Raw genomic sequence first — 142,474 nt, forward strand, 5'->3', positions numbered from 1 at the left:
TCCCGGTAACTTTGCCATTTTATCTCGGTAATTCTACCACAGTCGATAAAAAATATTGGCGTTTTTACCGGGGTCCAGTAAAATTACCGAGAAAGTCAATAATTTTAATTTTTACCGAGGTTTCTTGGTAAAATTACCAATCCCATAAATGGTAATTTTACCAAGAAAAAACCGGGATCAAATAGAACCCTGAATTCTTGGTAATTTTACCCTTTTCTCAGTAAATACACCGAGATTTTTTTTTCAGTGTTAGTTTTTTCTCAAATATGGATGTATGTGATTATGACACGGGGTCTGATAATTATTCATGATCGGCAACATGGGAAGATGAATTTATTTTGCTACCGGCTCCACCTCCTCCTCATCCAATCGGTCACTGTCTCTGGAGTTTCTCTTTCTTTTCCAATCAATCTTTCGCCTGCACAAAATCGCTGCGGGACCGGCTCCGGTGCAAAATCATTTTCTTAGATTTTCCTTCCTCTCACTCCGATCATCCAGGCAACGCTGCCTAGTCATCGAGTGAAATTACACGACTTTATCGGAGTTGATTATTCATCTAGCCTAATCTTGCTAAAGAATAAACAAGTGGGAAAGTTCTAATACTGTCGTATTAGAAAAGCGCTCAGGTGTTAGTCAATGTATTTAGTGAAGAAAGGAAGTATAAACTCCGTCGACTTGGCTGGGTAATGGAAATAAAACATCAGCTGATAGCAAACAAAGGTTACCAAGGAAACCGTAGACGCGTATTTTTGTTTCCCGAAAATGAGCTCACCGTTGAGCTCATCAGGCGCGTTTTTGTTAGGCTTCATTTGAGTTCAACGATCAATTTCGATAAGAATTACTCTACTAGGAAATTTTCTTATAGACAAACGATCGAAACTACCTGCGCATTACGTTAAAAGCATAAAATACAGTTTTCACAGCTTTATTTATTTTAAAAATGGACCCCCCCAAAAAGCCTACACATCGATGAGCTGGTGCGCCATTTAAACGCATTAGCACTAGTATACTAGTATTCAGAGGCGAGTCGCAATCAAAAAGCGCTGCCTATCGGCTGAGCGCTTAACAAGTTGGAAAGGACTAATCTTGAATGTCTGTAATACTGGAAGGAATCGAACGAGCGATTGAATCACAAATCCATCGCACACTCGCTTAGGAATTGAAGTTTTTCTGGGGGAACGAGAGAGGCTAGAGTAGACTAAGGACATGTCAAAATATGGAACTGGTAGGGCCCGAAATGGCAGCCAACCTTCTGACACGAAAAATGTTGCTGTCAATCTTCTGATTCCATTATCAAACCAAGATGGCCAAGAATGCGTTCATACATGAGCGTTCTCTAGCAAAAATGAGTCAATTTAAGCGAAAACTAAGTCAAAGACTTGCTTTACAAACGACGAGTCGTAACAACTGTAATGATCAATAATTCTGGATAGTTCGATTTCACAGGTTGGCTGACCTATTGGGCTTTAAAAGCTCCATGACTTAACCTAAAATTTTTTGACATGTCCGTACTCTCCTACAATACTCTAAGGGATGCGTGGAAGGTGATCATCTCCTCTCTCCTCGGGCCCGCCCCACAGTGGATGGATGCAATATGAGAGGTCGGATAAAATTTTTAAACTTTAAACGCTTTTAACTCCGTTTATTATCGCTAATTGCCTGCGACATATATATGTCGCAGGCAATTAGCAATCGCCGGCAATTTGCAAGCGGTTCACGCGTTATTTCAATAAATCGCAGTAATGCGCATCGGCATAATACAATTTTTAAGGTTATGGTCTCCAAAAATATGAGCTCGGCTTGAAACGCCTTCATTTTTTGTGATACTCTACGCTTTGTCACTGTGTTAGTTTAGTTGCCTGTCCGATCTCAACCCAACTAATGTCACGGAGTTTACTGCACTCTCTTCTGAATGTGCATAATTCTGCCATGTTTTAAGGGTGGAAAAGTGCCTATTCACATAATAGGCAACATAATCAGCACTGTAATCTGGTTTTTTAATTTCAGAATTTTATAATTTTCTATATTTATTCACCACTGGCTTGTAAATTGCCGGCAATAGCTAATTGCCTGCGACATACATAACTTTGAGGTTCCGAAAGTGGTTCCATTGGTTTTTCCGTGAAATTTTCCTCTGAAATCAACCCTTGAATTTTATAATGTGACGCAATAAACATTAATTTTGCAGTTTTATTCGAAAATTTCATGCCCGACCTCTTCCATTGGCTCGATCCACTGTATGCCCAGAGACTAAGCATAATTTCGGCCCGTACACCAACACTGGGAAAAAAACGAATTGGATCTAGAGTCCAGACTCTTGAAAACATTGACAAGAAAAAGGACTCTTGATTCAATCAGATTTAAGCTTAAATCAAAAGGAAATCCGCTCAAATTAAGAGGCTTGGTTCTTGATTTAAGCTTAAATCTGATTGAATCAAGAATATTTTTTCTTGTCAATGTTTTCGAGAGTCTGGACTCTAGATCCAATGTGTTTTTTTTCCCCAGTGTTATCAATGTTTTTAAGAGTCTGGACTCTAGATCAAAGCGACTTTTTTCCCAGTGATACGGCACTTCATTTAGGGGCCGAAAAATCGTGCATGTTTTTTGCTATCCTTTCGTTAAAGTCTCTCGGGTGAAATTATTGATTTTCGTTAAGCAACTGATTAAAACTGCTTAAAACTTGATTTCAGTTTTCTCGATGAGCTCAAACCTGATGCAAAAACGTGCGAGCCCCCTTCGAATCCGACTAAATCCGGCAAGGACAAGGCTCAGGCGCGTCGTCGAGGCTCGCGTTCGATCAAGATTCGATATATTTTCAGAAGCCTCGGTTCGGCTGCGATTCGTATCGCATCGCCCGGGCCGCCGCCGCGATGCGACGAGTGAGCGAATCCTAATGAGTTGCCAAAAATATCAGGCGCGGGTCATTGACCTCGGGTCAGGTGTGCACTCTTGGTGCGCCGCGACGCGCCGTGCCCTCCGCAGCGCCGCGACGCTGCCCCGCGAACACACTGTGGAACGCCGCAAGGTACACGCCGATCAACCAAGGTGCTGTAATGAACATCACTGGGAGTTTTCGGATAGGTCTATGAGCCGCATCCATCTTTGATGAGCTAATAACCGGTAGCCGGCACTGGCAAAAAATTGCTCGGTCTAATCTTTGTTTCTAAGGCGTTAGAACGTACACTGGGAAAAAAACACATTGTATCTAGAGTCCAGACTCCTAAAAACATCGACAAGAAAAAATACTCTTGATTCAATCAGATTTAAGCTTAAATCAAGCGGTCAACAGTCAGCGGTCTTTACGAAAACTTCAGTTAGTAATCGAGAGACTTAAACGCCCTGGTAAAAAAAAGAGCGGCCCGGATAAATGTTATTTGCGGGGATCAAACCTTCAAAAAATATCCTAAAATGCACTCATATTGATGAAAACTGTCATTTTTACCAAAGGACATGGTAGTACCATCTTACCCCTCCTGCTTCGATAACTCACTGCAAAAAAAAACACATTGGATCTAGAATCCAGACTCTTGAAAACATCGACAAGAAAATGAACTCTTGATTCAATCAGATTTAAGCTTAAATCAAGAACTAAGCCTCTTAATTTGAGCGGATTTCCTTTTGATTTAAGCTTAAATCTGATTGAATCAAGAGTCCTTGTTCTTGTCAATGTATTCAAGATTCAGGATTCTAGATCCAATGTGTGTTTTTTTTTTTTTTTTTTTTTTTTTCCAGTGTAACTCAATTCGAAGGTAGCAAAATTGACTCAAACGATAGACCACTGAGCTGTGAAGAAATTGAACGATACAGAACATTTTCTTTCATCATAATTTCACGCAAAAAATTTGAAAGTGTGAAAAACTTTTGAAAGTAATTCTTAAGTCTGGAATAAACCTATGCATCTTAAATATTAGATTAAAATTTCCCACTCATGAGAAAATCATGGTCAGCGCAAACCAAATTAGGCATTGAAATCAGTCTATAGGTCAAAAACATGATTAGAACTTAGTTTCACGTATATTTCTTTCATCCTCTGATGCAAGGCATCTTTAATTAGGTCCAAAAAAAGTTGGTGCGCAAGGAAATCCCTCCATCATAAGATATGTCTTTTGCTCGATTTGACTCGAGTGGAGTCCTGTTTTTCTGCAGGTGGAAAGTATGAAGTGACATAGACAAACATCGTTGTTTTCTAACTATGCATTAAAATTGGATTCTTGGTTAAAATGTGAACCCCGAGATCATGTGGAAGTCCCATTCTTTGCTCATTGGCTGGGAGGCAAGCAAGAAGACCTCAAGCGGTGGAGTGTGGGACTCGTTATGTCGTTCTAGAGAAAAACGCCAATAGAGCATTTAAAATTTGCCATTAGTTCTACTCAAAAATATTTACTTCTTAGGTAAGTCATATATATTTTATCTTGAAATTTTCTGATTCCGTTTATACATACAACTGCAAATAAAATTCTCTGAAAAATTGGAAGACAAATCTGCACCGGTCGTCCGGAACATTCGTATTTTATCAAAGGAAATCCGGCAAGGTCTGAAGGCTCTTACGGCGTTCTTCCATAAGACGACAGCGTTGGAATTGGTACTTTGAGAGGAGTGCTTAAGACTCCCGGTGCTCGTCCGAAAGTTCAAGAACCTTTTTTGACCGTCCGATGGTGAATATTTTAGCGAGCGAAGGATCATCTTGGGCGTGCTTCTCCAACCACACAATACACTCCCGAGCTGCCATTGTCGTAAAATTCACCTTTGTTCGAATGTATGTCACACTTCGGGCGGCCAAATTTTGGCCTCAAGCAAATGGTTCGAGATTTTGCATAGATCCAATCAAAAGAAGATTTGAGTAATGAAAACTTACCAGTCTCGAACAATATTAGCGTTCTAAAGTCAACGTATCATTTTGGAAGCTCAATTGGAACAGGCAGCTACACAAAATGACCCTTTTTTTGAAAACATGAGTCACAATAATTTTGAATTAAACTAATGTCGCAAAATTTCCTCTGTCAAAAAGTCCAAGCCGAAAAAAGTATTTCGATCATGAAAATAGCGTTAAGCTTTATCCTTAAAATTGAATCTTATGCAGGAACATAAGTCCAAACCTCTTTTTCTGGTTTGAAACTTGGTTTTTTATTTTATTTATTTATCTATTTATTTATTTATTTTTTGACGTTTCTGTTAAACTTCATTTGGTTCAGATGCATTGTCCGTCTGCAGAAACGGAAAACCCAATCCAAATCACGGATTTTCAGTGATTATTTAATCCGCTTTTTTCACATTTTATTCACGGATAGCGAAGAATGTTAGAGGCCACTAGATTCCTGATCATATGTACTCCCCTGGGAATCCAGCGAGTACAATATTTCTGTCAGTGTTAATTACGCATCTTGTTACGTTTGTCGTTCCCATGATATGCACTCACTGTTAGAAATATACTACCAGATCATAACTTTCCTGGGGATTTCAATGATTAGGAAATCTACATTTTCCCCCATTTTCTGAAGCCAATTTTTATTGTTTCTCGTATCAGATTCCAAAATAAAGTTATTGCACATGTGGAAATTTAGGCCGTTACAAACCATTTTAGACCAGCATGTATCGTTTTTTCTACAGTCATAATGACCCTGACATGACGGGAATAAAAAAACATATGAAGTAAAGCACCGATTACTCCAGCTCGGATTATAACACGAATAATGTGGGGGGAAATATGGTGTGTTTGCACTTGCAGACAAGGTACGAAGCCAAGCATTCTGAATAACCTAACATGCAAAATTATCGTTGTAGCTAATCCATCAAAACTGTTTTCCAATGATCTACGAACATCTTTCTGTTGGGTTTGTCTAATCACTGAGTCCGCGCGAGTTAATCTTTGAGTTAAAAAATTGTGTAGTTTTTCTAATCCCGCGTTAAAGTCTCCTTGTTATAGCGCACAGTTTTTATAGATCCGTGGACGAGGTACAAAATAACCCTTCTGATACATGATCCCCGACCAAAATTTCACGCAAAACACGATTCGTGCAACGAAAATTACTAAAACCAACTACTTACTAACCTTTTCAATGTTTCTTAACGCGTGCATTTCAACCCCCCGTTCATGACAAAACAAAGGTCTACGTGAGTCAAATCGTACACTAGACGTTATCATAACAGTCTCTAATGAAAAGGTATGAAGAGACGGCGACCTCGATATCGGTGCTCTGGTTCAGCTGTTGCACGTTATTAACACTGTGAACATCCCAAGGCGGGTAGGAATACCGATCGATTAACACGCCTACCAAAACCGTTTCAGTGCGAGATTTGATTCAGATACACTATTGTTTTTCTTGTGAGCGGATAGTTCAAAATTCCTTTGAACAATGTGAAATAACAACGTTAATATCTTAGTTAGGAATTGATTTCAGTAGATTTCGTCCCATGAATTATGTTTAGCGTGAAATTTTGGTTAAGTAAGTGTACCAGAATGCTTCAATTCGTAAAGTGCATGAGTGACACTAACGTGTCAATGAGCATCTCTGTTATTATCAGTCTCAGAAAGCATTTATTGGACGTATTTTATTATTTTTAACAAGACACACAATCTAACCATAATTGCATATTTTTAAAAATATCTCATCTGTCCACAAAAATTTTTTTGGCCTTCAGACCCTTAGGTTGTCCTAAAGATGTATCCACTTGTGAGACAATTTAATGATGGACATCCCGCGTTTCGCCTCCTATAGATTTCCTTCATTTAAGAAATCGGCTTTGATTTCGCACCCCTAGAGTCATCGAGCGTTAGATTTAACATTCATGCGGATTCGGGAGGTGTTTCGAGATCTTCCCGTCGCAAATTCCCGCGCGATTTAATACCACGGACAAAATCCCGCACGTCAAAATTCCCCTATGTGACGTGCCGAAATCCTGGATGTCGAAAATCCCGTCTCTTCTGAATCTGAATCCCGCGAAGTGCAAATTTTGCGAGCCGTAACAACGGCACGGGAAGCCGAGTACTGATGAAACATGGAAACTCATGATCAGTAATATAAGGTCAAGGGCTGTCCATGAATGACATCAAGCTTCTTTCGATATTTTTAACTCCCTTCTCCTTTCACCCATGCCAAAAAATTTCAGGTCTATTAACCCTGTCCCCTCATTCTTTTAAAAATACCGTGAGGTTTAATAGACTCCTCCACTCTTATTCTTGAAAAATGTCCGTTTTATCAGCGTTTTGGCCTGTATGTCTCATGGGGTTGTAAAAACTTACAAATAACTCAAATGCAAAATTTTGCTGGTCTCTCACCAGACCAGGACCACTGTTTCCTTTGAGATTTTAAGATGCCTGCTGGCGAATACACGGTGATCCAGGGTAAAAGGGCCAGACTGCAGGAGCCGAAACATTCTCAAACCCCCTCTTTAAATTTCGGTTCCAATTTTGTTTAGATCATTTATGAATTCAGGGCATAAAAGTACAGGAAAGTTCTTTCATGAGATTTGGCTCCCAACCGTTGCCCAAATTCAGGAAAAACTATTTCCTCTCCGAATTCTTTTTTTTTTTTTTGGGGGGGGGGGGGCGTACACGGAGAAAAAAACCTCGTGCGTGGGACCCGAAGTTTAGGTCATATGGATCTCCGAAGTTTTCAGATTGAGCATCTGAACACTTTAGGTCTAGCTGTCGAGGTTCGGATCACACATCTGAAACTTCAGTTCTTACTTCTGAAGTACTTCAGATGTAAGAACCGAAGTTTTTCGGATGTGAGAACCGAAGTTTTTCGGATGTGAAAACCGAAGTACTTCAGGTGTAAGAACTGAAGTTTCAGATGTATGATCCAAACCTCAGCAGCTGGACCTTAAGTGTTCAGATGCTCAATCTGAAAACTTCAGAGATCCATATGACCCAAACTTCGGGTCCCACGCACGAAGTTTTTTTCTCCGTGTATACCTCCGACTGGGGGCATTTTGGAAAAAAAACTTCATACAACAAAAAATTCTTATTTTGACCCAAAGAACACGCTCCTGCAGTCTGGCCGTTCAACAATGGATCACCCTCATAGAGTACATAGAGTCGTAATGTAAGTGGGAGAGCTGGCGCCACTTTTAAGCATTTTCCAAGTCCCGAATCTCCTGTGTGACGCCGGGTCACTTTTTCGATACATAATCGATTGTTTGCGATACACGGGTACCCGGCCATCCGATGACAACAACAACAACATCAAAGGAGATAGGAATTACCACGTATTCCACACCGCCATTTTGGATCTAAAATGTATCGAAAAAGCGACCCGAACTCGGCGCACACCGGGCTCGGAATTCGTCGAGCAGAACATGGCGCCAGCTCTCCCATTTACATTACGACTCTATGTACTCTATGATCACCCTGCACTCTAAGCATTTCCGACGGAAAACCCTGGCTTTTCCGGGTAATGGAATTAAAGGCACCAAAGTGGCATCGCAGGGATGGGCACGTAAGTAGGTCAAGCCAGGGTAATGACTGATGCGCTCCATTAGGCACGGCTGACACCGGGTCCGGGCCTGAGCTTGGGGCTTCGGCCGCGGTGCCAAATCACCGAGAGTCCACCTTCCAACGTCCACCGGCCACCCGCGGGTCGAGCTGGCAGGTGGGCGCCAGCCCCGGCCACGAACGCCACCATCCTCCGACCGCCGCACAGTGGATCGAGTCAGTAGGAGAAGTCGGACAAAATTCAGAAACTTTAAACGCTTATAACTCCGTTTATTCAAGACTTTGAGGTTCTAAAAGTAGTTCCATTGGTTTCCTCGTAAAATTTTCTTCTTAAATCACCCCTTAAAATTTAAAATGTGACAAAATAAACATCATAATTTGCAGTTTTAGTGAAAAATTCGATGTCCGATCTCTTTGATTGACTCGATCCACTGTGCGCCGCTGTCCGTCCGGCCCGGCACCGGCTCAAAGTTCGGAGTCCTTCCGTTGGTTGGTGGGTCCTCTCGGGGCAGCGAGTCGCTCAAGTCGAGCTCCGTGATTGATGTTCCTGTCTTTGCCCAAGACCTACACTCTTTGGCACATAAGTAACCTTCATTCTCGAATATTCGATAATATCAATATGCACGCAGGGAGATTTCTGGTGAAGCGTAGAAACAGTGTATGCTTAGGTTGATCCAAGTGTCCCGCACAACCTCTGGTGACCCTTCCGCTGCGTGCTACGGAAGAACGCCGTGTGAGCCTCCAGACGTTGCAAAAATTCCTTTGATAAATCACGAATTTTCGGAAAAATTTGCGAATATTTGTCTTCCGATTTGTCAGAAAATTTTGTCCATAATTTAATCTGAAATTTTTGAAAATTTCAAGGAGAAATATTCACAACTCTCCTCAAAAATAGATATTTTCTGAGAGTAAATTTGGCAACGCCTGAGGGGTCATACGGCGTTCATCTTTAGCACAGCAGTACAATTCTCACTTCTTTTCAGGGTGGTCCCTTTAAAATTTAGGGACTTTCAAAAGTCGTTCTCTTTGACCTAAGAGTACTCACAAAATTTCAAGTCTCCATCTCAATTTGTTCAGAAGTTACAGGGGTCCTCCCCTTTGATGCTGATACTTGATCTTTGATGCTGGTGGTGCGAGACTTTTGGATCACCCTGTAGATATTACAGGGAGTGAAGAAGAACCAAACCGTAATTTTTGATGCCGAATCCCTACTTGAATGACTGTTCCAGGATTAAGACTGATTTAAAAGTCGTTTGAACTTTTATAAAAACTTGTTTTCTGAACTAGACTTAACTCGGTTAAAACTAGTTCGATGATTAGGCGAAGTTTGAGCAACTGCAACGAAAATTTCAATCGTTTAGACTGGACCTAAGCTGAACATTTCTCAACAGACTCCTCAAATCGACATGTGTACCGGGTTGTACCTCCCAAACATGTATTTCCTAACCAGATTACATTTATATTTCTTAAAACATCATCACTGCGTTTTTCTTTGGTTCGTTTAATCAACGATATCTGAGGGACCGTGTTGACATTCCTAAGGTTTAGTATACCATTTGCGCGAAGAAAAACTAAAAAACACCTCTCGTCAGATTTTACCTATTTTTTCTCATTGGTTGAACGTAGTGCGAGTATGTGCTCCTCCGGAAACGGAAAACATAGTCATTTATTTGAATACAACGATTACTCATGATATTGCTTATAACACTTAATCTCTCGCTCCAATGTTTATTTTTAGATGATTGCATGCCTAATGATCCATGTGACATTTGGAGCAGAGAACACAAAAATGGTTGTTTGGAACACAAACATGAAATTATTAGGTATCTGCTAAAAGAAGAAAGAAAAAAATTATAATTACAAAACCAAAGCAAAGTATTTTAAGTAACATGCCATCTATTCTGACTGAAGAATTCATTGAAACTACGATGTTGAGAAATTTACGCAAAGCAAAAAAAGCTTCTTTTTTCAAATAGCTACGAAGAAAGGTATGTATTTTGATTGCACAATGAACAGGCAGGAGCTATAGAGAAAATTGGCACCTATGATGTTTGCCCATTTACAGTGGTACTTTCTTGGACATTAATGCAGAGAGAAGGGGTTGATGAGATTACTTGGAAATATCCCAGGAATGTGGGCGGTATTTTTGCATTTTACAAGGGAAAATTGCAGGGTTAGGTCAGAATGCAGGTGAGCAGCAGCGTCTTGATTCCAAGAACCTGCGCAAGAATTCAATCGAGCATCCTAAGATGTCGGAAGGTCCTTGAAGCGACAGGTATTTCCTGTACCATGAAGTGAAGTTTTGGGCGTATCCACGTAGGAACGGACATACACATGCTTATGAAGAATGATTAATAACTCTGATTTTTCAATATTTTTCTTTGAGATTTTAGCCTTGGTGTCCGTTCTCCTTTTCCCGCTGGCCTTTGCGTAAAAAGGAATTTTCCAAAAAAGGTTTCCGAGACCAAAGCCTTCATTACAGGGAATCTAAAGTTACAAATCCTTGTAACGGTCCGTTTAATATTTAACACTGATTCGATCTGATTGGACCTATCTTTGGGGACCAATCAGGTAGTAAAGATAGTCCAAGACTTTCAACTCACGGAATCATCTATTATGTTCGGTATGTAAGGAGGTCCAAAGAAGCTGATACAGCGAATTTCTTTCCTAACGAATGCCATCGCCCCTTCCTCGGTACAATTAGGCATTGTCTCTTTATACAGGGTGATCTAAGAGTCCCGCACCATCCTTATAACCCCCTAGGGTTCTTGTCGCTCTTCAGGTTTCTCCCCTCAGAATTTTGGGGAGTGCCAAAAATCGTCTCTTTTGATCAAGGAGTTCTCACAAAATTTCAAGTCTCAATCTTAATTTGATAAAAAATTAAAGGATTGATGCCTGGGACTGGTGGCGCGGGACTTGGGACTTTTAGAACACCCTGTATAAATCGACCAAAAGTCTAAAAATTGATGAAGCCTCGGAGACTCGTGAAGTTTGAAGAAGTTATGGATCGAGAATTGTTACATTTCAGCAGGATATAGAGATGCATACGAGTAGATAGTGCATCAAGAAAAAAAAACATGTATGTGCATGCAATTTTTCGGGATAGATTTACTTCTAAATTATTTAAATTCCTCGTTTTTCTTTGTTTCAATTTGTACTTCAGTGAATCTTTCTTTTTTTTTCCTTTTTCTGTGGTCAAAATATGGACTGACTAACGAAGAGTCCACCTGCTAGTATTTCCTCAGAATTAGTTCTTGAGTACACACACCTTATGAATTTACTGTACCATGTTGAGTTGATTGGGTATGAAAGAGGATCGATAATGAAACTCCTATCCCACGTATCTCAGTTTGAGACTTAGCAGACTTCTTGCTACACTTTTTTTTAAAAAAATAAACGTCTCCTCAACGTCAATTCTTAAAAAACTTCCGTGATTTTTCTTATCTTTGCGAAGCAAATTCTGAGAAGACTCCTAGGAATTAATTAATTTGTTCTCCTCTAAGGAGAATCAAACGGGAGCGGATATTTTTTAACACCGCACGTGAGATACGTGGATTGGGAGTTTCATCGTTGATATTCTGCACTGGAAAAAAAAAAAAACACATTGGATCTAGAGTCCAGACTCTTAAAAACATCGACAAGAAAAAGTACTCTTGATTCAATGAGAATCCAGCTTAAATCAAGAACCAAACCTCATAATTTAAGCGGATTCCGTTTTGATTCAAGCAAAAATCCGATCGAATCAAGAGTATTTTTTCTTGTCAATGTTTTCAAGAGTCTGGACTCTAGATCCAGTGTGTTTTTTTTTTCCAGTGAGTTATCGAAGCAGGAGGGGTAAGATGACACTACCATGTCACTTGGTAAAAATGACAGTTTTCATCAATATGAGTGCATTTTAGGATATTTTTTGAAGGTTTGATCCCCGCAAATAACATCTATCCGGGCCGCTCTTTTTTTTACCTGGGCGTTTAAGTCTCTCGATCACTAACTGAAGTTTTCGTAAAGACCGCTGACTTTTTCAGTGTGTGTGATATTCATTTTACAATATTCTTTTGAATGAGTTGGTTTCGAATTTCAGATGACATAAACAAAACGGGAAAAGACGAATAAATGTGACCTATCGACTGAGCAATAAAAACACCTTGATGTAGGTTTAATTTGAGTGGCGTGAGGTAGTCACTCTTAGTTTCAAGGGCTCAAGGACAGATTTGATTCGGGACGGACGGACGGATCACTTTTCGTGGTCGTCGGCTCAAGCATCATAGGCCAGCCAGCAGAGGCAGCATCAGCATCCTCAGGTTCCTAGAGACGCGCACAGGTCTAAGAGTCACGCCAGGGCAGCCACAATTCCTCGATGCTGTCGGATCTCGTAAGATTTTTTTTGACCAGATCCCGTAAAACCTCATTGCTCCTTTTCAGCATAAGCCCAACGAAAGTTGTCAGCTGGGTAAACTTTCATAGATGCACTGGAAAAAAACCACATTGGATCTAGAGTCCAGACTCATGAAACTTCTCTGTTCCTAGATTAACTTCTCTTTATATGGCTGGAAGTAACAGAATGATGTAACAGTGCTAAGGTTATCCTTTTCTGAGGTCTTCCGAGTTTTAGAATAATTAGTGGTATCAGAGAATAGATATGTATGTCCAGTTGTAAATTTTGGTATTTATAGCTTTGATATCCCCTCAGAATAAGGTGATCCAAGCGTCACTCTATTTTCTTCTACTATCTTATTACTTACAGTATTCATGCCACATTTTCAGTAGTTCCTCCTCTGTGGCTACAACTCTACCTCATTCTGGACAAGGTGTACTTTAGGGAGAAGGCAACTGGAATCCTAGTAACATCCAACATAGTTTCGTAGGTATGATGCAAGAGGAAGGAGATTACCAGGACTAACAGGGCTTTTATCACTAAACCAAAGCCTACCTCGGTACATTTAGCATACTTTTTTTGTTTTGAGTGCTCATATTTGAGATAAAATTTTTATGTGAATCCGGCATCACTGTATTCCGTGGGTAGGCGCGAGCACCGCCCAAATTTGAGCTTGAGGTGGGGGGCAGGGAGCAGGGGTCCGGGGGGCGTGGGGGCCCGAAATAAGTTCGGCGGACCCGGGGCAGGACCAGTGGACCACAACATGCATGCGTATGGTCAGCAGTGGCTCTGGTCTCAAACCGAACTCGAGTGGGGTCCAAACCTGAGGTCAGCGACCCTGCTCGTGGCAGATCTCACGATAAAACCCGCATTTTCCCATAGGCGCTTCCCGGCGTTCTCTGGAGACGAGGCAACCTCGGACCAGTTGCCAGTAACATACTGGACGTCAGATCGAGTTATATAATGATACCGGCTGAGAGTTGCTCTCGAAAAGTATATTCGTATGATGTATACAGCAGGCTGCTGCCAGCATCGCCTCCGATCTCCGATTCCTCATCTTTTTCGATCAAGTTTACATTCCGCCCACCTCTTGGGAGCGTCTCCTCGATTTTCATCGTACCCTGCGCTGCCAACAAAGTTGAAGTTTACAATCACGCGTAGCCCGCCCAACACGGAAATATTTTAAAAATATTGCTGAAATATTGTCAAAAACATTTTAACAATATTTTAACAATATCGAAATAATATTGCTGCAATAGTTTTTTGTCCGCCCCCCTGACAATATTGCAGCAATATTGTCAAGGTAATATTGATAATATATTTTAAAAATATTTACTTGCGATGAGGTTATCATATTCCATGTCCATGTTCGCGCACTCTAGGAGACGTCTTTGGTACTAATTTTCTCTCTAATGTACACATGCGTCCAGGTTGTGGATCGTAGAGTTGTTACTGACCTTAAAATCCGCGCCGTCCTAGTCGGGATTAGAACCCACGCCTCGAGGTGGAGTTGATATCCGAAGTCCAGTACTTTACCACCAGACCAGCCAGGCTTGATGTAGATGGGCCCGTAAATTCAATCTCTTAACTATCGCAGGCCTCTGAGTCCGTAATATGTTTGTTTATTGACGGATTCTTATAATATTTTACCAGAATTTATTATTTATTTATTATTTTTTTATTTCATCCTGTAATTTGTGTTTCAAATTCTTTATTAATTGTACTCAACATATTCCTATTCATGTATTACAAATTTTCGTTTTTTTTAACTCTCATTTTTTTCTTTACCGAATTACTGTTTTTTATAATTGCGTCTTTTTCCAGTTTTAATTATTTGAGCTTTTTCCTAGTTTGAATTTATGTCGATGTATTTATGTTATGTTATTTATTTTTTTCCCTTCTTTTTGTCTTTTCTTCCCCCCCCCCCCTTTCTTTTTTCTAGCGATTGATTTTAGTAAGTTCCGCAAAATAATTGGTAAACAGAGCAAAACCATACGCTAATTTGGCAAACATTTTGAAAATCTAGCAAAAATTTTAGCCATAATAGCATAAACTAGTAATGTTAATTTCGCAAAAGTATAGTTTGCCATTTTCGCACAATAAAATTACCACTTTTGCGAATTGTTTTGTCGTTCTCGCCACGAGGGTGGGCATTTTAGCAAAAAAAGTAAATTGCAGAAATCGCAAACCATTTTTTGCCATTTTAGCAATTAATTTTTAAATATTACAAAAATATTTATAAAATATTTTACAAACTGTTTTAAAAGTAATTACATAAATATATTTTGTAAATATATTTAAAACATTTTTATAAATATATTGTTACAATATTGTCATGAAATATTTTAGCAATATTGTCAACATATTTCTGCAGTGTATTTAAGGAAATATTTACATGACAATATTGTTTCAATATTGACAATATTGCTGCAATATTGCTGCAATATTTCGTGTTGGGCGGGGGAGTCCCCTTATACTGAGAGTCAAGACAACACCCCCTCATGGAGTCACAAACGGGAATAAAGATTACACAAATTGAACGTTTTTCGTAATCTTTGATCGGCCCATCCTCAAATTCCTTTCTCCGTTTCTTCTCTCATTCCGTTTGTTCCTTGCCGAACCCGTAATTCCCTGGTCCATTCCAGATTATAATCTTTGCAATCGGTGAAAATGTAATCTTTATTCCCGACACTGTGAAGGCCTAAAATACGGGAACCAATCAGATATGGATTCACATTGTCTTGACTCTCAGTATCACGGGACTCTAATCACGCGTAACCTCTGATATTCGATGATATCTCCCAACTATGAACGCAAGATCATTGCCTTCGTCAAGGACTCACTAAAATCAGTTATCAAAGATTCACATTGATTATCGTGAAAGATCAACGGATATCCTACTTTTATACGATACATTTCTTTTCATGTGAGAATGAATTAGGCAGAAATCATATTTAAACGGCCTTTACAATAATCAGAAGCCCCACGACGCGACAGCTCTTTAAGGTACCCCATACAGTTTACATTGTGGAGTAAACGTAAAAGGGGTTTACGGTGTGCAGAGGCTTCAAGGAGGCTTCTATAATGGAAACAGAGAGAGAGCAAATTTCAGACTCCTGGGGTCAAATTCACATTACTAAATGATCCCAATAGAGGGTCAACACGATTTATTACAGAAATTATTGGGATAACGCTAAAGCTGTTCCGGATCTGGAAAATTTCAAAATAGAATCCTAGGCACACACATTTTTTCACAATTTTTTTCTTAAGAGCTATGAAGGAGAACATTATAGTCTAATCTCTTTTACAAAATTATTTCAAAAGATAATTACTTCAAGCTCCTAAAAGATGTCTTCTCTCTATCACTATGTAGTAGGCTCCTTCAGCTTTTCTAAGTAATTATGTAAACCGTATGGGATTTCCTAAGAATAAATACGACCCTTGATTTGATTAAAATCTACGACCGTATAGGTCTAACTATTGGACATGGCCTTATTCTACATAAAGCAATGCGTTTCAAAACATTATCGATTGAAATAGGAAAATTGGACTAAATTTTGCAATAATTAAATGCTATTTCTGATTCATTTCAGGAACAACTTATGTGTCATTAGTTTCCCTGCGCAGGTATGTGATTTTATAATTGGGCCAGATACAGTAATTCCTAATTGAAAAATGCTGATCAATTGGTCTGAGGTCCCGAACCTCTCCTCATGCGGAGACTTTAACACCCGGTAAGAAAAGTAAGCTCTCCGCATTTTTTTTTTTTTAAATACTTGCTCAAAAGTCAATGAAAAAGAGTGGAGTACACGGTCACATAATAAAAACACACATCTGGAAACCAAAAGAAAAAAGACTAGGGGTGGGCCCCTTGGCTGCTTTGCGGCCCAACCGCTCTAGTCGCTTCGCGCCTCTGATACATAAGAAGAATCAATTTATGAGTATAAATAATGTCTGGTCACAGTTCATAATGGATCATATCATCCGAATCATTTCATTTTTTTTTTTTTTTTTTTTTTTTTTTTTTTTTTTTTATGTTTTGTTCCACATCTTAAAATGTAAGGGAAAGTTGGTCGTGGCCGGAAAAGGGTTGATGTATATAAAAGGCGATTTGATCAAAATTTTGACCCTGCTGGGATAAATTAATCGTCATTGTAATAATCGTCGTGGCAAAAGGAAGTGGAAACTTTTGCCCGGAGTTTCATAAAATTCTAGTTTTGTAAACTTTGGTGAAATTTTGGGCAGTATTTTGACTACGGAATCTTTGTACACGGTCTTTAAACTATACGATAATTATTTGAGACTTCGTTTCGATCGCTGTCACCTGCACCATCGGGTTTGCAGTTTGCACCGGCGCGGCGGGAAGAATAATAGATCACCCATCCGCGGGTTTTTCCCTTGCGAAATACCCATGTGCACACTTTCACTATATTCCCGGAAGAAGGACAGATCGAATTCCACCATCAGAGACGGTTTTGCGATAGTCGTCCACAATTAAACATGGTTTTTACCTTTTTCGGGAAGCCATGAAATAATAAATTACGGTGAATCTTTAAATGCCTCTACCTCCGATTCACCAATTTCGGGCGGTTTTCACTAGAAAAAAGACGGTGACCCGCTATCCTCATTTAAAACGGGATTTTTGCAGTCTTTTTTCCGCTATTATACTCTGCGGTGGTGTTTGTTTTGCACCCCTTTGTTTCTAGCACTTTCTACTGTCGCATGCATTGTGTGTTTTTTACCTTTGCGACTTCCTCATTTTTTACTTTTTTCCGTTTCCTGCTTTTGTTTCTCGAAACGTCCTTTAGTTTCTTAGAAGCATCGAGAGAAACCTGCAACATGGCGAGGAGAGGCGGAAAGGAGGAGAGAGTATAGGGCTTTTTGACGGTTAAAGAACGGAGCGATCTTCCTGGGAGGTGTTTTATAGGTGGGAACTTGATCGAATGAAAACAGCGCATCTCTTTTGCCACCTTGTGAAAACCTTGCAGGAGAAATGCTGGTAACGGTATAAAAAATGCAGACAAACCTATAAATTAATTCATTTCTTTTTTATTTATCTACTCAGCTACCGCATTTAAAATCTTAAAGCTATAAGTTTAGTAATCTCCACAACTCTTCAAAAATATAATTTTCTAAAATCGTAATGATCAATAAAAACTTAAAAATCTAAAGAGTTAAAAAAAATGAAAAGCTAATGAAAGAGGAACAAAGTTTAATGCTTCCGTTTGTCTTTTTAAATATATAAAATATAATAAGTTAAGAGATAATTGTATTTATAATCAACGGACGTGAAATCTCGGGACGATTCTACATATTAATTTCATAATTTTGAAACTTCCTCATGGAAATGTTAGTAAGAGGTTCTGTTAGATTCCTAATCGTTTCTTCTTTTTTATTTTCTCTCTTTTTTATTACCTTACAACATGTCTGCTATTTCCAAACGATTTGACGGTTCGATTGTTACTTGGTTGAAAAAAAAAGAAGAAAAAAAATCATAGTAGGATCAACAAAAATATAAGCAATTAAAAGCACTAACTAAGTAAACGGCGTGCCTTTCCATCTTTTATTTTCCTCTATTTACTCATCCTTCTTTTTCTCGGTCCCTCTTGCCAAAATGGAACTCGTTAAACAGAAAGGAACCAAGCCACGTCAGCTATTGCCAAATTAACTTGTGCAATTCAATTGTATACATGAAAACAGTTGTGCGAATTTTGTGCAAATTTCCGTGAATTTTCTCCATTATACGAAGCACATTCCTTAAAATTTTCAAAGGTTTCCGCACAAACGTTCTCACGTAAAAAATTAAATTGCCCAGTTAAATTTGGCAACAGCTGATGTGGCTTGGTTCCTTTCTTTGAGCGCGGTCCAAATATCAATCTAGCTAAGTTTCCTTCCATCGTGTTTCTCTCCCAAGCTCATTCAAGATTTTAATATTTTCAATTTTACGAGGGTTAAAAACGGGAGCATGATGAAAGGGAGCTAACAATAATACTCCTCTCCCTCCCGTCGCGCGAGAGGGACGAAATTGAAGTTAAACGAGTAATATTTTTATCAGTGGCGAGGCGTGAATGATCGACCATCGATATTTCCCCATTTGAAGCTATGGTAAAGAATCGATTATTGAGGTGTTGGCTGCGAACACCCTCTTTACCGATCTTTTTCCATAGGTTTAAATGGCAGACAAATCGATGTATCGCAAAGCACGCCACGCCACTGATTTTTATGAAGCTCCGCGATAGGAGCACGATTACGAACTAATTGTACTTTTTATACGTAACAACCTTGACATAGAACTCTCAGTGTTGTGGTCCCCCTCCCTGCCCCCCTGCACCGGAGGCCCGTGACCCCCTCCTGCCCTGACCCCCGCGCGGCCGGGAAGCAGCCGCGGTCAGTCACCTTTCGACCAGCATTATAGCAGCTCGAATTATGTATTTGATCCTGAGTATTCGTTCTCTTGTAAACTACATTTTATGCTCGCGGCGCGCTCGGCTTTTTCTATTTTTATTTCCATTTCGTTTTTCAATCTGCTTCGCTTTTCCGCGCCGGGGCCCAGACGAGTTTGACATTCGCAGGGTTTCATCGATCTAGCACCGCCATGTTGCCACTTCCTGACAGGTGAAACTTCGCAGTGAGAACGGCGTGCGTGCAATGTGTTTTTGATAAAACGTCCTTCATTTTTATACAATGATGGCTTCTTCAAGTCACGAGGTTGGAACACTAACCGACCTTTTTTCTTAATCAGTCGGATTTTAAATCATCGATTGGAGGGAACAGAGTGGAACTTCTAAGGAACATAGAAATCTATCTTTTACCAAAAAAGAAAGATAAAAAATATTGAAAAACTTGAAGTAAAATGTGAATGAAAATAGAGAAGAAAAGGTAGCAGCTTAAAAACTCCTTCAGTTTTAAATATAAGGTTTAACTCACGACTGAAGGGTACAGTGTATGAACGTGCTCTGTTCAAAGATATGTGTATGATATTGATTGACAAAAACAGGTTGAACAAGGGTGGGCTGGCATATTAGACAACGTATGTGATATCAGTTACCCTATGCAGATACGTGCCTCAGAATCAATGAGCCAGCAAGGGTAGTTTTCAATGGGTCAGTTGCGCTGGTCACAGAATCGTGGTTTGATGCTCAATTCTCTAATTATCTAAAAATAATAAGATATGTCCAAACCGTAACTTTCTTATTACGTAACTTCTATCAACCGTGATATCGCCCTTTGAAAAGTCGCGGTTTTGACGTCATCCACCGCGGCAATGACACCCTTGATTTTTTCCACCTTGCTTTCATTCTAGTTTCACGTTATTTATTTATTTCATATTCTGAAAGTAGACTAGGTGAGTAGATAATATGGTGATTTTTTTGCATTTATATGGAGCAAGAATCGCGAAGAAAACCGCTTTGGAAAAATCTAAAAACCGCAAGACATTTCAAACGCACCCGAATGGCGGGAAACTATCGGTGGTGATATACTGCCTCAATCAGACTTTTGTTTTTTCATGAGCGAAAAGTTTGAGTTTTACGCATCGAAACGTTAAATAGCTTAGTTAGGAGTTAGTTTCAGTAATCCTCGTTACGCAAGTATTGTTTTGCGTGAAATTTTGATCAGAAAACATGTATCAAAATGTTTAAATTCGTACCTTTTCCACAGGTCCGGTCTGAGAACTGTGCGCTATAACAAGGAGACTTTAACGCAGGAGTAGAAAAGTTACACAATTTTTAACTTAAATCGTCTCGTGCGCATTTACGCATTAGGATGTTTGATTCTTGTAGATCAGCTAAAAATAATAAGATCCGTCCAAACTGCAACTATATACGTTCAATATTAACCGTGATATCGCCCTTTGAAAAGTCCAGTTTTTGACCTCATCCACGACGGTAGTGACACCCTCGGTTACTTCCACCTTGCTTTCAACCAAGTTTCACGGTGAGTGACCTAAGCAAACGTGTCTTTCCCTGACTGAATAAAGCAAGGTGGAAGTAACCAAGGGTGTCACCACCGCGGTGGATGACGTCAAAAACCCGACTTTTCAAAGGGCTATATCTCGGTTAATATTGAATGAAGAAAGTTGCGGTTTGGACATATCTTATTATTTTTAGATAATCTACGAGAATTGAGCATCAAACCACGATTTTGTGACCAACGCAACTGACCCATTGAAAACTACCCTTTCGAGGTCATTGATAGAGGCACGTATCTGCATACGGTAACTGATATCACATACGTTGTCTAATATGCCGGCCCACCCCTGTTCAACCTGTTTTTGTCAATATCACACAAATATCTTGCAGTTAGTATAGGTATGTCTGCAGATAGTTGCAGTTTGGACAGATCTTAGTTATTTTTAGCTAATCCACAATAATCAAGCACGAAAAGACGATTCTTTGACTAGCATAACTGACCCATTGCAAAATTTGTGCAGATTTCCTGTTACTAAAATTGGATAAATTTAAACTTTTGAGGTGCGTTAGGCCTCTAATACGCGAAGGGCCCCGGAAAGTGTCGTGGAAGAGCCGGTGGGAAGAATCGAAAGCTCCTGGAGGGAGTCGGAGGAGGTGATGGTCAGGGTCCGGGATGTGACCGCGGCGAAGTACGCTGCCGCTGCCGTGCGGTGCCCGGAGGTAATTGTATTATGCATTCACTATTGAGTAACGAGATGATGTTTGCGCCGCCACACCGCCACACCGGCACACCGCCGCAGCCCAGGATGTAATACTCTGACCTGATTCTGGGGAGTCGCTGCCCCTCAGCCTCTGTTGCCGCGTCGCCGTTGCGCGCTCCAACACGGATCTAAGGTATATACTGCATGCCGTACCAAGGAAGAACGCCGTATGCTGCCGCACTAAGGAAGAACGCCCTATGAACATTCGGAGTTGCCGAATTTCCCTTAATAAAACATGTTTTTTGACAATATTCATGTATATTTTTCCTTGAAATTTTCAGACAATACAGCCTCCGTTGCATACAAAATTGTCTGAAACTTTCGGAAAATAATATTCGCAATTTTCCCAGTAAATGAGGGTTTTACCGGAGGAAACTTGGCAACGTCTGGGGGCTCATTCGGCGTTCTTCCTTAAAGATGGGCCTGAGGACGTTCCCAAATTTCTCCTGACAAACAGCGAATTTTCGGGAAATTTTTAAATATTCCTTTTTTCTCTTTCGTTTTTCAGATGGTTTGTCCGAAATTTGATTTATGGCGTCTGAAAATTTCAAGAAAAAAATATTTCCCAATTTCCTCAAAATTACTAATTGGTTGGAGGAGATTTGGTAACATGTGAATGTTCATACTACGCTTTTCTTCAGCACGGCAGTATATGGTGACTTTGGAGGGAAAAATCAATTTTTGAGAACAGGTTCAATTTTGACCAAAAAGTATGTATGATTTCAAAATCGACGGCAAAAAATCGGTTTTCCTGTAAATTAGTTGCTTCTGTTGAGGGAAGCGAAATGACAAAATATCGCAACCAATACCCTTCATAATCGTAAATAAGATACAAAATACTCAGTCGTTTGTGACCAGTCTTTATTTTAACTTTTATGTACAAAGTGTATATTTCTTATGTTGAAAAAGCTCACAGTAGGGCAATACAAGAAAACAAGAAATAAATAATCATTACCAAAATCTCTTTCAAAGTTTGGAAGGGCTCAGAATTATAGAATTAAAATAAAATTTTAGGCTTTGTATTGATGAAAAAATGAGACAATATTTTGCTTTAAAAACTGGCATTGATGGTTCAATGTTGCTCGAAAAAACTAATAGAAAAAAATTCCCTGATTGGCAGACTTGAGAGTGCATTGTAGAAAAAATCCAAATGAGGCTGGAAAATATTTTAAATTGTTAGAGATAATTGCACCTATTTGGTATCAACTGTAAGGTGGCCAAGGGGTAGATAAAGGAATACGTAGACTTTTAAAACAACAACGATGCACGTCGGTGTATATTGTTTGAAAGTCATTAAACACGGAAAAAAAAATCTCGGTGTATTTATCTCGGTGAAGAAAAGGGTAACATTACCAAGAATTTAGAATTCTATTTGATCCCAGTTTTTTTTGGTAAAATTATCATTTATGGAATTGGTAATTTTACCGAGAAATCTCGGTAAAATTATTGACTTTCTCGGTAATTTTACTGCACCCGGTAAAAACACCAATATTTTTTATCGACTGTGGTAGAATTACTAAGATAAAATGGCAAAGTTACAGGGAATTGATTACCAATAAAAGTGGTATTCATACCTGAGAAAAACAGTAAAGATACCGGTTTTTAGGTAAGCTTACCAGTTTGTCTTGGTAAAATTACCAATAATTGGTAAAAAAAAGTGAAATGGTAAAGGTACCAACGGACCTTGGTAAAAACGCCGAGAATTTTTTTTAGTGAAGTGCAATCTGGAAACGTGCTATTAATGGTGAAGGAAAATCCCAACTTGACACAAATCGCCCACCTGGAAAACTTGCAAGGTCCATTTTCCCATGTATGATCCCACACAGTGCACCTATTTTCGAAACATGGCCCAGGTATTTTGTCCCCGCGCAGTGGTCATTTCAGGGGATCTGGGACATGAAAAAATCCCTCAGGGGTTGAGTCATTCAGCGCAGCGCCCGGGAGACGATCCCAAATCCCCCCAGTTACTTCAAACCGTCAGAATGAAACAGTGCCTCAATTAAAATCTTCGCGGATTAGAAAAAAAAAAAAAATTATCTGGCCATGACCGCACTGAAAAAAAAATTCTCGGCGTTTTTACCAAGGTCCGTTGGTACCTTTACCATCTCACTTTTTTACCAATTATTGGTAATTTTACCAAGACAGACTGGTAAGCTTACCTAAAAACCGGTATTTTTACTGTTTTTTTTCAGGTAAGAATACCACTTTTATTGGTAATCAATTCCCGGTAACTTTGCCATTTTATCTCGGCAATTCTACCACAGTCGATAAAAAGTATTGGCGTTTTTACCAAGGTCCAGTAAAATTACCGAGAAAGTTCAATAATTTTACCGAGATTTCTCGGTAAAATTACCAATTCCATAAATGGTAATTTTACCAAGAAAAAACTGGGATCAAATGGAACCCTGAATTCTTGGTAATTTTACCCTTTTCTTAGTAAAAACACCGAGATTTTTTTTTCAGTGCGTTTGCCCGAAAAACAGGAGGAAGAAAAAGGGAAGGAAGGAACGAAGGAAAGAAGAAAGGAATACATTTGGTAATTATTCATGACGATAAGTACTCATACGATAAGTACTCAATTATTCATGACGATAAGTAGGTAAGTGACGATGTACTCAAACTGCATATTATGATGCTTCAAAAATCCAATAATTTTCTGAGGGAGGCCCCCGGATCCCCCTTGCGCTCTTCCTCCCCTCTTTGAGTCTTCTGGATCCGCCTAGGACTCCACTCCAGATTACATTTCAAGCTTTATAACAATGCTTGGCCGAATATCCTATCATCATCCGCAAAAATCTAGCGCCGCACAGTTTAACGAGTTTTCGGAGAGGTCGGACATGAAATGTTTCACAAAAGTTGTAAAATATTACATTTATTTCGTCACAATTTTAATTTTAAGAGGTGATTTTTGTAGAATATTTTTCGAGAAAGCCGATGAAACTTTTAAAGCGTCAACATTTTATATTCATGAGGATGTACGCTTTGGAAGTTTTTGAATCATGTCCGACCTCTCCCATTGACTCGATCCACACGGAGAAAAAAACCTCGTGCGTGGGACCCGAAATTTAGGTCATATGGATCTCTGAAGTTTTCAGATTGAGCATCTGAACACTTTCGGTCTAGCCGTTGAAGTTCGGATCACACATCTGAAACTTCAGTTCATACATCTGAAGTACTACAGATGTGAGAACAAAAGTTTTTCAGATGTAAGAACCGAAGTTTTTCGGATGTGAAAACCGAAGTACTTCAGGTGTAAGAACTGAAGTTTCAGATGTGTGATCCAAACCTCAGCAGCTGGGCCTTAAGTGTTCGGATGCTCAATCCGAAAACTTCAGAAATCTATATGACCTAAACTTCGGGTCCCACGCACGAAGTTTTTTTCTCCGTGTGCCGGTTATAAGATCTCTTGGAGATCATGCATAATTAACGTACGAAGTGAAGGTCTAGAGAAAATATTATGCAAAGGAAGGTCGCAAATCTGGAGGGAAAGAAGAGCGACAACACAGGATGATTTGGCCGGGTATCGCGAGGTGTATGAACTCGAGTGTTGAACACGCATCGGCGTTATATCGAACATCCGACGTCCGCCGTCCGACGTCCAACGTCCAACGTCCGACGAGGCCAATCGACTTTCTGCGGCTAAGAAAAGCGACTGTGAACATTCCCATTACCCGTCGGCGTCGGTAACGCAGTAACGCGGCTCGCCGGGCCGGGCGTTATCATCACGCAACGCGAACGCAAACGTGTGAACCGATCCTGGAGACCGGCGACTCATGCGCGCTGCTACCGCGAAAATAGCGTAGACCGAAACTGACCCGTGAATTGGATGCTCGCAGAAACACAATTATTAGAACTGAACACTCATAGATAAAAGTATGGTAACGTCTAATATAAGTCTACTTGTTGTTTTACGAAGTGATAGTGTTTAGTGAAAATAACCAGAAATATAGTAGCATTTACTCTCACCATAAAATGGTAAATGCTACCACATAGTCTGTTTTTCATTGACTTACTGGGATTACTGTGCCGAGTATGGTAAAATTTACCATACCTCTTTTCAGTGATAGAACTCTTTAGAGTGGCAGTTAATTTTGGATACCAAGCTCGAATCACCCGTTCATCACTGATCAGCGGGTGTGTTAAGGTGCATCCATAGTAAAAGTAAAAAAACATCAAAACGTCGATCAAATTTTTTTCTTAAACACTGATTTTACAGTTAATACTATCTGCTAAACATGGATCTGTCGGGCCGAGAGACACATTTTAGTTGTTTATTTCCCAAACTTTTCTTTCATGAAAGTTGAAAGCTAAGAGTATTCCAACGCGGAAACAAATCTTTCGATTTCACTAATCGGACGCTATACTTTGCGTGCGGATCTTTTTAACTTTATTATAGGGTTCAGATCAGAACATAGATCCCCCCCTTTTTTAAGATTCAGCTGAATAGTGCCTCTAAGGTTCATGGGCCCATTTTTGATCAAGAATTCAAGGTGAAATCGGTAATTCAGCGATATTCCTTAAATCGATATTTTGATGTTTGTTTCTTTCAATGTAGATTTACCTTCAGTAAGTGCGCATTTAACAAAAATGGATGAGGAACTTTACAGAAAAGTGCTGAATCCGACTATATCGTTCGATGGAGCTGAGCCTCCTGACCATCGGAAAATTTTGCATTCCTAAAAAACAATTTTTTCGCAACATACCTTGTATTTTTTTTGGCCGACCAGGTCACCATCTGCTGACTGATTGGCTGGTGTGGGAGTATGAATTTTGTTCGTTTCGCAGTGTTTTTGACAGTATTTACATTCTGTATCATAACTGATGTATTAATATATGATCAGATTTTTTACTCAATGATTTCATCTTGCGGATTGCAATCACAACGGATGCATTCATTGCTAGACGGAATCAATGCTCTTTGCATTTGGTTCGGCAAATCTAGCCTTAACTATTCTGCCGTGCTGAGGGAAAACGCCGTATGAGCCTTTAGGCGTTGCCACATCTCCCTCAATAAAAACCGAATTAACTCGGAGAATTATGAATACTTTTCTTCAAATCCTTTAAACAATTCTGATCGCAATTTAATTTGAAATGTCTGAAAATTTGAAGGGGAAATAAACGAAACTCTCTTCAAAATGCTGGTCTTACACGGTGAAATTTGGCAACTTTCGAACGTTCATACGGCGTTCTTCCTTAGCACGGCAGCATTGAGCCAAGATGTCGTTACTGGCCGATGAAAGCGCATGGGACGGTCTTAAGTGGAATCGTGACCATTATAAGTAGATCCGTATTCCCCGACAAAAATCGGGCCATGCACTTTGTGGGGTTTGGAATTTCAACGCAGAACCCAAAAACAGTCATGCAGCAAGCCCACCACCCACCCTCAACCTATACTAACATCGAGCGCTGACAATGAATTGACTTACATTCACAACATCAACCCACAGGCACTTGACCTAAGAATCCGGACGGCATGAACGAAGATACTCATGTAAGCATGAATGGAGATACTCATGTAACACTACTACTAACAATGGACTCACAACTTCTCAACCTTCTTCTCTTCTGACTATTGAGGAAGCAGGCCAAAGCGATTCCCTGGGAATCGCGTCGATTTTAGATGAGCCATGAATGCCTCAACGAGATTTCCCAAATCCCTAAATTTCCCTATTTGGCTGCAAATTGCCCAGATATATTAAATTATAAAGCGATGGACACTCAACTATGATTTTTTCGTTTGTATCCATTTGGTAAGGACCAAGAGTATCTGCGAAGACGCATAAATCTTCCATTTCACCACCTAGCCATACGTTTACGCTTCTTTAATCGCAAAGTCCCAAGGAGTCCACGCTAAATAAGTTCACACACTTTTAGACTGCAACAGAACATCCATCATCTTGCTTCTTGCCTATACTTCGCATGTAAAAGTGACATCAGAGGATCTTCTGTCGCAGTCTAAAAGTGCGTATACTTATTTAGAGGTCTCTTACACATGCCATTTTTTTTTCTTTTACGTGTGTGTGAGACTAATTGCTAAGTTCAAAAAAGTGGATGCATCGATTTGTCGGGGTATTGAATTAGATATAATTTCTCTTATAAGTGTACATCGATAGGTAACGATTGGATCGATACCTACCTGTGACATGGATCCGAAACAATAATCCAACCCGTGTTTTCCAGATGACGATCGCGCGGAATTTGCGGGGAATTAGGCGACAGATTTCTCCGAAATACCTGGAAGATGGCGCGCTGCCGACTCAGAGAATCCAGCACTCTGCAACATATCTGAATGGGCTGACGTTAACCCTTTTCTCACTAAATGCATTATGGGAAATTTTAATGATGGAACAAATTACTGTCTAACCTGAAATATTTAGCAAACATGTTCAAATCTGTTTCGTCCGCGACTGGCTCGTTAAGCGCTGGAGTGGAAATCACCGCTCTGATTTTTGTTAATCTATGGTTTTCTTTTCAACATCTCCTCTTTGTGAAGATGGACAGAAGTATGGTTCAGCTCTATCAAAATTGAAATTCTCAGTTTGGAGCAATTTCAACCGGAATTCATTCCAGTGTTTCGTGCATACAGTGGAATATTTTTAGTAAAAACCCTATGAGGGGCTTGGAGGACAAGGCGCATAAGTGCTGTTTTTCTACTTCGAGAAATACGTGTTTGAAGTTTCGAAATAACATGGATCCTTATGGCGGAAAGAAATTTCAAACTGACTTTTTGATGCTTAAAAATTGGAATTTGGGAACAATATTTTCCCGGAATATGCATTAAAACTAGTTCTACTTAAAACCATTAATGTCTTTTTTTAAAAAAAAAAACTGCATTTATGCGCCATGTCCTCCAAGCCCCTCATATAACGTTTAAGTTTCAAATGGAACCAGAGTCATTCACAAGAATAGGTCTGGATGTGGCACGACAAAAATTTTAGCCCAAGGGACAAATTTGCCTATTGAAAATGCAGCTCTCAATCATGGGGCAACTTTTGTTCTCAGTGAAATATTTCAAAGCGACATTTCTTTGCAGGCACCTGCTCTCTGAACGGCATTTCAAATGAAATTCCGCAATTTTGTGTGCATTTCGACTCACATTCCAAGAGCGCATAAGCACCGAGTATTTTTAATTTGAAGTATTTTAATTTTTCAAGACTCCTACATAAAATGAAACTTTCGAAGGAGTGATCAAAAAGAGAAAACCAAACAACTGCGTGAGACAAAATCGAGGATAAAGGAAGGACGAGGGATCATATTATTATAATAATTGTCAGTTTCTCCACCTCTACGCGACTCCTTGGGACAGGAGAAAGTTTTGCGATTGGTTACGTTTGATCTCAGCGGACGCGAGCGCCTGATTTTCGAGCGCTGACTCACTCCAACTGAACTAGACATTGCACCATGTGATGCAATTTATTGCTGAGCTTAAAGTTAAAAGCTGTTGCCTGGCTACGGCAAAGAATATTTTAAACGGCAGCATTGACCAAGACAGCGGGGAATCCAGAAAAATTAGTAAAACCACGCTCAAACCAATCGCAGCAGCAGATCTATTACTTGTTTATCGAAGGTTGAAAATAAAAAATAAAAATAAAAACAAATTTAATTTTTTTATAAAATGATAACAACGATGGATAATGTCCTAATAATTTATTTATTTTTGACTCCAACTTAATATTCCAATGCAAACTGCCTGAGCTGAACACTCTCCCCCCTCAGGTTCGTACTGGGTGCGCATTAGAGTTCAAAAAATATAATTTTTGGAATTTCTTGGCTTTGTTTCCCCGCGAAATGGTGTGGACCCAGCAACATTTCTCCACCTTGTTACGTACAGTTCGGGCCACTTCTTAGTGTTCTTTTATTGTTTTTTTTTTCATTTATTTATTTTGTTATTGTTAGTTTTGTTACTCTCTCGTATCTTCTGCGTGGTCGGGATTCGGTATCGGAAGAGATACAGCATTAGCGGGCTTATTTAGATACCACTCGTGTGGGGTAGACGACCCCCCCCCCCCCCCAAAAAAAAAGGACAAAAAGAAAAAAAAGTGCTGAATACGTCAGTGCTACTATGTCAAAGAAAACTACTCTTGGGACCCCACCCCACTCCCATTCTAAGGAGATTATTCGGAAAAGGGGAAATAAGCTTAGGAGTTACACACTCAAAAAAGGTATGACTCTGAGACCCATAAAAAATGGCTCGGAGATCCATAATTTCTAACCAAAGTGACTTACCGTCTACAGTATGGCTCTCTGAGCCATACCTTATTGGTCGTGAACCTATAAGGTGTGGCTCCACGAACTATATTTTATGGCTCCATGATCCATAACTCGGCCGGTAAGTCACTCTTCCCATACTTGTTTTTTGAGTACAGGGGTGGTACGGGACTTTTGGATCACCCTGTTCGGTCTTCAAATCGTTGGCCTGGATGGCTTTAAACTGGGCAATCGCCTTTCCAGGAGCGATTCGAAAACAAGTGGACCTGACATTTTACACTTCATCTTAGCGAAGAAGTGCGTGGATCCTACAAAACTAATAGCGCCGAATCCCTTGAGCCCTTGTCCGGGCTCGTTCTGATTAGGGCTCATTCATCCCCAGCGGATGACGCGCTCCGCGGCCGCAGCAAAGGGACCGCAAATAGACTAAATAGAGACGTGTCGAGATGGCGGGCCCCTCGCCTCTGATCTTCCGGAGAGGGCTCGATGATGTGCAAACTGCAAGGTGTTTTGATATGGAACGCCGTTTGTACGAAAACCTATTTTCAGGGGGGAGAAGTGATTTCTCTTGGGGAGGAGCAATTTTCGTCGGGAGAGAAACACTATTTCAGGGGTGGAGAAACTTTTTTTGGCGTGGAGAAACTTTTTTAGGGGTGGAGACACTTTTTCTAAGAGTGGAGAAGGAATTTCAGCGAAGCGTGGAAATTCTGTGCTCCACTCTCCCGATAAAAGTCTTTCCGTCCCTGATCGTGAATATATCGAATATCTGGAGGAGAAGTGAAAAAAATAAAAAATCCTTCCCTCCGCCGTGCGTTCGATATCGCGACTGCTCGGTGCGGAGAAGGATCTTGCTGCGCCGCAACTGCTTTCGATATATCGATTGAGCGCGGTGGAGAAACACTTCTACGCGTCGATCCACTTTTTTCGCGTCGATCCACTTTTTCGCGGCGAGGAGCCGACCGCGACTGCTCGGCGCACTATGGTCCACAGACTGGATTTAACGGAACTTAATTCGAAGATGCAATGCACCGTTTTAAAAGTTGATGGAACTAATCATTTTTGGGTCGCGGATTTCATTGTACATCTTAGTTTAACAAAATATTAACACCCTGACCGAGAAACTTGACTTTAAATGTGATTTCTGACCCTTTTAAGAGTAAAGGTCTAAGAATAGCGAGGCTTTGTCAGAGACAAGTAGAGGTCAAACTCGGGTTCGATGGCTCTAAAGACATCAGAGCAGACCTAAAGAGGATCTCGGAAAATGTCTAATACTCCCCAGAACAGGAAAATCGTCGCAACAGTACTGAAAAAGCTGGTTCCCCGAGGAAAATCGACTTTGCCGGGAATAAGGTGTGATAATGAAAATCAAAGGTCAGCAAGTCAAAATACATAAGAATCGATGTATCACACATCGAAAACATTTTTACAATATATTTAAACAGACTTTGGGTTCGGAAAAGGTTTTACACAAAAGGCTTGGAAAAATTAGCATTATTGGAGTACTGGAGAGTGTTAAAAAACCGAGGTCATATTCGGATTTAGCAGCTTAAAATACATAAGAACAACTCTACCGTGGGTCCAGGAAAATGTACCAAAATGAATTGAATGCATCACAAAAAGGCGTCAAATTTGCTCATTTTCCCGGGAAAAAGTCGCTTTTTCGGAAAAGTGAAAGATGAAAGGAAAGAACGAAGGTCATTTTTGTACTCAGCGGCTCAAAACACATCAGAATAGTATAATTTCGTACTTACATGAGAAAAATTCTACCTACATGCTGGGGGGGTCAACAGTCGCAAAAACGCCAAAAATGCCCATTTTCTGGAAAATTGAAGGGCGATGCACAAAAACGGAGGTCATATTCGAATTCAGCGCCTAAAAATACATTCAAATCAAGTGATCACGACCGGGAGACTTTTTTTTTAAAAAAAATTGTCTATACATGTTCTTTATTGTCGGGATAGGAGAAAAAAACTTGAGTCTTAAAAGCGTCAGAAATCACATTTAAAGTCAAGTTTCTCGGTCAGGGTGTTAATATTTTGTTAAACTAAGATGTACAATGAAATCCGCGACCCAAAAATGATTAGTTCCATCAACTTTTAAAACGGTGCATTGCATCTTCGAATTAAGTTCCGTTAAATCCAGTCTGTGGACCATAGTGCGCCGAGCAGTCGCGGTCGGCTCCTCGCCGCGAAAAAGTGGATCGACGCGAAAAAAGTGGATCGACGCGTAGAAGTGTTTCTCCACCGCGCTCAATCGATATATCGAAAGCAGTTGCGGCGCAGCAAGATCCTTCTCCGCACCGAGCAGTCGCGATATCGAACGCACGGCGGAGGGAAGGATTTTTTATTTTTTTCACTTCTCCTCCAGATATTCGATATATTCACGATCAGGGACGGAAAGACTTTTATCGGGAGAGTGGAGCACAGAATTTCCACGCTTCGCTGAAATTCCTTCTCCACTCTTAGAAAAAGTGTCTCCACCCCTAAAAAAGTTTCTCCACGCCAAAAAAAGTTTCTCCACCCCTGAAATAGTGTTTCTCTCCCGACGAAAATTGCTCCTCCCCAAGAGAAATCACTTCTCCCCCCTGAAAATAGGTTTTCGTACAAACGGCGTTCCATAGTTTGAATCGCCAAAAAAGATTACCGTTTTAGGTGAAAGGGATGCGCCGCGCGCGTGACACGGGCACGCGGGAGGGATGGGGATGGGGCGGAGAGCCCAGGTACGAGAAAAGGGTCAAATCGCCTCGCACCTTCCTCTCACGTGTCGAGCTAATATTGAGACCTAAAAAACAGCCTGCTCAAAAAGTTCCACCCGGCTGCTTCCGTATCTTGGTCCGGCGAGGGGAGGAATAAATATCAGGCTGTGCTTAATCAATTCGATTTTCCTGGGACTTCAAGTGCCGAGAACGGGATGGGAAAGTTCTCGGGAATCGTTCAGAAAGTTCCGGGAGATATATCCCAAAATGTTCCCGGTTGCTAGAAAGTGTCCACCCCTTAAAAACTGGGACCTTCAAACTGGCGCTAATACTTTAATTTCTCAACCATTTCTGCGTGAAATTCATTGACAATTTCAAAATCTGATCTTTGATATTTTTCGAACGCATCGGCATCCTCCAAAAATCTTCGGGCTGACGATCTTTGAAAGGCACCAGTAAAAGATTCCATCGATGAGCCTCTTTGAAGCCCCTAGTTTGTAGGTGGGCAGGACGCTTTAGGTGTGTGAATTTTTATCTTGTGTGAGTTCATGTGTGTGTGTTTTTTGACAAAGTATTCGCGAAAATTAGACTCCAGCCAGAACTTCTCGGGAATTTTCCCTGGGAAAAGTCTGCGAAATAAAAGATATCTTTCTGAGCGTAAAAATGTGCGTCTTGCTGGTATTGTGCACCAACAAAATTGATGTTTTACACCCGTTATAGTTGGTGTTACCACCAAACTAAACGACCGTTGAAATGTTGAACTAGTTGAGTTGGTGTTGAGCACCGTCTTGGTTGAGTGTGTCAAAATCAGCCATACCACTAGTTCACGACACCAATTTACTTTTCGGTGCGTTCCTTTCTTTACGAACCGCTTTGAGTTTTCGAATACAAAGCTGGGAGCAGCACGCAGCACGTGCAATGCACTACTCCTTGAGAGACCTGCGGATTCATGAATGAACTGTATAGTTGCGTCCATGCCAAACATTTTGATTCTTTGATGTTTCTTTTGGTGTATTTTTCCTACCTCGAGCAGGTTTGTGCAAGGAGAGATATCTTGCTAGATTAGAGGATGAGGCTGCCTGGCTGCGGGCTTGCGGGGCAGGGTGTTGAGATGAAGGGGAGGGGGAGGGCGGAGTGAAAAGAGAGGGTTGGAGAGTGGGACTAATCCGAAATGACGGGTCATAAAATGGACTCTTGATGGGCGACGCGCGGACAATCAACGGTAGCCCGTGACTGTCATCTCCAGCCCGGAGTCCCGTCCACCTGAGATTCCTCCCTTTTTTCGAGTGACCAGTTCAACGATGAATGGCTTTTGTTCGGCCAAAGTTTCCGGAAAACGCCGCCACCCTTTGACCACCCACGCGCCCGCCTTTTCTCGACCCCTTCCCTCTTTCGCGCTCCGACTACCTGTTCCAGTGTTTTTTACGTGACCCGCTTACGTAGAAAACCTCCGTTGCCAAATTGGGGAATTAGGTCACTGGGTCACCAGGTAACCCTCCGTGCACGGGAAAAAAATTTCAGGAGTTATCAGAGACAAGAGACCCTCCACTATGGTGGAAGCTTTTACTTTCGGGACTTCAGCATCCTACTGTTGACTTACCTACATGGTTGATGTTCAACAACGTGCTGGCAGTTTCGTTTTGCAAGCAAGCCGAAAATGGCCGACGTTTGGGAAAGTTGTTTGGCTCATGACGTCATCCGAAGCTCATCATCGACCATGTAGGTAAGACAACAGCCGAAACTAGGGTGATGACTGTTGCTCCCTAATAATTGTCCATAAGGAATTGTTGAAACCCCGAGAGTAAAAGCTTCCACCTGTCGCTAGGAGGCCAGTGGAGGGTCTCTTGTCTCTGGGAGTTATGCCCTAAAATGATGGTGCTACCCCAATTGGTTGTATGATATGGGTACCGAGACAAGAGACCCTTCACTGGTATCTTGGCAATGTTGGAAGCTTTTACTTTTGGGACTTTAGCATTCTACTGTTGACTTACCTACATGCTTGACGTTTAACAACGTGTTGGCAGTTTCGTTTTGCAAACAAGCCGAAAATGGCCGAAGTTTGGGAAACTTGTTTGGCTCGTGACGTCACCCGAAGCTCATCATCCACCATGTAGGTAGGCCAACAGCCAAAATAAGAGTGATAATTGTTGCTTCCTTATACTTGTCCATGTGGAATTGTTGAATCCCCGAGAGTGAAAGCATCTACCAGTCGCCAAGAGGCCAGTGGAGGGTTTCTTGTCTCTGTATGGGTATTTCCAATTAATTTTGGTAGTACCGCAACTTCAGTTGAAGTAGTGCCGTAACATTTGAGTTAGTAACCTAATATACACTGGAAACAAATTTTCTTGAGATATTATTTTGAGTTAAAGCGTCGTTTTTTGTCGACAGAATTTTTTTTTGTTTTTGTTTTGTTTTTTTTTTTTTTTTTGTTAAATCCGTGCGGCTTTACGTAAAGTCAGAGTTATTGAGTTAAAGAAGGGTCGTTTTGTTATACGTAAGTTTAAGTTTAAAAAATGCCAACAATACAACTTTTCTTTAACTGAAAGAAACTAACTTTAAGTTAAATCTGCATGGACTCAACTCAAAAAACCAAATTTTGTCAACAGGGAACGACGCTTTAAGTCAGACTGTAATATCTCAAGAAAATATTTTTTCTGTGCATTCGGGTCCTACCACAATTAATTGAAGTACAATCACAATGAATCTGCAATGTGGGGTCATCGATGACCGTATTTGCAGCTCCAATTTCAAGCGTATGAACCCAACATGAAAGTTTTAATTTAAGCAACAACTTAAAATTGTTATTGCGTTGAGCAGCTTGCGTTTGTAGATACGCTTACTTTTCTGCACGTGCGTTAAAGTCTCTGAAATAATTCCTGCATTTTGCCGCCTTGACGATCTTTCGTGTGGTTCAGCATGAGCAAACTTTACAATTGGTCTAAACTCAAGATGTTTTATCGCTAAAGCTGTAAACTTTGAGTAAATCATTATTTTGCTCACCAAGAAAGGACCGACGTTATTGCAAATGCACCAAGGCGTATTCGAGAGAAATTGAATTGAGGGTAGTTTTGAACTAGGCGTCATTTCCTCCAGTCAAAAACACTACGTTGAGAAAAAATATTATGAAGATGAAGAAAGCATTATTTTATAAGGTAAAAAAGTATAGCATTTTGGTAGTAACGCTTTTTAAATTTGAGGTTTGGAGGTAGCCAGTTCAATGAAAGTAATTAAGTCGAAACTAACGTGGATACTGGTTTAATGGTTTAATAAGTCGAGGTATTCCGGCTACCGCTCTTATCAGGACTTTTGCAAGAAAACTAATACATAATTAACATTTTGTATAGGAAGTTCAGAGGTAACAGTTACGGTGATCTCTTCTCTCAAAGATTTATGATAAAATATCACCACAACTAAAACTTGATACGTTCCTGTTGAACTTGGGCCAAATCGTCGCCTACCTTAGGGCGTAACTACAATCTGCAATGAGCCCTGTAGTCCATATAATTCAATCCTTTTCCGGGCTCATCTCAATTTGGAGTTACGTCCTTTTGTTAGCCAAGCGAAGAAATAACCAATACTCCGATTTCTACTTGAAAAATGTATTTTATTGTTAATATTTATTCACCTGTTGATAGTATAAGATTCCGGGTATCAGGTTCCTAGAGACCGTTTCCTGTTTGACCGGAAATGCGTTTAGCTTCTCGCCGCTGTTCGGAGGGCTTCGAGACGGTTCCACGATGGAATGGCGCCTAGCCGGGAAGAAATGGAGGCGCCCGGGGAAAGAAATTGCGGCGGACATGGAACAAGCGCGAATACGAGGCGTTAAACAAGCGAAAGTGCGGCGCGACGCTCGGACTCGGCGGCCGGAAGTGCAGACACAACACGGAAATACGTGCAGCGGCGGGTAAATTATGTGGACTTGCGCCGCGCGCCGGATCAAAATTGTGCAGGCGGGCATCGCGAGCGGGCGCGCGCGCGCGCGGTGAATGGAAGCGCTCGAAAGCAGGCGATCGCGTTGGCTCGCGGGCGCGGATGCCATGTCCGATTCGTTCGCTTGAAAATTCGTCCATCCGCAGGCTCCCGGGTCCATGACTCACTGCATCTTCACGCACTGAAAGAAAAATCTCTGTGTAGGTATTTACTAAGAAAAGGGTAAAATTACCAAGAATTCAGGGTTCTATTTGATCCCAGTTTTTCCTTAATAAAATTACCATTTATGGAAATCGCGGTAAAATTAGTGAACTTTCTCGGTAATTTTACTGGACCTTGGTATAAACGCCAATATTTTTTATCGACTGTGGTAGAATTACCGAGATAAAATGGCAAAGTTACCGAGAATTGATTACCAATAGAAGTGGTATTCTTACCTGAAAAAAACAGTAAAAATACCGGTTTTTAGGTAAATTTAGTAGTCAGTCTTGGTAAAATTACCAATAATTGGTAAAAAAGTGAGATGGTAAAGGTACCAACGGACCTTGTAAAAACGCCGAGAATTTATTTTCAGTGCGCAGGCTCCCGGGTCCATGACTCACTGCATCTTCACGGAGAAGACTCTATTCGTTGTGGAGAACTTGCACGAAAAAATGTCGTTGCTTCATCTCTGTGTGCTTAAGGTAATTCGATGGACGCCATATTTTGTGTCAGAACGGCATGTGATACATCGCATCAATTGGTTCCATTTTTTCAGCTACTCGTCATTTTTCTCCAAATTTGCGATCGCAATTCTGTTGTCAAGAGACTACAGCACTCACTCATCAATTTTAACAAAGAAATTCAACGTAATAAAGCCATGGTTTTTTTAGAGAGAAAATATCACATTCGAGTGTAGTTTCGATATCAGTATCGAATGCGATGTTTTCACTCAAAAACAGCCACGCCTTCATTACGTTGAATTTCTTTGTTAAAATTGGTAAGTGAGTGCTTTAGTCTCCTGACAACAAAATTGCGATCTCAAAATTGGAGCAAAATGACGAGTAGCTGAAAAAAGGAACCAATTGATGCGATTTATCGCGTGCCGTTTTGACACAAAGTATGGCGTCCATCGAATCACCTTAATAGATTGTATTCGATACGTCAAACGCATGAGATTGTATCGATATCGATTGGTTCAACATGTAAACATACCCTCAAAAGTCAATTGATTAATCTGAGGGAACGCGATTCTTGTGATGGATTTTTGATTCTTATGGGGATAGAATGTCGATGAAAAATGAAATTGTCAGGAGTTTTCTCAATTTGAATTTTTCCTATTTAAATACTAAAATTTTCGTTTGAGGTTATGTTCTATTGTTTCAAACCAAACGATACATCGAACCATCGTGGAATACGATCTATTGTTTGGAATTTGCCCACAATAATGTCATTGCTTCATCTGCGTGTTCTTAATGCGCTTAGTTTACTAAATTTTAGAACACTGTTAACAATATTGGATTGTAATTCGGTGCTGGAGTTTATTAAGTGCCCAAAAACCCCGAGTGATATGAATGCGAAAGGAAAATAGCACCATGAGAGCGTGTGTAATTCTGCAAAAAGAGTAGATCATACTCCGAAATATGGTGTAAGTTATTCTGCAAGGAGGAGAGAGAGATTCCGTTCCGTATTCATACGTATCACTCGGGCCCTATATGCTCCAGCACAACATTCCACTCCAAAAATTTTAACAGGGTAGTTTAAAAGTGAGAAAATATACCGCCTTGTGGCCTCATCAGGCGGGATTTCCCATTTTAAATCATGTATGCCAGTGTCGATTGGTCAAATCATCTACGATAGTGCAATTTAAGAACCAAGGGTATTCTCGTACCCAGACCACGCAATGGTTACCATTTAAACATGAGATTCGTCGAAATTCAGAACTTGCAAATTTTCTGATGGGTTCATGAAAATCTGGTTCACGGGGGACCTTATAATCGACTACACAGAAAGTAAAAGAAGTTTGAGCTAGCAGACAAATGTTGTTGTAAACCTGCTTTTACCAAAAAAAAATTCAGGCAAAAAATGGATGGTTAGATGGTCATATTCCTAGGCCTAGAGGCCCATTTCAGCTGTTCACTCTCCAGAAAAATGTTTCTTTCGCCCTAAAGTAACGCTAAGGCAATCGGAACTCAAAAAATTGCATTCGATTAATTAAATTTAACTGATAATTTTCTCGTTCAGGATCTTTTAGCTCTCATGTGGGGTTATGAAAGATATATTTTAAGAATTAAAAGCTGGATTATTCTTTTCAATGGTATGATGGATCCGTTTTTTGAAAATAAATTGAAGTTACACCGGTATATCAGGAAGATATGCTCGATATCTCGATGTTTGCTTGCTGTCGCTGTAGATTCACTTAAATTGACGAAGGATCAATTTTGAAGGCGGCGATCTTCACCGAGTTGGGTCAAAAAATCCACTTTGAACCAAATTGATGTAATCGATCTGATTTCAGCGCGATCTGAAGCAGTCTAAAAAGTTAGACATCTACCAATCGAAAGTTATTGAATTAAACCTAGCATTAAAAACCTGGCGAGGGTATCGCATACTTTGGAGGTCACCACCACTCTTACTTGTCGGTAATTTTGAAGAAGAGTACACCTTGCAAGAAGAAACTTTTCAAGTGTGGTTTTCAATTTGACAAGCTTAAAATTCAGTTCCCATAATCGGATCAAAATTCCGGTAATTTAACCAAGAATTCAGAATACAAACTAAACATTTCTCTCTACAGCTAAGAATCATGACTGTTAAACTCACACTAGAAACCACCTCAAATGGCAATCATCAGCCACCGTTTGACAATAGTGTATGCAACTGCCCTAAAAAATTTGTATTGTTGGGGTCACTTTTGCCATGCCCTGCTTTGGCTTCTTTAAATGACAATCACAGTCCCTTGAGTATTAAGTATCTTTCTGGATCATTACGTTATGATAGTTAGAATATTATTGGTGCAGACTTCGTATTTACCAATAATTCTCTCTGTAAACACGGAATTTACTATTTGATTCGGCTTATCACTCTTAGAATAGATTATGTAGGAACGGCTGTATACCGATCTATGAGATTTGCGTTCAGCAAATATTTTTATTGCAGTTTTCGAAATCTCTCGAGCAAACTTTAATTTTCTCGTTTGTTTTGGGAAAAAATTCAAAAGAATGTAAGTACCACACCTTCAATCATTTTAATGACCCGCAGAGTATTTTTCACCTATAATGAATATGCAAATTAGCAGGACTTAGAGGGAAAATAATCGAAAAGTTTACAATTCCTGAGCCCTCTGCCGCCTAAATTATCATAATTTTAGAGGCCGCGCCTCAAGTTCAACCTTCTTCATCTTCCTCAAATTTTAAAGTCAAACTGAGAACCAACAGTAATTCATACCCTTAGGTCTGAAACCACTCATATAAATATTTTTAACATCAAATATGAGCAAAGGATCATCATATCGACGGTAAGACTGCAGAGGTACGTATCCGGTTGCGATGTTTCGAAATCTCCGCTACTTTTCTACTTCCTAAAAGGAGACCGCCCAACGTCATTACTTGAAGTTTTCACAGAAAGTTCTTTATAAAGAGAAAAAAAATCACTGGAATTTTCCAAAAATGGTGTTCAGTAGTTTTCCACGTAGAAAATAAAGTATGATAGGAGGTCACCAACGCCGCAAATCGAGATAGGTACACATTCCTGCAGTTTCATCATCGAGATGAATAATATGATATTATGTATTGTTGTCGAGAGTCTGTGGTTTTGAAGAATTACTGTGTCTCTGTCTTAAATCTCTTAAACATTAACCTGGTGAGATAAAAAATGGTGAACTTATTTCTGTTTCACTTGATTTTGGCATTCAATAGAATTTCTAACGCCCATATAGGTATGCACATATACCTATATAATACTTGGAGAAATATGTTGATTATGAATTTGATTGAAAGCCTCAAATGTTAGAATAGAATAGAAATCACTTTATTCGTTAAAAATGCGCAAAAAGGCAAACAAACGGGTCAACGTAGATTAAACTTAATACTAACATTCAAAATTAGAAAAATGCATAATAGTTAAATTAGACAATTCTTCAAGTGAATTAGATTGAACAAACGTCTACACCAGTTCTCTAACTGTGTAGAATTCTTTCTCCACTAGGAATTCAGTGATACATTTTGAGAATTTTTGCAATTCTGTGTTATCATCAATTTTTAAATCCTTTAAAGGAAGTGCATTGTAACACAGTAAACATTGCTTTACATACTCGTTTTCTCTTGGTGTTATGAACTTATTTTTATTTCTTGTGTTAAAATTGTGCTGATCTGATAATTTTGTAACTTGTTTGGAGTTTTTACGAAAGCTACAGTGCAGATTGGCGTCCCTCAGAGTCCAAAATCCAAAATCCAAAATTAATTAACGCCATAAGGGGTTAAATCCACGAATTGTTTCGACGATTTTCCAACCTCCTTGTTAGTGCGGGATTGGATTCGTCCCAAAGCACTCGGCTGGTACCCGCGGCCCACACCTTTGCAAGCTCCCGTCAAGATGATTGGTGAGTTTCGGGTGCGGTCTGGCTACCCCGATGGGTCCTGCATCCGGCTTGCAAGCGCGACCGGTCCCCGATCCCCGGTCCCCCGCCCCCCCCCCCCGCCCCCCTAGCGGTCCCCCGGGTCCCCTCATGACTGCGAGCGCGCCGTGGTCCTCAGTGAAAGTGGTCATTCATTCCCGTTCTCATGTCTCATCTCTCCCGTTTTCTCTGAGATTTTGCGCAGTTGTTTAGAGCCCCCCGCCCCCCGTACATTCCCAAGGAGGAGCGAACATTTTATGCACTGCCGTATTATCACTCGGATCCGCCACGCCACGGAGGCGCCACTGTCGCGGCATATCCGGAAGCTGTGGAGGATACTATGGTGAACTCTGTTACACTGTTGCCAAATCGTCACCTTCCAGGCAAAGTATCACAAGCGCCATGCGACGTTTAAAAATTTCCGCCGCCATTTTATTTCTTTACTGAGAAATTGTTGGTTGAATCTGTTTGGAAATTTCACTAAATTTTATCGGCAGCACAAAGAAAATTCAGTGAAATTTTCGGACAGCTTCGTTGAACAATTTCTCTGTAAAAAAATAAAATGGCGGCGGAAATTTTTAAACGTCGCATGGCGCTTGTGATACTTTGCCTGGATGGTGACGAAATATTGCTGAACGAGATTTTATAAATAGATAGACAAAATAACCAGGTTGAACTAAATTTTTTAGTTACAGCCGCAAGAAACATAGTCAAAGCAACAAATCTTTTCAATCGAGGGAACAAAATGGCACTGAAGCCCTATGATGTTAAGATGATCACAGCGGAATTTCTAGTTGCTGTGGCAAGAAAACGTCACGGGTGTAGCTGAGCAACACGCATTTCTTTTCAAAGATATTTTTTCATTAATCCCACGTGTTTCATCTTGAAAGAAATTCATGGAGAATCAAACTATGACAAATCATACTCCAGTCATTCAACTGGTGATTTCTTTTTGTTTTCTTCTTGATATAGAGATGTAAACGTGCTCCTATCAAAATCAAATCATCATGTATTAATGTAATTCAACTTCATGAAACCATTATTTATCATGTTAAGAGGAGCATTGCACAGGTGATTAATGTCATTGCATTTTAGCCACCAGTTTCTTATCAGTTTTGAAAAAGAATATTTCATTTCCAAAATAGGATTATCGAACAGCATCATTTTCAAATGAATTTGATTTTTTGTCTTCAGTTTAGGAAATAAATAAAAAAAATTACATCCCCGAGAGGCGTCCATCAGACTCTCAGACTTATTCTCTGGAATTTCGAACCAGCTTCTCGAACACACAAGTGCAAAAAAAAAGGAATGTCTGACTGGATGCTGACCGAGGAGGTAAAAATTTATACTAAGCTGGATTAGTAGACATTGCTCACAAAAAATCTGTGGAAAAACAACAAACGGAACCTGATTCTCGAAAGGCGAATAAAAAATGGAGATGGAGACCGATATTCGTGAATTTTTGTTTTGCAAGCATACGTTGATATTAGTATAGAAAAGTTTAGTTTACTTGGTAAAGACAGGAAGCCCAAACACGTATACGGAAGAAACGCCTTCAAATAGGACGGGTAGGCCACAAAACACAGTCGTGCACGAATAGTTGTATGATGTCTTGGATTTGTATTTCTATGATTTATTTTTATGGATTTCCCTTGCGCTGCGTTGAACTCTCTAAAGTGATTATTGCCTTCTGCCGTCTTCGCGATCTCTCGTGTGGTTCAGTATGAGTAAATTTTCAACTTATTATCATTGAGTCAAGCCACCCGCGTTTGTCGGTACGCCTACTTTTCTGCACGTGCGTTAAAGTCTCTGAAGTGATTCCTGCATTTTACCACCTTGGTGATCTCTCGAGGGGTTCAACATGAGCAATTTTTTTTTTGGTCTAATTTTCTCAAGATTTTTCATTGGGGAGGCCATAAAAATTTGAGTTTAACAGTATTGTTTACTTGCTCGGAATTGGACCGACGTTTACGGAAAGGCGCATTTGGAAAAAAATGGTTTAGAGTAGTTCTGAATTCATTTAGGGCGAGTAAAAAATTGAGCTCAAGACAAGCAATCATGATTTTTTTTTTGCAATCATGCGTTGGGACCGGTAGAATTTAATATTGAAGCGACAGGAAGCGCAAGCGCACATGCGGAAGAAACGCCTTCAAATATGACAAGTAGGCCAAAAAGTACAGCCATGCACGAATAGTTGTATGTCTTGGATTTGTAATAGCATGAGTTATTTTGATAGATTTCCGCGTTTCAGACAGGGCAATGCAATAAGAAGATCCAACAAGATTTCTACAAGCGCGTGTCCGAAGAATTTTATCTTTTACCAAAGCAGAATAACTTTTGCACGTTTTACATGACGTAAAAATGGAATTTTTTTTTTCATACGGAGAATTATTTAACTGCACGTGCTAAGTAGAAATACTCGAATAGTTGGACATGTAATACTTGCAGCCCTTAACGGCGTTTAAAATGAAGTGTCGAGTAAACCAGATACCCAATTTCGCGCATGTGCCACAAAAAATTGAGAATTTAGCATGTGGACTCTCTTCTGTTTTGATAAGTTTAAATAACTAAAAAGGTAAACTAGTATTGTCACGTCTGCTAATTAACTGACATCCATAAAACTCAATACTATTGGGCACTATAAAAAGTGTAGCTAACCACGAAATTTAAAATACATTATAAGATATTCTCATGCCAAACTGCATTATTTTCTCACAAGACCTACAAGGATCAAACTCCAAGCTTGCTTGCAAATAAGAGTGCATGTTTGTTTTTCTGCGGTCAAAATTTTCATGCAATTTTAAAGATTGCTTTCATTCAGACAGAAATTCTCCGAAATGGTGGACGTTTTCATCTCATCCTCTTCTATAATTTTACAAAATATTGATCCGTGAAAGTTGAAATTTAAGAATCTGCGCAATTTTTCAACTTTCCTCACACTGGAAAAAAACACATTTGATCTAGAGTCCGGACTCTTAGAAACATCGACAAGAAAAATACTCTCGATTCAATCGGATTATAGCTTAAATCAAGAACCAAGCCTCCTAATTTGAGCGGATTTCCTTATGATTTAAGCAAAAATCTGCAATTACAAATACTGCAAAATACAGCAATTGCGCAAAATAAGTGTAACAGGTCTTTACGAAAACTCCAGTTAGTAATCGAGAGACTTAAACGCCCTGGTAAAAAAAAGAGCGGCCCAGATAGAAGTTATTTGCGGGGATCAAACGTCCAAAAAATATCCTAAAATGCACTCATATTGATGAAAACTGTCATTTTCACCAAAAACATACACTGGAAAAAAAACACATTGGATCTAGAGCAGACTCTTAAAAACACCGACAAGAAAAATTACTCTTGATTCAATCATTAGCTTAAATCAAGAACCAAGCCTCCTAATTTGAGCCGATTTCCTTGAATGGATTCCTTGAATTTTCTGGATGATTTAAGCAAAAATCTGATTGAATCAAGAGTATTTTTTCTTGACAATGTTTTCAAGAGTCTGGACTCTAGATCCAATGTATTTTTTTTTTTTTTTTTTGTTGTTGTTGTTGTTTTCCAGTGCACTGGAAAAAATAGAATCTTAAATTTGCCGCCAAGAAGTATTTCTTCTTAAATCAAGAATTTTTCTGCTTCATATAAGCTACTTTTTTGCTTAACCCAAGCCTTATTTGTCTTGTATCAAGAAAAAGTCAGCTTAAAGCAAGATAAACAAAATTCTTGGCGGCAAATTCAAGAATCATCATGCTTGATCCAAGCTACTTATTTTTCCAGTGTGCAGTTTTTCAGATTTGACCAGGTCAATTTAGCCGGGAAGCCCTGGACGTGGGAAAGACGTTGCGACGCTTGAGCTGGGAGGGTTGACGGAAGTAGCCGAAGTAGGAAAAGCCCCGGAGCCTGGGACGGGGGTGGGTGTAGGCCCTGCCCCTGCGGAGTGGTAGTGGGGGGTGGTCGCGGTCCCCAGTGGGGCGTAGCGCGTAGGTCGGGGAAATGAATGGTGAATGGCGCGCGTGGACGTCGCCGCGGCCGAGGCCCGAACTACGATGCATCCACCACCACGACGACACGGGCGACCGGTGTGTGAGTGAGCTTGGTATCTCGGACTCAGCTGTTCGGCGATCAGTCGCTAGTCGCTCTTACTCCGCTTCCCGCGCACGTCTTATGTCCCGTGCTTTACTGACCTGGCTCACGCTGTCCATCCCCCACCACGCCTCCCCGAAAATCCGCTTTGTTCCATATTTTCAAAATTCAAAGGAGAGGTCCCACCAGTGACTCAGTGACGCGGCACCGTTAAATGTCTATATAAGCGCTCCAGACTTTGGGCACCGTTGTTAATCCCGTGTCGTCCTTTCGCTTGTCAACATCACGTGGTGCGAACCCGGCTTTCGGCTTTTGACCGCTCGTCGCGAATCCGTTTGTTTACTTGCGTTCGCGAGGCTTCGGCTTGCACTTGCCAACGCCATGGCTTTTTGTTACATCCTCGACCCGACTGGGTTATACTGACCGCTCCGCCGACTACCATCCCAGATGGCTTTTGCCGAGAATTTGCTTGAGATATATCCGGAAACTGCCTCAGCTCCAGTGCTCACTGCCTCCACCTCACAGGTAATTAAATCACACGTTCTCTCTTATCGGTTAATCGCTTCCCATAAATTTTAATGCTTCCTCAGGCTCGCGCTTTTTTCTCGTCAACACACTTTTTTTTTCTCGTCGTGCCTTCCTGCCTCCGGATTGTCGCATCGCGTCCGTGCGCCCCCGGCGACTCTTGCGACAATTGAAAGTTCGCGTTTTGAAATTTCGCACGACGTCCCCTTCGATTCCAAACGAAAATGCCCTGTTTTGCAAACAGCGTCGAACTGCATTCCCGAAAATTTCTGAATTTTTTTCTCAATACGGTAATCTCATCCAACGCGCATCTAAATAGGCAGTCCAACTCTGAGCTATGAGATTTATTTCGGTTTCAACTTCGCGATCTCAGTTAGAAATTTCTGACTCTTTTCACTCCTGAAAATCAGAACTGCACTGATTGTGAGTGTAATTCTGAATCTGCTGTAAATGAAGCAAGGTGTATAAAAACCGCGACTTTTCGAAAGCCCTTCTATGAATGGGCATTGACATTTTGCATCATGCAAAAGACAACTCAAAAGTTACAATTTCTGCCATTCGTATATGTTCACAATTTTCGCGAATATATAAATATTTGAAGTATAGGTAACATTTAGTAATATTTAACGTACTTAAGTGCAGGAATCCCCTACTAAAGTGACATTTTGAACAAAATGCGGCTCTCAGACAGATTTCTTCCAAAATTGTTCCACGCTTAAATTTACAGATTTTATTCGCTGTAAAATATTACTAGCATGAAAATAGAATCTTCAAGCGTTGCAGGAACAGTTATACACAGTAATGTTATGTCCTTGTATTAAGTATAGCTCACAGAGATTTCCTACCCCTGGCACCCATCCGGTTTTACATTCAAAATGCCACTATACTCTTAAAAAACGTCGCTTGATGTTTCTCAAATTTTAATGAACCATAACTTCATGTAAAATAGATTTTTTTTGTAGTTTTTTTCCCACATACCGACTAATTTTCTACAGAAATCTCTATAACATGTGCACTCTCATTGTAGATACGTATTAAATCCAAAGGGGGAGGGAAGAACCAAAAGTATGTCTCCTTTTAAGAGCTGTGGTATTCTTTCAATATGAACGTTGTTCCCATCTGTTCGTGACGGGAAATTGGTTTTAAATGACGTCACATTTTACACTAATGCACATTCACATTTCTGTCATACGTCGTTTCCTTCCCCGTTCAACTACAAGTATTTTTTCCTCTTTTGTCTGCAACGCCTAAGAAAAAAATGAGGAACTGTTTCGGTTAGGAAGTGTCCGCAAGTGCCGGCTTCGACTCGGTAGAGAAATCGCGACGCGACATTTGATCCGTGCAAAAACATAAATTTAAGCAAAGGATCGGGCTTTGCAAAAAGAAGAAAAACTCGCCACAACGAAAGATGATTGAAGTAAAGGGGTGTCTTCCTTTGTATGTTGCGATGATTCTGTTTTTTGTCCTGTACGTTGTCAAGAAATTTTGCGGAACTAAGTGCTCAGGTTCCGGGAAGTTTTGGTTAATGTAATTTAAATTTTACTGTAGTATCATTGTGCATTTCATCCGAAATGAAAGGATATGTCTCTCCCATACTCGATAAATGTACATTTTTTGAGGGTCTTCCAATTCCTCGAACCCATGCTACGCGGAAAGGCGAAATTTGAAGGATTAAATCTATCAAATCTGAAAACCTCCCTCGTTTTACTCTATTTGTAGGTCAAACGTATCGTCAAAATAATATTACCTGCAAAGAGCCTGTAAAGGGCCTTTTGAGTCCCTTGTTTGGGGGACTGAGTGATTTTGTTCAAATGTAACCTGAATGAATTTTTGTGATAGAGGCAATCCTCCAGTAGAAATTTTAGTTTGAAATGAGAGCTCGTTTCGGCAATATGGCGTTGCAAAGATTGCTTTGAAAATGCTAATATTTTGAAGTTAGTCGGTTGAAAAATAACCCTAAGTTAATCTCATTTAGTCAATCGCTTTTTAATTTCTGAGGCACAGAAACATCAACTGATAAAGCTAAGACTCAGAAAAAATCAAAATTACCCAAACTTGTTTTTTCCAACTGTAAAAATGTAAAATTTGCAACGCTTTATTGCCCAAACAAAAGCTTTGAACTTAGATTACCTTGACAAGAAGTTTCGTTTAGGCCACATTAAAGCGAAATCCCTGAGTTTCCTCCCAAAGGAGATACATTTTTGACAGGCCCTTCAGAGGTCAGCTAAATTTGTACAGTTAGTTTTTAACAATTTTAAACACTTATGTGGTGCATGGGTCAAATTTTTCGTCACGGACCATTTGCGGATCTGGGCGAGACATTCACACAAAGCCTGAAAAAATGGTGATAATATTCAAATGAGCTGTTACCGGGAGAAAGTTGTTGCACGGAATACTATCTGGTTTTTTGCGTATACAAAATGTATGAGTTCTCGGAAATTCATGGTGAACAGGGACGGACTGGCCGGGGTGGCGATGGGGCGATCGCCCCACTTTCATCGGCCAAAAGGGGCCCCTCCGGGGCCCCTTTTGGCCGATTTGAAGGGCCGTATTTCGCCGTTTCGAAGAAGCGCCCGAGGGCTTTTTCGGTTCGTCCTCGAGAAAGGGCCCCGAGACTCCTGAGAGGACAGGACACTTTATTGCCGATTCGGAGAGCGCCCTGAAGGAGCTTTTTTATGCCGTATCTAAGGGCGTTGCATTTTGAGAGCCCTTTTTTCTGATTCGAATAAGTCCAAAGGGGTCCTTTTTTGTCATTTCGGAAGAGCCCTGAAGGACTCATTTATTGCCGATTCGAAGAAGACTCGATGGAGCCTTTTTTTGCCGCTTCTAAGGACCTTAAAAGAGCCCCTTTATCTGATTCGAAGGAGTCCTTTTTTGCCGTTTCCAAGGGACCATTTATTGCCGATTTGAAGAGGCCTTGATGCGGTTTTATACCGCCTCTAAGGACCTTCAAGGCACCGGGCTCTTTATCGCCGATTCGACAAAAGGGTCCTTTTTGCCGGGGGCCCTTTGGTACTGATTCAGAGAGGCCTCGAGGGCGCATTTCTATGCAATTTTGAACTTTGGAGGCCCCTAGTAGGGATTTTTGTCAATTTTTTGTTTGTATTTTTATTTTCATTTTTATTTTTATTTCGATGGCTAAATTCTGAAAACACGTATCTCGGAATCCGCATCATTAACTCATGAACCCTGAGACTCATAAGGATACACGCAAAACATGAGCATCCTTACGAGTCTCAGGGTTCATGATGCGGATTCCGAGTTACGTGTTTTCAGAATTTAACCATCGATTTATTCATTCATTACGCGTCATTTAACTAGTAAACGGCACTGATTTTTCTATGAGCAGAGCGAAGAAAGGATCCAATAAAACGTTCAAAAAAAATTAAGACAGTTGTCAATTTTGGCGGCTAAAAAGTACATTTAAAAAAAACAAACGAACAAAAAAATCCGAACTGTGTTTTTCAGAATGTGTTCTTTTTAGACTGTCACTATTACTATTCTACTTGATTCTATGTATCTTCTGTATACTAATTTAGCTTTGGCACAATTTTTCGTTGGAAGAGGAAAATAAAAGTTGAATTCCAAGTATACAACGGATTCTCATTTTTTCATCCAGTTTAAGAAAATATACTAAGTTTTGCATTTCTGGTCTCTTTTTGGATAATGTTTCAAAAATAATATTAAAGAATAGGGTCTAAAATAGCGTAAAATTCATTCTAAAAGGGCCTAATTTTCAAAATTTTCCGGGGGAGGGCCCCCGGACCCCCCTTCTACTGGGGGGCCCCCCAGACCCCCCTAGGGGCCCGCCCCATACTTAATTTAGGGCCAGTCCGCCCCTGATGGTGAAAGCACTAACTTCGCCTGTATTTGGTGCACCACATATTATCAGTGGGAATTAGAGTCGTAAGATTGTCTCGCGTGACAGAAGAAATCTCGTACTTTAATTTCATCCAACTCGTTGTTTGCAGTAATACACAAAAAAAGGAACTTTGGGTAACTTTGATTTGAATTCTAACTTGTTTCAATCAACGGCGAGGTGCGAATAATCGATAATTAATATTTCCTCATTGTTAAAAAATCGATTATGAACCTTGTTTATCGATCATTTTCCAAATGTTTAAACGGCAGATCAATCACTGACTTCAATGAGCGTTGGAAGAAAGGTAGATTTTAGTTCGGGGCAATTAGAAATGAAAATTTGAAAAAATTATCATAGGCTTTATCACACAAACTTCTTTAAATTTTGGGTCTAAAAGGTTTGTCTTCCCTCTCGAACAATGTTTTGATCAACCAAGAACTATTTACTTCCATGATCATATACAATTGAAGACTCTCACAATTTGAAATAACGCCTGATATGACTTACAGCCCTCTCACGGCTCTCACCCTAATGCACCTCAAATACCTAGTCAAAACTGCTGCTAGGCAACTATTCGCGCTCTCCGGTCGTATTTTGCCTACCCCGCCTTTTTCAGGCGCGTTATCCCCGTTTTTCGCTGACTGCCTCTTGTGCATTTCGGCAAAACAATACTGCGTCGACTAGGATGTTTTCATTTCTTATAAGACCTTCATTGTATTACACACTTGTTATTTCGTTAGGATTCTTCCCCGATCGCTTCAGTTGAATGTATTTTCTTAATTCGAAATAATATTTGTCTATTGTTTCTCCGTGATTATCTTTTGAAGAACCATAAGTAAGGCTCTCTGAGACAAATTTTGGGGGAAAGGAGTATGATTGCCCACGCACTACATCTTCCCATGGGATTTTGATTTCGCACAATTGTTCGAATTATTAAATTCCGAGGGCTCTTGGACAATTCCCTAGAACAAGAACACATTTTAGCCCCCTTTCAAGATTTAGATGGAATGATACCTTCGCAAATCCTCGCAAATCACCTATACTTAAGTTCAGTGCACAAAAACCTGAACCTATTTTAGGCATTCGTTAACTGCAGAGACAATCATACTTAGTTGACAATATTTTTTTCTTTTGGAAGGGAAAAGAAATCGAGTCATTACCTCACTCTCCCCATCTCCCTGAATCGATGCTTAACAGCCTTAGCATTTTCGCGCCGCAAAAGTTCCCTTTTCTCACAAATTTCTTCAATTTCCAAAATTTGGGGAATTTATACACTACTTTAAAACTGAAATATTCCGTCGGAACGATACTCGCTCCAGATGTGCCACGCTTGCCGCGACAGCGGTAGATTCACGATGTTTGTCGAGGTTTTAATCAGATTGGCGCCTCTTGTCATCGTCACCTGCAAATGGGTTTGAGAGTTTGTGCAGTGTGCTGGCTCTCTGTTTATGGCGGTTTATCGCGGGTGATGAGAAGGAGACGGAAGATGCGGTGGGATGCGTGCGAGCAGTGGCGTGGCGTGAATTGCGATATATCGATTGATACGCCACTCAAACCTATGAAAACAGATCGATTATCTGGGTGTTCGCAGCGAACACCTTAGTAATCGATTCTTTACCATAGGTTCAAATGGCGTAACAATCGATACATCGCAAAGCACGCCTCGCTACTGCGTGCGAGTAAATAGGAGCGTGTATGAATATTGGAAGTTTTCGACATTCCCCGAGGAAAAGTCATCGACCGGCCTCAAGCTTCGCGGTTCCCGCGTCGCCGCCAGTGGGACAGCATCGCTTCGCGCTTGGATAACGTTCGCCCAGTTGCCATGTTTTTATAATCAGTTCTCTGATAGGACAGGAAAAATATGGATTGCATTTTGCAAAAAGGAACCACTAGCATTGCAATGGTACTAAGATTGTGCAACTTCATCTTTCGCAACAAAATTGCGGAAATCGTGAAAAACTATGAAATTTAGATAGTAATTTTTGTCTTACATTTACAGTTTTTAGCGAGTAAAATAGAAACTATGAATGGATAATCGGGTTTTTCCTCCAGACAAAAGAAGTTGCACAATCTTAGCAACATGCAATGATAGTGGTTCCTTTTTGCAAAATGTAATCCATATGTATCTTGATTTTCCACCCCGAAGACCCCTTTCACTAAACCCCCTATGGCATGAATTAATGTCAAGTCTCGGATTCTGGGGGAGGGGACACAAAATTCTGTAACTTTCGTAAAAATACGTATAGTCGCAAATCGTTCCCTTTAAATTTCAACATTTTCAGCATAATTTTTTTCAGAACAGATAGAATTGATAAAAATCTGCAACAGCATGCCTCAGAAAAGTAGCTCGATTAAAAGATAAAATAAAAATAAAAAATAAATGAAAAATGAGTTGTTATGAATAAGTAACGCCAACCATAGGGGGCTACAGTGGCTCTTCAGCTTTTTGGAGGACGATTCGATGGTCGACCGGTCAGTAGATAATTTTTGGACTTCAGGGCTTTTTCTTAAAAATCTTCGAACGTATCGTCACGACGTAGTACCTCATGTATCATGCACAAAGTTTGAGTGAGAAGAAGTATCAAATTAATTTTAAAGTATTCCCTAAGGGAATATAGCAAATCGGAAGCAAAATTATTTGCGATTTTTACTCGAACGTACTTCTGGAGTTATTTCCTAATAGACCAGCTTTCAAAGACAATGTATTTGTCATAAACTGCAATGTATATCCTTCTTTTGCGAGTGAAAATCGCTATTATGTCATTATGTTTGATGTCCTGCTTAAAACATCGTTTCTTTTTGCACTCAGCAGAAAACCTATATCAAAGGAAATCCCTGGAAAGAATCTATTTAGTATCAAATTACTCGGTTCATTTCACAATGACTTGAAAAGAGTCCACAGAACAAATGCTCAATTCCAATCGACCTTAGGAAAGCAAGAGTTACTTGACGAGGGCGAAAGTTCCCCTGGTGGGAGGTTAAAAATCATCAAAAATATTCTAAAATTTCAAAATATACTAAAATTATTCAACATTTTGTGAAGAAAACGTCTAATTCAGAGCAGGGCAAAATCCTCTACATTAATGGTGCTCCTGCTTAATGATTCAATCTCCCATCATGAGTCTTTTCTTTCTGCCTGTAGGTTTAGTTTTCTCTTGATGCAGTCCAAATGAACTGCAGGACAGATTGCGTATTTTAGCTGGCTGCACAGCGTATCAAAGCGGTGCCCACTGTGCGGTTTCATCCGGCCGACGGACGTTAACGTTGAGTACACAGTCATGCATTCACAGATGTACTCGTCAAATAAACCCGGCAGTAGCGAGTAGCGTCGACTCTCTCGCATCGAGAGCTCTAGACGTCAAGAGATTACACTGAGCCGATCCGAGCCTTGCGCTTTCCTCGCGTTTATCTCCATTCATTTCCATTTTCTAATGTAAGCTTAGAAATTAGGCATTCCTGCAGGAAGCATATGTGTCGGGAACTTCTTAGATTTTGTAGGTACAGCTACCAGCAGTCCGCCTCTCATCACAAACAGATCATAAAAGGACACGAATTGAACGTACATATATTTAGTGCAATTTAGGTGATGATGAAACAAAAATATGTGACACACGTCCAAATTAAACATTTTTAATGTGAAGGTGGGTGATAAGGGGCTTTGCAGCGTCATCGTACACATTAGAGAACTACGCAGAAGTGCGTTTTTTCCGGGAGAAAAAGCATGTTTTTGTAGTAAGTGAACAATCCATAAACGAAGCTATCACCCTCTAAGAGACACGTTGACCGATGTCTGTCAAATCATACAATTCTATCGATCAATGATAATCGTACTACCTCCCGCGCATAACCGCTAACAGTGAATGGCATCAGTCGAATTTCAACGGAAATGTGCACATTGTATACGTTTATTTTACAAAACACCAATTCCACTCAATTCAGGATTTCATTTTATAGTATGCCGAAGGCATAATCCCCGGGTTATTTACATTGAAAAAAATCAGAATGAAGCTACACCTCGTGGAATAAATGTAACATTTTCAATCGCAAAACGAAAAAAATATAAATTTGATACCTCATTTACGGCTGAGGAAAAATCATGCTCGACTTAAAATGCCTGCAGTATTTTGAATTATTTCGGAAAAATCATCTGTGCACAAAGTTTCTTTATGCATTCACTCACCGAAATGGAAGGAAAAATCCACAAAATCGAAATTCATTCGACTTTCATTGAAAATTGGTGAATTTTCTCGACCTTCGGTTTGTTTATCTTGTGTCGCACGGCTCCATGGATGTTGCGCTGTAGAGGGCAGAGGGCTACCTTGGAAAAAGCGCCTATAGGAGGTCCACGCCCATAATAAATTATACGAACACAAGTGCTTCTCAAGTAGCGCATCCAAAAATAATTCAATTTGCTCTGTATTCATCCTATCTTGGGCTAACAATTCCACTTGACCACACAAGTTGCTTCATGTCATTTTCTTGGATGGCCAATCTGTTAAGTGGACTCTTATCATTTGAATATTATATGCACTAAAGCTAAAATTTTCTATTGCAAGTTTTCAGTTTTCCCAACGCTCTTTCTGAAATTAATGAAAACCTTACCAAAATTTTTTTTCTTCCTTTTTTTTAAAATTGAGAACATTTTGTAACTTTTAGTTTCATGTACGTTCTATTCTTGCTTAATCTCTACAGTGACTGAGCCATGGTTTAGCTCATATTTCGTGGGAATACTTAATTTGTTTAGTTTATAAATTTATAGAATTAAAATACCATCGCAATAAATTACAAATTCATGTTGAACTACTTAAATCCTCTCATCTTCTGATGTTTAATCCGTAAACTTACCCGATCAAGTAAACCAACAAAACTTCCTTGAAAAGGAGCCTTCTAATATACAAGTTCTGGATCTTAGATTATATAGTTTGTGACTTCCAAATGTGTACACTCTTAACATAAAAAATGATCATTTTCATTTTCAACAAAAGAAAAAAACACAGTATTAATCAGTCGCAGTTCTGCGTTCTTTTAGAAAATTCCAGCGTGAAACCAGGAACGCCCTCTTAATAGGCATGAAAGATCGCTTGACCTTAAGAATAATAATTTGATTCCCTAACTTTTTACACATGCGAATGACCGGGTACTGGTCAAGGTGTGATCCAAATAGAAGAAACGATTGGACTTCGCAGGCCAATTATTGTTGTTCTCAATAATTTTGTTAAGTCGTTGCATTTAAACCTTCCATTCGTTTGTAGTAAAATTCATAAATTGACCTCAATATTTACAAATGGTAACACATTTTGCGTAGAAACAAGTCTTAAGTTTTGAAACATTCCATTCGTCCATTTTCATACCAAAAGATAAACATATTGAATATTTGCACTTTAAAAACTATCTTTACCAAAACATAGCTTATTTTGAAAAAGTTATTATTGTGAACTGAATTATGGTCTCATAAAGTTTTCATGAAACCAAAAATCAATGCAGATTTTCCTCCTTTTCAAAATGAGCCATTTCCTTTAATCAATAAAAACCATTCGTGAGAATCATGGCTTGCGGTCAAAATTGGCATAAACAAACGTATTCTGTGTATGCACAAAATGGTATACTGTGAAGTGTACGAGGTAGAAAAATTTAATTTAAAAAATAAGAGTGAAATTGTCATTTTTCAGACTAAAGAGCGAAATGAAAAATTAACATTCATGCGTTAAAGAAAATAGCCCAAGATTAACATAAAAATCAAGTTTGTTAGATAGTGAGCCTCACATACATTTTCTCAAATTGCATCTCATTCTCCAATTCCAGGTTAGCAAAATTGACGCAAGTAATTGCATTTTTCAGAATGACCGTGCAATTTCATCCCAAAATCATGCTGATTTTTTGCATGTAATCATAAGAATATTCACTTAAATTCGCAGTTAGAACCGCCCAACAGTTGCCTAGTAAAATGAAAATTATTTGAGTAGAAATTTCGCCAAGTCGAAACTTACCAATGTTCTGCATCTGGAAAACGTTGTATGCCCCTGTGGTACTTTCAATACTTTAGTATTTTTACTCAGTACTTAGTACTTTATATTGCGGGTGTTGTGTTGATACACAATTTATCTCTGTAATCGCTAGAGATCATACCTCGAGAAACCGCACAATGTCTGGCGATCGGGAGTTCTGGTAACGGCGCACGGTGGATCGAGTCAATTGGAGAGGTCGGATACGAAATTTTTTACTAAAACTGCAAATTTTCATGTACATTTCGTCATATTTTAAAATTTAAAGGGGTGCTCTGAAAGGCAAATTTTACGAGGAAACCAATGGAACCACTTCTAGAGCCTCAAAATTTTGTATAAACGGAGTTATGAGCGTTTAAAGTTTCCAAATTTGGTCTGAGCTCTCCTATTGGCTGGATCCATTGTGCGGCGGTTTCGGGACGGGGACGCGGGTCCGTGCCGTGAGATGCAAACTCGGGTTACTTCCTGGTTCCCAGGTGACACGGCAGGTCCAGCATCCGGATCCGACGGCTCTCCCCTTCCGATCGTTATCCTCTCGACGCTTTGCGTAATACACTTTCACGCGGCCATTCATTCTTCGCGCTCATTCATAAGCTCCCGATACTCATTCATAAGTTCCGATACCCATTCAATCCACCTTGCATTCATTGATTCGGATTTCGGGACCGCTTTGGAGTAAGCCGCTTGCATTTCAAGAGGCACACTCGTATCATGATACCGGCTCGTATATGCATGCGTCCATGTCGTCCGTTGTCTGCTTTACGATCAAATCGTCGTTGTCCTCACGAAAGAGCGTATGTGCATTTCAATGTTGTCGAATTTCCTCTCGTAAATCGCATTTTTCCCAAGGAGAAACTTGGGCTTTTCAGCTGAATATTTCACTGAGTTTTCTTCTGACCTCGCGCTAAAATCAGAAAAATGTTCAATGAGAAAAGCACAGGTGAATTTTTGTAAGACATTATACTGCTCGAGTCAATTTTGCAACCTTGGAATGAAGTTATGTTCCTTTGTTCGGATAACAACGTAATGTGCAACGGGACGCAATGTTTATAATTTACAATTCATGCTAGAATGCGTTTAATTAGTCGGTGGGACATTTGAGTACTTTTTTCTTTTTTTTCGGGGGGGGGGGGGGGGGGTCATCAAATTTTATAAAGCTCTGTTTTTCATAATGAGGTGACGCCTCACGTCAAATCTGCACCTGGAACTCCAAAATTGACCTTGCACACCAAGTTTGTTTGACGTTCGTGTTGACCGCAGTATATAGTCTCGTTGCATTCGTCCACCATCATGCTTAATTTTAGTAATAAAATGATACACGAAGCTGCAAATAAACGTTAAATTTTCAAGATAATGTCACTAAAAATCTAGTCACCATTCAAGACGATTGTATTTAGTCAGTGAGTGGCTAGACATGACAATACACAGTCATCAACGAACAGCTTCAAATGAAATACTTCAATACGAATCTGAAATTTCTTAATTCGAGCATATCGAGGTAGCCAGAAAGTATGAATCTCCCATGACTATAAAATTTACCCGAACGAGCGTCTTTTTTGTATGAGTTTTTTTTACATTCAAACTCCCTCCTTCCACGATAAATTGTTAACCGTAGACCCCTCCCCCATCTCTGTGATCAATTTCTGGCTGTGTCACTGTTCCAGTACTGTACTGAAACAGCCTGCTCGAATCATTGATAACTCCCTTCTTTCAATTTTGTATTTATTGACCTTCGAGCACATGAAATTGCAATTAATAACTCTATACGTGGCGTGTGAAAATTGCATCTGTGCTATTTTATGCTGGGCGAAGCAATCGCATTTCCAGGTGAACTAAATATGAGAATGAAATGTACATCGTTCGAAGTAGAAATTGCTGAGCATAGGAGGAATGTTTCCTGTCTGACTCTATTTTTAAATTGCTCACTTTCTTCGTGTAGATGTACGTGTTAGTTCGTTGCTCATGTGACGAAAGTAATGTGAGCTTGTTTTCTCGAATGTCTGCATTGAAGGGGAAATTTGAGGACTAACATTTTTGAAATTTAATTCCTTGAGAATTGTCTCTTGTAATCCGTGTAATTGTATATGACCTTGGACTAAAGTTCTCGTGTTGTGTTTTTGTTGCAGAAATGTTCCTTCCGGACGCAATAGTTGCCCAAGGCCAAGCGGGCCCAGCCCTTCGGCTGTTTGGAGAGCATGGAAGAAAAAATAGTGGGACGATCTCCCGAATCACACAAAGACTTAATAGAATTTTGCTTTTAAGGAATCCCAGTTTGTACATTAATCAGATTATAATTGTAAAATAATTTATTGTATTATAATTAATTTTAATGCCAAAGAAACTTGTTTGTCTTGTCATTTATTGTTTTATCTTTAATTCTCTCCCTATATCAAACCGCAAGTTTTCCTTTTACTGGTTGTCTCTTAAAAAGTCTCTGTTTCTTTCAATAATTGTTGAGAAATCACGAATGCAACAAAAGTATTAATTATCTTGCAGATCCTTCACGTGCTGATTTACTAATAATTCCCAGGTTTGCTCAGTTTTTTCCTCATTTTTAAAATTTTTTGCAGAGTGCAACTTTTTCAGTTACTCAACTCGCTCTCTAGACATTCATTATTCGTAGCTTTTTAACATATAATTATTGAAAACTTTACCAAGCTTTGTTATATAATTATGAAAATAGTATTCAGAAACATTTCTATAAAAATAACATTGCTAAATTGTTTTATCTTCGTCCGAATGTTTATCAAATTTTGATAAAAAAAAAATAATTTAAAATTACTAAGAAATATTTCCGAAACGTACACGTTCAAATTTCCAAAAAACAAGAAATACTCCTGCACTTTTTTTGGGCATGGGTCGTAAATGTTTTATATTTCACTGCACAATACATATTGAACGATTACGTCGCACAGTGGTTCGAGTCAATTAGAGAGGTCGGCAATGATTTTTTTTTACTAAAACTGCAAATTTCGATGTTTATTTCGTCACATTTTAAATTTTAAGGGCTGCTTTCGGCTGAAAATTTTACGAGAAAACCAATAAAACCAATTTTGAAACCCTACGTTTTGTATAAACGGAGTTGTACATTTTTAAAGGTTCCAAATTTTGTCCGCCCTCTCCTATCGACTCGAACCAGTGTGCGTCGCATTGGGACCAGTGGCGTGGTGTACTTCGCGATATCTCGATTGATCTACCGTTTAATCCTATGGAAAAGGATCGATCAACAGGACACCTTAATAATCGATTCTTTACTACGCAGCTTCAAATGGGGAAATATCGATAATCGATTATTCACGCTTCGCCTTTGTCGAGACGTCTTGATAGAACTTTGGAATTTCAATGGACCACTAGACAAGGTACGAGTTAAAGGATTCTGATACATGTTTCTTGACCAGAATTTCACGTAGAACACGATTCGCGCAACTAAAATTACTGAAACCAACTCCTAACGAAAATATTAACGTTCTTATTTCACATTGGTTACGAGGAATTCTGAACTGCCCGCTCACAAGAAACTCAAAGCTCTACGTGGGTCAAATCGCGCACTACAACGATTTCAGCAAGATTCTCAATCGAGCAATGTTCATTTCCCACCATGTGTTGTTCAAACAATTAGCAATTTGCTATAGCTGAGCCAAAGCGTCAAGATTGAGGTTGCCAGATTTTTATATCGCAGAGAGTGTCATGATAACGTTTAGCGCGCGATGTGAATCACGTAGAGCATTGAGTTTTCACGAGCGGGTGGTTTGAATTCACGCATCAAGAATCATTAAATAGCTTCGTAAGGAGTTAATTTTTGTAATTTTCGTTGTGCGCACCGTGTTCTACGTGAAATTTTCGTTGAGAAACATGTATCAGAATGCTGGAATTCGTACCTTGTCCAGTGGTCCATTAGGAAATTCTTTGAATAACATATTTCCAAGTTTTCCGAATGGAATAAAATTGAGGGTCCAGATAAAGTTGCAAGTAGCCGCAGCTATAAACTTTTCGGTTCGGATAATCAATTTTCAAAATGTCAATGATGCAGTTCCAAAGATGAAAGAGCATTGGCGATTATTTAGAAATCCATGAAAATGTTTACATTCATACCACATCTCGTGAGGCATAAGACAACAAACCACGGACATTGCAAGCGCATAAATACAAACAAGAACAGGAAATGAGAATTGAAAGGCGAGTTATCCGAAAACCGTGAATTTAAATCCTTGAAAATTGCATATCCAACCATGGAGACTATCTTTTTAAATTATTTTCAAAACCCTGAATGGAGGCAGAGTTCCTTATAACTCCAAGACGACCAAATGAAGTGTATTTTTCTTGCAGTTTAAAAATTTGCATCCGAATTTGAATTCAAAGTCAACAGCAAAAGAATCTTATACAGATGATTGTCCGATTGTGAGTTCGCAATTTTTTCATAACACACAAAAGCCGCTGGGCTGCCACACTCATGCTAAGAAAGGACGCCATGTGAGTCTTCAGGAGTTGCCACATTTCTCCAAATAAAACTTTACTTTTTGAGCAAGGCTATGGATATTTTTCCTTAAAATACGCACATACTTTAGATCAAATTACAAATGAAGTTCTTCGAAAATTGGGAAAATAATATCCAAAAGTTACCGTGACAATTCTGTTTTTATTGAAGGAAACTTGGCAATGCCTGAAGGTTCATACGGCGTTCTTCCTCATCACGGCAGCATGCTAAGGAAGAACGCCGTTCGAACAATTGCATACTGCTGAATTTCCCGCGATAACGCGATTGATATTTGAGGAAAGTTATCACCAGAGTGGCATGAAACGTAAGGAAGAAAAGAAAGATTAGAAATGTCAGTGAAATACTTCTTGAAATACCACGAGGCTGTTAAATATTTCATATTTTTCAGGGGCTAGAGTATGCAAGGCGCACTCGAACACACAAAAATAGAAAAAAATCACAATTTTTACATCTCGCAAAACATGAAAAGAAACTGGCATTTTCCAATAGCTTTCATAAATTTCTGAAATTTCATGAAATATATCACGTTAAATTTCAAGATTTTATTTTTCATGAAATTTTGCCACCCTGGTCATCACTTAAGATTCCTTAAAATTGTCTGATTCCGATCAAACTGCAAATTAAATTTTCCGGAAAATGGGAGGGAAACTATTCTGAACTTCACCTGTAAATTTGAATTTTTTTAATTGTTTGACAACATCTGGAGGCTCATACGGTATTCTTCCTTCCATGCGACGACGTATTTTTCATGAAATTTTGCAACCCTGGTTATCACTTAAGTTTCCTTAAAATTTACCGATTCCGATCAAACTAGGAATTGAATTTTCCGGAAAATGGAAGGAAAACTATTCTGATCTTCACCTGTAAATTTGAATTTTTTCAATTGTTTGACAACATCTGAAGGCTCATACGGTATTCTTCCTTCCATGTGACGACGTATTTTTCATGAAATTTTGCAACCCTGGTTATCACTTAAGTCTCCTTAAAATTTTCCGATTCCGATCAAACTGGGAATTGAATTTTCCGGAAAATGGGAGGCAAACTATTTTGCACTTCACCTGTAAATTTGAATTTTTTCAATTGTTTGACAACATCTGAAGGCTCATACGGTGTTCTTCTTTCCGTCGGCATCGCGGTTATCGACTCGCGGTCTACCAGGAACGCGAAACGCGGGACCCAATATTCACGGATCGAAATCTGCATCGGTTGTGCTTGGCGTGCAAAATTGTTTCGCAGAATCCGCTGCGAGGCACTCCATTGTGCGCGGTTCCATCATGGAGCGAGCAAGGAGCGAAACTGGTGCTAATTGCAATCAAATTAATTCCAACTTGTTTTTGAATCTAAAATTCAGCCAGAAAAATTGCAAGCAGACTCAAGCTGGGAAGAAAAAGAGAGTATGAAGGTCTCAGTGGTTTGAGCTGCCTGTATTGCCGCAATCTAATCGCGCAGTATCAAAAAACAGTCATGAATACGATGCAAAATTTTCTTTACGTATTAATGCCTTCATCTTTTTATTTATAAGAAAGGAAGGATAATAATTCGTCATTTGTTTAAACATTCTGGTCCCAAATGTATATGAAAAATAGACCTCAGTAATTTCGTTGAGAGACTCGCGGTACTATATGCGCAGAGAAAAAAAAAACAACGACTAATTATAATACTCGAATTTCATTAACGAAGAAAGCGTAATATTTTATCCATCCCCCTCAAAACATTGAATGAAGTACTTTAATAACGACTGGCTTCACAGTAAGTCGTAAGTCAATAGGAAGAAAAAACCATCGGATTTTTCTTGGGATGAATAATTTGATGGGCCTGGAAGCTCCGAGGTCATAAAAAGCGACAAAAAAAAAACAAAAAAAAAAACAAAAAAAAACAAAAAACAAAGAATAGAAAACCTTAGAAAACGCTTGTTCCGTCGCTAATTTTTGGCTCTATTATAACACCCACGCAATTATAGATTCTTTTAGATCAAAAACCGAAGCCATTTCAAGGTTACGTCGTACGTGTAAAAGCATTTCTTCTTTTTTTCTAAACCTTGCTCCTCAATCCCTATCATGTTTTTTTTTTTTTTTTTTTTGAAGAGTTTTACGCAATAGTAGAAAAATAGGCAATACCCCGTTGAGCGTTTGGCAAAGTGCTGATTACCTCATTTAACATACTAAAACTTTAATAAGCAAACTTCACAACTCGAAGAAAACCGGGCTTATTAATCGTTGCATAATGTCTAAAGGACGAGTGCAGAAAGAACCATCAACAAAAGTTGCTTCTTTCCCAGCAAATCTGGAGATTTGACTGACATTTGATTAAAATTGGAGTTAACAAGATGAGCCTCTATCATTATTTGTATCGCTCAAAGCTAAGAAGCAAAGTGACACTGCAAAAAAGTATATATTTTTAGCACAGAAGAAGATATTTTTTGATCCTGAGTAATGCAAACTGGATCATTCTGCACTTAGGACCAAAAACAACTTTGAACCTAGGCAAAAACTTCAGTCAGAGGCGAGTCTGATCATTAAATTTCAAATTCCCTGGTTCCCAAAGAGGGGTAAAAAAGGTAATTTTTGGACGATTCGTTTTCCAAAGGGGTACCAAACACAAAGCATCTTTCTAGGTGCTCTGAAGAAAAAAAAAACTTGCTGAAACCCATGAAAAAATGCGTACTTGCTAAGAAATAATGTTTAGGCCTTGGCTCTTTGGCCTAAACCTCTTTTACACTCTGTGCGCTCGTCTTAAACGTCATACCGTCAAACGGGGCTACTTGGGACTACAGGCTAACATGGGACACTCGAGGGAATTTTCGCGTTGTTGTGTGTGGTAGCACTGTAATGTTTATTTTTGTTCTTCTGATGCCATAACCTCATTCTACATTACTCCGGCATGGCTGTTCATGACCAAGAAGAATTTTGAAACCCAAATAAGTATTTAAAAAAAAATATTTGTCTCTTTAATATTTTTTCGTCATATTTGAACACCGTTATACTTTCCTGGGGATCTCAGTACCTTTCCACCACATGCAAACTTCTTATATGTGAGTAAGTCACAAATGTGCCTCTGTTGATGGGGTCTGCTTCAGTTTTACAAAAATTTTCGTTTTCATCCCCAAAATTTCCAAAAAACCAAAAAACTAGGAATCGCTGGGTAACATGGGACACCCTATTTTCTCCTTTTTAGTGATATCGTTTCCATGTTTTCCAATTCTACCTTGCATTACAGACTAAGAGGGAGGACCTATTGGCAGTGCTTTTGAGATAAGAGATTTCCTGGGTTATATTCAGGTTTTTATCAGTTAAGTAGGTACTGATCTGTTTATGACAGGTATTTCGTAATTTTACAAGAAACATGGTCCGGACGTACAAAAGAAAACCAGGCTCTCGGGCATACAGAGACTTCTCACAGAACTCATTGAAGAAAGCTGTCAAAGCAATTCGAAAGGGTGCTTCTCTGCGTAAGAGGGTAAGACGTCAACAAAATTTGGAATTCCGAAATCAACCCTTAACAGACATGTTCGCAATTTTTTGAAAGAATACTTTTCTTAATGCATACCTTTACTTACCTACTAAAGGTTGGTACCTACCTACTCAAACTGCCATAGGTGCCTCTTAGTTGATAACTTTGAAACGTTTTGACCTCAATATTAGCTTTAAGTTCCTCAAGGCTGTCATGCCATTTTTGTTTCCTACTTAATTCTTTAAAAGACTTGTTCAAATTTACCAAAATTGTATTATTTTATAGATAAATGTTCAATTTACTTTTTTAAAAATTCAGTTTACTGTCCCATGTTGCCCTGAAAGAGCCTAACATGGGCCAAACACTTGATTTTCATTCGTGTCCCAAGTTACCCCGAGTATCGGGGTAACTTGGGACAGTCGAAAATCGAAAAAAAAAAATATAAGGGGGGGGGCATAAATTTTTTTTTCCTTTAAAATTCGATATGCGTACCAACGAACTACCTTTAGCACAAAAAAGTTTGGCAAAATAATGTATGGTTCGTTTTGGAGAAGCTTTTTTGTGCTAAAATCGTCCCAAGTAGCCCCGTTTGACGGTACTCCTAACTCGCCAATAATTGATTTAGTGAGGACGAAAACACACCAACTCGACAAAATGAGAATAATGAAGACACCCACTAAATTGCACAGGAGGTGAAGAATTCAGTCCAAGGAAAAGATTTTTGGTGCCGAAAGACAAGTACTGAAGGACCTTTCAATAGTCCAAGTTGGAACAGATGCGCTAACTTCAATGACCTGCGGGAAAATTGACTGTCTTTGATGAGAATTGTTTTCGAGTTACCGAGTTGATGTGTTTCCGTTCTCACTGATTCAATGGAGATGTTGCATTCGTGAGGAATTTGAGATTTGACTGTTGATTTCAATGTAAAAGTTCGCGAGAAACACGATGGTGCCACTGGTTTTCCCTGAAATCAACTCCCAAGCTCAAAAAAAGCTCTCAAGTTGAGGCCGAAATGGAGGGAAAATCCCACCCTAGCCTGAGAGTCCACCTTTACATCAAGACAAACTCTCCATGCAAAGATAGGGAGCAAATACATTGACAGGGTTGCCACTTTATTTGGGGACTCCAAAACTGAAAACACGGCAGCCCTGTCAATGTATTTGCTCCCTATCTTTGCGTGGAGAGTTTGTCTTGATGTAAAGGTGGACTCTCAGGCTAGGGTGGGATAACCCCTCCATTTTGGCCTCAACTTGAGAGCTTTTTCTGAGCTTGGAAGTTGACTTCAGAGAAAACCAGTGGCACCATCGTGTTTCTCGCGAACTTTTACATAGAGATCAACAGTCAAATCGCAAATTTCTCACACATGCAACACCTTCATTATTGCAGGGACTTCTGCCTACAGGGCGGACGATTTTGACGTTTTCTGACGTCTCGGCGGCGTGCCAGCTTCCGCGTGCAGTTGAAGAAGGAAAACTCGCGAACAGGAGTCCCGCGCTAAAGCGACGCGCGCGCCGCGACGCCGGGAACTGGGCATGGGTGAAGACGGCAAAAGCGCATGCGCTGAGCCGCCTTCCGCCCCCCCCCCCCCCCCCCCCCCCGCCCACGGGTCCACCGCGGCGAAGTGGCATTTGCCATTTGCCGCAAGAATTTTCGGATGCACTTATTCAGCATGGAAGGATCCATCTACCACCGCTAGCTAGAGTAACTCCGTACTGCAGTGGTGAATGGTGATTCCTAAAAGTTGGCAGTACCACTACTGCTTTACCTCTATTTGAATGGAGATGTTGCATGTGTGAGGAAATTGCGATTTGACTATTGATTCTTATGTAAAAGTTCGCGAGAAACACGATGGTGACACTGGTTTTCTCTGAAATCAACTCCCAAGCTCAAAAAAAGCTCTCAAGTTGAGGCCAAAATGGAGGGGATATCCCACGCTATCCTGAGAGTCCACCTCTGCATCAAGACAAACTCTCCATGCAAAGAGAGGGAGCAAATATATTGACAGGGCTGCCACTTCATTTGGGGACTCCAAAACTGAAAACACGGCAACCCTGCTAATGTATTTGCTCCCTATCTTTGCATGGAGAGTTTGTCTTGGTGTAGACGTGGACTCTCAGGGTAGGGTGGGATATCCCCTCCATTTTGGCCTCAACTTGAGAGCTTTTTTTGAGCTTGAGAGTCGATTTCAGAGAAATCCAGTGGCACCATCGTGGTTCTCGCAAACTTTTACATAAGAATCAACAGTCAAATCGCAAATTCCTCACACATGCAACATCTCCATTCATGAAAAAGAATCGATTATTGGTAAGGCAAATGGTTTCACCTAAAATCGAGATTTTTTAATAGAATTAAATGGAGGTAAAACAGTGTTGCCTACTTTCAAGCATTGACAGAGTATGGTCTGGAGGATCCACATCTGATCCGGCACCTTCAATCCATGCAATACGCCTTAAATCGAAGAGGATACCCTACAATATCACAAAGTCGAAATAATTGCCTGTCGCAATCTTTACTTATCGTCATGGCACGGAGTGACGTGACGCGACGCGGTACAACTTAGCAACGAATGACCACTGAGAGATCTTGCAAAGCGCCTTCAATTAGCTAGGATACCCTGCAATACCACAAAGACGGAATAGTTGCCTATTCGCAGCCTTAACCTATTGGCACGTTGACAGAATTCAGCGCGATCCAGCGACAAATAATTGTTGAGAGCTCATGCGATGCGCTTTTAGATTTCGAGGATACCCCGCAACACCAAAAAGTCCACCCAGTAAGTAGCTGCTGATTTGCAATCTGATCAAATCGGCACGATGCGTAATGCGAGTAGTGGTGAAAGTGTGTAACACGACCCAGAATGGAATTCGTATCGCATTCTCAGTCGCTTCTTAGGTAGCTATTTTCCCAAGGAGGGCTTTTTATGTTTTCCTCGTGAGGAGTCCTTTCAAATGGTTTCACTTTAAAGACAATTTTAGTCGAGCTTGAAGCGCAATTCAACGGATTAACTTGTGAAATTAATCCTTACGAGTGATTACAATGATTCGCCACTACGTGTAACATAAAACAGAAAAAATGTTGCGAATTAGAAGCATTTTAACGTGTAGGTCCGTGCCTACCTTTAAATTTTTCAACATCTTAGAATTTTTTATTAAATGGTTTGAATTTTTTAGTGTCGAATCATTGCAATATTTTGTAAACATCTATTCTCGAAGTCAATTTGTTGAATCATCCTCGAGTCTCGAAAAAACTATCCTCTCCATGATGTCACATTTAGGGGCTCCTAAATTACAATGTCAACCATTTAGTGACTCCTCAAGGAAATGAACTAAAGATTTAGGGACGATTAAGTACACGTCCCTCAGTTTCCCATACCTCTAAGATGATGCATGCAATTGAGATAATCATAACGCAATGCGACCCAGCTATTCAATCGAGTCTGCGAAGGCTTGCAATGCGCCTTCAATTTGCGTGGATACACCGCAATACCGCAGAGTTAAAATAGTTGCCAGTCTGAAAACTTAACTTGTCGGCACGATGACGTAACAACGCGACAACGCCACCTACCAATTCTTCTTTTCTTCAGAAAAGCTTCCTTCAATACCCATCTATGCGAGACCCCTGTTCGAAAGTTAAACCCAATAGTGGCAACTGCTCATCCCTTTCTTGCCGGACAGTCTTAGATGCATGCAATACAATGCACCTTCCTATTGGATAGATACTCTACTATATCACAACGAAAAAATAGTTACTTATTTGCAGTCCGAACAGCAGACAAGGTTCGAAGCCCTTTTTTTCATTCATGGGAAGATTTTGAATTAAGGCGGTAGCCGTCTTAAAGTTTAAAGGACACTTCACAATACCGCAATGTCAGGAATATTTGCTCACGAGTCATTTTATAGATTTACTGTTCATCACTTAGGTTTCACTGAAAAAAAAATCTCGGTGTATTTACTAAGAAAAGGGTAAAATTACCAAGAATTCAGGGTTCTATTTGACCCCAGTTTTTTCTTCGTAAAATTGCCATTTATGGAACTGGTAATTTTACTGAGAAATCTCGGTAAAATTATTAAACTTGCTCGGTAATTTTACTGGACCTTGGTAAAAACGCCAGTATTTTTTATCGACTGTGGTAGAATTACCGAGATAAAATGGCAAAGTTACCGGGCATTGATTACCAATAAAAGTGGTATTCTTACCTGAAAAAAACAGTAAAAATACCGGTTTTTAGGTAAGCTTAACAGTCTGTCTTGGTAAAATTACCAATAATTGGTAAAAAAAGTGAGATGGTAAAGGTACCAACGGACCTTGGTAAAAACGCCGAGAAATTTTTTTCAGTGTACCAAAACCGAGCCTTTCCGTCGATTTTGAAGAGGAGCTCTGTCCCCATCTTTAGGAGTCACTGTTTTTGACACGGATGGGCGGGATGGGCCGATGTTGAATTTTTGGTGTCAATTTCGGTTAGAACTTTATGGATTATTCAGTTCCTACGGAATGAGTTCTACCTTACGAACGTAGTAGAACTTTCCCGCTTGTTATTGGCGCGTATACGTAGTATACCGCCTTTGCGATCGTTTCGAACCCTGCTCGATACAATAACCGAGTCCCTTAGTTCCTTACCGAAAAGTGACTACCGCGAACTTCTGAGATTTTCCAAAGCGTGTAAAAAGTTTATTTATCCATCAATAATTATGATTTAAAGTTGTTTCTCATTCTGGGGCTCATTAGTTTATGTGCAGTGAATACCAAGAGTCTACGTTACTTGGTTTTTTCAAAAAAAGCCTAAGAATGCGACGCGCTGATTTAAAATATGCATATATAAGCAGAATCAAGCGAATTGATTCGAGGATGGCTGAGCAGGTCGGCACTCTCGAAATGAGAATTTAACTCCTCCGTTTTGTTCAAAACGTTGCTTTGACAGATCTGTAACCTCGGTTATACTTTCCAAAAGTTGGTACCCGTGCTCTGATAGTGCAATCTGTGTAAGTGCAATCTGTGATGAGCCTCGAGACTCATTAGACCATTAGCTAAACGTGGCTCATACAGGAATCCACTTACCCCTCTCTTTCCCACGCTCCTGCTCACTGCGTCGGCGTCTCGACGAACAATAGCTAATGACGGTTGCCAAGCGATGCCGGGATCCTCAGCCCCTCGCCCAATTACTTACGCTTCATTAACCATTTCACCGTCACGCTAGGATTCGTCCAATTTTCAAAAAAAATTGTTTCGCGAGTTTTTAGCAATTTTTTCCTTACTCTCCGTTAAAACACGAATTAAAAGAGGTCTCATTCATAAAAATCGGCCAAATAGAAGAGAAGTTACAGTATTCGAAATCCGAAGAAATCAACAAAACTTCTCCAAACAAAAAATAAAATGAAGGGGGGGGGGGAAATGTATAAATTACAATTTAATATGATTGACCTCAGAATGTGACAAGCAATTCAATTATAAAAAGGAGAAAAAATTGAGTGAAATTACAAAAAATTAGCCTCTTGCAAGGGGCTTCCTTGTATGAGTTTTGACCTGAAGACAAGTAAATCCCGTTATATTATTAAAACGAAATTGACTCCATAGTTTAATGCCTTAGTTTCTTGAATACGATTATTTTAAGCACTCGATTTATATCAGCAATTTTACCCATGAGGTGATTTCCTGAGAGCTGATAATATCACGAATTTCTCATAGAGCCCTTCAAAAATGGCTTGCTTTTTGGGCAGCCGATTCGGCCATCAAACCGGGGTTTAAATGGAAGCTGATAATAACACAAAGCTCTGAGAACAATTTTAAGATGAGTATAGGAACGGTTTGTACATTACGAGGAGAGGCGGGCATTCTGTTCAGCATATCGATACATAAGTATTTTCACACGTAGAATTCAATTTTCACGTCAGGGAGTCGACATATTTTGATTTTTTCGATTTTATACGGGAAATTTATGGTTTTTCGGGATTGAAATTACTTACAATTGTTTCATGAAAAATGAATGCACCCAAAATGACTATAGCATTTTGACTTTCACATACCTACGTGCACTCACTAAATTGATTGGTAAATTCAAAGAGTGGGTACATCGACCTGGTATATCAAGTTTCTGCGATTTTTTACGGCAAATCGGTAGATTTTCGGGATGTGGATTGCTTACTTTCAATTCATGAATGAATAAAGCATGGACATGGTTGAGCTTCTTTGCATGAAAAGACGTTTAAAATAACAAAATCAAGACATATTTAATACAATTGCATTTATATCGAGTCAATTTCTTTTCAATAATATAACGGGATTTATAATACCGGTGATTTGGGTATTTTAGCCCCAAAATACCTTTAAATCGACTTTATCTTCTAGGAATTCGACAGAATTTTTCCTTTCTTCGCTTAAATTTTTCCGTAGCACTTTTCTTCAAGAATCTGATAAGATTTTGCTTGAGGCGGATCAAAAAACTTAAATTTGTTCGAATAGCTTTCTAGATTCACAATACACGGTCTCGTCAAGGTGCGTCGTTGACCTTGCAGTGTTGGATCGTGAATTCTCTTGTTGTGCTGCTTGCCTTTTTTGAAATCTCTGTAAATGAAAACTAAAGGGGTTGATATGTGCGAGTTAATGACGCGCCTTATCAACACGTTGTGTTGGAGTTCACTGCTTGTTTTTTTTTTATTTTTTTTTTTTGCAACAGAGATAATTTTCTTGGCTTATCACCGTGTTCAATAATGGAGCCGGCGGGTGCCACTGTGCGGGCGGGTGGGTCGGACCGCGGGACTCGGCTCAGCTGTTGCGGCGTTCGGCCGAGCCCGGCAGTCGCTCGCTTGTCTCTCACTCGGCACCGCGCGTCACTCATCCTCACTCTTCCTCACTGACCCGACTCACGAGTCCTTTCGTCGTCCCCCGCATCCGTCTTCCGCCCTTCTTCCCCCTGCTCAAAAATCCGATCCAATTTTCAAAAAATCCCCAAATCTCAGCCGGAACTAGCTAGCCTTATCGCCTAGGAGCACCGCTGAAAAACGCGTAAACGTAATTCGAGCACATTTCCGTAATTAAGTACGCCAAAGGCCCTAAAAGTCACTTCTAACGAGTTCGAATCGCGCAAGTGAGCTTTCGGCATCTTCCTCGTTCGTAAATTGGTTTTCCGGATTTTTCTAGCATCAACGATGGCCATCCTTACTCTCGACCCGACTGGATTATACTGATATTTGTGCTTATCTACACTCTCGCCGAGTGTTGACCGCAACACAGAACAACACGACAGACATGGCAGTCCTCCGGATTTCCTCATCCGCCCAACAAAACACAAAGGTGTGTATAATTTTTACCTTTTTTTAACAACTGCAGTGCTAATGCAGTGCAGTGCTATGGGAATTGACTTGAAAATTTTAGGAATTGGGTACAACTTTTTTACTGATTGCAACACACATTTTAGTGTATATTTTACCCCTGTAAAGCCAAGCATTCAGGCAAGTGGTAATGTCATCCAGGAATGGAACATCAAACGTTTTTCTAGAAATTTTGGTTAATTTTAAAGGGTGTTGCAAGCATCCTCTTTAGTTTACGCCTCCCCTTCTTTACGGTCCGTTTTGTACCCTTCCTATGGATATTGCCTTTTAAAAGTTCAACTGGAACGGTCCTTCCGTGTAATTTCATCTGTAAACTTATCATCAGAAAAAATCTGTCAGTAATGCGTTAAAGAATGGTGATGAGGGGAGGTGTAGAGGGTCACTTCCTCATCACGCATATGACTCTCATGCCACGTTTATACTTACTTTTTGTCTAAACTTGTCCGATTCCTAAGATTTTCATTTCAGAAAAAATGTTTTATGATCTCTGATCACTAGATACCTACACATTGTCTGCATTTTGTCTGTTTTTTTACGTTCAAAGGTTAAAAACCAATTTAAGACCGCATTTTATTGTTGTAAAAAAATACGAGCTACGACAAACGCTAAAAGAAGGCAAACTAATGTAGAATTTTGTTCACATCATGAGGAAAACTATTTTGGTGGTTTACGAGGAACTGCACATGTATTATCATTGTGTGTACTGCTCGAAAATACTCTAAAAATTGAAGGAAAAAAAAACTATGAAATTAAATGCATACTTCAAAAACAGCTACCGTTCATTTTGAAGTATTCGAATTTAAGGATTGCCTTGATTAAAATTATATGCACAACTGCTACGAAAGATCGATTGAAATGTGTTGCTTGGTTGGCAACAAATTCTTGTGGCTTCAATGCAGTTGAATTGATTTGATTTCACGAAAAGTTAAGAGGAAAGTAGGTTTTAAGCGCACTAACATTTGAAGTGTTTATATGAATGCATTTTTGCGGTTTCAACAAGAAGAGTTCAAGTTTAAAGGCTGCTTAAAGGCTCACGGCCCACAATAAAAAACCGAAGCTGCGGGAATTAAGTTTTGAGGTCAATACATTTTTTCGCAAATTCACCTTGAATCAACTTTGCCAATATTCTTTTAAATCATCAATATATTTCATTTTTTTCCGAGAAGCTTTCATCAACCAAATGTTTAGTCATTCTGCTTTGCGTTGTTTTTGAAACGCACGAGCAGACCTAACTAGTCGAAAATGTATTTTGACTGAAGGCTACTACTATTCCCGGGCTTAACGGAAGAGGAAAAAAACAGTGAGGAGATTTATAATATTCAATTTTCACGTGATCAAGTCCAAGACAAAAGTAGTGCCAAAACGTTAAATTTTCCAGGAATAAACGTTTGCAGTTTCATAGCTGCTTCCTTCTGATAAATATGTTTGCATAGGATTCAGATGTGTTTAAACGGTGTCAGGCTCTAGAATGGAAAGAATGGCCAAATAACGCCGAGAGTTAAGGTTATAGTTGACCAGGTAAATAAAAGATGGACCAGCAAAAAGCCCCTGCCAGGAGTTACGGGTTTAAATGCTCTGGCAAAAATGATTTAACAATTGCTCACTTCACAAAGAGAAAACTCAACACGAAAGTTCGGCTAATACGGGATGTTAAACACAAAATAACCCAAGCCTTTGGGTGACACTGGGATTTCCCAGTCTCTTCGATGTATTCTGCGCTAAATCCACTGCAAAGTGTACCAAAATTAAAAAATACAAAATAAAAAATTGGGTACAAATTTTTAATACAAAATTTGGGTTGGTTTGTGTTTTACCTTCAATATCAACCAAAAGTAACACAAGAACACAAATATGTTTGTCGGTGTTTATCTGTATTCTTCCTCTTATGTTATCGTGTCCATAACGAATTGGCCGACACAAACCGACCGACTGATACACGAAGAATGATACCACTATTCGACCACGTGGGAGCTCGGGTTGCCTACTCTAGAAATTGAAGTCAAACTGACATGATGTTAAATTGGCCTCTTACCGTTAGGTAGAAAAATCTTATTAGGTAATGTGATTCTCGAGTGGGTGTGTCATTTCACGACGATACCACTATTTGACGACAGAGACACTCGTGTTGCCTACGCTAAAATTGAAGGCGAAGTTACATACGCTCTTTATGTCATAGTATCCCGTGCGGTAAAAATCTATTTTATTAATGCGTGCTTCGCGTCTCTCTTCAAATTCTTCTTTTCCCTCCTCGTTTCTCCTAATTATTCCTTTTTTCTCTTCTCTTCTTCTTCCTTTACCTTTATTTTATCTCCTTCTTCACCTTTAGAAGAAAAATAGTTCTGCGGAAAACACCGTAAGAGCACCGCTTAGGTTATTGGCCGTGTAAGGGTAAACGGTAAATGTGCCAGAACTAAAATTCGAACTCAACCTTCATACAACGTAATGAAGACATATCATTATAAAATTTGAGTAAGTTGACGCATTTTTGACAAAAGTTATTGTGCTCACCACAAAATCGCCGACAGAGGCCAACTGGCTATTATATGGGGGATTTATTGGAAAATAGATAGTGAATAGGGCTGCTAGTTTTCTTGCACGTGATGAATAATCACGTAGAATATTTGGGGCCGATTTAATATCAACATTTTCAAATGGAAATATCCATTTTAAAATAACTAAAACAAATCATTGGAGATGACATGTTCCTACTGCTTAGCAAAGAGTTGTTAAAATGTGTGTCAAATCTTTTTCAACGAAATGCATCATGGACAAACGATCGGAGGGAAGCAAAGACAGATGAATTGAAGGAATATTTTTCGCCAAAGGCTGCAATTTGTCTGTGTGCCAAACCGCCCGCCTGACCAGCACGAGGTTATGCAACCTCGCAAACACTGTTGCCAGAATCGCCCAAATTTTCTCAAAAATATCAGATAACACCAAAGCTATTCTCCACTGAACTGGCAACAGTGCTCGCAACGGCGATGCACTTGTAATACCCACGCGGGTTGCACAATCCGATCCCAAGTTTTTAGGTTATGTTCAACCGGTCGAACCAGCTGTTGGTTGCAAAATACCGATAGAGTTTTTGTTTCAATACTGACGTCACATGATAGACGCATCACAATGATGACTCTCAAATTAATATATTCATCAATTGATTTTCATTAAGATTCTTTGAAAAATAATTTGTTGGGAAAGAGGGCAAAATGGAAAAAATTCTATATGAGCCTTTGACCGCTTTGCCCCATGTATAGCTCATTTAAACTCGAAGGGCAGAACACCTGAAACTGCATCTCAATTCTCTCTATTTAGGTGATCTAATTTACCTTCCCGCCTCCCCTAAACCCTGTCAAAACAGATTAGACCCCCCTCCCCCACCTCTCATCCGCGGGGTTTTGTAAGGGCGCTCTTGTCAATGCGTTTATAGGATCGTTCGTGTGAGCACCCTCAAAGGCCGTCCTTTATTGTGTCAAAATTCAGGACGAACAGAGGGGAGGGGGACGTGTTTAAACAGAGAGGATCGCGGTGATTCTTGTGCACTTGTTCCCTTGATACGGGCCACTCGGTGTCTGAGAATCAGTGCATCGAATTTTCCGTGTTCGAGCTAGGGTCGTATTCATAGTCCTTCTGTGAATAGTTCCTTTCCCTATGGCACTGTAAATGGTTCAAAATTATGATCAAGTAAAGTCTAAGAATATCCTTAACATATCATCATAAAAAGAATGAAATATTGAGTAGAATCCAGCAATATAACTACGGGAATGGGTCCTTGAGAGGGTTTACGATGATTGGTCACGACAAAATAAAAAACAGGGAAGAAAATGTATTGCAAGTTTCGTAAATTGTAAGGAAGGTTCGCACTTATCTTAAAGTTTGTTCGAAGCAAAGAATTTTTTCTTCCGATTTTGTGCTATTTGCAGCGGGAAATTGTTTTAATCCCTCGCAAGAATCTATTTCAAAAGTTAAACTGCCGAATTTTACCGGAGGTTGGCAAAAATTGCGCTTTTTATGGTGGTATTTTGGGGACTTCCTGAAAATTCCCTTAAACACAATGTAAACTAAATGGGGATTCCTTAAGAAAGGAGCTGTTTAAGGGACCGTTATGAACAACACCCCGAAGGAATCTCTCGTAACCAAAAATCTTAACTTTTGGAAATTTTCCCGAATATAACTCACAGCAACGATAAAAAGAGATACACTACCTCCACTGTAAGGTTTCACTCTCTTAGCCCTCACTCCGCTTCTCAAAAGCAAACCAAAAATGTATTTGCATGAAAGTTTTAGAGGATGTCTTTATAAAACCATGAAAGAAACCATGCAGGGCATCACTGATTAAAACAGCCGTTTTCACGTGGGGACTTTGCAACGTTTCAAACTTGACACAATAGTATAGCATAATTGGCATGTATTAAGTTAAACGAAGCTTTTTTTCGATGGAATATACGTGTGATAAAACTGATGGTACCTCCTTCACCCGTGTATATGCACGAAGGAGCTCTCGAACCTTTAGCCTTGAGCCTCTCCCAGCTCCTTGTTTTCCTTCTCGATTGAGTGTTAACTGATTCACTGTCCATCTAGATTATATTCTGTGAGGAATTGATAGGATATCTGTGCTTTGTGCTTGATAAAGTTAGTTACGAGGCGTGAACGATCGATTATCGATATTTCCCCGTTTGGATCTACGGCAAAGAATCGAGTGTTAAGGTGTTCGTCGCGAAAACCCTGTTCATCGATCCTTTTCCATAGATTCAAACGGCAGATTAATCGGAAGATGTGGGTGAAGAGGAGCGTGAGCCATAAGCACGGCAACGCCTGTCCGCCTCGGGTCATCGTAACACAGTGCCACCACCTCCGCCTCACTCCAACTTCCCTCGTCGTCGCACAGTGGGACTTGCCGATCCATAGGATGGCCAAAGTGTGAAACCACGTATCTCAATTTTAAAATCTCTGCTCCTGCTTTCGATTTTCGAGGAGAAACAAGCTGACTTTGTACACTGGAAAAAAAAAACACATTGGATTTTGAGTCCAGACTCTTGAAAACATTGACAAGAAAAAATACTCTTGATTCAATCAGATATAAGCTTAAATCAAAAGGAAATCCGCTCAAATGAAGAGGCTTGGTTCTTGATTTAAGCAAAAATCCGATTGAATCAAGAGCATTTTTTCTTGTCGATGTTTTCACGTGTCTGGACTTTAGATCCAATGTGTTTTTTTCCAGTGTAGCTTGAAATTTACACAGAATATTCTGTTGACAGAGAAGATGAATCAAGGAAGTTTCAATCAGTGGCGAGGCGTGAATGAACGATTTTCGATATTTCATCATTTGAAGCTATGGTAATGAATCGATTATTAAGGTGTTCGTTGCGAACACCCTGTATATCGATTTTTCCTATAGGTTTAAATGACAGATCAATGGATATATCGCGAAGCACGCCACGCCACCGGTTTTAACGGAACAACGTTGACTGGTTCTCCGAAAAATCCTATAATAACCTATGGCAGGAAGCCTACAACGTCGCAAACAGAGATGATACGAGGGATTTCCACTTCGACCATGAATATCCCAGAGACAATGTTGGAACTTTAATGACTGCTTCCATTCACGTGAAAGTTAGTTGTAGGAATCAACACTCAGGGAATCTACCGTCTGTAAAAACCGGCAAATATTACGAAATTCGATTAAAAATATTGGGAAAATCGGTCAAGGAGCAGCAAATTTCGAGTGCGTTAAGCATTTTGCAACCGCATTCAGTTCAACACGTGCACAGGTAAAACATTCGATTTATTGCGTCAAATACATTGTTATTAAATTAATGTCACTTTATCCGTGCAAAAAACCGGGGAATTTCATTGAAAATGTCGGGAAACTCTAAAATGAAATCAGGCATCCTGAGCATCTTCCTTGTGATTAGTATTTTGTACACAATTGACGGATCAGCACCAATCAAGTTAACAAGTCATCATGACAAATTGGGAATCTCAGATCAAGTTGCAAACAGCACCGATAAGCTCCACTTGTACCTTAATAATTAAAGGTCAAATCCAAACATAGGTATCTATTTTTAAATCCGGAACGCCTTCATTTTTTCCTATATGCAACACGGCTAGCTTTTAAGTGGGACTATTTGCATCCTCACAAGCTACGCTCGAGATTAGCTTGTGTCGTATCAGGAGACTGAGAAATATGATATCGTTCAAACTACGGTTGGTAGATGTGTCGTTGGTAAGCTTCAAGTTTCATAGGTTTCTAAAATACACAACATGTTACTTTAGTATTAGAACCAACACTCGGACGTTTCTTGAGTTTAATTTTGTTTACATCATCCGCTGACGATGTACTAGATAACACGGTCACCGTCAACTAGCGCCAGTTGCAGTGGCGTGGCGTAGTCCATTGATTGATCCGTCATTCGAACCTATGGAAAAAAAATAGATAGAGAGGGTTTTGCCACAAACACCCTATAAATCGATTCTTTCCCAAATGAATTGAATTTTGCAAAAAGGAACCACTAGCATTGCAATGTTGCTAAGATTGTGCAACTTCTTTTGTCTTGGAGGAAAAACCTGATTATCCATCAATAGTTTTTATTTTACTCGCTAAAAACTGTAAATTTAAGACAAAAATTACCATCTAAATTTCATAGTTTTTCACGATTTCCGCAATTTTATTGTGCATTTTTTATGTGCATATTTTATGAAGTTGCACAATCTTAGCATCATTGAATTGCCCCATCCATAGCATCATCCATGCCTTGCCAGTGGTCAGCTGATTTGAACTTGGTGCCAGTGTGCGTCGCCTCGAACTTTTGAGAAGACTCGGTCGAATCCGAGGGAAAAGGCGAGTGTTTGAAAAATATCGCGGACCAGTCGCGGCCCCCACAACGATTTTTGGTCGTTCATAAAAAAGAGGCCGCTGATCACCATAACGATCTGCACGCTTGCCGGACGGAGACCGAAATTATGCAGCCAAGCTACCGAGTCACTGTATTCTTTAGGGTTCATTCTGATGGTCAAAAAGTTCAGGGAGCTGCAGTGCATTATTTAGGGGAAAATGTTTTACATCGAACCTCATTTTTGCTTCAGTTTCGCATCACTTTTGCGCTGGACAAACGACGTTGGATATGTGAACAGGACACTCTTAATCATAAACTGCACTAGCATTATCTCAAACAAAAATCAATGAGCCTCAAATTAAGAAAAAAGCTTGACATACGATCAACAGGCATGTGTATGCTTGTGGACAAGCATGGTTGGGAAAAAAAATTGCAATGCACGTGCTCTAGTTTACAATTATTTTTCACTTTCCATTTCATATCCCTTTGATTTTGTCGTGTTTCTTATACCAAGAGAGGAAATCCATAAAATAACTAAGGACATTTGTAAGGTCTTTACCACATGGCACATAATTATATACCGTGTCAGTACGATCAGTTTTTTTTTTCAACTACAGATTTTCTCCGAAAAATCGAATTTTTTTCATTTTTCTAGTTTCAGATAACTTTACCTTCCTCGTAATCTCTTCGCACGCTCTTCTCTTTGCGCGCATTGCAGTTTTAGTAAATGCGTAAGCCTATGAAAATGCGGTAAACTCCTCTGAGATAGGGTCAATCAAATTTTGATTTCTGAGGTCGTTTCTCTCTAAATCCTCCCAGAAAAAAGAGACAGAAAAAGTGAAGCCTATGAAATGCTGAGATATTTTCCTCGGCGTCAATGATTTGGACATCCGAGACGTCTGAACGATTCGGCAGCCTTGTGCTCGACGGCCAAAATTTATTTCCGCCCGCCCCGGCCATGGCCCCGGCCCCGGCCGAGTTCGCGGCATTGTTGCCAGTTCCGACGATAAATTACCGATTTTCTCGTTATGAGTCAATTGAAAGAGATGGTTTTACACAGTCTGGCAAATCCTCATTCATGTAGGACTTCTCATTTTCCGCGGCCCCCTACCATTTCCCCGGCGGCTTGCGATGGTGGCATTGCTGCCAGCGCAGCGCCGCCTCAGTGAACAAAACCGCATCCATTTAACCGAAAATGCAGCGGGAGAAAAACAGCCAAATCTTGGTGAAAACTGTGTTAATTTTTTTCAAGAAATTTAGTCACCAGCACCAGATATATCTCGGTTATCATCATGTGCCTGGTAGACATGATCGTTCATGCAGGCATAATTGTCAAATAGTTGTTACCGGCTCTACTAGATTTCCTTGAGAACAAAACGCAAAACCAGGATTCCAGTGACCTTTGCGATTTTTTTTCGTCTCCTCGCCTTCTAAGGAGCCCGTCAAAACCGTAGTAGTGCGCGATTTGACTCAAGTAGTGTATTGGACGAATAGGGAGACTACACGTTATAAAATGGTTTGCTTTTCTACCCTGCGTAAGTCTCCGAGATATCCTGTGCGTTAGTTTTTAACCATGGCTATCATGGCCAACTGAACTGGGCGAATAGGAGTTTGTCACGTCGTGAAATGGTTTACTTATCTACACAGCGTTTAAGTCTCCCAGCTTTACCGTGCGTTTCCAGACTCAGGAAGGCGTTAGAAAAGAAAATGGTTTTTCACCAATTTTCCCCCTTTCTAATTCCTCCTTTTCTTCTTTTTTCATCCCTCGTCTTTTCAGTCTGAGAGGGGGCATACTTGACCCCCTTCCCCCCCCCCCCGGTCCACCACTGCTGTCGATTCATAATAAAATGTTTGTAGCCCAATGGCAACACGGATCTTGATTTCCACTCATTTGTCAATGATTAAAAGAGTAGGTTGAAGCTACGGCGAGGACGAAGGTGTAACAGAGACAACCATCGACTCAGCACGTCACATGGGTGAACAAGGAAACGGGGGAAAGGGGGCGGTAGGATGGCGGAAGGGCAAGAGACGGGGGCGGCAAAGGAAGAAAAGGAAGAAGAGATAGTAGTGGAATCATATGTCATTATGCACCACTTATTTACTGTAGGAAATCTGTCTCTTTCTCGGGTGGCGGTCGCAGTTGTCAGTTGGGGGCGGAAATGTGCCCCGAGGGGATGCGAAGAGGTAATTTACTACCGGAACTTGGCAACTGGACCGACCAGGTTGTCATTTTCCGAAATAATTGACCGAACAGTACGTTGATAAATGCGGAAGTCTCGGGAAACCTGGCAAGGAGGCCGGTCTTACGTGATTGCCTATTTGTACCGAAATATAAGCCCGCTCCGGTGGGGAAAATGGCGGTTTTCCACCAACATCTGGTGACCCTGCCGGTAATAATCATCATCTTGCATCTCCTTTTAACGTTTTCGAGGTGTGTGGACTTGGAGTTGGCCCATCCGTCCGACGAGCGTTGACCCACGCTGTGGGCTCCCATGCAATGAAGCCGATTTTCACTTACATTTCCGGATTTCCCGGCCAAGGAGAGCCTAAAGCGGGGGGAAATTTACATATTACATGACACCATTGCTCCGGGTTGATACTCGGGTGCTCTGTTCCTATTCCAAATCTTCGTGCGTTGCGTTTTACTTTCGTTTTCGAGTGGCTTTTCCATCGGCTTTCTTCCCTCCCCCTCCCCACGCCCTCCGGAGTTTTAAGGCCCCAACGAATTCTTCTACCGCATAGTCGTAAAACTGATCTAGCCTTATTGTCAGTAGAAAATTGATAGTGAATCTTACGCTCACAAACCTGCGTAGGGAAGATAAAGTATGCTTTACTTCGTGTTTGCTTGCGGAGAGCTTATAAATGATTGTCTGTTTACGTCCTCAGTGGCATGATTAAAATGAACTTCTGACGATCTGTAATGATTCTTTCATACTAAACAGGGTAGAAATGTTGAACATTTTTCAAAACAACTCGTAAGTGAAAACTCATCGTTTTCAGATACCCTTAAAGTTAGTGAAAACAGACTTTTTCCTTGCAAAAGGACCAAATTCAAAGTGAGTCAAACTGAGAATCGGAAATGAGCAAATTCACTGAAGCTTTTTATCAAACTTTCGTGTACGTATAAAATAGTTCAATCATAAAGTAAACCGACTGCAATTTTTTAGCGAAAAATTTGCGATTATCAACGGACCTTTGGTTGCAGTAACACAGCAGCCTCGAGGGGCGGTCTAGGAGTTAGGAATGTCGGGGATGCTTATCACACCGTTTTGAGCTGATTTTTTCTTTCTTTTCTTTCTCTTTTTTTTTTGTCTTCTAGGGGGCCGTGGGGCCGTCCTTAAATTACGTAACGGTGTAGGGGGAGGGGGATCAAGGAGAGCGCGTTACGCCATTTTGTTTTCACGTATTAAAGGATAAGGACCTACGTCTCAAAAGCGTCACAAGGGAGGGAGGGGATCGAACATGCCGGAAAAGTGCGTTCTGTAATTTAGGGACGACCCCTAGTGAAACAGATTGCATGTCGATTGTCCACTGATCATATTCGTCAAAAATGTGGCTGCAGGAGATTCTCACGCACTAAGGGAACACGCTGTATGAGCCTTCAGACATTATACGATTTCCTTTGATATGAAACGATTTTCCAGAAAATTTTTGCACATTTGTGCTCCATTTTTTTCGGAGAATTTTGTTCGTAATTTATTCTAAAGTATCCGAAAATTTCCACCTATTATTTTATCGGTGGTAAATTTGGCAAAGCTCGAATTTGCATACGGCGTTCTCCATATCACAGTATCATTAGTCTTTGAGCACGGGATAAAAAAAGCCTGTGGATGAAGGGGGAAAAATTGCGAGGGGGAAAAAAAAGACAAAACAGAGAAGAACTTGGGCACGTGACTCGACGAAATATTTTCGGAACATAAAAGACACAAGACGCGTCGCCGGAACGGAGGAGGGGAAATTTTGTTTCTTTTTTTCCCACCCAAGGCGTGGTCTTGGTCACACGACCTCGGTCAAAGAAAATTAACTTAAAGTAAACAAACGAAATGGATCTCAAGGCTGACGCTCGGGATGAGCAAAATGCAGCTTGCTTGAGGAGCCGAATGGAGCGATGCTCCTCTTTTATTCACAGAATAAAATGTTAGGAGCAGGCAAGTAGATTAATTGACATATTTTGCTGAAAAATTGCCTTAATTCAACAAGGATAGGCAAAAAACCTAGTCAGAAGTGATAATAGTTATCTACCTATGAGCTTCGCGCTAAAGCGCTCATTACCAATGGAGGGAAAATGTTTGACCGCAGATCCTTTTCCGTGGATAGTCTTGTCTCATCTGTCCTCCGTTGTTGAAGCCATCTTATCTAATTGTGAATTACTCTCGGACAAATGTATCAATTTCTCCTTATACACTGCCACATTTTGAACGCTTGAATTGTTAAAAGACCAATGCCCTCATTTAATTTGTTTTAATCCCAATCTGTTTTGAAGTTCCCAATTTGCCTGATGTTGCGTTCAAGTCACAAAAGACATGGAAGGAGTGTGTCCTGATACAATCAAAGCAAGATTTTTGGTTTGAGCGTTTCCCTTAGAAGTGAGGCACTTAGAATTCTGTACAAAGGCGTCGGAAGTAAAATAAGGGCAGGAGGCAATAAAGAAACAACCTTTTTGATACTTGTTAAGATAGTTGTCAACGTCCACAAAGTAATTAAGCCAGTTTGTACCCGTCCCGCGCTTTGTGCCCCCACCTCTTGTACAAAGATTTTTGGTGGAAGGCTCTCACACCCTCTCCCCCACCCACCAGTATACGTTAAGTGAGTTGAAGTTAATCTCACCGCCCGTGTGGATCATGAGATGTATATCAAAGATCCCTCGTATCTTTATCGAAAAGAAATATATGTTTGGTCTCGATGCCAGGTGTCAGAAGTCCCATTAGAAATGCGATCTCAGCTGAATGGATGGGCGAAAAAAGGGGGTAGATATTATTTTAATGGGGTGAGCTTGGGGGGACGCAAAAATTTCAAAAAATCTCCAAAATTGCAATAACAATAATTGGAAATACTTTCAAAAAGTGATAATTTTCATCGCAGAAAAATGTGAACGCGCCTATTTTAAAAACTTTTGAAACATCCCGAGCGTTAACATATTTTCATCTTCCTATCTCATCGTGGGTAATCTATATAAGACAGAAATGGGCCCTCAGAAATTTAGTACCTGCTGTTTCCCGCAGCACAGCCCTGATCTTTTATCATTCTAACATTGTTTCTTTACTTAGATACGACCTACCGCTTTGGGGGAAATGTTCCAGAGCTGATTCTGTATTTATAGAGCAAAAAAAATTATTAGAATCTTATTTAATAAGCCAATCAATTACCATTGTAGAGATCTGTTTATTAGCAACAACCTATTTACACTCCCTTCACTATACATTTTTGAATGTTTAAAGTATGCTGTCAATAATGGGATCTTATCACCTACCAATCTTGCCCCAGGTCATAGATATAATACTCGCCATCATTCAATCTGCAACATTCCTACTTCCCTTGTCTCGACCGAGGCCAATATAACGTACTCATCTATCCAACTTTTCAATGCTCTCCCTTTAGACATTAAGAACTCCCTCCGATCCCATGACGTTCACTCTTTTCTAAGGCAAATAAAAAGGCTAATGTTGCAGAAAGCCTATTATGACATTAGTGAATTTCTTAGTACCTAGACATTTGATAAAGTAATGTGAATATACATTGTTTATAAGTTTGTTATACTGTGTAATTGACCTGTACAATAGCTCTACCAGGAGCTTACATTTCTGTACCAAAGATCAAATAAAATAAAAAAAAAATATCGGACACAAATACTGCTGCGATGATTTCGAGTTGATCCAGTCTTGTCGATATCTCGACTTGTAGTCGATCGCACAGAGGCCGAGACAATGGCACCGGAGGAAAAATTTTCCTGAGAGCGGTCTCGCGGGCTGCAGGCTCGACACCCAATCTTGCGTTTGGTGCGCCTGGGAAACATAATTCCAAAGATAAATATACTAATTAACACTTAATTTCCTCGTTTCTTCTTGTCGTCGACCTCTCCGAGTTCACTCTGACGCGTGCTTGCCGGATCTTGGCCGAGGAAGGACGAGCGTGCGTCTCCAAGATGAACTCTTTGTTTATTTGTTGGCACCATCTGACGCACATGCTCGTTCATTGGCCCGTGGACATATGCATCTGCTCTCTCTTGTGTACTTTCGGCGGTGAGGATTCGTCACGTTCAATGGGAAAAGAGTGACGTATAAAAAATGTCCTTCCTCTTTACATGTAAAAGCTCCGTTTTGCAACCATGAGACTTCAAGATAATAAAAACACTGTATGATTTTGTTTATCTGTATGGTGATGAGTGTGATCTACGGCCACCCATAGTTGTTTAATTGAGAGAGAGGTCACTGCAAATTCATGCTAAAGGGTTTGAATTTTCAGAGAAGGAGGGCCGAATTGTAAATGTTTCAGGCACCCGTTACTTGCATGAAAATTTGTTTTTATCACTGGGACTCGAACCTGGGATCTATCGGCGCATGCAATAATTTAAAAGTGAGCCACATCAAAATCTGGTTGGCTAAAGTAGAATTCCGTTCTTCTAGTTGATGATATGTGAATACACTAGGTTTTTATTTGTCAACTGATGACACCGATAACTCATACTAAATTTCAACTCGACAACATTTTTCCATGTTGTTAATCAATTAAGAGTAGTTATTTCACTTTCATTTTATTCGTTATTAGTTTCCAAATCCACGGTATTTCTGCCTCTAAAGTTATTTAACCGGTTATCATTGGATGATGAATAGTACTTGTTCATTAAACGGATTGATTTTTTTCTCTTTTTTCGTGTGATAACGTTCTAATGGCTCTACGAGTTTCCTGTTTTCGAACCCTCTGAGCTCTGAGCTTTTTATCGAGACTCAAAGTCTGCTTTCACTCGAGCTCAAAGTTGCAATAAACGCGACTCATTGTCAGGTCGAAAGTCGCTCCCTCTCCACATCATTGAGTTTTTCTGTCACAGCGACTCGGATTTAATGTACGCTCCTTCACTTTTTCGGAATCTATGAGGTGGTGTACCCATGGCTCAAACAATAACCCAAAGATTTTTAGAGCACCGCGGTTGATTCACAGTGGTTGTGAACCTTTGACGGCCAACGGGCTGATTGTTGAAATTGATAGACAAAGCTATAGACAAAGAAGAAAAAAAGCATATGAAGGGATCCTATTGGTGGAAACGGGAGGTTGCAATAGACAAGGGATTTAGGTGTGAGACTAACTAACAGCAACCTACGAGAGATCCTCTATCCAGTCCATCATTTTCTCCCTTAGTCTACAAGAACCACCCATTTCAACCAATAGGATCGCTCCATACTCGACCTTATGCCTTCTTTGTCTATCGCTTTGTCTATCGATTTCAAAAATCAGCCGGCAGAGTTCGTAGGTCCTACCGACACTATAATCAACACTTCGCGCATTCCTCTCTTAGCTCCAAATTTCCTATCAAAAAGCTGCTGAAGCCCTCGTACATTCAACTATGGGTCAAACTACAAAATTCGAGTTAAAACCACACATCTGACAGCGTCTTCGTGCCCTTGATTGCACTGCTCGACGAATGGTCAGTTTTTGTGTATATTTGGTTTTTTTGCAATCTTCTTCCCCATTTACATCACGTTTCACGCACGCCTTGAAGCTATTCTAAGTTACATAACTCCACCACACGCGATCAAAATGCTGAAACGCGGACTCGTTGGGGGCGGAGGGGGGAGGCTCGTGACCGCGTAGTTACTCGTCTCACAAAAAGCATGCAAAACTTGTTATACTCAACCAGATAGAAACCGTGGAAGCAGAGGGGTGGTTCGACCATGATTAGCTGATTTTTTCAACATAAAACTTCAGGAACTCAATGCTAAATTATTCAACAAATTCGTGGGTTTATGGCTCTTATTACACAGTAATTAAACACGAATGCAATTCCAGCAACGTGAGGTGATCATGTAATAGTCATTTTGCACGGCAAGACGTTACCTTCCAACCACCCCTTACGCTGAATCGAAAGTTTTCCTGGTGATGTCAAATATTGATTGATTTCATTTAGGATCTCGCCGCGTACCGTGAGACATCTTTGCGCTACCAATATATTGACAATGACCACAGTGCGAAATCACATATCTCCGTTTACAACGTTGCAGACCTCTTGTCATTTTTTATTATTTCATTGAAAAACTAGTGAACTTAGTGTCTCGAAAACTTCCTTGATGTTTTCTCCGTATTAGCAGAATATTCCTTAGAAATTTCAAGCAGCTGTATAGTTGACTCGTTTCTTTTTAAAACATTAAAATGAAAGCAGAGATTTTGAAACACACCAATCAACGATGTTACGTGGTATCATACATTGGCCATCCATATGAGGAACATCAGTCTCCAAAGCTTCAATTTAAGGAGGTCTAACTAGGTGCATTTTACTGAACTTCAGACTTAAATTTTTTTAACGACCTAGTTTTTAATTGCTGCATTATTATGATCCCCCTAGGTCAGGTCTGAACGTATCAACCATGATACAACAACATGCACCTATTGCATGTATTGCATGTGTTGTTAGGCACCAGGGGCGGACTAGCCATGGGGGCGGGGAGGCGATCGCCTCCTAACAATTTGCCGCGGAGGTCCTGAAGAGGCCCCGCGGCGATTTTTTTCGAGTCATCGTTTTTTCCCCGTAAAGTTGTACTTTTCCAATATTTTTCAGTCACTACAAGGCCCCAAAATCCTTGAAAATTTGTCTCTAAGAGACATAAAAGGCCGCCTAAAGCTTATAATACAGAATTTACGCGGAAATCTAGTGGGTTCCTGGGGCCCCGGAAGTGATGAAGGGGCCCCCGAAGAATCCTGAGAATAGATAATTTTGAAGTCCAAATACTCTTGAATTTGACTCCAAAAATGCCTCAAATTGCGTTATAAAGAGTGAAATTTTCAAATTGTTCCGGGGGAAGCACTCCAAATCCTCCAGAGAGGGGCCCCCGAACAACAGAAGGGACCCCCAAATCCAGGCCGCCTCCTAAATTTTCGATTGCCAGTCTGCCCCTGCATCCATCGTCGGTTTTGTTTTTAATTTCTTGTGTGGAATCTTGAAATTTTATTTTAAAATTTAATATTTCTTCGCACTCTTTTGGAAGCAAGACTTTCTTTAACCCCTGTCTAAAAGTTCATGATCGAAGCATGTCAGCTATTTTGAAGTAGGGAATAAGTTTCAGGAATGAGGCAATAAATTCCCTCACTTTACACCACGGGACTGCGCTAGAGCTTTAAAACTACTGGGCGCCCCTATTCGTACTCTCAAACCGCGTATATTGACATCAAAAATATTGAAGGTGAACTCTATAGGATGAAGACACGCATAGTAGAAAGGGTAATCTAAGTTAGTCTTTTGCTAGGACTACGCGAAAGCTACAAAACTTCTGCGCGCAACTATTCGTACTCCCAAGTCGCTCAAATTGCCATCGCGGTTATTGAAGGCGACCTCAACAGGACGAATACGTAATTTAATTTTAACAAAAACCGAAATCATGCAGGAAAAAATCATGCGGCTGATTTACCGCGAAAATGTATCAGTGCCCTTTGATCAAAGTTTTTTGACGATTTAAATCCTTAGTAACCTGCCAAACAGTCCCTTGGATTTTTCACATCACTAAGTGGTGCTAAATCTATTTTCTGCGTGCAGATCACCCGGATCCGTCCCGTGACGAACGTAAACAAAGAATATAGCCGATACAGCTGGCATCCACGGAGCCAATGGATGGAATATGTGTGTCGATTACCCTTCCCTCGAGATGGGTCAATGCTCTCTCTTGAACCAATAACACAACAGTCGACGCAACTCACCTTCGAACAATTGTTCGTCGACGTAGCAGCCTTGCCGGGTGGCGTGCGAACCGCGGATATGCCCGCACTCTCTGAACGGGAACGCGGTACTTTTTCGCGACCGTCCGGCAACACTGCGACGCAGCACTTCCTATATTACATCCTTCTTTCTCATCACATTCATACCTTTCCCCGTCGCGCTTTTGCCTTCTCCTTCTCTCTCCTTTCCTCGTCCTCGCTCGGGTCGCCTCGACGTCGGATTTTCGAGCCGCACGCACCGCGAGGGGTCCGGATTTTTCTCGGGTCGCCTCGACGTCGGATTTTCGAGCCGCACGCACCGCGAGGGGTCCGGATTTTTCAGTCCCACACCCCGGATAAATTGCCGCCATAACGAGCGAAAACTAAGCGCAACCAGGATGGCAAAATTTCATGAAAAGTAAAATCTTGAAATTTCACTTGAAATTTCCTCCGTGTGTGGACTGTGGAACCTCAAACGCCCAGACTGCAATGGATAAATTTAAATTATTGAATGATCGGTAAAAGGGCCTGTGGCTACCAAATATTTGACGATGCGCTGAACGAGGAGCGCTCGTCTTAAATCAGGACCAGGAACAAGTTTTATCCAAGTTAATCACCAAATGTACGTTGAATAAAAGGAACCAATCAGTTTGGGTGTGAATTACATAATTTGATCGTATTAAAATAGGGCAAATATAATCTGCATACCTTTAAAACCGGTCCAATATTTAAACCAGTTTTGATTTATAGCAACAACTTGCTGGCGCCTCTCGGCATTGAGGAGGTAAACTCGCAAGGAATCTTCGATTTTCCTTTTAATTTTTTTCCACCAGCAGGAAGCTTTTTGTTGGATTTTCACGTTTCCCTCAAAAGCATTAGAGGAACGGAGATATAATTCAAAAGCGGGAATAAAAGAATGAGGCGGTATGGCAAAAAACAGAAAGAAATAATTATAAAACTTATAGTGTCTAGGGTGTGTCCTCGGATCAAGACAGTTTTTTCCTGACCTTCTGCATTTCTGTTGCCACTCTTGGCCTTTTTATCTCTCCTCCCTGAAATCGTCCAGGACTCGAACGGCGACCATCTCGTAGTTTTGCCCTTAAAAGATATAATTGGCTTCACTTGTGTGTTTTGCACAAACAACACCTGCACTCAAAAGTGCACCCTGGTCAGATTTGTTGGTTTGCCGATATATCTAAATATAGATTTAAAATGTATACACTTTGTTGCGTTTAAACTGCGTCCAGTAAGCTGTACATCAACTCGAATGGAAAAGACCCACGGACCTTGAAGAGTCTGGAAGGAGAGTGAAAGGAGAAAAGAGAAGCGGAAAAGGAAAACTGAATTGTTCGATCCAATCAGGTTGAAAAAGTGGCATACTAAATGTTGGAAATGGACATCAGAGTCGAAAATGACGTTCAGATCATCAACTTCACCACATAATAATTACCCGAAAGAGTATATAAAGTTTTGTTTTTTCCATAGGATAAATCATACAGGATATGATAAAGCCAAGTTTAAGAAGGTATACATATGGACAGCGTTAAGCAGAAAGAAACCAAGCCAAATCAGCTATTGCTAAATTTAATCGGGCACTTTAATTTTTTACTTCACAACGGTTGTGCGGATTTTTTTTTGCAAATTTCAGTAAATTTCCGGCATAGCACGAAGCAATATCCTTAAAATTTTCAATGGAATCCGCACAAACGTTCTCTTGTAAAAAATTAAATTGCCCAGTTAAAGTTGGCAGTAGCTAGTGTGACTTGGTTCCTTTCTGCTAAACTCGGTTCATAAAGGCGTAGCCGAAAAATGTTTTTGGAGGAGCCAAAAAGGGCTGTATATACTCTTCACTGGGCATGTTGCCATTAGCCGGCTACATACGACTGCAATGTCCAACCTTCTGGAAGAGCATTCTGAGACCCTCTTACCCTCTAAATGGTACTAAAGGTTGTAAGTGTCTCAGACAATTATAGCCGAAACTTTTAACTCCGTCTTCAAATACCTAAGTTATGATCAATTGAGGGGGGGGGGGGGGGGGGGCCGCTAGCATAGCGCCTGGAAGAGAATGCAGCTTTACGGAACGAAGTGCGAGTCAAAAGATGAAAATAACAATGCAAGGAGTGCTCGAATTGTATATATGCAACCTACATGACTCTACCGGTGACATCAAAGCGTCAAAGCTGTTGCATAACCCCATCTTTGAAGGCAGTTTTGTAGATCTACTTTTCAGCTGTATATTTAAACGGCTGGATCACAACTCACAAGCAACCTTAGAGACCAGTAAAATTTGGAAGAACGGAGTATTCAATGAGAGTGAGCAAGTTTTTAAATTACCCGAAAAAATAAGAATGGAAATTTAACATCCTAGTGCTGAATCAATATCTTGCAAGGAGAAATATAAAAAATGAATTAATTATCGAATGATTACTAACCGCTAGCTGCTGGTAACTCTACATTAAAGGATGTAAAAACATTCTAGAATCAATATCAACAGCAGGTGGATTGAAACACAAAACGAGAATCGTCGCACATTCTCAATTTTCTTTTTTTCTCATTTTAATGAGTTCTTCAGATTTAGTAGGATAATAATTTTGAGATGTACCGAGTGATTCTCTTTGCATATCAAGGTAATCCCTTTCACCCTTGTTACGCATAAGCACCACGTCACAGCGCGGTTTTTTAAAACGCCCCCAAACTATCTATTTCCTTCCGCTTTTTGTGAAAAAAACGAACGGTAACAAAAAATGAACATCATCATTAGACTCAAACAAACCATGAGAGACAACACCAACTGAAGAATTTTAAACTCTAAAAGAAAGTATTAGGAGTCATTTATGGCGTAAGGAATGAATATCCGTGCCATGAGTCGATTAGGAACTGTAAGTAATGAATAACGAGGCGATACTTGTGAAGCCCCTTCCTTGAAAGGATACGAAATTCTACACGGCCGCATGATACCACTATTCGAACCTCTTGGCGCGCATTTTGCCTACATTCCTAAATGAAGGAGAATACGTTTTCGGAAAAGGTGACAATAATAAAGAACTCGTATAATCATCCTGCTTCATAAGTTTTTCCAGTTTTAAAATACAAATCAATGAGCACCACACACGTGCAAAAGCTCTGTTGCTTTGGCAAGATAAATCATGATTTATGCCATCGGATGATTCCATATTTTCCTGCCCCCTCTCCCTCAGACACGTTTATTGCACTGGGAAGACGAGTAGGTCTGATTTGCAATTGAATCTTTGCAAAACGTTCTGAAACTACAGCCGGGTTCGCGGCAAGTTTGCCAGATCGCAGCAAAAATCCACCGATTTACAAGGTAAGGGTCCAGAAATTTTTGCACATCCTTGCAGTCTTGGTCGAGGCCACTGTTGCCAAGTTTCGCTGTATGATTCTCATTCGTGTGACGGATTCGCGTTGATAGGAGGACAATTTTGCAATGGCGGGCGGTCGCGCGCGGAGGGAAAACAAGTGTCGGTCGCCACAGACGTGGAGCATTTTCAAGATTACGCCAAGAATTGAACACTATTAATTAGACTGGCCTTGACAACTCCTCTGTATGGTATTAGGCTAATATGCCGTCGTCTTCGTCTTTGCCGATTCAACATTGCATATAAAACGCCACACCACCACCGTCCGGGTCGTTTCACAGCCACGTTGCCGCCTCGTGCAACAAAAACATGCACTCTCTCTGTTAACTGCATCTTTTCTAGATGCGATTTGGCAAGTATTCGTAGATCCTGCACGAGTCTGCATTTTATTTTTGTTAACAACTCGGGCGAGTTCTTTTATCCTTCTCTTGTTCCTTGCTCTCCTATTGGTAGGGGAGGGGGGTACGAAAGTCTATTTTTGCTCATTTTTTTGGTAATCCGATATCATTCTTTGGTAATTTTTGCCATGAATTCTATGTTTTCAAAACTTAGTGCAAAATTTTAAGGTAATCCATGGACAGATTACTCCTCTTCGTATACTCTTTGATCTTGCATTGTTTTCTTTGTCTTCCCTCCATGCCTTCATGCACAGACTTACTGCGGAATATTTGGGTCTACCGCAATTTAAATCGTAAAACCTCAACTTTTACAGTGATGTCAGATTTTATACACATTTCAGTCGATAAAACAATCAGTCAACGTGCTTTTTTTGCCAGCGGCAATCTACAGCAAATTAAAGGGTCTTTCTTAGATATTCAGTTTGCACACGAATTACAAGCGTAACATAAATACCCGGGTTAGTGGTCAAGGTTGAAGATCAACTCGGAAACGTCTTTACTCGCCAACCTTTCCTCTTCCGTTTCATGAGTTTGGTACATGTCGCCACACTACAACTGGCATGCCGTAAGTAACTTACTAGTACTTCCCTTCATGACCGATCACAAAATCATGTCCCATACTCTTACCACCGGTACACGATGAATTTTCACTCGAAAGCAAAAAAATATTCCTAGTTCTAAAAGATATAAAGTTGCAATTTGATGACCTTGTTTTGCAGTGTTTGATATTATCAGTGCATGTACTTCACAATTATTTTTTAGAGACTTTAACGCAGGGTAGAAAAGTAGAAAATGCTATTTCTCTGTGGCTGTCCTTAATTTTAAACTTAAATAATAGGAAATAATTGTGAAACATCGCACTTTTAGGTCCTTGTTTTGCATTGTATCATCAATGAATATATTTTACAGTGTTTTTTAGATACCTATATTACTGTAGAATGGGGAAGTAGAGAGTGCTGTTCTACCGTGGATTTTCCTTCTTATTTAAACTTATACCGAAGGGGGAAAATTTTTAAAAAGTCTTTATTAATTATATTATTGCGTATTTTAGAATTAAATTAAGAAAATTTGAAGTTCTTCTCAAAATCTTTCTTAAAAGCGGGAAAGTAGTTTTTTTAGAAGTATTATACAACATCTTCACACAATAAAACACTGAAAAATGTGGTATTCCTATATCCATTGCACCCTAAAATTTGGTATTTTCCAATAAGAAAGAATGGCACCGTAAAAGAAGCTTACATAGAGTTTCATGCGTCGAAAAAACCCACTTAATTTTTTGCAATGGGATAAATAAAATAAATATTCATTCATTTAATCACACCGACAATTCCAGTCAAGGCATTTTCATTTCAGGGTCACTTAAGAATTTTCTCCGGAAATGCCATGGAACTATTTTATTTTCTCGCTGATTGATGGTCTCAAACAGTCGCGACGTTTATAAATACCTTTGACGTGATTCAATTGACTCCTTCCACAGAGAGACGCACGGCTGTGAAACTTCCTTGAATGAAAATTGTTTCCAACCAAATTACAAGAAACAACAAAATATTTCGCTCAACCTTTTCAGTAGAAAAAATGACGGGAGAAACCCGAAAATGATTTATATATTTATATTTCTTTGCATGGTTTTAGCTTTGCGAGGAATAAAGCTGCACTTATTCAGCAGCATTCTAATGCATTCGATTCTTTTTTCCTGAACTCGGTTAAGTTCAACATTTCTTTAAAGCAAATCCCCAATGACCTAAAAAAATGAAAATACATTTATATATCTATTTTTATTATTTTCAATAAAATGTCTTATGGTCCCAATCCAATTCGCAAACCAATCATTTCGTAGGAATCCCAAGGTCACTAATTTTTTTATTGGACACTTGCAAACATTCTTCAACCTCCATTCAACTTTCCGCAGCTTTAACGCCAACAGTTTACTATATCGATGAACCGCTTAATAAACATTTATTGGCCCTCGTATACTGCCGGTGCTAAGGAAAAACGCCGAATCAGCCTTCAGGCGTCGCCAAATTTCCTTTGATAAAACAAGAATGATCCGGTAAACTTATTGACATATTTATTCTAATTTTTCATATTATTTCGTTCGCAATTTCACCTGAATTTCCTGAAAATATCAAGGAAAAATATCCATAACCATCCTCCAAAATACAAATTTTATCGGAGAGATCTCGGCGAAATTCGAATTTTCACACGACGTTTTTACTGCCGTGCTGGGAAACGCCGTATGAACATTCGAGAGTTGCCAAATTTCCTTCGATAAAATGTTTATTTTGGAGGAAAGCTATGCATATTTTGCCCTGAGATTTTCAGGAACTTCAGGTGAAATTGCGAACGAAAAAATATGAAAAATTAAAATAAATACGTCGATAAGTTTACCGTATAATTCTTGTTTTATCAAAGGAAACTTGGCAACGCCTGGTAGTTCATACGACGTTTTCCCCTAGCACGGCAGTATACCTGCCAATTGCCAATCGGCTGGTCCAAGGCGCGCAAATTCATTCCGTCGAAAGTGAAATCCGGAGCGCCCTTGAAAATCACTCCTCATCACAATCACCCTTAAAAAAAAAGGCATCCCTCCGCTAAATTGGTAAAAAAATCAATCCCCGGCGAGGGGAAGGTTTTGTTTCACGACGCAGGGCCCATTTGTGTTTTTTTGTCCGTGCCTTTTCTTTCTCCGCGTTTTTTGCGAGAGTGCAGGTGGAACAATGTGTGTTTAAGGAGCGATGCGCCGCATCACAATGCTAAAAAACGACACCCCCTCCCCATCCTCCTCGGCTCTCGGAGCGCGACTGCGCGGCCAAGGGTCCAAATTAATTCTCGGCCAAATGGTTATTCATTCATACTCCACGCCGCTCCGTTCTGCACCGCACAGTGTCTAATTTGGCCGGATCTGGATATGTGGAAAATGGACAGGTCCAGATAGGCTGTATTTCTATGAGTATGAAATGAACCACATTTTGCAATAAGGAACAGTGTTCGAAACTCACCATTGAATTTTAGGAGCCATGTGGCGCATCAAGCTCGATTTTTAGGCGTATTTATCACATCATGAGCTTGCTGGTTGATCATTACACTAATTTTTGTGATATTCATAGAGTTTGAAGCAAGTATTTAATTTCTCTCCAGCTCAATCAATCGCACGAAAATGTATTCACATTAAACAAAGATTAATATGCAAATCTTTGACAAACATATCTCAACGCCTTAATCTCGTCTTCAGTTTCCATAATTGCAAATTTTTGGGCGTCCAAGCTAGTGCTTCTCCCCACAGCGCGCCGCACCTGAAAAATTATTGATAGCCTTTTCTTTACCTTTGTCTCTTTTCTAGTTAAAAAATCAGTTCATCCCTTAACACAGTCTTTCCGAGACTTCCTTGAAAGTTGGCAGCTACGTTTGATTATCTAATGCCAAGACAATTGGCAGGTAGGGATTCAGAGGAACATCTTAGTGAGAATGCACACCTTTGCCTTTGAGCCGAGTGGATCCGTTACCCCAAGTTGCAAAATAAGCGATTCTAAAATCTGTACACAAGGGATATCGGCGAGTTTTTTGCAGAGACTATCGGCGCCGCTCGAACCGGTTGCCCTGTTCCGTTCGGTTCTTTATTTGCACATTTGCCGTTCGATTGGAAACCGCTTGAAAGCAAGTTTTTCACTAGTTCTTGGAATGTGAGTTGGTTGCGGGTCACAAAAAAGTCTCGCTGCACACGACGAAGAGCTCCTTTTATCTTTTACCCTAAAATCCACGAGTTCCTCTTTTCTGGGTCAATAGCGGTCACAAAAAAAACTGCTCGAGTCCCAAGTGTTGGTTTACGTGTTCCAGATTCTAATTTACATCTGTTCCAAGGCGTTTTTAGCCAGGAAAAATTTCAACAAATAGACATATAATGCATGGTGAATGCTCCCCTTTCCCTACAGAAACTATCTGAACCCAAGAATGAGAGAAAAATTTGTTTTAAAAGCAATTTCAAAACAATTTTAACGGCAAGGAAGCATTCATGAAAATGTTTAAAAATGTTGTGATAACAGGCTAAAAATGTGAAACCCGCATCAAACGGCCGAAGAATTTCACGGAAGTTTGGCTTGTGATGATTTCTTTCCTCTTTTTTCAACATTTGAAAATCGAATCCTCAATATCTCTATGTGTCTTGCGGTCCCTCAATCTTTGAAAACAAATTGCATACAATAATTAACTTTAAAAGAATTAATTTTTCAATAAAATTTGTCGAAATCTACATCCCTAAACGGAATATATGTAGTCCTCGAGAGTGGCTTTCGGAGACCGCAAGCATGGGTTGTGTCTCCTAGAGTCCCTTTATACTGAGAGTCAAGACAACACCCCCTCATGGGGTTACAAACGGGATTAAAGATTACAGAAATTGAACGTTTTTCGTAATCTTTGATCGGCCCATTCTCAAATTCCTTTCTCCGTTCCTTCTCTCATTCCGTTTGTTCCTTGCCGAACCCGTAATTCCCTGGTCCATTCCAGATTATAATCTTTGCAATTGGTGAAAATGTAATCCTTATTCCCGTTCGTGACACTGTGAAGGCCTAAAATAGGGAACCAATCAGAAATGGATTCACATTGTCTTGACTCTCAGTATAAAGGGACTCTAGTGTCTCCAAGAGCAACTCTTTGAACCGGAGCCTTCTCTCGCTGCGGATGATGAGAGCTGCATGCTGAATGGACCGATTGGTTTTTTTACAATCACGTGTCCGATTTGGATTCGGAGGGCTTGCGACAGCGGAATGCCGCGGCCGAGCAGGAGCAGGGCGATGGACAAAAGCGAGGCCACTGTCTTTGGCACTGGTAACCTAGAACCCGTTATTTGGTGGCCAGGGGGCTCCGGGCGCCTCGCAGTGACGTAAGACCCAACCTAACCTATATTCGATGACTCACGCTTCGAATTTGCATGAAACGCACGGGGAGCGGCCGAAGACACCGCATTTGGGTTTGCCAAGTCTATTAAAGAGAAAGTTTAAAAATAGCCGAGCGGATGTGTGGTAGTGGGTGGTTGTGCGGTTTTTAGGTCAATTACCTAATGCCCGGTTTCGATTGATTTCAGCCAGCTCGATGCTTCATTCATGAGATCACGGATTTTGCTTTTCCTCCTCTTTCAGAGCTTCTCAGGACGATACCCTGCCTCGAGAGACAATGCTAAATGCGGCTCGTGGGTATGAAGTATGCGATCGAGGACATTTTGGAATGAAAAAATTGCAAAGGAAATTGGTTGGCTTAGACAACCCTATGGGTAGCTATACTCTGATCGTATTAACGAGTTGTACCGCTCCATCCTACAATTGAGATGAGGTCAAAAATAATTCTTCTGGAAATTATATTAGCGTCTCGTCACATTAATATGCGTCACCCACCGTCAGAATTTGATTTTTTTTTTTTTTTTAATTTAAACGAACTTCTGCTTAGAGTTGATAGCAATGTAAGTGGTCGCCAGAGATCATACTCGGATTTTTAGATGCCAGCCTCCCGTATGAAGTACTCCTTGATAGTTTGGTCAGCAGTCCATTCTCTGGAATAAATAGGTTCCGCGTGCAGACTGAGGCTCTCAAAATACACCTTTAATTTTTCAGCCAGGTCTGCAAAAACACCTCAAAAATCTCAAGATCTTATGTATGGTATGTTCTAAATCGATAGTGAAACTGGAAAAACATGTATCATAGTTTCCAATGTTGCTGACCTCATGTTGGTCTTTATTCTCTGCATGGAAAACTACATAGATCATTTCTCGAAAACTCCGGAGATTTTTCCTCTCTGAGTGGAGAATATTCTGCGAAAATTGCAAGCCAAGATTTTGGTTCGTTCTCTTTTTAAATAATTAAATCGGAGGATAGATTTTGAAACACCGCAACCGAAATATGCATATTTGCAGTTTCACATCGAAATGCATTGATGGATCGTCGACCTGACGATCTTTGTATTGGAACATTCAACATTCCCACCGATGAGCCTCTTTGAAGCCTCCAGTTTGCACGTGGAGAAGAGCTTTATATCTGGACGGGTTTTGTCCTTCTTGAGTCTTCGGTCCTCGATTTTGTCTGCGGGTCCATCACTCACGGCTGCATTGGCAGGGCCGGAGAGCCAAGTGCATACACCTACTCAGACTAAACCGCACCGTCGCTCTATTTTACACGGCGCGACGCTGACCCAGCAAGAGTAAGTTCTTATGAAATCGGCCGATTATGACCTACTTTCTTGCCGTGACATACTTTGCGCTATTACACTATATTACCTGATATTACGCACCTTGTGACTGAAGCTAGTCGAGATCGTCGCTGCAGAGCCTGTGGGCAGCTCTTCTTGTCTTCGCGGCGTCATCGCTGACCAATAAGAGCACTCCATTTTATCAGCTATCTCTTGATGACTTTTAGCATTAGAACACGCAAACGCACGTTAAGATGATTTATCAATACCAGGTAATAAAATAACCCATCAGAAGTTTCTTTTCAAAATGTATTTACTGCGACGGAGCACGAGGACTGATTTTATTTTTCCGTGTATTAATTCGCAATACGATGGTGCTAACTGTTTTTCGCTTTCGCTTTTAAAAATTACAAATCCATGGGAAAATAGACAATCCAAAACTCAATATCGTATAGAGTTTTGAACGCGAGGATAATTTTGCTAAACTAATCTGAGGCTATGCGTATCAAACTTTTCCCAATGATTCTTTCTCCCCCTCCCGCCGCTCACTGGAAAAAAAAAAAACATCGGATCTAGAGTCCAGACTCTTAAAAACATCGACAAGAATAAATACTCTTGATTCAATCAGATTTAAGCTTAAATCAAGAACCAAGCCTCTTAATTTGAGCGGATTTCCTTTTGATTTAAGCTTAAGTCTGTTTGATTCAAGAGTCCTTTTTCTTGTCAATGTTTTCAAGAGTCTGGACTCTAGATCCAATGTTTCTTTTTTTCTAGTGTTATTTCGTCAATTTTGCATTTTCAGGATGTAAAACTAACTGCAAAAGCATCGCGAGATTGCCACTTTTACATTTACCATTAAACCGTTTTCAGCCCCACGACGATGAGGTAATAAAAGCCAGCTGAATGAAAATAAATTAAAGGGGACCGCACGGCATTATTAGCCGTATCAATAGAAAATAGAGGCGATCATTCATAAAAAAAGCCAATTTTTGGGAGTAATTTGTCTGTTTTTTAAGTCATCCTGTGGCTCGGGCACTCGTTCAAAGTTTTTTCGGCAAGCCCGCCCGATTCAATGCCGAATCTTGTTTACTCTCAGCTCACGCGCGCGCGACCACTTCGATGATGAAACGTGCGAATATCACGCGAGTTCTCGCGCGAATCACAGCCTCGACGAAGCAGATGCAAAAATCTCAGTCACGTGACCACGCAAGAGGATCTCATAAAAAATTCAAACCACATCCGATTTAGCGCCAGATCGAGCAGTCAGCAGTCACAGGTTGCCTAATTGGGCGCATTTATGCCTGACAAAACTAAAAATGCGCACACAAACCCCACGCACATACTTCTTTTTAGTATATATACGTCCAACTGTGTCCGAACGTAACAATCCGTCATGATGCTCGCGTATGCAAGGGAGGGGGAGGGGGGGGGGGGTTATTGCAACAAAGAATAATCGGGCTAATGAGAAAAATTGTGAGGGTCAAGGATTAATAAACAATATCTGAAACATTAACACCAGATGTTTTTTATCGTTGTTTTCTTAAAGCACTCATAACAGCCTATATCGAGATACTGGAAAGTATAATCAGTTTTCTATCGGGGGGGGGGGGGGGATGTCTCATGATCTTGAAAACTTTATCATGCATTTAAAAATTAGTCCTGGAGTGCGCTTTCATAAACCGTAACTATGTGGTGTCCCATTGTAAAGACTTCTGACGCTCAGGAGACTTTAACGCCGGCATAGAAAAACAAACTTGCAAACAACGATACATCAAACGGGTGTTCTATCGCTGAGATTGTATCTATATCGATTGATTCAAACACAGCCTCAAAAGTCAATCGAGTAGTCTGTAGGAACGGGTTTTTGCGATTGATTTTTTATTCTTACAAGTATAATGAAAAGTGAAATTGTTAGGAATTTCCTCTTTTTAAGCTTTTCTAACTTAAATCCTAAAATTTTTGTTCGAGATTATGTTCTGTTATTTTGAACCAACCGATACATCAAACCACTGTCAAATACGATCCATTACTTTTTTCTAAGCTCTCAATAGGAATACATATTTTTCTATGGACTATTCAATACCCACCCACAAATTGTATAACACCGTATGAATTGGTTTATATCGGCAACGTAGCTGATCAGCCATCGGATACAAATTTGGGTCATTGCGCTGCGCCACATCTGAAGCACCAATCTGACTTTTTGACGCGTATTTTACCCGAAATCAATTGCGTCTTAACCCGGGTTCCTCATGGGTCTGCGCCACTTTCGAACGCCTCCTTTGACAGATTCATACTGTTTTCGAACCGGCCCGCCTCACGCTGCGCTGCGTAGTAAGCCACTTTCGTTTTGGCAAATTTCCGCATTTCTCCCGCGACAACCGCCTGTACTTCGCATCAGTTCGACCCAGTTTTTTAGTTGATTGGATTTTTAGAGAGGAGCTGACAGAGTCCGGTATGGACATGGTGCGGTGGTTGAACGACCTTGTGCGATGTATGGCGTGCAGAACATCGGGTCCACTTCAAATCGGTGTCTAAACAATATAAAGCATCTCAGTTCATTGATTTCATGATCCAGATCTGATGTTTTGAGACTCCCTTGACTGGGTTATTGCGTACTGTGGCGAGGCGTCAATAATAGATTATCGATATTTCTCTGTTTGAAGCTGTGGTTAAGAATCGATTATTAAATTATTCTTGTAAATACCCTGTTAATCGATCCGTTTCCAGAAGTATAAATGGCAGCTCAAGATCAATCGATTTATCGCAAAGTACGCCACGCCACTGATTGCGTATCATATGTTCCTCTTAAAACATTCTGATACTAGGCAGATGAATGGCTTTTTCGTATAGAGATCCATAGCATAGATCCATCTTATTACATGATATTAGAGTCGTTTTCGTTATATAAGTGGGGGTCTGCAGTTTTATTTGAGAACATGCATTTAATAATAAAAAAGTGATTTCGAACTGAGTGCTGCAAAAAATCTCAGTAAATAAAATTTAGTTTGAAAATGTTTTCTAATTTGAACTACGGTTAATTCAAAAAATTGTATGATGTTGATAATGCATCACAAAAACAACGACGCCGCCCACGAAATGTTTTTGTGTATTTAATTTGGTACATTCTCTTTTGCATAGAAATACGTATGCTAAATTCAGCACGCATGTTCTTCTTCGGGGAGCTTGCCGAGCCAAAGTCTAAGCTTCCATTTTAATTTTTAGTTGAGCTTCATTTTTCAAGTTCGATTTTATTTTGTCACGTGGCAACGATGCAATTGCACGTAGACACAAAAAGGGATAAAAAGAATGAAATGTTCTCATGACCTACACCAACGAATTTGAACGAATTTGAATCTGACGCGACAAAGAGAATCTGAAGACAGGTTGGCAAACAAATAAAACAAGCCGCAGATTCGCAGGATCTCGACGATGTCAAATTTGATTAATAACTCGGATTTAACGGTTTATTAAATGAGCCCATCAGTAGTAACAGATGGACTGATTTTATAATTATTCGCACCTTACTACTTTTAAGGTGTGTACAAGTTTGATGAATAAAATAGTTTAGGGAAAAAAAACCATTGTTTTTTTTTAAAAAAAAGTTATCAAGCGCGATCTTCAAAAAAGTCAATGGAATGAATTATGTAGGCAACGAAAGACGAACTCATGATCCCAAGAATTTTACAGAATTGTAAAAAAATTCACATTCATAAAAAAGAGTGCTCCTATTGTCATTCGGAGGATTAGATTTCAGAGTATTCCTGGTTCTATCAATTAAATATTTTCTACAGCAAGCAGAATATGTGCGGTATTTGCACTCTGTCAGGTCATTTATTTTCTCTCGCGCGACGATCATTTTTCGTTTTTTTTCAGTCTTCCTCATAGAGTAATCTTGGTGGTCTTTCGTCGCACGATAATTTCATGGTGTAAGGGAACAAGAGGATATTAAACTGCGGGGCTGACTCCGGTAAAATAGCAAGGGTCGTTTAAAACATAGACTTTTCACAAATTAAAAACTGTCTCTTCCTGCCACAAAATAAGCATATGACCACCATACCTCGGTTTTAAACCCTTTTCAAACCGCGCGTTAACTTTCACAGAAGACGCTTCCGGATGCATGCAGTGTTCCATGGGTCCTGATGTCAGTGTTGGCATTACCCGAGGGTGATTTTATCCACCGTCCACAGATAAAGATTAATATATAAAATTAATGCAGATAAAAATTAATGTTAGTGGTTAATAGATTCCTGATCATAGATGACTCTCCTTATAAGCAACCAGTACCTCTGTTCTCTGTGCGTGATTTCTGTCAGTGATAATCAGAAATCTGGCGGCCGTTTGATGAACACATTCAGAAATCTAGTTCTGGCTACTAGAATCCTTGGAGAGAGTATACATTGAGGAATCAAGTAACTAAAGAAACTCATAATAATCATGTCTCAATAGGACCTCTATTCGCTTTCGGAGAAACTTTTCGATTTTTATTTTCAAAGAAATACGCTTTTGCGTAGCCCATCTACAAGAAACGGTTTGCCTATCTTCTTAAAAGTCGTTTCTCTCGGATTTCAGGTGTCCCTCATATTTTAATGATAACCGCACTGGAAAAAAATTCTCTTGGATCTAGAGTCCAGACTCTTAAAAGCATTGACAAGAAAAAATACTCTTGATTCAATTTTGTTGGTTTTCTCGGATTTTTGTTTAAATCGAGAACCGAGCCTCTTAATTTAATCGGATTTCTTTTTGATTCAAGCAAAAATCCGATTGAATCAAGAGTATTTTTTCTTGTCAGTGTTTTCAAGAGTCTGGACTCTAGATGCAAGCGACTTTTTTCCAGTGCGTCCCAGTGAATTTAGAAAGTTTTCTGCGAACTATTCAAGTTTTCTATACATATGCAAAGCGCACCCGAGCGCTCTGCGACACCTAATCGACATCTTTGTCCATCAAGACAGAGGTCATCCGGTAAATTGCACCTTGAAATAGCATCTCAAATGACACGTACCTACGACTTCGCTTTCTAATCTTTTGGAAGTTCTTGACTATCCATCACTAGTTCTTGACGAAGGTTCCCCCTCTTTTCCTCTTGAGACTGAAGAAAATCCAGGCGAAATTCGGACCATGCGAGCCCTCGGGGATTCTAGTTTGGCAGCATTGTGTCTGCGGGAGTGAGCTCGGCGGGCCTGCGACGAGACGAAAAGGAACCCTCCTCCACCCCTAGGGTCCCCACCACCACCCCCATCCCCCGCCAACCGCGACTCAGAGTAGACAGGTATTATCCACCGACGAAATCATTTCGGAGTGAGCAATGGCTCGTCCATGCCACTATGCGTCGCGTGTATAAAGAATCATTGCGCTAAAAAAAATGCGGGGGAGGGGGAAGGGGGGGATAATGCAGATTTATAGAGCCTGTCGCCGCCTTCACTCTCGGGCAAGGTTCTCGGACATCATCCGCGCGCCCCACAACTACCCCTCCGCGCCGCGCCTCCCCGCGAGACCCCTGTTGCTCCACCGGGAAGGGAGCAAGGAATACGTCATTTGACACGAGACGAGGTCGCTTTACATATGGACTATCATAAACGGTCCGCTTTCAAAGGGCAAATCGGCAGTTTTTGATCTGATCTTAATTGTTTTTCGCTTCAAGCCGTCACTCTCTGAAGGACTTCTTTCAAACCCTTAAATTCAAGTCCGCTTAAAGTGTTCCGCGACTTCAAGAAGATATGAGTTCTTAAAAATAAAAAAATCTTTGCTAGGTCGGTTACTTGATTAATAAATTTATCCACGGTGCTTAAACAAAACATTTGTCATTAACACCTCAGAAAATAGGTATCAATAGAAATGTACTGATAATGAAAAAAGCAAAGAAAGAATTAATTAAATCTGCAGATTAACTCGTCTAAAAAGGGGAGAGATTTAATGGGAAGATTTCGAATTTTGGAAAGTCAAAAATACATAATAGTTATAGTTGAATGAGATTGTTGCACTCAAGAGATCTAGGCCTAGGCGTTCGAGGATATTTTTTAGTAGAGTTAAAACGGCACGAAATCACGATGTACACATTAAGATACATATAATATAGACGTATCAAAGATATATTCATTTGAAAAACTGCTAGCTGTTGATTCTTGACAGAATTTTCGATCACCTTGACACAAAAAGTACTGTAGGGGGTCTACATTCCAAAAGAGTTCTTCTTTTCTTCTTTTCCTCTAGTATAAATTAGGCAACACTAGCATGCTCATCCAAACCGAAAACGAATGAAATGGAGCATTTTTATGGCGTCGAGGAATGTGCGCTATTCTGATTCCAATGGGTGGCCGAAAGGATGTACAACTGAAATTTATTTGTATGGAGGTAGACAGTATGAGAAAAGCGCCGAAGATCAAAGGACAAATTCAAACTAGAGGTTAAAAATTTGACTGTCGTCTTCAGTCAAGTTCATGAGTCAACTCTCTGACTCTTAATCATTCTTTTACATAATTCTATCTACCGATCGCGGACTACAATTACTTGATGAATGTTGACTGGCCGATGAAAATGCGAGCAACATAGGGAGTTCAATTATGGTCTACTCTTTCTCAACGGGCGATTTCTTGCCTATCCTGATATTTGAAGGAACTTTTCTCACCGATCGCTCGTTGCAGTTCTCTATGTAGTTTCTGCCAAGCTTTTTAACTCGAACAGCCTGAACGCTGTGTATAATTTTCACTTTAATTCTTCGGTCGAAATTCCTCAAAATTGAAAAGATTTTCCGTGGTTTTTTTTTAGAAGTATAACCAATCGTAATTATGAAGATTTCGACTAACAGGACCGAGTTTATCAGAAAGAAACCAACCCACATTTTCGGGGAAAAAATGAGATAAGAATGTGTTTGAGCTCTACTAGCCGTATATTTTCTCCTGCCAAAAACTGGAAGTCGAAAAACAGAAATCAGTTTGTGAAAAGAGGGGTTAAACTTGCACTTTACAGCTCTGCCGTGCTAGGGAAAAACGCCGTACGAGCCTTCAGGAGTTGCCAAATTTCTTTTGACAAATCGCGAATTTTAGACAAAATTTATGAATATTTCTTTTCGGAGTTTCCGGAGGATTTTGTTCGAAATTTGATCGAAAAAGTGTGAAAATCTCAAGGAAAAATATTTATAGTTTTCTTCACATATAAATATTTTCTCATGGGCAATTTGGCAACATTTGAATGCTCATACGGCGTTTTTCCTTAGGATGGCAGAGCAGCTGATTATAAGGCTAATCTAGCAATGCATTTAATCACCCTGGAGCCGGAATTACCATCCATTCCGGTGCCAGACGCCGGAATCCACGGCAGAAGCATCCGTTCGCGTGGTGAGAAACATGGATTATCCGATCCGCGTTCTTTTTCGCTCCGTCGCCATTTTTTTTCCTGCGTTTTTTTTCGTCGCGTTCGAATAAAATTGCTCAGATTCCGGATTGTTCAGTCGCGGAGTCGTCAGGTTCCGACAAATATTTCGTTCAATAGCCCACGCTTCTTATCTGTCTTACTCGGCCAATTTTTTCTCTCCCTCATTTTGTGCTTATTTCTTTCTTGCCTGAACTCACAATTTTCCGCTTCGTCTCCTCCGCCCTAACCTTGACATTTGTGCAGAGATGCCTCTGAAGCACTCCTCGTCGGCTTGAAACACAATACTGCACAGGCACCGGGTCTCGCAGACATCGATCGCTCGATCTCACCCCTCGACCGCTTCTGATGATCGTTCGATTTCCTTCTGCAAATTTTAATGGGTCTATTGCAAACTTCAGCTAGAACAAAATGAGGAGTTGCTTATCAGAGAAAATGGCTCAAAAATTACAATAAGCGAATAGGGAAATCCTAAAATATACAAACCGGAATTCACGATCTGATTAAGAAATATGCCTTTTTTAAACTTCCCGCTTCAAACCGATACCACGGCACGGGTGATCTTTTCGTAAGAGGAGTCATTGCGCATCCAACTCCTGCGCACTAGGATGCTACACAATTTTCAACATGATTGACATATTCGCGCGCAAATCGTGAAGAGAGCACAATCGGTCTTTATCAACGAGAGGAAGATGAAAATACGCCAATTGATCAAATTTCGTCTCATCACGTGTGTTTTGGCGGGATGGCGTCGGCAATGTTGAATTCCGCAGCGAATATTCCCTTTTAGGATAATCCTTTAGGAGTAACACTATTTGCTACTCTAGTTGCTACTTTAGTTGCTACTTTAGTTGCTACTTTAGTTGCTACACTTGTTACACGTAAAACGAAATGTCAGAGGTTATCTCCTAAAATTGTGGTATCACCCCAATTTGTTGGATGATCAAGGACATTTCAAACGAATTGTTGTGGTATCGTAACTCGAGTTAGGGTAGTACCGCAACAGTTGGGTTAGTGACCTAATTTAGTGGTGTACTGCCACAATTAATTTGAAATCCCATATCATCCAATAACCCCTAACTTTGTTTAACGCGTAAATACTCTTTCGGATGTGAGGAATTCGAAAAGGCCTTTGCAGCCCTTAAGTTTTTCCCAATTTATTTTGACTGACACAATTTGTTTCTGTTTTTCTGTTACAGAACTCGCCGAAAAATTTTTCACAGGCTCGCCACGGCATATGCCAGCGATAAGCACCCTCCCGTTCCCGTACTGCCTGCCAGCAGCGGACAACGCGACAATGAAGACTAGTGACAGAATCAGACTGACTCTATTCAAAGCTGTGCTCAGGAGAGCCGTCACAGGTGTCCTCCTCTCCTCCATAGGCCCTGCCGCCGCCTGACCTCTCCAACGTCAACGCGCTCCGAACGCACAGCCCCCGAAAAACCCCACCCCCATGACGTTTGGTCCCCATGTAGCGACGCGCTGGACCCTCAACGAGACCCAGACGAGTAGATGAACTCTTGAGAAGACATGCATCCCCACCAAGGAAGATTAGCCTCTCAATCAGAGAGGATTTGTCTTCCGGCTCCTCAACACTGGCTGGTCCTGCAGGATGATTCCGACCCCCTCAAACATTGCTCCCCAAAACGATTGTTCAGAGTGATGCACGTGTAATTTTTCTCTTGGATCTGAAATTCTCTGCGCTTACACTAGAAAAAAGCACATTGGATCTAGAGTCCAGACTCTTGGAAACATTGACAAGAAAAAATACTCTTGATTCGATCGGAATTTTGCTTGAATCAAAACGAAATCCGCTTAAATTAAGAGGCTTCGTTCTTAATATAAGCTAGATTCTTATTGAATCAAGAGTAATTTTTCATGTCGATTTTTTTAAGAGTCTGGACTCTAGATCCAATGTGTTTTTTTTCCAGTGTAATTTACTGTCAATGAATGATCAACATGTATTGCATAAAAAACTTTTTCCTCTTGATACGTGGGCCAAGAAAATCAGACTCAGGAAGCCGCATTGAATTATTTGTATTTTCGTTTGTATCTTCGGTCGCGCTTCCGCTGTAAAAACTAATATTACAAAATTTATTTGAAGTCGATACTGTCCATTGACCTTTCTATTGACGTGTAATTTTCAATTTAGCACAATTTGTGAGCAAACTGGATGCATTTGTGTAAGATCTGTATCAAGTACTTCACTTTAACTATCGTTTTGTAGCAGGTTAAATCTGAACTCTCAAGATAAATGAGTTTTTCGATCTTCTTTTTTTCGTTATATATATTTTCGATGTCAGCTTATCATATTGAATTTTTGCACGATGGTCCCTGTTTTGTTAAGTCTCGAAAAGTTTTATCATTTTTAATCGTTACATTTTTAACTTTCTCCGTATATTTGTTCCTCTTTTTGTCCAACCAATGAAAGGTATTTTTCAGAATTACTCCTACAAAAGAACGATTCAATGAGAGACCATCTCCGAGCTCCAACAGATGATCTGCTGACAACAGTTAGTCGGATTTTCACCCACATAAAGTATTTTTGTACCATTTTCCTTCTTTTGCTCTATGAATCCGACTCTTACACTTTCTGTAAATTTCATTGGTTCATATCGCTCGGGTTTTCACTTCCTCTTTACTCGTGAAGTGAAGAAAATAAACAACCACGTTGAAAATGCATATTAGGCTTGAGTCCTCTCTAAATCCAAAATCAATAGATTTTGACTCTAATGGAAGAATTCTGGTTTAGCCTAAGAGTTTTGTATCCATATTCGAAAAATGAAAATAATTATTTAGAATTTATAATTCTTACTTTCTTTAAAAAAAAAAGACTGACAGCTTTAAAATTTAAGATTATAGAACACAAGGTAACGAATCCATTACAAGATATTGAAGTGCATTTTTCATCCAAATAAGAGGACATTTTTAAATATTCAAACCATCGGGATATCATTTGGCTCAATTCTACAAAAATCAACAACAGCTGCAGGATCTGCTCTTTCAAAACCTGTGTGGAAACAGAAACACCCGCTTGAAAATATTTCATCACTGTTTGCATTTGTGAATTTAAGTATGTATTAACGTGGAATATCTAGAATGAAGCATAACTGTAGGTAGGTGTACAATTTAAAAATGTTGGGACCACAATATAGTTCCTCACTGCATTTTTGAAAACCGCGTTACGACGGAATGTGAGTATTTGATTGTTTTAAAGTAGAATTCACTTTGCAGCAGCAAATCTTTAAAGGACATTTTATTTATTTTTCAACTGACACTGCCAGTAGTATTATGAATGAATAATGATAACGTTAGAGAACACAAATGAAGTAAAATTTTTGAGAAAGTTTATTTTTTAAGTCATTACTGTATCTTTTATGTTTATTTTAAATAAATTGAAAGGGTAATGTTTTAAATATTGTGTTATATTTTTCATTCCTCTAAGTATTATTGCCTTCGACTACAAGAAAAACATAATGTACCAAAAAAAAAACAGTTTAGAGAGTGCTGTGCGAGGAAAAAACTCAAAGATCTTAATCGGTAAAATTCTCTGACAATAGGAATTGGGTTTTTGGCTTCTTTTCCAGTGCCAATCTATGTAATAAGCACAGAGGCTAAAATGCCTGGAAACCATATAAAAAATATAAAAAAATAAGAAAAATAAAAAAAGCACAGAAACTGAAACTTGAGTACAACAGACTGTATAATACTGGTGTAATAGCTGATTTATATGGACCGATTTTAACTGAAAACGCATCAAGTTACATCAAGTTTGAACCCCAAAAAAAAGGGTTGACGTTTTATTCCTTGATCTGTAAAGCTCAATATTCAGGAGAACATTCGAGCCTATTTTAAGCTCGAATTTTTCTTTTTTTCTCGACTTTGAATCTACAATGAGCTGAAAATTATGACCAGTACGTCCATTTACCGTACATTTTCTCCAGACGACTTGATGCAATTCTGTTTAACTCGGACCATACAATAATTACAATCATAACAATAGAATTACTCAAGATAAATTATTTTGAGAACTTTTTCATTTATTGAAAAACCTTACTATACCATGAATATAAAGTGCGTCGATAGCTTAAAGTTAAAGGAGTTCATCCATGTTTAGTAAAAATAGCACAAGCACATATCCTCATCTTAGTAAGCTTAAAATTGGTCGAAATTGAGGCCGCAAACAATCCCGAGGCGAATGCAATAAAGCAGCTATTTTAACATATCCACGCTGCTTGGAAGTCTCTTTAAAGTTTGAAGGTACTTTCTGCCTTCATACTCTATCAATATTTTAATAAATATAAGCGACAACGTTTTATTAACAAAATAAAATTCTAATTTTAACAGATTGTTTACATGGATATAAGGATAGACTTTGAGATAATTTCAACAAAAGCTGATGAGGTCCATTAGTAGCAGAGTTGTGATGGAGTTAGACACTGCAGTCTGCAAATGATATGAAGGTACAATGAAGATGCACTAAACATTTGATAACTGGTTTTATCGGAGTACTACACTAGTGCAGTTTATATTAGTGTAGTAGATCTTTTGACAGGGTATGGATTAAATGTGTTCAAGACGTTAATCCTCTCATCAAATCCACGCAGAATACATTTGCAGTTTAAAGTAGAATCAGTCGATGCACAAAAGAAGTCTTTGATAACAACAAGGAATAAAAAAAAAATATTAAAGAAAAGTATGACAGTTTTACAAGAGATTATATATTAATAGTCACTGTCTGCTCGGGAAACACCCTGTAATCAGCGCAGATTGAAGCAGCTATTGAAAACAAACTTACCCGTTCGGTAAATAACCAGTGTTTGCTGTAAAAAAGTGTCTCCCTCCGCCAAGTTACAAAAACTTGTAAACCTGCCAAAAAGCATACTAAAAAAGTAATTATCTCGCCAACTTGTATCATTAACGGTCCCACGGGACCCCAAAAATGAACATGTGCTCCCGGACTATTTGGTTTTTTGTGTGTGGAGACCATGATTCCTGTACAAGAAAAACTACTTTTTTTAGTTAAGAATTTTCAGGAATCGATGATTTGAGAAAAGCTTGGAAGAGCGCGCGCAAAAGGAAATTGAACAGGTAAGTGAAAATAAATTAAAATATTCATTTTTCAATACAATGTCTCTCCTTAAATGGTTGAGTTGCCGCCAAAATCACTCCAATAAGAATCTCTCGTGATATTTCATCTCGCGGATGACTTCATATTTTGTCCAACAATAATACATGTATATACGGACGTAAAGATACTGAAGTATGCACAGGTTTGTTTAATTGCTTATTCAAGTAGAAGGCACTAAGTTGGAATGTATTTTGGAAATGTATTTAAAAAAAAAAAAAAAAAAAAAAAAAAAAAATTAAATACTACATCACTTTAGTAGGTAGATGAAATGGCTGGACAACACTTGTCTCTTTTTTGACTTTTTTAACATAACACTAATATTAATCTAGAGAAATGAAGAGCATCTGTCCGTTATATACTGTTTTACATACTATTTGAGACAATTCAGTTTCAGTAATATGTATCATCTACACTTATTTGATAGCTTTTAACAATGCTTTTCAATGTTTATTGCCCAAGTGATGTTGCTACATAAATAAACTGCTATCCTTTTTTGTGCATCAGTATGCAGTGAGGACTCTGAGTTCATGCCTAAAAATAGATATTTGACTCTCTACATACATTGTCGTTTATTCAGAGCGAAGAACTTGTTACTTGTAGCTCTGATGCACTCATTCTTGAACGTTATAATCCATTACCGCTCCATTCAATATTAAATCTATGATGGCAGATATATTAAGCAGTAGTAGGCCACAAGACAGCGTAAGAAATAAAATCCTTCAATTGAGAGCCGTTCATAAAATACGTATAGCTGAATTCCGGATTTATCGACCCCAAGCCCCTTTCGTAACACTTTGGTGAGGTCAGTCCAAATTTTGGGACTCGCAGAAACAAAAGGGCGTTACGCTCTCCTCGAGTGTTAGAAAAGCGGAATTCAACACAGTCAAATGGGGATTTTCGCCATATAATTCATTTAGGCCCTGTCCACACGAGCGCAGGTTCGCGGAACTTATTCCTCGAACTGCTCAGTTCCCGGAACTTATTCCTTGAAACGAGGTATGCTGTCCACACGAGTTCGCCCGAACTGGAACCGGAACTTCAATAAAACTATACAATTATTGCAAAATAATAGATTATAATACGGCCGCCAAAGTAACAAAAATAAATGTCAAGACGCATATAAAGGACGTAAAAAACAAAAACAAACAAATTCACATCAAAAGAAACATATGTAGAAGCTCGGAGTACGGGGGAAGTTCCGGGTTTTGGAGGAATAAGTTTTTAGCTCAGCTAAAAACTATTGTTCCAGGAACAAGTTCCTCGAAATAAGTTCCGCGAACCGCGCTCGTGTGGACAAGGCCTAAGTGTTTCACTGCCCTACTCCTTTCCCCTTGGTAATGATTTTTGTTGGTTAGAAAGCACGGGAAAATGTAAACCATTTACTATATATCTTGGTATGATGCACTGTAGACAGAATTTCTGAGCAAAGGCATGATACGTATACGTTGTTTGCTCGGAAATGCACCGATAAGTCAAGCTTTGGGCACCAAAAAAATCGTGTATGCCGATCTTTCACATGAGATTCAAGTGGCACCTTAATCACAGTTTAATAGATTATCTTCATGGCGACTTTCCGAGCAAACAGCTTATACGAGTATATACGCTGTTTGGTCAGAAAAATTCTAAAATATTGTTGGTTTCCAACTTTTTTCTTACAAGAATTCCCGTTTTTCTAAAATACACATGAATATAAATTAGTCAAAGCAGTTATGTGCTTGACATTCCCATAGGCGTAGCTAGGGGGGTCCTGGGGAAACGGGAAAACGGTCCCGGTCCCCCTAGAAAAACGGGATCCTCCATTCCTCACCCGCCCCCCGCTCTCTTCACCACGAGAGGTGGTCCCATTCCCCCCCCCCCAAAAAAAAAATTCCTAGCTACGCCCCTGGACATTCCTTACGAAGACCCTTTCAAAGGGGAGTCCTAATTGGGGGACAATTTTGATTTTAAAAAGCCGTCGCGTTTTTGGAGTTGCGTTTTGGTCTACAAATTAAATTTGAAACATTTTTGGTCGCATGACCAGCCTCAGTCACCCTATTTTTGCGATTTATGTTAAAATATGTATAAATATAGGTATCTATGAGAGATGATGAATTCAAGAATTTTTCACCTGAGCATTAAATGCAGATGAAAATCCCTGTAAGATTAAACCACTTACGCAAGGCCTTCAAATACGGCTCACGCTAAGTCAAATCAGGCGACTTCTCACCAAGTGAAAACAGGCTGCAATAAATTGCAAATACACGGTAAGACGCATCAGAATGTTGTGTAAGTTGCCTATTTCCTAATTGAAGGGGCTTCGCATGCTGACAAGCGTAATACTACTGTAAACAAGTTGCAAATATTTTCTTCGCATTGCAAATTGCCTATGTTTCATCCCATTGTCGAATCTTTAAGGTTGGTGTTTATTTACTGAACGATATTAAATATCGACGGTGAAACTACCAAACCACGTATCTCGGTTTGCGACGTCGCAGACTTCCTGTCATACTTTATTTTTTAAATGAAAAACTATTTAACGTCCAGTCTTGAAAATTTCTGCGATTTTTCCTCTTCGCGCGGAGAAAATTCTGTGAAAATTTCAAGGAATGATATTGATTCGGTCTACTTCCAAAAAATAAAATGTGAGCATAGATTTTTAAACACCGCAAACGAGATACGTGGTTTGGTAGTTTCACCGTCGATATATTCTAATTGCATTCGGAAAAAAATGCAAAAATTGTTATGAGAACTTGTGACTACATTTCAATTATTTCATTGCAAAATTTTCCCTCAGTATAGGAAGAGTAGAAATAAAAAGTGTCATGGACTTCATTTCGAAACTTTGTATTTTATCAGAGGAACCGGGGGTTTGATGGTTTGCAAAATTATAATAGATTTATTAGGCAAATTCTGTCGATCCCAGTTTTTCAATTGGCAGATTCGCTGTTTTCTCACATACCCTGGTTCCTCTCGGCTTAATATTAGCAAATGTATTATACAATAGAAATAAACCCCGATGATGATTGGATGTAGTCGGAAACGAGATGAAAGAGTCCGAAGCAAAGCCAATAAATTTTGCACTTAGAATGGTTACTTCACGTTTTTTGTATGGACTGAGAGCTCATATTCTCCTTTAACCGAATATTACTATGCTGTTGGCGTTGGAAAAAGTTCAACAATCTCAGGAAACAAATGAATCGGTGCTTAATCTTTTCTTCTTAGAAAAAAATTGATACACTTTTTTTAACTCCTGTAAATTTGGAGTGCCCTTACCTGGTGCACCAACCACCAAAAACCTTTTTTTTTCTAAAACACGTTGATGGCCTTAATCATACGGGTTTGAAAGACTAAACCTACTCGCAATTATCAAAAACAAATTCAGTGCTAAAAATCTAAAATTCACTGTTCCTCTAAATTCAGGTTGGGCTTACCTGGTGCACCAACCATCTTAAGATATGTACACGATATTTCTTCTATCGATATATCCCTTGGGAACTCCGACCAAACGCCAACTAGAAAGTACCTCTCTCCCACAATAGGCTGATTATTGAAATTGATAAACAAAACTGTAGGTAAAGAGAGCAAAGGAAAAGCTGAGCGCGCCTATTGGTGGAAGCGGGTGGCTGCAATGCATGAAAAAGGTAAGTAAATATAGACGAGCTAACGGCGACCCACGATAGACCCTATAGTTAGTCCATCAGTTTTCCCCTTGGTATACATAACGGCCACCCGTTTCAACTAATAGGATCGCTCCATTTTCCCTTGTATATACCAGTGGCGTTACATGAATTGCGATACATCGATTGTAATGCCATTGAAACCTACGGAAAAGGATCGATAAACAGGGTGTTCGCAGCCGACACCTTAATAATCGATTCTTTACCATAGGTTTCTCTACCATAGGATTCTTTACCAAAACAATCGATATATCTCAATTCCGCCACGCCACTGCCTTATACTTCTTTGTCTATGGCTTTGTCTATCAATTTCAACAATCACCCGGCAGAAGAAGTCCTTATAATTATCAGATTGATTAAATTTCGTTGTTCCTCTATTAAATGTATGACCGGCCAATTTGACTGGTCCGGTCAGGTCGGACAGTTCGCGCCGTTGCAACAAGAGATAAATTTTTTCGTTTTTTTTCGGTAAAGTTCATGGCGGTACCCCCGCCTTTTGGCAACGGTGGTTGAGCAAGAATCTGCCACGTCCATTGCGGTAACCGCGGCTGACTTATAGCGAAAAATCACGAGACTCCTCAATTGCATAATGATCATAATGCAGCGAGAGAGATCTGCGATCTGCATCCATGAATTCGTGCTAACTTCGGCCCGGATTATCGAATGCACCAGCGCCGCACGGTGGACTACTTCCGATTCGACCGGCAAAAAATACTGATCTGAAGGGTGGCGCGAAGCGTGTGTCTTGGACGCATTAACATTTAATTAATTTGTGGGCCGGATTAACACTTTTAGCGCCCTATAGGCTAAACTTTGGGTGGCGCCCCTAAAAATAGGCGCTCTCGTGGGGGGGGGGGTCTCTCAGACGCCCCTCCTCTCCAGATCAGAAGGAGGATGTTAGGTGTCCGGAAAATGTTCAAATTCACCTTTAAAAAAACACCTTTGTCAACCACAACGTAGACGTTTTTTAATACATTCTCAAAAATTTTGCGCCCCTCAAAATGTTGCGCCGTAGGCTACAGCTTATGTAGCCTATTGGTAAATCCGGCCCTGCATTTATTGTTTGCAGAAGATTTCAAAATATTAAACGAGATACTAAGACAGTCCAAATACAAATGGGTCACTAAACTTTGTGTTTTTCATTTGAGGTGAGTAAATTACATGATTGTTTATTGCGTATTTTTAGATGCAAAATCCACGACAGTCCCGCTTTTAAAAATTCCAAAGACTCAAAGGAATTTCCAATGCGCCGGGACGGCGGGGAAATGATGGAGGCTATGTACCTCGATCGGCAGTCAAATCGCTATGTCCTCACATTTTCCACCGATGTTTGTTAAAATATTTCCAAGTGGAATTGTTGCTTATTACCTACAGATAAATCTTGATCCCTTGTTTCCGTAGGTATAGATACGACTTTCCTATTGATTTCACAAACAATTAGGAGTAGAAAGACATTAGACGGAAGTCGTGGAAACCCGTGTTTGCTTCCGATTGAAGCCAGACGACTTTATTTGAATATTTAAATTTTCGAAAAAGTTGCGCTTTTTGAACTGCAACTCCTAGGTCTTTGAGTCGTTTCATTTGAGGTCGTTTTTAATGTGTGTCTTACGCGTCATTTACCTCTTGACAAAATTATTAGCAAGTCAAAATTTGGTTGCGGATGACGAGAAAAATGTACCGCGGAAATTTCTTTTCTTTTCACTGTGCGCTGGTGTCCACTCTTGGAAACCTCCTATGCGCCCATCAATCATTCATTTTGAAGAGCTGAAGTGTTACGTCGGAGGTTCAGGTCTGCAGGACAGCAGCCGGTCAATAAGTCTCTGCCAATAAATGTTACGTGCATAGATGAAATACTTCAATCACAGTAACTGAACTTTAATGTTCTAGTCAAATACCAATTTTTCCCTATATTTTTCCGGTTGCTAAAAGATTATGATTAATAACGATGAATAAATATGAATTATGATAGATTATGGTCAAAACTTTTCCAAAAACGTTGTTACGAAAAAATAATCTGCTAAAAATCTTCAATGGTATGACTATCTCTCCTTTATCCATTTGAGGCTCATTTATACATTACTTAAACACCTAGAAACGTGGCATTTTAAATATCATACCATTTGTTGTTAGATTAAGATGTTGTAAAAGAAAATGTTTTTCATATGATGGCTGTCATAGCCAATATCAGACTGGGGGAATAGGGAGTTGTCACGCCATGTAATGGTTTACTTTTCTACCACCGCGTTAAGTCTCCAACATTTCCTGGTCGTTTTGCGACTCGTTAAGGTGTTGTAAAAGAAAATTATTATCATAATGGCTATCATAAGTAATTAGACTGAGGGAATAGGGAGTTGTCACACCATGTAATGGTTTACTTTTCTACCTTTGCATTTAAGTCTCCAACATTTCCTGATCGTTTTGCGACTCGTTAAGGTGTTGTAAAAGAACATGTTTATCATAATTACTATCATAGCCAATTAGACTGGGGGAGAACAGGGAGTTGTCACGCCATGTTTACTTTTCTACCGCTTCGTTTAAGTCTCCAACATTTCCTGATAGTTTCGCGACTCTTTAAGGCGTTGTCAAAGAACATGTTTATCATAATGGCTATCATAACTAATTAGACTAAGGGAATAGGGAGTTTTCACGCCACACCGAAAAAAATAATATGCTGTTTTAGCACCTAGGATGTTAAAAATGTGTCTGGTGATCCAAAGTTGTTGTCTTTACTGCCTTTGCAGTTAACTTTACATCCTGTGAATGCTTTAACTGTGCAGGCAGTTAAGGCAGCATCTTGGGATCACCAGACACATTTTTAACATCCTAGGTGCTAAAACAGCATATTATTTTTTTTCTGTGCATGTAATAGTTTACTTTTCTACCACCGCGTTTAAGTCTCCAATATTTCCTGGTCGTTTTACGACTCGTTAAGGTGTTGTAAAATAAAATGTTTTTCATGATGGATATCATGACCAATTAGACTAGGGGAATGGGTAGTTGTCACGCCATGTAATGGTTTACTTTTCTACCATTGCATTTAAGTCTCGAATATTTCCTGATAGTTTCCCGACTCGTCAAGATTTGTTATCAGAAAGTTTGAAACAAATTGAACCAGTTGAAAGATCATTGAAACACGATTCTGAGACTAAAGTAAGTGGCCAATAGCAAATAGCTGCGACAGTGTTTACATGAGGGTGGCATTGCAAGCATGAGGCTCTTGATCGGCCAAATCGCGAGACGAAACAGACGTGGAGCATGCGATCAGGACAAATAGCCGCTGCTCTGACGTAAGGGCGTATCTCAATTTCCACGTAAGCCTTGTTGTCCGTATAACTTCACGTGTTCCAGGATTCATGTGGAATTAAAGGTACGCCATTACGTCGAGGGGCGACGAAATTAAATATCGGCAAAATTAGATCAAGGTCGAGTCGCTGCTCCTCACGTGCCACATTCGCACTGGCTCTGCTATGCAGTAGTCTGTCGTCACTTCATCCTTCTGTGCTCTGTATCCTGACGTGCGTAAGGAAAACGCTGTATCAACCTTCGAACATTGCCAAATTTATTTTTATAAAATACCAATCATAGGGATTTTGTGAATTTTTTGCCTCCAGTTTTTCCGAGAGTATAATTCATGATTAATTTCAAAGTTTCTGGAGATTTAATTAGAAGATACGCATGCCTTTTCTTTAGATATATATTTTTTTAAAGAAATTTAGCAAAACCTGGATGAAGATTTCCGTAGGAAGGAATAATTAACCCTCAATGTTCTAAGAGAGGATAAAAATTGTACCATGCTACCTGTTTTTGCTCCAAGAAACTGATTGAATTGGATACATGGAAAGAAATCGGAATCCCACTTAAATATTTCCTATTGTATCTTTAACTGATAAGGAAGGAAGCATTAATGAAGTTTTATGCCTGCTATGAAAGTTGGAAAATTAAATGTAATTGGTTGTGGAAATTAATTTCCAAAACTTTTTCAGGGAGTTTTTCCAAAATAAAAGGGCTCAAAACACCTCTGCTTTTTGCCCCTCTTTCAGGGATTTTCTGAAACAAGTTTTGGAATGGGTACCACCTGGGAAAAAACGACGAGAACGTCTCTTGAAGGGATGGCGACAGACGTTGATGTTGAGGTGTCAGCTGCCCGATAACTTCTGGGAAGATAGGCATATGTGGCGGTTGGATATCGCAGAACCCAGATTGCGTTGTAGGGGCGACTTTTATGTGTATGTTTTTTCTTCTTTCATCGTTTTCTTTCTTAGACCTTTTTCTTTCTCACAGAACGAGTCGCGTCAGTCGCAAGACAAGCGCGAAACGACTACCGTAGAGTCCAGGAGCGCAAGCCCTTTATAGCTGGCTTTGCCCAGAACAGCTAAGCATGATGGAACATTCAGTTTTCAAAAATTATAGTTGGGAAGTTAAGTTTTGAATTATTAGATTCCTATATTTGACACTTTTCCATCTACTTTTTATATTACCACATACTTGGAACTCTCGATTCTGGTTTCATGCTGGTTATTTTTTCTCTATATTTTTCTTTTTCTCTAAACTTTTAATAGCTGAAAACCAATTATATCTGATAACTCGTCGTGCGGGCGAGGTCATCCATTCATCTCCTTCTTTGGTAGTCATCAATGAAAGCTGTTTCAGTGGAAATCGATGTTGAGTTTTATCTCCAGGAGTCGGCCTATCGACCCACCTACAAGTTTTCTTCTCTACGCGCGAAAATTTTTGCGAAGGTCTTGATTTTACCGCCAAATATTCGAGGCATTTTATAATGTTATGTAATGCTCAAGTCAGGACAGAATCCTTTTCGCGCCTCGCGTTTTTAGCATGTTAACATATTTATCCTTTGACTCGTTTTTAGTGAGGCCCCCTTGTACATTTGAATCAGTGAGTTCGAAAACACACCAACTCGGTAACTCAAAATTGCTCAATTTTCATTAGAGACGGTCAATTTTTACAAAAGTCATTGAAATTAGCTCATCAATTCCAACTTAGACCTTTAAAATGTCCTTAAGTGCTTGTATTTTGGCACCAAAAATCTCTTTCTTAGACTAATTTCTTCATTTAGTGTTCGGTTTTGCGTGTGCCTTGATTCTTTTCATTTTTCCGAGTTGGTGTGCTTTCGTTCTCACTGATTCATTTATATTCCTTACTACTCTCTTCTTGATTTCTTTTTTTGTTTTTTGCGTCAAAATTACGTCGTTGACCTTTTAGTTTGTAAATCATAAGCTATGACAATATCACGTGATTTATTGGTGTTTACATTCATTGAGTTAAGATCAAATCTCTGAGGGAGCGTTGAAGTATTACGTACACAGGAAAAAATGAAATTGCTGTTTTAACAAGTTTGTGGTTAGAAAAGTGTCCAGCATGTATCAATGTAGATTTTACAATAAAAAAATGCTAATTTAACCACCCCCATAATAAAATAGCTTTCCCTGATTGTAAAATGTATACATTTGAAACATGTCGAACATATTTTATAACAATTCACTTGTTAAATCAGCAATCAATTTTTTTCCGTAATAACGTAGTTGATGCCCTGGAAAAGGAAAGGTGTCTAAAGTACATCAGTTACATCAGGTAAATTACAAGGGGCAGAAGAGAGTCATACTCCACGGTACGTAACGATCAAAATTTCTAAAACTAAGTTTTTTGAGAGGCAAGAAGGGTTTTGTTGTGCGACTGGTAAATAGGGCTAAAGGGTTGATAAAACTCACATTTAAAAAACATACTAAACATTTCTGGGTTTGCGCCAAAAATAAAAAATAAAAAAATAATTAAAAAAATAAAAAAATTAAAAGAGTGTTTAACGTTCCCAACGCACTACCGAATACATTAAGTGGAGTACAATGCATGTGAGACACTAAAAAAATCATCATTTTGATTCGCCCCTGATTTCTTGCGGTATCCGGAAGGAAATTGTTCGGACGGTCATTTTGTACGATAGTCCAAAGAGCACAACCTGACAGCCAAGCACGAAAGGGTAGCCGGAAAGAACCGTTGCCCCGCACAAGGCAAAATAGGAGCTCCCTGAGCACCCACAAATAATCCAGGCGATAAATGATGCGCCCCGAATCCCGGAGGGAGGAGGGGGGTAGCGTCACCTGTTCCCTCGATTCCTACCCTTCCCTCCCGTCGCCGCCAACCTTAATGTGCCTAATTCTCGGCAACCCTTTTGTCACGGAGGACCTCTGCTGCCGGATCATCGAACCTTTTCACGATGCTGCGTCCTGGAGGAAGGGATTTTCGACATAAATTTGGTGTCGAGGGCGAGGGTTGTTCCGCATTCCGTCGGGTTCAGACGGGAGCTAGACGCGCTCAACATTTCAACCCTTGCGTTTCCTCATTCTACCTGGCATAATTGATGATTGCAGCTTTTTTCCTTCTTCTTCCCTTCCCGGACACAAAGGGATGGCGCGGGGGCGGGCGCGGAGGAAAGGATACATAAAGAATCAGATGCTTGATTCTTCGATTATCATCTAAATTACGATTGCCCCGACCCTCTTCCTGATAACCTTCGTCGGGGCCAAGGCCAGGCGCATGGGAATTTCAATCCTTTCCTTCGGCTTCACCCCTCTCTCACCTACTTTCCTTTTTTTTGTGTGTATATATTATACGTAATAACGCGTGTTGTTTTAATGCGGTGAGATGTGAGAAAACCCGCGCTCCACCGCCTCTGGTTTTCAACTATGGAGCGTCCGCGGTACACTGAAAAGAAAATCTTGGTGTATTTACCAAGAAAAGGGTAAAATTAACAAGAATTCAGGGTTCTATTTGATCCCAGTTTTTTCTTGGTAAAATTACCATTTATGGAATTGGTAATTATTGAACTTTCTCAGTAATTTTACTGGACCTTAGTAAAAACGCCAATATCTTTTATCGACTGTGGTAGAATTACTGAGATAAAATGGCAAAGTTGGGAATTGATTACCAATAAAAGTGGTATTCTTACCTGAAAAAACTGTAAAAATGCCGATTTTTAGGTAAGCTTACCAGTCTGCCTTGGTAAAATTACCAATAATTGCGGTAAAAAAAGTGAGATGGTAGAGGTACCAACGGAACGTAGTAAAAACGCCGAGAATTTTTTTTAGTGTATATCTCGGAAAATGTTTCCTTTTCTTCCTTTCTCAGAGGATGCACCCATACAAGTCCCTGGAAATCATTTCTCCGAAATATGGTTATTCACCTAAATTTAGGCGATTTCACTTGTTAAGGTGATTCGATGGACGCCATATTTTGTGTCAGAACTACGCGCGATATATCGCATCGACTGGCTCTATTTTTTCAGCTACTAATCATTTTTCTCGAATTTTGAGATCGCAATTCTGTTGTCAAGAGACTAAAGCACTCACTTACCAATTTTTACAAACAAATTCAACGTAATGAAGGCGTGGTTTTTTTTTTGAGAGAAAATATCGCATTTGAGTGCAGTTGCGATATCAGTATCGAATGCGGTGTATTCTCTCTGGAAAAACCACGCCTTTATTACATTGAATTTCTTTGTTAAGATTAGTAAGCGAGTGCTTTAGTCTCCTGAGAACAGAATTGCGATCTCAAAGTTCGAGAAAAATGACGAGTAGCTGAAAAAATGGAACCAATTGATGCGATATATCGCATGCTGTTTGACACAAGATATGGCGTCCATCGAATCACCTTAACTCCACATGAGTAGGAGTCCACTCCACTCCACTCAAACTTTCTAAAGAGTAGCCGAGCATAACTTCATCAAATAATTTAATTTTGGGTGATTTGTACTTTTTTTTCTTTCTTTATTTTATTATTTAAAAAAATGAGTACGTTATGGGCTGTTTTTGCATCTAACAATTGAAATTACGGAATTTGCGAAAAATCGCGGAAAATGAATAATTCTGAATGTGTAACATAATTTTATTGAATGCTATTGTAAATACGGTACTGATAAATAAAACCCACTTCTGAAAATTAAAAAAAAAAAAAAAAAACTTGACAAGAAACCAAGTCCTTTTTGCTTATTAAAACCTTAATGAAAGTATGATACCTGTAAAATAATGAAAATGAAGCGGCTTATGCAGAATGATGAGAAAGGAACTAAATTCAAACCAGAAATCCCCTGCTCACAACTTCATTTACAGGGAATTTAGTATGTCCGTGAACTTGGCCCCCCGACCTCCCCAAACATGGAAATATGCATCGTCAGGAAATTGCTCACCTTTTGCTCAGGTGGAAAAACCACTTTTTAGCATTGCTGGGGACGCCTCAGATATTGATGGTCTCTAAAGAACAATGTAAGAGAGGAACGTAGCAGCATTTCGCCTCGAAACATTCGCAATGATATCTTAGTCGGCTCCTGGAATTAAGATTCCCATGCAAGTGGCCAAACAGGGACGGTGGCAGTGGCAGTCTCATGATGCCGCCGATGGACAAACGGCGAGGCGTGGATGATCGATTATCGATATTTCCCTATTTGAAGCCATAGTAAAGAATCGATTATTAAGGGGTTCGTTGCGAACGCGTTCATCGATCCTTTTCCATAGGCTTAAATGGCAGATCAATCGATAATGGCGCGGCAAAGCACGCCACGCCACTGCGATGGACAATGGCTGAGGTCATTGAGATTTTGGAGATCGGATCAACAAACGCGACCTATGTCAAGCCGAATCGATTCCTCACGGAAATCAGCCTAACTTGATTGACCTAGATTTGCGCTTTTCCAGCACACACCGACGCTGCCAAAATTTTCCATAAAATGAGATCGCCGGAAATTTCAGTGTCGTCTTTTCATGCTCAATGTTCCTGGTATTTTGCCAACAGATATTTTGAAGTTTCATCTCAATAAAATACGATTGTTGGCAAAAATTTCTTAGTCAGAGGCTCCTGACTCCTGATTAACTTCCTCCTTGTAGCCGCTGAAAATTCCAATTTGCAGGGAGTTAGTAGCTTGACATCTCGATAGCCGAAAATTTGGAGGTTTTTGTTTTTCTCCTGCACCGTGAAAAACTTGTCACTTTTCTACATGTAATGGCCAATAACAGCAATTTTTGAAAAAATACAACTGCGGGTAACAATGCTAGAAGAGAATACATTCACCAAGACGTTTCAGCTGGATCCACCACAGCCTTGATCAGTTGGATATAGATATATATAAAAATTTTAAAATTTTAAAAAATAGTACCAGGTTGTACCCTTCCGAACGAGACAAATAAAATTTTATGTAAAAATTTTGATAATAAGGAATTCCGAAAAGGTACACTCTTGGTACTATTTTTTTTAAAAAATTAAAATTTGTGCATATCACATACTCATCCATCTGCAGAAGACTGTTGTGGTTCCAGCCAAAACGGTGAATGTGCTCTTTTCTATAGCCTTGTTACCCGCATTTGTATTTTAAAAATGTATGTCTTATCTCGGGCTGCTTAGTTTTCAACATATCTCATGTCCATGACAACTGTAACTCTTAACTTCCACAGTTATCACTCCGTTTCTTTGCAATACGTCGTTTCTCCAAACTTGTTAATATGCTTATGTCTGAATCTTCAAATAACGCCCTACAGACTTAGAATTCCTTTATACTGGAGACTGGGTCATCTCTAGCAGCCAATATCACAAACCACAGAAATATTACACGATCGTAAAAAGATTTTCTGTAATTTTTCTTCACCTAATTAGTATATCTCCGAATTTTGTTGATCGTTCTTTTCGCTCTCTCGGGCCACCCCTTCTCTGTAATGAAAATTAAATTTTCTCTGAAAATTGATTCTGATCGATCCAATTTTCTGTGTAAAGAGATGCTGACTGATTGGCCGACGATCCTCAACGAAGTCCGGTTTGACAGCGAGGTATCAACTCATATTCTCCGTGCTAATCATACTTCTCCGTGTTGGCCTCCGTGGTTCACTGATCAGTCCGCAGTGCTGTCAGTTTTCGGTAATCCATCGACAAGCTATAGGTCTGAATGACGGAGGACCCAATAGTAATGGACGTATTTATACGAAAGGGAACTAAGCGCCAAATTTCCAAATTTCAGTTTTTAACGGATCTGGATTCTCCATGTAATAGGCTGCTCTCACACGAAAATATGCCCCCAAAATACTAATTTCATCCCCTGGAATCAGCCCCTGAAAAATCGCAAAACAGGGAATCAGCGATTACGAATAAAATCAAAAGGAACTATATGTAATTCCCTTTGATTTAATGCGCTAACCCGGATTCCGAATTAAATCAAAAGGCGCTATCTCCACTTGAATCACTTGCTTGACGCGCGCGCGGCGAAGCTTGGTGGAAACTTGGTGAAATTTAGTATCGAGGAATATTTTTGGACGGGAAACTCGAATTTCGGGTCAAATTTTGAAAATTCAGAAATCCAAGATGGCGGACATGGCCTAAAATGCTATCTCGGCCCCTGTCCAGCCGATCATGGTGAAACTTGGTATCAGGGGGTATTTTCGGACGGGAAACTCGAATTTCGGGTCAAATTTTGAAAATTCAGAAATCCAAGATGGCGGACATGGCCTAAAATGCTATCTCGGCCCCTGTCCAGCTGATCTTGATGAAACTTGGTATCAGGGGGTATTTTCGGACGGGAAACTTGAATTTCGGGTCAAATTTTAAAATTTCATAAATTCAAGATGGCGGATGTGGCCTAAAATGTTATCTCCTATTTAAACGCGCATCGCCAAAAAATCGCAGATGTCGTCCCCTAAGTGACGGTCACATATCGACCGTGCGTTCCCTCTGGCTCGATCGATGTCAGTGTGCACTGACATGGACAAGGGGCTTTTAACGAGCGAACAAATTAACGAACCCATCGGAATCACTTAATTTTCATTAAAATCACTGTTAGGTACTTTATTGGAATCGGAACAGTATTTAGAAATTCATGAGTATTAAGAGCGCGCTGGAAGGATTACGTGGTCAAAAGCGTGACCGTCACCTAGGGGTTCGTCAGGCCCCATCTTGACTTCCTCGGAGACGCGAGTTTAAATGGGAGCTCAGAATACGCAACTTCGAACTTGTTTTCCGTGGGTTAATAATGTTTCAAAAAATCGGAGAAAATTCCAGCGAACTGTGCGTACTCAATCCTCCAAAAAAATGCAAAAATTAAAAATTACTGAATAACCTCATTGTTAAAATTTTAAACTCCGATATGGCGGATGTGGCCTTCAACAATAGCTCAATGCCTGAATCGTTTGTGTGAAGTTCGGTATTAGGGGCTCAAAATGACAACAGAAACTGTTTTATTTAGATACGAAAATTTTAACATAGGTAATCAGCACATGAAGGGAATTCACGATCCGACGCTGCTAGGTAAACCACGCACCTCGACGAGGCGGTGTATTGTGAACGTACACGGAGAAAAAAACTTCGTGCGTGGGACCCGAAGTTTAGGTCATATGGATCTGTGAAGTTTTCGGATTGAGCATCTGAACACTTTCGGTCCAGCTGCTGAGGTTTTGATCACACATCTGAAACTTCAGTTCTTACATCTAAAGTACTTCGGTTTTCACATCCGAAAATTTCGGTTCTCACATCCGAAAAACTTCGGTTCTCACACCTGAAGACTTCAGACGTAAGAACTGAAGTTTCAGATGTGTGATCCGAACCTCGACAGCTAGACCTAAAGTGTTCAGATGCTCAATCCGAAAACTTCAGAGATCCATATGACCCAAACTTCGAGTCCCACGCACGAGTTTTTTTCTCCGTGTAGAGTGCCATATATTTAAAGTTTACAAACGTGGAAATTTCCACATCTCATCCACATTGGCAAGATGCAGCGGGAAAGCAGATTGAGGTTAGGTAGGTATATTTGGGCTCCCACAACCTCCGGCCTTCACAACCCGGCCCGTGCGCTTTACGCAGGTTCATTGGCGGCCATTCTAGACGTGTAGTGCGTTTGTTTAAGAAATAGATATCATTTTAAGCCACATCCGCCATCTTGGATTTCTGAATTTTCAAAATTTGACCCGAAATTCGAGTTTCCCGTCCGAAAATACTCCCCGATGCCAAGTTTCACCAAGATCGGCTGGACAGGGGCCAAGATAGCATTTTAGGCCATGTCCGCCATCTTGGATTTCTGAATTTTCAAAATTTGACCCGAAATTCGAGTTTCCCGTCCGAAAATACCCCCTGATACCAAGTTTCACCAAGATCGGCTGGACAGGGGCCAAGATAGCATTTTAGGCCATGTCCGCCATCTTGGATTTCTGAATTTTCAAAATTTGACCCGAAATTCGAGTTTCCCGTCCGAAAATACCCCCTGATACCAAGTTTCACCAAGATCGGCTGGACAGGGGCCGAGATAGCATTTTAGGCCATGTCCGCCATCTTGGATTTCTGAATTTTCAAAATTTGACCCGAAATTCGAGTTTCCCGTCCGAAAATACCCCCTGATACCAAGTTTCACCAAGATCGGCTGGACAGGGGCCAAGATAGCATTTTAGGCCATGTCCGCCATCTTGGATTTCTGAATTTTCAAAATTTGACCCGAAATTCGAGTTTCCCGTCCGAAAATACCCCCTGATACCAAGTTTCACCAAGATCGGCTGGACAGGGGCCAAGATAGCATTTTAGGCCATGTCCGCCATCTTGGATTTCTGAATTTTCAAAATTTGACCCGAAATTCGAGTTTCCCATGCGAAAATACCCCCTGATACCAAGTTTCACCAAGATCGGCTGGATAGGGGCCGAGATAGCATTTTAGGCCATGTCCGCCATCTTGGATTTCTGAATTTTCAAAATTTGACCCGAAATTCGAGTTTCCCATGCGAAAATACCCCCTGATACCAAGTTTCACCAAGATCGGCTGGATAGGGGCCGAGATAGCATTTTAGGCCATGTCCGCCATCTTGGATTTCTGAATTTTCAAAATTTGACCCGAAATTCGAGTTTCCCGTCCAAAAATACCCCCTGATACTAAATTACACCAAGTTTCCACCAAGCTTCGCCGCGCGCGCGTCAATCAAGTGATTCAAGTGGAGATAGCGCCTTTTGATTTAATTCGGAATCCGGGTTAGCGCATTAAATCAAATGGACCTACGTGCAAAAATCCCCTATATCTCGCTTAATATGCATTTTTTCCTAATTTTGGCAACGTACGTAATTAGAGGAACTCTTCAGCTTTCAAACAAGCTAAAGTAAACCAAAATCGGTCCATTAGTACGGAAACGCCAATTGTTTTAGTCAAACTTGCTTTACTGAGAAGTTTGGAAATGGCGTTTAGCGCCTTTTCGCATAAATACGTCCAGTTGGGGCAACACTGTGACAAATGACCGCCAAAGAACACAGGGTTGAATTGTGGTCACTTCGTCAATGAAGACATAGCTTCTGTAGCTTCTGCAGACGTCCATCAAAAGTCATTGAACTCGGCCGTAAAGTTAGTAGATTCGGTAATGTTGTCTTTTTTTCTCGGATGGGTAAATTGACTGATTCTAAAAATTGAATGTTATCGAACAGCTAAGGTGGTTTACATGCTCACTCCATGAAGAGGGATACCTTGTTGTTGTAAATATCCCCTGCTTCAGCACAGTATGTAACCGGATGGTGAATGATGTCATACGCTGTGTTTTTTGAAGGGTGATATCAATTAACATTGATAATGTACGCGGAAATTTAGTGTTTGAACATATCTTAATATTTTTTGTTGATTTAAACTCTAGAATAGTCAAAACACGATTCTGTACCACCAGTATACTGGCTGACCTATTTGAGAGCATGCATAAATTACGTAACGCCCTTTTTCGGCATTTTTGACGGGGTTCATCCTATTCCGCGCACCCCCCTCTCCTGACTCCGCCGCGCATGGCTTATCTTTCGAATAATGTAAGTGGCAATGTCACAGTAATCATAGGATAGAAATTCAATTGGCGAGATACCTAAGAAAAACTTAACGGTCAACAATAACGGTTTTACTCGCATTTATTTTTACAAAAACATCAACCGTTTTTACATTGCAACGCCACCTTTTTAAATCGTTCACTCAAGGTTTCTGATAAAAACAAATTATGGTTATTTATAAAATGATGTCCTTATCACATTCAATTTCTGCCGCTCTGATTACTGTACGTATGACGTTACCACCTGAATTTTTCAAGAAATAGGCCGGGCAGAATTGGGTGGAGGGGAAAGCCAAATCGGACGGTGCCCTTTTTGAACCCTCCTCCCCCCTCGTAACACTTTTGTGACGTGGGTCCCTATATGTAAAAAGAAAATCGCGTAACGCTCTCCTCGACCTTACTACCCCCACGATCGTTACGTAATTTGTGAACGGACCCTTTTAAAAATACCCCAATTTGAGGCCGGGACGAAATCGGGCGGTGCCCTTTTTGAACCCCCCTCCCCTCCTCGTTACACTTTTGCGACGTGGGTCCGTATCCTTCGACACGTAAAAACAAAATGGCGTAACTCTCTCCGCGACCTTCCCTCCCCCACAAGCGTTATGTAATTCGTGAACGGTCCCCTTTAAAAATCCCCCGATTTGAGCCCACTGTGAGGCGGCCGGAGTTGGACTCGAGTCATTTGTGAACGGTCCCTTTTAAAAATCCCCCGATTCGAGCCCACTGTGAGGCGGCCGGAGTCGGACTCTCTAGTCCGGTGAGATAAGGCGACAAGCGGGAGCACAGCTGCCCCCCGGAGGACCCGTTAGGCGTCAATCCTTTGAGCCGCGGCCGGAAGGGCACCGGGCACCGGGCTGGTACCGTTAGGCGTCTGCGTGGAGTCTGACCGGCCACCAAGGGGGCACGGCCGAGGGGACAGGGGGCCGGGAGCCAAGTTCACAACTGCAAGTTGCACCACTGAGCCACTGCACCACTGCTTCGTGCAGTCATTATGTCATGGTCAAATCAGGCCTCTGACTCCATCCTCCCTCCCCCCTCTCCCCCGCCCCCCGCCATCCCCCCGTCCGTGGGCAGAAGAATCTGGACTCCTTGTCGACTCACAGTGGATGCAGCCGACCTACACGGCTTAGTGATAAAAATTTCATTCATTCTCCTGTGCGTTCCGAGTCGGATTCTACCCTGGCCTCGACGAAGCAGTGGCGTGGCGTGTTTTGCGATACATCGATTGTTATGCCATTTAGACGTATAGAAAAGGATCGATAATCAGGGTGTTCGCAGCGAACACCGTAATAATCGATTCTTTACCATAGGTTTAAATGGCAGAACAATCGATATATCGCAAAGCACGCCACGCCACTGCGGACGAGGCACTGTATTGTTGGATTGTGTGAGTTTTTGCGATCGAATTTGACTCAATGGAGAATTGAATCGGTCAGTTGCAAAAGGGCTCAAGCGCCAAAAATGAGAATTCGATAAAAATGGTAATGACCGTTTTAAATGACCCCTTATACATCTCAGAGCTCTAAAATATTGAAGCGATGAATTAATTAATCACATTATTAATTCACCTGCAATTTAAAATGGGTTGGTTCATACAGTTTCTACTGTTTTTTCGTATTTTTATATCTGGCGCCTGAGCCTTTTTGTGACTGACCGATTCAATTTACTCGCAAATTTTTTATTGCTTCATGTGAGAGTGTCTAAAGGGCTAATTTTGCAGTATTTTCTATAATTTTTTCCATGGAGATAGTGTAAAAATAGATTTAAATGTGAAAAAATGCACCGCCTAGTGACATCATCTGGCGGCATTTCCCATTTAAACACATATATTATTTTAACCGATTAGATCATTTTGTCATATCCCCTCCAAAAATTGTTAAATCTGTAAACTAAGGGTATCCTCGTGTTCAGATCACTCAATGGTTCCCACTTGACCAAGAGATTAATAAAATTTCAGACATGTGCAAATTCTCCATTATTAAATCCATGGCTAAAATGCGAAACTAAATATATCCATTACAGTGTTTCAAAATCTCTGCTCCTATTTTATTCTTTCGAAGAAAAGCAAGGCAACTTTATGGCTTGAAATTTTTACAGAATATTCTGCCAACGGGGTAGAAAAATCAAGGAAGTTTCAAGATATTAAGTTGACTATATAAGTTTTCCAATGAAACAATGAAGTATGACAGGAAGTTTGGAACGTTGCAAATGGAGGTACGTGCAGTTTTGCACTTCTGCCATCGATATTTGACTCGTTCTTTAGTCTTATTGGACCGATAAAATCCACCACTTGAATATTTGAGGTTCCCCTCCACAGTCCATTAAGAAAATGCATTATTGCAATCAGTTGTAGCGAGCTTGATCAAGGCTTTGCTATGCTTGAAATGAAATGTGTTTGTATCTATTATTATTTGTGTTCAATATAGTATGGTTAAGTTCTTCTTTTTAAATAATTCTGCGTGACGCTCATTTACAATAATTATTGCATCTGCCAATCAAAGTGATTCAACTCCAAGCAGGATGGACGTCATTTTTCTTTCTTACCCTCCTATTTTTCAGGAATCGAATACCTAAGCCATTTTTCTATTCAACGTCAGTATCACTCAATCCACTTTTGATTTCAATGAAGAATGAAGCTTTTCACCCACCTTCTATCGCGTAATCGGTCTTTGGTTTCAAATTCTATAATTTGCTTCCAGTGAGAAAAAAATTAAAAAGAATGTCAGATTTAAAGCAAAAAATTAATCCGCAGCCTGGAATTTAGCGCATAAAAATGTTTAGCACCTGTTTTTTGAATGCTTCGAATAACATTCAGCTACATAACTCTCTTAAAAAAGAAAACAAAATAATCATGGTAAAACTGGTGGTATGAAATCTAAAAGATATTATTATAGATAGTAAAAATGCGGGTCGGAAATGCGAATGCATCAATGAATAAGGAGAAAGATTGCTACAGAAATTATTTATAAATTGAACACACATCCTTAGAGAGAGGGAACAACGTGTAAAGAATTAACAGGTTTTCATTTCTTTCTGTGAAGTAAATTATAAACGAGGGGTACAGAAATATCCGCACAGAGCATCTCGTAAAAATTTTCCTTGTGACTGTTGTCGAATTATTCATTATTCAGTTTATTAGGATGATGAATCAACTTTGATCGGCTAATAACCGGCACTCTTGTTGATTCTCGACATTAAATAAGATCGGTCTGCTATACTTTAAGAGACGGATTCTGGCGATAACCAGCTCATCGTGCATCCGAATTAAGTTTTCTTGAACTTGTCTAGAATCTGATAGCGCACTGAAGAACACTACAATCACATATTTGGATGATCTCAATTAGTGATCATTTGGTAACAGGCTGAAGTAAAAGAGTAAGTCAGGGGTGTTTTGCGATTGTATCCATGCGGTCACTTTTAAAGCAAAGATACAACATTAAATTTTGTAAATTCAAACATTGAGACAATTTAAATTACTGTTGAATTTTTGCAGAATAAAGCCTAACTGTGGGATCAGAATTCATGGCTTTTGCAGCTTAATAATGTCCTTGCACACCGTGCACATGCATCGATTCAAATCCGCGTGTTTTGTCGACAAAGGAATGAAATGTCCTGTCTCGTCCTCCATAGTCTCTTGACTTACACCTACGGACTTTTTTTTTTTTTTTTTTTTTTTTAGCAGAAATGGACCTGTTGCAACTTCAGCTATAGCAAAATAAAGTATTTACTTAACATCTACCTTCAAGAACTCTTCAAGATGGTGTTCCCGTAAGGTTTCTAACAATAAGTGTCGAAGATATAAAACGCCTTCAATTTGTAAGCATGCAACACTTGAGTCATATTTTTTAAATAAATCTCCGAGGCTCTTGGCGAGAATGTGTACGGGCAAAATGCATTTTATCCATTAAAAATTTTACTTCTGCGTTGATTAAAAAAGTAATTTTAGCATGTTATCAAAAAAACATTCCTTTGTAGAATATGCAATGTATTATATTATGTAAAAGAAAACAGAACTCTATGAAAGAGCTATATGAATTTTTTAACTTTTCTTTTTTTATAAATAGGTAGCCATAAAATTAAGAAAAACATTCCCGTATAAAAATGTCAACCATCAATTTACTTAAAATAAAATAGTAAATGAGTGGTAACTATAACTCGCATGGTGCAACCAGGTACACCATTCAAGATTTTGGTCTCGTCCAATGAAATTATAAACAAGTTTGAACTCGTGATAACTCTATTCTCCATTTTTTCAGTACTTTCCATTTTAACAGTATTTGCCATATGTTCGATGCATTTTAAGCTTCCGAGTGAAAAAAAAAAAAAAAAAAAAAAAAAAAAAAAAACTGGCGTCTTACTGATGATCATCTAAGCGCAGCAAACCAATCGACTCCTTGTGAGGAACATTTGTCTGCTTATCGGGGTATGTAAAATTGCTTTCAGTCTGATTGAAGGCGCGGCTTGTGTGAAGTCACATGCATGTGCTCTCTTCCCTCGCGGCGTGTGTCGTCTCCTCTCGGTTGGCGCCTTGCCCTGTTTACTGGTGGAGGGGATGGATTCGATAGACATGAATCGATCGAAAAATGAAAACGTGAATCGATCGACATGAATCGATCGACACCGATTCGATCGACAAATTATTAAAAAAACCGGTGTCGATTCGATCGACATGAATCGATCGAAAAATGAAAACGTGAATCGATCGACATGAATCGATCGACACCGATTCGATCGACAGTTAATTCAAAAACACCCGGATCGATTCGATCGACATGAATGGATCGAAAAATCAAAACGTGAATCGATCGACACCGATTCGATCGACAAAATTCGATCGACTCACGGGTTTGTCGATCGATTCACGGGTTTGTCGATCGATTCACGGGTTTGTCGATCGATTCATGTCGATCGAATCCATACCCTCCTGAAGAACAGTGCGGATATAAAAGCAGTTTTCGAAAAATTAAGATATTAATGATTTCAAGTAAAACTATTCCTAGTAATGCATATTCTGTGAAAGATTCGCTCCAACTTTCGAATTTTAAACATAAAAAAATCGGTTAAGAATCTTTGTAATTTCGAAACTTCAACAGTGGCGTAACGGGCGCCCCCGCAGACCCTGCTATGCAGGGGGCCTTCGGCCGCCGGAATTTTTTTCTCTCTCTCTCTTTGATCCTCAGCTTTGGTTTCAAACTTTGGGCCTTCACTTATCGAGATGGGGCTTCTTCCTTTGATTTTTATTGTTAGCTCGGGGTTTTTCATACTTTTCTTGGACTGTTCCTAACTTTTTGTTTGCTGGAGGGCCCCTACCTTCCCATGTCCACTCAATGATTCCACTTTTCGTATTTCGGGTTTTGGGAGGCCCAAGAATCTAAAAGCCTTGGGGGCCCTTTGATTCGTGGGCCTGGCTGAGCCCCCCGCCTTCCTTTAGATCGTTGATCCTTTAGGAGCTCCATTTAATCGGGTACTTTTACGTTTTTATTTTTTTTAAAATATATTTATTTGCGCAAACATGCAAGTGAATCAAATTCTACCTTAGAACGTCAAGTAAAAGTAGGCTAAATCCTGCACATACCATACCTAAAGATAAAAAGATATAAGCTACTGCCACTTTGATTTTTTGGTGGTTAAGGCTGATTTTCTCAAAAATTTTCGGGCTGCGGGCCTAGACCATACGAAAAAAAAACGGGAAGGGGTGAGGAAGGGAGAGGGGGGGATGATTTTGGAATTTTATCCACTTGGGAGGCCCCTAGAAAAAATGTTGCAGGGGGGCCCAGCGGAAGTTCGTTACGCCACTGCTTCAAACACGTATTTCTCTATGCCTGATGGAAACCGGAAACCGACCGAAAATCCTCGAAATTGACGCCAAAAGACGATTTTTCACACCGTAGCCGATGCTTTCCATAGATTGTAACTGCAATTTCCAATTTTCTCTCTCTATTTCAACCTTAAGGTATATACTTTCGAGTAATAAACACTACTAACGTGCATCGATGGGGCACGGATCTAAACGGAAATGAAAATCGGCCGGAAATGCTCAAAAATGACGAAAAAAGGCGATTTATTACATAGTCAGGGAAGCATGTGTTCGAAAATTACGTCCCGTTTGCACGTTTGTGATGCAAGTTTACTCCTTCATTTTGGTCCCTAGAATGAGAAAATCTTTGGTGGACTATCCGATTTTGATTCCAAGGCCCCAAAAACAAGATGGCGGCCAAAATGGAGGCTGAAATTGAAATGTTGGTGAAACGGCACAAAACGTCAAGAGAGGTGTCGATCCTCATGTTTTTTGAATCGTAGATTCCAAAAAAATTGTCATACAGACCCCTCGACCCACAGAAATGACCAAAATCCAAGATGGCGGCCGATTTTGGCTCTTTAGTGGCTAAAACGTCAAATGAGGAGCAAAGAGAGGAATAAACACTCCAGATAGGTATCCGTTTTCGAGGTCACCGATTCCAAAAAAATAGGAGAAAAAAACATCTCATGCCAAATGGTACTGATTTGGACCATGCAAAGGCCGAACTCGGCAGTCATTCTGATTAGAGTGTTCGGAAACACTCCATAATCAGGACCCCTCGACCCACGGAAATGCACAAATCCAAGATGGCGGCGATTTTGGCTCCTGAATGGTTAAAACGTCAAATGCGGAGCAAAGTTCCCGATCCTCGAAAAGCCTTTCAGGGTGTTCACTTACCCTCATTCCTTCTAAAACCCTATGTCGCTACCCTTTCACTGGGTATCCACTTTGTCTCCTCCCGGGAGGAATATCCAATCAAGCATCTTCTTTGGCAGTCTTTCGTCCGTCATTCTATTGACATGGCCATGCCAGTCAAGCTGTCTGATCATGCCGTCGAATACGATGTCATTTTCGACTCCCATGATCTGCCGCACTCTCTCATTGCGAACCCGATCGTTCCTAAAAATTCCTACAGCCACCTCCTCCAGAAATCTATCCTCGTAGCTCTCAGCATCCCTTGGGTCCGTTCCTTCAGCTGCAAAACTTCACTGTCATATGTAAGAATACTTTTGACTTCAACTTTGTAAATTTTTCTTATTCTCTTTGGAAATCCGCGGATCCCAGAGGATTCCATTGAACATCGCTGTGGCCTGCTTTGCTTTTATGTTTCTTTCCTTGATCCCTTGATCCGTTCTTCCATCCTGGGTCAACCGCACCCCCCCCCCCCCCCCAAGTACCTATAGTGCGCGCAGCCTTTGATCTGCTGCCCATCCTCCAACTCAGTGCTTTGCTGATCACCTCCCTTTGTCAGTTTCTCGGATTTGCTGATGACCAGGTGGTGATTGCACAAGATCAAGATGACGCCTAGTACATGAAGCGCAAGTTGGTAGCGGAGTATCGAAAGTCGAGTTTAGAAGTCAGCACATCCAAATAATTACTATATAATAATCTCCCGGACGAGATAAGGTGACTCCTTCGTATTATGAGGCGCTGAATCCGGAAATTTCCTCCGTTCCTTCTCATCACCCGGCAATGGGCCTGTTTGAATTTTTTGCTAGAGCAAAATTAAGAGTTCTTCCTTATAGATAATATGTCACAAAAATCACGATAAGCGCTTCCGCAAAGTCTGAAATATACTCCTCACTTCACAATTAGCGTAAGAAATTTCCGTTTTTTTAAGCTGCCCGCCTCAAAAACGATACCACGGCACAGGTGAACATTTCGTTAGAGGAGTCGTTCCGTTCAATCCCTCCTCAACATGGCAGACGCTTCCGCGCGCCAGTTGAGGAGAGCATGAGGTCCATCACGGCGGATATCTGTCAACGCGAGAAAAATGTGAATGTAAACACGCCGATTGTTATCAAGTGGTTAGAATCATCGTCCCATCTCAAACGTTTTGGTGGATTGGCGTCAGCTATGTTGAATATTGCGCAGTATCCTTGTAAGCAGGGGTTGGAAGGAATATGACTCCTCTAACGAAACGTTCACCTGTGCCGTGGTATCGTTTTTGAGGCGGGAAGCTCAAAAAAACGCAAATTTCATATGTACATTGTGAAGTAAGGAGTACATTTTAAACTTTGCCGATCCGCTCATCGTGATTTTTGAGACATTTCTAAAGTACCTACCAACTCTTATTTTTGATCCAGCAAAAGTTTGCAACAGGCCGATTTTCTGGAAAAGTCGATTCCGCCCGGAAAAATTGTCATTATTTTGGTCAGTTTTCTGGAAGACTGAGGGGTGGTCGGGAATTATAAACGCAATTTTCAGATTCAGTGGCTCAAAACACATCGGAATAGTTTTATTGCGCAGTTGAGAACAAAACCCACATTCTGCAGGATAGTACCGGTCCTAAAAAAAAAAAAAAAAAACGAAAAATGCTAGTTATAGGAACTGACTCGGAAAATGATTTTGATTAGAGTGTTCCTGAACACTCTAATCAGAATGACTGCCGAGTTCGGCCTTTGCATGGTCCAAATCAGTACCATTTGGCATGAGATGTTTTTTTCTCCTATTTTTTTGGAATCGGTGACCTCGAAAACGGATACCTATCTGGAGTGTTTATTCCTCTCTTTGCTCCTCATTTGACGTTTTAGCCACTAAAGAGCCAAAATCGGCCGCCATCTTGGATTTTGGTCATTTCTGTGGGTCGAGGGGTCTGTATGACAATTTTTTTGGAATCTACGATTCAAAAAACATGAGGATCGACACCTCTCTTGACGTTTTGTGCCGTTTCACCAACATTTCAATTTCAGCCTCCATTTTGGCCGCCATCTTGTTTTTGGGGCCTTGGAATCAAAATCGGATAGTCCACCAAAGATTTTCTCATTCTAGGGACCAAAATGAAGGAGTAAACTTGCATCACAAACGTGCAAACGGGACGTAATTTTCGAACACATGCTTCCCTGACTATGTAATAAATCGCCTTTTTTCGTCATTTTTGAGCATTTCCGGCCGATTTTCATTTCCGTTTAGATCCGTGCCCCATCGATGCACGTTAGTAGTGTTTATTACTCGAAAGTATATACCTTAAGGTTGAAATAGAGAGAGAAAATTGGAAATTGCAGTTACAATCTATGGAAAGCATCGGCTACGGTGTGAAAAATCGTCTTTTGGCGTCAATTTCGAGGATTTTCGGTCGGTTTCCGGTTTCCATCAGGCCGTTAATCGATCGGTAAATGTATGGAAAGTGTCGATAGTCTGATTTTATACATCTTAGAGGGTAAACTGGGGGAAAACATCGTCAATTGAAGTGTTCATTATCGAAATATTTGGATTAAAATGTAAAAAATCGTCTTTTTTTACCAATTTTTTACCTTTTTTGGCCTATTTGAATTTTTTTAGGCCCTTAACCGTCCGATAACTATCGAAAAAAGTATATGAACTAAAAGTATATATCTTAAGCTTGAAGTATTTAAAAAAAAATCGAAAATCGGAGTGACTGTTTTTTAGATAATTCAGTTTGAACATTGAATGGCGAAAAAATAGTAAATTTTAAAAAATCCTAAATTACGGCCATTTAAATAATTTTTAGCTAAATTTCGATGGCATATTCAGAATCTACATGAAAAACTGGTCTAGAAACACTCTTTCAAAGTATGATGGATTGATACAGAGTCTCGCTATGGAGAGTCAAAGAGAGGAAAGTCGAGAAAATGAGAATCGCTAAAACGGGCTTTTTTGAATATCGCTAAAATTCACCCCATTTTTGGGGGTCGATATCTCGCGAACGAGGCGTCGGATGGGAAAACCCTTCAAATTAGTTTCTTATAATGGTGTAAAGACCCCGTATACCAATTTTCAGCCAAATCGGAGGGGGTCGGGTTCCGAGCCTGGCACAGTTGACGTGGAATGACCCTCTTGCCACTTGGTGCCTGCAATCGATACGCTCGAGTTGTTTAATATTTTTTGTGTTTTTGGGTCTCCAAGTGAGAGTTTAGGTCACCGATGTGTTTGTTGGCCACTGATACATAGGTACCAGTTTTGCAGGATGTGCACTCACAATCAGCTTCAAATTAATCACTGGCTTTCTTGTAGCACTTGAAAGAATTCTCCAGTTTCGATGTAAAAGTACACTTTCGTTTTAAAATAATGATATAAATAAACATTTACGCGACTTCGGCGCGTAAATCTTGCGGGAAGCGGCTTTCGAAAGAGAAAGACAAGTAAGAATCATTGACTTCTAATATTATACGCTTACTAGGGGGCTGTGACCCTGGCCGCTACGCGGCCCAACCCCCGGAGGACGCTTCGCGTTCTCTTAGGCGCGCGTCGACGAAAGAACGACAAAAAATAAAATGAAAAGATTTTCATACGCGACTCTCATTTATCCAATCTCCCTCTGGCCGAGAGGAATTGGACCAAAAAGAATGGAATGAAAAAATGTGCATTTATTTCAAACTTCACGCCAAGACTTAAACGAAACGGAACGGAACAAAGCGTATCGTCGGTTTTGGATAATCTGTAGCAAAATAGCATATCTTCAATTCACTTCCCCTACTAACAGATGAAGATTCAACATTTCCGCTTACTTCAAATTTTGCCCCCTTTTTAAGCTTTTAAGTTTCCTCTAATATAAAAAAACCTGGGTCCTATTTTCAAATTCTGATTACAGCAGGGTCATTTAGGGACTATCACCCGTCGATAACCGCAAAAATAATGGAAATCGGCCTGGTAGAACCCTCAAACGAACTATGAAAAAAAATAAAAAATACATTGTTTAAATGGGAGAATTCGCAACTTTATCACGTAATATTAAAAAACGTAGGTCATATTTTCAAAAGCTAAATAAAGCGGGCTAATCAAAAAACAATAACCTGTCGATAGCCGCAAAAATCATGAAAATCGGCCCGGTAGAACGCTGGAGCTAAGCGTTACCAGTTACGCAAAATTAGGAGGTCTTGGAGCTTATAGGATAGAAAGATGTGGGAACTTCGGAGGGTTCTCAGCTGGTGATTTCGCCTTCAATCTGTAGGAATACTTCCGACGAAACATGTAATGGGATGAGGGCTCGGGCGGCTCGGCGATACTACTGTCAATATGTAGGATGGTTGTCGGCCGGTGATTTCGCCTTCAATCAGGGAGAATACGTTTCATCAACACATATGAAATGGGATGCGGCATTGCTATATTGTACGTAAATAAAAGATTGGTCGACCGACTCATGGATTTACAAACCCATGAATGGATCGACAAGCCCGTGAGTCGATCGACAAACCCGTGAGTCGATCGACGAGCCCGTGAATGGATCGACAAACCCCGTGAATCGATCGACAAGCCCGTGAATGGATCGACAAACCCGTGAATCGATCGACAAGCCCGTGAGTCGATCGACAAACCCGTGAATGGATCGACAAACCCGTGAATCGATCGACAAGCCCGTGAATCGATCGACAAACCCGTGAATCGATCGACAAATCCGTGAGTCGATCGAATTTGGTCGATCGAATCGGTGTCGATCGATTCACGTCGATCGATTCACGGTTTGATTTTTCGATCCATTCATGTCGATCGAATCGATCCGGGTGTTTTTGAATTAACTGTCGATCGAATCGGTGTCGATGGATTCATGTCGATCGATTCACGTTTTCGTTTTTCGATCGATTCATGTCGATCGAATCGGTACCGGGTTTTTTAATAATTTGTCGATCGAATCGGTGTCGATCGATTCACGTCGATCGATTCACGTTTTCATTTTTCGATCGATTCATGTCGATCGAATCGGTCCCGGGTTTTTAACAATTTGTCGATCGAATCGGTGTCGATGGATTCACGTCGATTGATTCACGTTTTCATTTTTCGATCGATTCATGTCGATCGAATCCATACCCTCCATCGATTCTGGGGTTTGTCGATCCATTCACGGGTTTGTCGATCGATTCACGGGGTTTGTCGATCGATTCACGGCTTTTGTCCATCGACTCACGGATTTGTCGATCGACTCACGGATTTGTCGATCCATTCACGGGTTTGTCGATCCATTCGAGGGTTTGTCGATCGACTCACGGGTTTGTCGATCGACTCACGGGTTTGTCGATCGACTCACGGGTTTGTCAATCGACTCACGGGTTTGTCAATCCATTCACGGGTTTGTCGATCCATTCACGGGTTTGTCGATCCATTCACGGGCTTGTCGATCGATTCACGGGGCTTGTCGATCGATTCACGGGGCTTGTCGATCGATTCACGGGCTTGTCGATCGATTCACGGCTTTTGTCGATCGACTCACGGATTTGTCGATCCATTCACGGGTTTGTCGATCCATTCACGGGTTTGTCGATCCATTCACGGGTTTGTCGATCGACTCACGGGTTTGTCGATCCATTCACGGGCTTGTCGATCCATTCACGGGTTTGTCGATCCATTCACGGGCTTGTCGATCGATTCACGGGATTTGTCGATCGATTCACGGCTTTTGTCGATCCACTCACGGTTGTCGATCGATTCACATTTTGATTTTTCGATCGATTCATGTCGATCGAATCGACACCGGTTTTTTAATAATTTGTCGATCGAATCGGTGTCGATCGATTTACGTTTTCATTTTTCGATCGATTCATGTCGATCGAATCCATACCCTCCTTTACTGGTAAGGTAAAACGCTAGAGATTCGCAATTAAAATGTTACAAACGCATTTGGGATCAGTTCATATTGCGCGGGAGTTAATCTGCTCCAAATTTTGACCGTTGATCTTGCTGTATGCATAATTTTTTTTACTATAAACGCACACCATAATCATTCAGATTTACATTTTTTCTCGCCTGTTTACAGAGCAGGTTGATATGGATGGTAAAAGTTATTTATCCGAGGAAAGTTTTAGAAAAAACAGGTGTTCATGATGAGACAATATGAAACATTAATTGACTGGAAGGCTGCAGCCCTATACTAAAAAAACTCCAATAAAAGTCTGAAACTTGAAAGTTTAAGCGAACCAAATTCACCTAACAAATCACTCTGGGCGTGGAATTTTTGACGAATCAATGATATCAAAACCTCGAACCCTTGCTTTGATGTGCGGTGAATAATGTGAATGTACCCTAGTTGTGAATTCAGACTGGGGTGTTTTTGCATTTTGAAACAAAATAAAAATCATTAAAGCTTGAAATATCCTCAATTTAAAACACAACTTTTAATGAAGTAGCTTTTATAGTTTCTTGTTTCCTTTTTTCATAAACCAATTTAGAAAGGTCCTTGTACCAGTATGAACTTCAGAGTACATGGCGATCTTTCACGATATAAGGACGCCCTTTTTCGCTAATTTATACATATGCCACGATCAAACCAGCTCTACAGCTGTACATAGAAAATGTCATACTTATACTAATTTCACATCCTAAGTTTAAGCTTATTTTATGCCAGTTTTGCTGTACTAAATGTAAATATATATTTTAATGATACTGTTGATTTTTACTTACAGCATCCTAAAATTTACTCTCTCAGTGTGATGAATAAATCACCAAGGTGATGTATCCATGTCAGTATCTACCACGTTGGTTAACGAATCACGGCATTTTATGTAGCCGTCACTTCTTTAATCAGCCCTCTGGTTGCAACTTGTGACGCTACAAATTTTCACTCCGTATTTTTCGGTTTTACATCTGATTTAAAACACCAAGAAATTCAAAATTTTCCAACTTTGAATGCTTTGTCCTGATAAAAATGTTACTTTATCTACCTATTTAGTTGAATTAATAAATGATTTTGAGAGACGGTAGTAAAAATATTTTTAGACTAAATTTTAGAACCTTCATTTCCTTATTTGGGAAATATTTTCCCCTTTAAAGCAGCGGACGTTACGTTTGAGAAATATTTTAACAAGAATACTTGACCATAAATCAAGGCATTTGAATCATTTGATAAAGTCGTTAATTTGACTGTTTCTGAACGACAAATTGAACTTCATTAGAATTTATCCAAGAAATATAGACAAAAAATTGTCATATTTGCCCTTTCATCATTTGAGAGGCTTTTTTAACATTACAGACGTTTAACGTAATCGCGGTGGAGCCTTTGTGAGTGGTTTTTTTTTTAAAAAATTAATTGGAAATATTACGATACAGCATTGAAGAAGACAAATCATAAAAATACCTCAAACCTTTTAAGGGCTCTTTTGGAGCCTTTTAATGTTTCAATCGGAATGTAATTTAGACCGTTCGCATAAAAAAGGATCTGAGTCCATAAAAGCTTAAAATCTTATTAGTGATATTAGAGTACAGAGGAGAGTTTTGCGAACATTTTAAGGCAAAAATCACCCGAAAGTGTCGAACCAAACTATGGTGGTTTGATCTTTGTAGCCCCAAAATCGAAGGGACGGAGGAAAAATCGTATTTAAGATTCTGCAAGCTACGTTTAGGGTACGAAATTGAAGAATTATCTGTAAGCCTACGCCATCTATTCATCTAAAAATTAACTAAACCGCTCGTAACTTATCATTACGGACACCACTGATATTTTTTCATCAAATTATCAAATCCAGATCCAACTGGACAAAATGCGCTCTATAAGGAATTATTGTGCCCTTTTAAACTAAAGTCCATCCATAATTCAAAATCCAAAGACGATCAAAATGTCTCTACTCATTACTCTGTCCCCTTCATCATCGAAACAAAGGGATATAAGTTTTTCTTATGTGAACATCATTAAACTGAATTTCAATCCTTCAATAATTCAACTCCAAAACTAGCACATTCAGAGTCCCCTCACAACCAGGTTTTCCGATGATGCATCTAATCGTGTTCCTGTGTCGTTAAAATTGTATCGCAAAAATTGAAGGCGCTTTTCAATCCAGCTGATCTCTTCGCATCTTGATGAATGTGGCCGTGGTTTAGCCATGATTCTGATGGCTGAGAGTCACTTCTTTCACTTTGACTTCAATTGTTAAAATATATTTGCAGAACCTCTTCTTGCCGTGAAATTAATTTTAATTTTAAAAAAAAATTTATGAATATGTTGGGTTGAGAACGTCTCTAGTTGCCAAAAAGAAGAAAAAAGAAGAGCATCTCAAAATTTGATTGTTCGTTATGTTTTGACAATCAACATCAGGAGTCAAAATTTATATCTGCACATGAACTTCGCACATTTTGATTCAAGCATCAATGCAAAATAAAAATCTGTTAGAATTCTTGAAGATTACGGAGTGTGTGAGCCTCTTACACTTTTCTCCCTCCTTTTCTCCCTTTCTTCTGTATTTTAATCAAGACAATGGAAGGAAGTAATTTACAAAATGAAC

The 142,474-nt window shown here is 40.0% G+C and overlaps 2 long non-coding RNA genes across 2 annotated transcripts; both read left to right on the forward strand.

Annotated features, from left to right (window-relative positions):
* Nucleotides 1-44,506: 44,506 nt before the first annotated feature.
* Nucleotides 44,507-57,727, forward strand: LOC109039063 (uncharacterized). Its single transcript, XR_002009674.2, has 2 exons — nucleotides 44,507-45,506; nucleotides 57,497-57,727. It is a non-coding gene; the product is annotated as an uncharacterized lncRNA (long non-coding RNA).
* A 12,326-nt stretch (nucleotides 57,728-70,053) lies between these two features.
* LOC109039056 (uncharacterized) lies at nucleotides 70,054-108,100 on the forward strand. The gene is made up of 2 exons (XR_002009671.2): nucleotides 70,054-70,602; nucleotides 105,884-108,100. It is a non-coding gene; the product is annotated as an uncharacterized lncRNA (long non-coding RNA).
* The last annotated feature ends 34,374 nt before the right edge of the window (nucleotides 108,101-142,474 follow it).

This window comes from Bemisia tabaci, chromosome 4 (genome assembly GCF_918797505.1).
Source record: "Bemisia tabaci chromosome 4, PGI_BMITA_v3".
In the NCBI taxonomy this organism is placed as follows: domain Eukaryota; kingdom Metazoa; phylum Arthropoda; class Insecta; order Hemiptera; family Aleyrodidae; genus Bemisia; species Bemisia tabaci.